This window comes from Hermetia illucens, chromosome 3 (assembly GCF_905115235.1).
Source record: "Hermetia illucens chromosome 3, iHerIll2.2.curated.20191125, whole genome shotgun sequence".
Lineage (NCBI taxonomy): Eukaryota > Metazoa > Arthropoda > Insecta > Diptera > Stratiomyidae > Hermetia > Hermetia illucens.
Genome location: NC_051851.1, coordinates 153,348,926 through 153,493,104, shown reverse-complemented (window position 1 = coordinate 153,493,104; position 144,179 = coordinate 153,348,926). Strand labels below are relative to the sequence as shown.

The following is a 144,179-nucleotide window of genomic DNA, read 5'->3' as shown; positions in this document are numbered from 1 at the left end:
GTTTTCCTTGGCGATTGGCGTTGTCGGACTACTTTGCGAAGTATCGTCCATTGTTGTTGAGTCGGTGCGCGACTGGGCACAGATCTCTCGTAGTCCAACACACTTTCACGTAATTTTTCACGCGCAAACTGAAACTTTGAATAATTTCACGACACTGTTTGTTGGCTGCTTAAAACCACAGGAAAATTGTCTACATTTCGTTCTGTAGACATGAAACGCGACGAGACAAAAACAAGGTGTCAAACGTTGGGAAGAGATTAATCATCTGTCGGGATTTTCGCTCGGTGTTCGGCGTATAAGAGAGTTTGACGTTTGTTAGTATGGAATTTTCGAGGTGACGAAAGTCGAAGAGAAAGAAGAGACGATGACAAGTTTGACGGTTTGACCATTCAAATTTGCTACTTGACACCCAGTGTGGTGAGTGTGTAATTTGAATTTGCAGAGAAATGTGAGGGCTAGAAACTATGCATATGAAAAAAATAAACTTGAAGCTAGCGTTCGTTTCTCAGCAATACAATCAATGAAAAGAACAATGTTTACCGTAAATACATAGAACGACCTACAAGGGGAAAACGAGAAACTTATGTCGAGCTCAGGCGAATAGCAAACCGGATGTGCAGGAAAAAACAGCGGAAATAGAATATTGAAGGAATATTAAAACTTAACAACGACACGAAAAATAGGGCGCGGTGAAAGATTTTGTACGAGGCTATAGATAGGTAACCCCGACGATATCAAAAAAAGATGTGCATCAGCTCTTAGTCGGCTTCCTTCAAGCGTATGATAGTGTGGCGAGTTCTTTTCATTTTGGTCTACGCATCCGCCCATCGGAACCTCAGGTGGCCGCCCTCTCTGTGCGCGTATCTCCATTTTGGCGACGGAATCCGGAACTGTGGTTTGTCCTTTTTTAAGCGCGACTAAATTTAATCACGCGGTTGTAGGTCTGGATGAGGAGTCCATCCTCCTGGTAGCCGACATTGTTAAACCGGCCTCCTACACACTGTTAAAGACCGAGTTGATCAAACGCCTGTCGGTAAGTGATTCAATTAAGCTGGATCACTTGTTGGTAGGTTTTACATTGGGCGATCGAACTCCCAGCCAATTGCTTTGCGTAATGAGGCAATTGGATGGGAGCAAGATCGACGACGACTTGTTGAAATCACTCTGGCTGCGACGACTCCCGGACTGCACCCAGGTGGTCCTCGCCTGCGTCTCCCGTTCTTTGGATCCGCTGGCAGCTGCAGCCGATAAGGTGCACGCGCGTCCAACACTAGCGGCCCGTCAGCAGCCTTCTGATGAAGTTGGCGAGCTGAAGCGTGAAATAGCCGCGCTAGTGGCCAGTATGTTCGGCTGCCAGGTGGCGAACTCGCTCGCGGCCTTATGCTCGAAAAGAGCGATCGGGTAGCAGATCGTCAGGACAACCTACGGACCGAAGTATTTGTTGGTACCATCGCAAATTCGTCCAAAAAGCCACCAAATGTACGATCCCGCGTAAATTCGCGCCTACCCTAAAAAACTAGGTCCGCGGGGGGTCTTGGCGACGGCCACTCAGAATGCAGCGCCACGTGCCCTAACAATTTATGACCCTCTCAGCAGGCGCAGTTATCTTGTAGATACTGGTTTCGATTCTTCCCGCACCCCGGCACCATCGACTATTTCCTCAACCGTTAAAACTTGCGACAGCAAATTCCTCCCGAATTAACACATACAGGTATAGGCAAGCGGATGTGAGTCTTGGCTTGGGTAAGACGTTTTCGTGGCTATTCATCCTGGCGGATGTCAGCTTCCCCATTTTAGGCGCAGACTTCTTGTGTCACTATGGGTTGCTGGTGGACACTCCCTTATAGACTCCACAACCAACCTTAATTCGTCAGGCCAAATCTCATCTCTTCCTAACAACAATCTTTCCGTACTGTTGGAGGACATTACTGACTTTCGTGTTCGGGCATTCTTCCAAAAATTCAGCCAGATTACTACCGAATGTAGTCCCTCCAAACCAGTGAAGCACAATGTGCTGCACCACATTAACACTACTGGTTCCCCTATCTTCTCGATCTTCTCGGAGTTGCGTCCCCTACCTCCCCAGAAGCTGGCTATTGTACGGAAAGTGTTTGCACAGTTTATGCAACAGGCGCCCCTGTGGTCTGAGCACTTAGCCCATCTCGAGTGCATTTTTCAACGTCTCATTGAGGCCGGTTTAATCCTAAACGTTGAGAAATGCAAGTTCCTCCAGTCACAGGTGAAATTCCTCAGTCACTTCATTTCCCCTGACGGAATACACCCGACCCATACAAGGTGCAAGCGATCTCAAGCTTTCCGGTTCCGAAAACCGTGAAGAATTTGTGGAGGTTCGCCCAACACCAGTCCGTTTTGAACGTGTACTTGTCTACCCCCAAAATAAAGGACACACGGAGAGATTGTGTGGTCTGAAGAGGCTGTCCGCGCGTTCCATAAATCCCGACAGCAACTGGCTGTTGCTACACTCTTGGCATTTCCTCGACAAGATGCACCCCTAACCGTTTTTGGTGATGCTTCTGACATCGCAGTAGGTGGTGCTCTTCACCAAAAGGTGAACCAAGGCTTCTTCTCCAGACAGTTTAACTCCGTTCAACGGAAATACAGCATCTACGATCGAGAACTGCTCGCCGCGTACTTCAAGTTCAAATCCAACCCCAAATATAAATTTCGGGAGGCCCATCTTCGGCTCGAACATCTCTCTCTGCTCCGAACATTCGACGTAGCGCATCCAGGCATCAGGACGTCAAATCGGTTAGTCACCGAGAAATACTTCTGGCCCTCCATGAATAAGGACGTCAACTCCTGGGCCAGAGAGTGCATCGCATGCCAAAAATGTAAGGCCACCAGGCATGTAAGAAAAGAAATGCACAACCCCTGCACCACCAAGCGGTTCCACACCATACACCTCGACATCGTAGGCCCTTTGCGAGAATCGCACGGTTACAAGTATTGCCTTACAATCATCGACAGGTTTAGGTGGTGGCCTGAGGCAATGCCGAAGCCCTCTGTGGAGTGTGGATCCCTCGCTTTGGCGCCCCTGCAGTGATCATCATTGACCAGGGTATGCAATTTGAGTCCACACGCACGTCCTGGCCAGGACGAATACTGTCCGGAAGCCGCTGCAGCCTCCATACGAAGGCCCGTACCGTGTTCTCGAGCGGGGAGAGCATTTCTTCCAGCTCGAGATCGGATGGTACGAATGACTGAATTGAAGATGGCCAAGACTGTATCCCATGTAAAAGTGCTTCCTGAGCCAAAGGAGTGCTTCGAAATGGACTGCCAATTAAAGCGAGAAGATGGACTCGCCTCATTTTTTTAACCTAGTTCTTGAATATGTTATCCACAAACTGGAGTTAGGTACCACAGGAACATTGCTCTGCGAATCTTCGCAAATAGCGGGATTCGCTGACGACAAGGAAGTATTATGAAAAGAAAACAAAATTCACGACCCATTCATTAAGGCGGTCGCCAATACGACAAAACCTGACAATGGGCGAATTTAATTTTGAAAATATGAACAACTTTGTGCATCTAGGAGTAAACAAAGTGAGGAATGGTAATGAAAAGGACGAAGTTCAGAGACGAATAATGATGTCTAACAAATCGTACTATTCAGTCCTATGAACAATGAAAAGTTAAAGGACGCACAGGAAAACTGAGCCCCGAATCTACAAGACCATACTACGGGCTGTGCTGCTGTACGGCTGTGAAGCATGGACTCTCGCGTTAGAGAACTCCATCAATACATTAAAACGTAAAGTTCTACGTTGAATACTTGGACCATTAAGAGATGGAGCTGACTGGCGAACTAGATGCAACCATGAGTAGTACCAGTTCTATAACGACCCAGCAGCAACGGTGGTGGCAGGAAAGACACGCAAACGGTTGGAGGACTCAGTGTGCGAGGCTAGTAAAAAGCTGCTGAAATTTCCCAACTAGAGGACGCGATCGAAGTTCGAGATGGCTAGCGGAAGTTTATCCTGGAGGCAAAGGCCCGTTTTGACCTGTCACGTCATTGAAGAAGAGGACCGGTTGCTATTGTCATGATAAATTACAAACTGTAAAAAAGCTAATATATGTAATTTAAAAAACTTGAGACATATGGCTACAAAATGAACTAAAGCTTCAGTTCCGATATGGCTTGTTTAACCTTTTGCTGTATTTTAAGGTAAATAGAACCCTTGTCCGTGCTATTCTATAAGATTTAACCAATAAATAATAATAAATAATAATAAAGGGACAGTAATATTCATCGAAAATTCAAACGTTCCATAACTGTAGGACCACTTTCAGAAGCAAATTATTGTATATCTTCTGACAATTTGCGAAGTTTTTAGAGTCATAAATGAATACAAAAATTTCATCCCTCATGCTGCCAACTAGGTTCAGCATAGTTAGGGTTTGGTGGTTTCACGCTGGTGAAATCAAGATAGGTGCCGTCGTTGGCAAAAAAAAGCAATGATGGTAGACACATTGACCGACACCTTCAATGCCGATAATGCCGATCAGAAGAGTGCCACAACTCGTCATAGTAAGAACCTTAGTTTTGTTGGTGTTTATCTTCAGCCCGGTTCTGGTTGCCTCTCTTTTCAAATCCGGTGCCATTCGACCAAGTTCCACGACTTTGGCTTACCAGGAACTCGCGGAGTTTCCAGGTATCGGAGATGTCTTTTCTGGTCCTGATGACCTTTTTTCGGAGTCTTTCCAGCACTTCCACGTAATAGACAGCGTTAATTGCCTGCTCTTGTGGAACAAACTGCTTATGGACGGCTTCTTTACAATCTTAAAAGACAACAGATATTGTTTTCCCTTGTGATTTGCAAATTTTTGCCTTTTTCGGCTTGGGGGACTGTTCGGTGTGCCACTCAAAGCTTTCAGGTTTTGCCTCTGGGTTGTATTGAAAAACCCAGGTTTCATAATCAATGATGACATCGTCCAAAATATCCGATTCAATTTCAAGATGTTGCAAAAGTTCACTTGAAATTTCCGCTTGTTTGGTCATCTATTAGATGACCACGCACGAACTTGGCGCAAACTTTCCACATTGATAAATCTTCGATAACAATGCGAAACATAATAGTAGGTGACAAGTTCAGTTCATTGGCAACCATCTTGTTACTCAATCGACGGTCAGAGTCCAACAATTGTTCAACACAAGCCACATTGTTTTCGATGTTGCTCGTTGACGGCCGCCCAGAGCGTTGTTCGCCGTGAACCTATTCCCGGCCCCCCTTTAAAGGCCCTTAACCATCTCGAAACTTGTGAGTAGAGCAGATTCCTCATTAGCGTCGCGAAACATTTTGTTGTTTCCTCAGGATATTTTTTTCAGTTTAGCATAAAACTTTATCGCATAACGCTGCTCGATCATCGATTCCATTTTTTCGTGACTCCACTAATAAATTAAGAACGATCCCTCAGATATCGCACATTTATAAGCAACGGCCCTTAGAAGACTGTAACTAACAGCAACTATTTGAGATGCAATCTTGAAAATTTTATATTTTACTTTTAAAAATATAAACTATCAAAGAATATTGTTGAAATTTATCGCATTTACAATTTCCTGCCGTCGATGAGTTGGCTTAAACCTAACCTAACTTTAGTCCATGATTATTTACTATTAAATTATAAATAGCATATTTTTTATATTCCGTTCAACACGCGTTTTTAACACGCGAATCGTGCCAATGCACCAGGCATTGTTATGCGTTCCGAGTCGGCATTAGCATTAGCTCAAATCGACCAAATTAGATCATCCTAAAAATTTAAATAATGCTCAAAAACAATCCCAAAAGTGCAACATTTTTATCTGTATTAACTCGATCGCAATGGATGTAATTATTTTCATTTCCATCTACTTTGCGAATAACGTAATTCAAATAATAATTGTAAGTTACAAGAATATTACGCCTCCCGCCCTGTTGAACCCCAATACGTGATCAGTTCCTATCCAGAAACTTTAACGTCTCTTATATGATTACATATAGTATTTTATTCCCTCTAGTCATCCATTATGACTGACAACCTGAACCTACCACCATCACCAAGCATCGCAAAGAATCCGAAAATCATCTCCTCAAACTCATCTCAGCTGGACATAAGGAGGCACCCATAAGAGCCGAAAAAGGCGCATTGATATCTGTGCTCTACAAGTAACCCGGGTCTAAAGCTATGACATTGACCGCGAACGCTGATCGCACTATTCACTTCATCACCGCGTACGCACCGATCTGATGCCGAGAAAAATGCCTTCTGGCAACTTCTCTATGAAAAGACTTGTCACATGCCTGCTGACGACTATACTACCATTGCCGGCGAACTTAATGGGCATGGGAGTGAAAAGACAGACGGTAACAGGTGCCATGGGAGAAAGGGATTCAGAGCGAACAATGAAGGGGAACAGTAAAACGCGAATCGACTATATTCTCATAAGACGCCGACATTTTACCACTGTCACTGATTGCAAAGCCGTTCCCTATGAATCGCACCTCAACATCAGCCGTTGATTGCCCTCCTACGAATTAAGCCACCGATAAAACAGCGTGAGGAACGCACTGGCCTGCCGCGCATTAAATGGTGGCAATTTCGTGAGAACAAAGAAGAAATGATCTCACTAACACGATTACCAACCATTACGAATGTGGAAGAATCGTGGAACCAAATGAAAAACACGGTCCACAAACCGGCCTCTGCAACCGTGATCCTTGGCTTTGGACTGACGATGTCGAAATGAAGGTCCGTGAAAAGAAGCGCCTCTACCACAAGTTTCTCGACGATAAAACGCTCGTAATCGGTAAATTTATAAGAATGTTAACCGGGACGCAAAGAAAACGATCGCTGTCACGCATCCCATTAGAAAAATCTTTACGATGAACTGGATCCTTGGGATGACAAGAGAGATCGGTATCGACTTGCCAAAAACCGAAACGAACGCACACAGGATAACAAAGTGTATTTTGCTTATCAACTGTCAAGCCGCGACGGATAGATGGTGAAAATATTTCGAGCAGATTTCAACTGAAGAATCTGCTCATACTCCACTTCCACAATCATTGCCGACATTTGGAGCAGTTCCACCTATCATCGCAACTGAAGTCGATGAGGCAATAAAACGAATGAAATCGAGGAAAGCAGCAGGACCTGACGACAATGTATCTGAGCTCTGGAAAGCGAAAAGCTGGGACCCAACACTGTGTCTCAGTGAATTCTTTAATCGGGTTATTCAGGAAGCTATAATAGAACACCATCTGACTAGCAAGAAAGTACCACAGTTCCAATATGAAACAAGTCGGGAAACCGGAAGCTAGACGCTTCAGGTATGAAAGGTTTTGTGTATTTCTTTTATAAAGAGATTTGACTGCATTTGTCCCATTAGTATGTAGCACGTAATATATTCATATATTATGTAAAAATATCCACTTTCAAGTGATATTGACATTCATAGTCTTGAATTTGCACAGAAGCAACAGCTTTGAGCTAGTATAACTTTGTTAGCAATAATGCGATATTGCTGCTTTGTGATTCTAGGGTGAACTTAAGGGGGGTTTTCCCGTCAATTACTAAAAATTATAGTAGTGTACTATTATTAACTTTATTTGAACAGGTATCGGAACGGAGGGTATTTCGGAGCCTAGGCACCATATAGTGGCAGCCTCCTGTTTTTTTTCAGATTTTTCGGCCGGATAGTTTCTCAGAATAATAAGACGATTTTAATACGGTTTTGTTTTTACACAAAACCTTAAAAAGAAAGGTAGTCCAGCAGAATGTTCAAATTACCGTCCGATCCGGTTAATTTCTAATACCATGAAGATTTTTGAAAGCATTCTTGACAACCGTATTCGCGAAATCGTTGAAAAAACCGTGAGTCAAGCTAGATTTGTCAAGAACTGCGGAACTACTGACGCAATACACGCTACGCGATTACTCTTCGAGAAACACCGTGAGAAGCATCGCCCTCTTTACATTCCATTTCTGGATCTAGAGAAAGCGTTTGACCGTGTGCCACACGAACTCATCTGGTATGCTCTACGACAACCCTTAGTGGCAGAAGAACTCGTGCGCTGGATTCAATTGGTCTACCACGATCCAAAAAGTAAAGTATTTATCAAGGAAGCGCCCTCTCACCACTCCTGTTTGTTTTTGTTATGGACACCGTCACACATTACATACTATACTATACAATGCTTTATGCAGATGATGTTTTCCTAGCGTCTAATAACAAAAATAATTTCGAGCAACTTGTCCAAAGATTGAATGATCGCCTCATGCAACACGGACTCAGATTGAATATGAATAAAACTGAATTTTTTCGACTGATCCTCACGAAACAGGCACAATCACTATCAGCGGCAGTGACCTACCCAAAACTGAGCAATTTAAATATCTCGGATCAATGCTATCAATGAATAACTGCGTTATGAAACTGCTTCACGTATTAACGCAACTTGAATGAAGTGGCGTTCCACAACAGGTGTTCTTTGTAATCGTCACATCAACGAACGTCTCAAATCTAAAATTTACCGCAATGTCGTCCGTCCTATCGCTCTCTATGGTTCTGAGTGTTGGCCGACTATAAAAGACAGTGAACGTCGTCTTGTGGTAATGGAGACGAAAATATTGCGTTCGACTAGTGGCGTGACACGTTTTGATCACATCCGAAATGAGGATATCCGCGATCGTTATGGGGTTGCACCGATCCTGGAAAAATTGCGAGAGAGGCGTCTTCGATAGTATGATAAAGCAATTCGTGCTAATGAGAATTCGCTTCCCAAGATTGGTCTGAGCATCAAAGTCGATGATAAACGACCAAAAGGCGGGCCGAAACGGACACGTTTTGATCACATCCGAAATGAGGATATCCGCGATCGAATGGGGTTGCACTGATCGTGGAAAAACTGCGAGAGAGGCGTCTATCATGATATGGTCACGTAATCCACAGTAACAAGAATTCACTAGCCAAGATTGGTAGGAACATGGAAGTCGATGTTAAGCAACCAAAATGATGGATGGAGATTTAAAAGCCTGGCGATTGCATCCAGATCAGGCATTTGATAGAATCAAGTGGCGAGACCGATCAAGACGAGCCGACCCCGCTTGTGAACGGAACAAAGGCTGAAGAAAAAGATGTGAGGAGCGACGAGTGCATGACAGCTCCGTGTCACATAGTTAGTTCCCATCTATCCGCCAAATTTCGTTCGGATCAGTTTAGCCGTTTTGGAGAAAAGTGTGTGTGACAGACAAACAGACAGTGAATCAATTTTAATAAGGTTTTGTTTTACACAAAACCTTAAAAATCATATATGAATGAATGTGGTCCCGTACAAATGACACAATCGTGCACCTAAAAATCTTAACATAGAAAAAATCACAAAACCTATCATGACAGAAGCAGAAAGCCCAGTTTCGGCTTCCAACTTGTTCCGAGTTAGCAACGATATCTAATCGGATACCTTGAAAATTGTTAGTCTATAAATATACATGAACCGAAACTGCATAATTTCCGACTTCTTCAATACAAGACCATAACCGTCACTAACATAAAGAAGCCAATTCTCACTTTCCCGCTTTGATTTCGCAGCTGTTTGTGAGCCAAAAACAAGCACGCACAAGAGCAAAAACACTTCCTCGACCGATACAAAGTGAAGTGGTGGCAACAAAATTGGGCGAAACATGAGGAGTAGAGTCCGACGCAGCATGAAAACAATGTACAATGCCTGATATTGTAAAAGTCAACACGGTCTTTACTGAACACCGGTTAGATGGAGATGATTTTAGGGGATACAAAAAACGACCTCAAACAATGTCGAAATCGCTCGAATTCGAGAGAAGATGGAAAAGAAAAAGCTGAACATTTTAGTTAGAAGACAATTCCACTTTGTTGATTTGTGGGAAAATTGGAACCAGAAATTTACTAAGAAACACAAAGTTCACGACTGAAGCTTCAATCCGTTGGGAGAAGTTAGAAGATTTCCGAACCCTTGCGATATCTCGGTGTTAATAGTTTCATAATATTTTGATTTGTAGCACGAACACGAAAGTAATCTTTTGTTTGCTCACACTGATCTCCCCCCTGGCGTTCTAGACACCGATCTAGAAGGTATTTCAATGCCTATTTCCACACAATCAACTTGAACTGATAATTTGCTCAGTCAATACGTTGGTTTTTTAGGTTTTTCACTGGAACTGGGAGTGATAGCATGACCAGTTTCGGATTTCACATTTCTGCAGTTTCAAAGACTTTGTTTCATTCAGAACATCGTAGACAGCACGATTCCAATGGGATGATAGTTTTGCTAAGTCGAAATGCCGCCCCCAAAAACCACCGCATTGAATATCAGAGTCCAAGGCAAACAACAAATGGGGGAGAAAGGGGACGAAGAAAGTGTCAAAGTATGCACGGCGGACCCACATGTGACGACACCAGACTTCCCCGGATGAATGTTTTGGAAATTTTGCTTTTATGGAATTTTTGCAACGCTTGAGGTCGTCCAAAGCAGGTCACGATTACGGAGCGAATGCAATCAGATAAGCACTGGGAAACGTTCACGTAGCGGTCATAGAGGTGGAAATAGCGAACAGCAAAGGAAGGAAAACGAGTGCAAGACTAGTAAAGCGTGAAATATGTTTCGTGGCGGCGTACTGACTACTCACAAACGTCCCTTCCACCCACTTTGTAACAATCGCTTGCACTCACCCGCAAATTAACGTTCGACAGCAGGACGCCAGCGTGAAGTTTCGACGTCGACGATTCTTGGGAAATAAAATTCCGGTTGTGTCGGGCGGCAGTAAATGAACACGTTCACCATTTCTCTCGTTCCGCAAGCGAAGTCGCGTTGTACGTCCGGCGGCCGCAGCAACTGCGGCGGGATTGATGAGCAACTCAGTCTCAGAGTCGCTCATCTCAAAGTCTCGCAATTGCATGTCCATCATCGATGAAATCTCGGAATTCCTCCCAACCGCGACCGGATTCGACGGGCTGCCGCCAACTCGTTCGTCGCTGAGTCGGCGATTTCGTCAGCGTCCGTGAGTGGATCAACAAGGGGATCCCGCTCGACGACGGGGCCGGCGGTCTGTCGCTGGTTCGTGTGCCGCTCCTAAAACAAGTTGTTTGCTTGCCACTCAGTTTAGTTTCGTTGTTGTTGATCATCACCAATTGTTGTCGTTGCTTGGCTAATTGATTCGCCTTAGGTCGAGCGTATCAATTAAAAACTGCCCCTGTGTCCGGGAGAATTGATAAAGTTGTCCAGGAGTCGGTTTGCCACGGGCTCGCCGAGAACATTATTGAATTTCACGCACAACGAGATCGAGGCGATTTATTGCCGCTGACGCACCGAAAAATTGAGCAAACACTTTACAGGATTTAAATACAAAATTGAGGAATCAATGGAGTTTTACTAATGAAAAGTGACGAGAATGTCAGGAATTTGTGCTTTCATAGCTGCTCGCGACGGCAGACGGAGTTCGATGATTTCCAATTGTCAGAAACTTGACAGAGAGCGAGCAGAATGCTAGGGAAATTGGTGATGGAATGTCAAAATGTGATAGATGTCATCCTGAGAACATATTTCAGAAGGGTGACCATTCTGGGTGAAATTTGCAGAAATGTTAGAACCATGTATCTTTTGAGTTGATTACATCCTAGTTAGGAAAATTGAATGCGATTGGCAACTAATAAACTCAAGAAAAACGAAAATAACATAAATTCGATTCTCGCCCATAATTTCAGACATATTCTTTCTTATACTACACCGAGGTACGTTCAATGTTGTCGAGGCCCACACTCCTGCATCAGAATCCCACCACCACCATAATTCAAAACAAAAGTCAATGGATGTCAACAAACCAGCAGTTTCCTACCTCACCTGCCCCGTTTGAACGGACATTTCTTCTTCCAGGTTGAACTTCGCGCATTCCATCACAAGTTTGTAAACAAGTAGTTCCTCACAAGTATCGACGGCATATAGAGCAAACCTCGTTGTCCATATCCACTTTTTACCATTCCCCGTATACGGAGAGAAACGCGCGAGTTGAGAGCTACAAGTTTTCCGCAAACCGTGTACATTGCCGGAGTTCCACATTCCTGTGAACAGAAAAACTTCCTTTCCGTGTTATCTCCCTCTTAATTACTTTTCTCGATAAGTCCGGCAAGCATGTCGACCGTTGATGGAGCAATGATCAGTTCGCTAACGTCCGCTAAGAAGATGCAAGGCTACAAAGTGACGGACAATAAACGGTCGCGAAAATTTGGAATCGCCGCGAATTCATTGAAGATGTTGACGGAAAGGGCTGGAACCAAGTTTAATGTAAATATCTCATTCCATTGTTCAGTATATTCTTTGTTTTCTGCCTGTAAAAAAGCTCCTTTGTCATTGGTTGGGAAGGGTCTGCCCCGGGTAAACGAGCGGCTCAACGGATGAAAACAGTGGAATCAGTGAAAAATCTTTAACGTAAATGTCCTTAAGACGAAGGCCAAGGTCGATAAAAGTAAAATGCTGAGCAGGAAGTAGTTTTGCGCATATTCGCCCCGGACGTGAAAATAAGGATTTTGCTGGGTTAAGTTTCAGGACGTGCTCGGAATGTTGTCGTTGCCAATGTCAAACTTAATAGGGAAGGGGAGGAGGGCGGGTGATATATAATCAACGTTAGATACAAATTTTCTTCTCTATCTTTGAACTTCATTCAATATCTTCCCTGCCACGTGCCACACGTACCCCCTGCCCCTTTCCCGCTTGCGCTAGTTTTCGTCCGATGTGAAGAAATGCCCATAAGGATATAAGCGACTTAAATGTGGATGAAAATTGGTTTACAAACAAGAAATTGCTGGTTTCATCCAGAATTTAACACTTCATGAAGTGTAGGAATAAAACAATCTTCAGAATCACTGTGAAAAGCTCTACAAGGCCTCCACCCCAAGCAATCGTGTGCATACTTTGTTAAATTCGCAATGAATTGCGGTTTGTCTTTCTATTCATATGTTGAACAAGTGAAATGGTGACTACCAAGCTGCATCATTAAAAGAAGTTTTCCCTTTTGTTGGTTTTAATTGCATCAAAATCCATTTGAGGTTTAGTGTCGAATAACTAACGAGAAATGAGGAAGAACGCTTCACCGGGTCGTGAGAATAGACATCATTTTCTGGAACAATGATGAGCCTCGTTCGGCGTAAGGTTTCCAGTAATAATTTACAATTGTTATAGGTCTGGAAATGTATTTTTCAATTTTTTGGGGGGAAGCGCGTTTACGCACGGAGTGTTAGACTCCCTCAACAATACGCCACCGGACTACCAACTAAACACCTCCCTGCTATCAGAAAACTAGCTTGGAACGATTTGATACATTACTTCAATCTAGCCTTCCCGTTTTCGTGGCTTAGCAAGCCTTCAAGCCAGGGAATTGCTTTCACGAGCGGGACATGAGGAAGGCAGTCGTTAGTTCAGGGGACTCCTTGTCTGCTGGTCGAGCTTCATTTTCTTCGCAACAAGATGAGCCAAACATAATGCGAAACACGACTTCATCTGTCAGCGTTCCTCAGCATCTCTCTGATGTTGTCTGGAGAAAGCTCCCCTGTGTCTGCATAAAACTGCTGACGAAAGCTGCGTTCGGCGTCGTCCACGTTTTCGCAATCTTGTTTCGGTAGGACTGTTCAACCAGAGATCTAAATTGTCGATTAGCCTCTTGAGTGATTTTGCTAAAAGATTTGTCACTTGGTAAATATGCGTTTACGTTCTCCATTACTTGTTGTAAATCTTTGCCCTTGTGGCTGTAGATAGCTTTACGCTCCTTAGCAACTAGGGCAACGGGGATCACTCTCGCGATCACCATCACGGCGGGTTCTGAGACAGTGCGATAAGCAGATGCAACTCGCAAAGCTCTCTGTACCTGAGCAAGGCACTAACGATGCACCTCCTACTCTGGGTGATGATATCACTCGCGGTGTGCACGGAAGGCGTACCGTTTGAGTTTGCATCTAACCGCGAGCGTTATGTCAGTTTTTGATCGCCTTGGCGTTGTGATTTAAAAACATTGCGACGAAATGTCAAATCAGCTGAGGAACAAACAGAATATTTCATTAAATACAATACATACAATTACATAAAGTATTTCCTAAATAATTACCTCCTCAAAATTCCGTTTTGACGCCCCTCTTGTCAAGGCATTAGTCCACACCTCCGCGCCATAGAGCAGAACGGATTGCGTTGCTTCCATAAGCAGACGTGTCCTGGTAGAAATAGTACCTCCAAAATTCGCCATTAGCCTTGTCCACCGCTGCTTTGATTTGCTAAAAGAAGCTCTTCTTCAAGTTGAGCATTAAACCAAGGTATAAAACCGCTGATTTTGACTCTATAGTCAACTCGCCGATCGGTATGGAACCCAGGCTCGGGATTTTCTTTCTGGTCAAGATGATTACTTTTGTTTTTTTTCCAGCGCAAGGTTGAAACCATGAGCAGTCGTCCATCCGCTCATCCATCGCATCAATATCCCAAGTCTACTTTGCGCCTGTTCAACAGTGCGCCCGGCAACAAGTGTCGCAACATTGTCTGCATAACCGACCAAGTGCGACGTCTTAGCAAACTATCGTAGGAAGCGTTGCAGAGGTCCGGCCCTAGGGTAGTTCCCCGAGTGATCTCCATCCTCCTCTGTCCTTCTAGTGTCTCATAGAGCAGGCAGCAGTCTTTCATCTAACCCTCAATATCCGCAAGAGATATGTTAGCACGTGTAATGCGTTTTCTAATGTGCCTATTATATTTGTTCATCTTAGGGAATTGAAGACATTTCTGACAGCAAGCGTTATGAGGAGCGCCGAGATCGGCGACTGTGTGCCTTCGCTCGATAAACCGCATCCACGATCTGACCTCGAAAGCGCGGATCGCTTCAGCGAGTCTACTCTTGATGAGTATGGTATGCAGATGGTAACTCAGTCTCCTTTTCCTTCACTGATTACTTCAAGTTTCGCCACTTTCCTACAACAAGGAAAAATGCCCTCCTTCAGGAAAGCGTTGAACGCCCCGAGCTGGAATTCTGGGCGTTGGCGAAACACCAGTTTGTAAACTTCCGCCAGCATACCATCAGCACCTGGCGCTTTCTTATTTTCAATGATGAGAACTGCTTCTTCCAGTTCTCTTATTGCGAAAAGGGGGTACTCTTCGAAGCTTTCTGCAATGTTGACATCAAAACGTGCGGATGTCTGGGGGATAATGCCCGTACAATGCGGTCCATCTGGTCGGTACTTAGTGTGCAGGGTTTCCGCAGAGCCCTGTTTTTCCGGGTGAAAAGTTTATAGCCAAATCCCCACGGGTGTTCATTTACTTCGTTGACTAAGTTTTGCTAGCTACGAGCTTTGATTTTATTTATCGCATTGTGGAGTCTCCTTTTTTGCTGACCTATACTTAGCCTTTATGGCGCATGCCTTCTCGCGGGCGTGTAAACGTTGTGCCAAACGGTGGAGCTTGTGACACTCCTTCCGGAGGTCGGTAATTTTTGCCGTTCATCAGTACATATAAGACTTGTCACGCTGGGGCCCCCTCCGGGGCCTCACACGCTGTCGTTATCAGGTTCATCAACTTCATCGCTACGACGCCCTGAGGCGCTCTCCAGCGTCTGCCTGTTCCAGGAGCTTCGAAGAATTTCCCGGGAGGCGTCCTCCAGAGCATCAAGTCGGCGCCAAAAACGTTATCCCTAAACACCGAATCCAGATAAATCCATTCCCTCGGCCTTGGGTAAGAACACGAAGTCGGACCCCGCCTCGAAACCAGATAGCAGCGGTACCCGATAAGTCGAGATGCCAAAAGACCGGGTCCCTGTCCCGGTATTGCTCGCTAATTAGCACTAGATCATCCTTTACCTCCGCAGCTGGTGAGCGGTTGCACTTCGATGCATATTAATTAATAGGATGCGGATCATGCTAGTCGCGTCCAATCGTTCCTTCCTAGTTTCACCCTAAAGATTGGACACGCCCTGAACCTGCAGTGTGTGCAACGCTCCCACCAGATGCGCCACGATCCCTGCAGAAAACAGAATTTTCGCTTTCATGCCAGGTTTTCACTTGGTGACGTATCTGACTGCATCTACGGAATGCTGTTCTCCTCGGGTCCCTTGCAAGTTGCTGATGTGTGTTCATATTCCAGGCATCTGTAACACTAGATGAGGGTTATCCGCATTCGCATCCTACCCATCCATTTTTGATTTTCCTACTGCTGAGGAGTTCTCGCATAATGCTCGGGGACTTCCACCACAGCGAGTTTTTGGCCAAGAGCATTCACAGAAGGTATTGGTTATCTCTGGACACTCACGCTTTATCGCCTCCTCCACTTCGACCTTTTCTGTGCGGCAGTCAAAATCTCCGATTTCTAGAGAGCACACAGGCTCTAGACTAGAAACGATAGCTTTCTCCCCCAGTAACCCTTTGACCGCTTCGCAGAATGTACTCATGTTAGTCATATTCGGACCTAGTTCGACGATGACTTCGCCACCCTTCGTTCTCCGTATGGAGGACATTTCTGCTCCATTGTCTTCGGGTTTCATCCTGCATTTCATTGAGAACTTCCGCAAATGTCTTGCTTTCCGTCGGCTTAATGAGCAGAGCCGATCTAATCTTTCTTCGTTTCCTCGTCTTTTCTGTTACTAGCTATTCTATCTTTATTTACCTTCTTTTTTGGGCGTGATGTTTATGTATGGGGCAGATAATGCTTCGTTGCTCGTCGTGAGGCATTGATTCGTGGTCCCACACCTTGATTCATCAAGGTGTATAAGGCTTCATCCTGCCGACTTGTTGGTAAAACATCCGCGAGAAGTGCGGTTGCTTTGTATACTTTTCGAGTTACCGATTTATGTTTTTTTTTTAGTTATACATAAGTTCTCCCTGAAGCAAGTTTATTTGCCACTCAGGCCTTTCGTTAGCCCTATTGTACTGTCCCTAGAAATCGTCCTTTCAATGACCTGCGGCGTTCGCAGAATTTTGCGTATCTGAGAACATTCTGTTGGGGGCAGAGAATGCGCGAATTTTCCGTTGAACAAAAACCTTACTGTGGTGTCTTCGTTTGAGATAGCACTAACATATGAAGAGTAAGACCGTCTCCTGCTCCTCCTTACATTGGTTATATAGAGCCGAGATCACCACACCAATTTTTTCAATGTGGTAATTTGAGGAGCAGCGTCCCAATTAAATCTCTACTTTTCACGTCTCATATCTTAAAGGACATTCAAAATTTGGCGCGGTCCTGAATTCAAATTTCTCCATTCGGCTGCGTGAATCTTTGGTCGGAAGCTAAAAGCTGGCTCTGGCAACTCTGGCTTGATATGTCGTGGCTGTTCAGTGCTGATAACGCAACTCGATTACCGGAACAGATTTGATTTTGTTGCCAAAGAAATGGCATTTATCTCCGCAAGGAATGTGGTCGTCACTTTGCCAAGAGGTCGGGCTAGTTCGATTGTTCGATTTCCCGAGACCACCAATGCGCCCGATCCGTTTTCCATAACTCACCCGTCAGTGATGTTTGTTAGGTCTGTAATGCCAAAAGACTCGTGGCCATTTATCGACCATTAGTTGCTTACCATTTCATCTACAAATGAATAGGGTGTAGGTTTAGGATAGCTTCGAGTGCCGCGGTCGGCGCGCATTGTTCATTGTTCCCGTAATACTTAGGTAACCGAGCATTTGAATACGCACCAGCAGCTTCCTGCAGCTAACAAAGTTCACTCTCGGTCACCAGATGATGAATGCATACATCAAAATGGGATTTCTTATGGATCCAATAAATCAGTTGTGGTGAAAGTCCCCAGGGCTTACTTATCGCAGTCCTATAGCACCAGGGCAATCTACAGGAATTTTGATATTGATCCTGGATATGATGCTTTCACGTTAGATTGGAGTCGAGATGTATTTATAAATACTGTTTGCACCAGCTAGCGAACATAACTAGTTCAGTCTTCTTAGCGTTCACCGTGAGCCCGTTACGTAAGCACCAACTGTGGATTACATGGACAGTTGTATTCAAATGGTCACATACTGTGTTTATAAACTTGCCGATAATTATTAGGGCTATATCATCAGCAAAGGCTTGTGCGAAGGCCTTTGTGTATTCCAGGAGTCATGGTAAGGTGCCCATTGCCAGGAGCCAAAAAATGGGAGAGAACCCCGACCTATGGGTAGCCCCATAGACATCCTGCTTCAATAGACTTTTGTCCGACCAGGATGTGGACCTTTCTCCAGTCCCGCATATAAATGATCTACTTGATTACCACCGGATCGACTCCATGCTATCTTGCACAAATCGTCGTGAATGAGACATAATCGAAGATTCTTTTCCTTCTCAATTTTTGCCATGATCTGCAGCAAGAAGTGCTTCCTTCCTGGATTTACCTTTCTAGTAAGCGTGTTGCCTACAGTGAAGTGGCCACTTAGGAATGCATGCATCCTTTATGAATCCTCCTTTTAGTCCTTTTAGTAAAAAGGAAGTTCGACTGATCGATCGGAAGCTTCATGCGTCCGTTTAGGTGGGTTTCCCTGGTTTGGGAATATATATCACCCGGTTTTGAACCGAGGTTCACTAATTCGATATTCCTAAAAGCTGTCTAGTCATGGTATCACTCTGGGAAGTCGCTTCTCCGCTCAGTGGAGTTCGTGATAAGTCTCTGAGCGTGCCCGCGTTCTTTGCAATATTATTCGGTATGTAGCATTCTTCCGTTCCGTTGCTAGCTTATATTCATCGTCGAAGCAGCTGTTCCGACTTTTTTGCGACTGGGACCAAGTATGTTTCTGGCCGTATCGATAATAACGTTCTTCAGGTGGTTGTGAAGATAATCTGTCGAAGCTTCTACAGTGAACGCACGTTCCATGCGCGAAGCGTTCGTCCGATTTCGTTACCGGGTTCGTCATTGTAAAATCCATCCACTCCGAGGCTCCTTTTGTGGCTTCGTAACAAGTTGTTTTCCGGGTAAGGTTGTCAGCCCTACCCAACTCTTAAACTGGAGGACCAGTTGGTACAATTTGTCCCGTTTTTAGGCGCGGAGGACTCGCATTCATCCTTCTCCGTCTGCAGCTTTTCATTCAAAAAGAACTCCCAGCGGTCAGCATGTGGAGATGGAGAATAGAACTGTTGGTATTGGATCAGCAAGCGTTTCCCAGGTTTTATGGCACATTGTGTGTACGGATCCACGTTTTGCCCTGGGACCTATACTACCCTTTGGCCACCTTGCCATACACGGTATATATCCCGAATATGTAGACTCAAGGTATCCATCCCCACCCCCCCTGCGTCACATCACTCCGCCCCCAGATGAAACCTTCAGGGTTTCAGCGACCGACTTCAGAACTATGTTCCCCATCATACGGCGAAGCGAACGCGACGTTGATTTGGGACGCAAACGGGCTTCAGCGTGGATAAGGAGACCGCCTTTTTCTGTGCCCGATCTCGAGCTGGAAGAAATGCTCTCCCCGCGGTACGGGCCTTCGTATGGAGGCTGTAGCGGCTTTCGGACGGCATCCGTCCTGACCAGGACGTGATTGCACTTCGTGCACCTTATCGGCCACATCCGCCAGCGCCTCCAAGAACCGGAGGCGGAGGCGAGGACCGCCTAGGTGCGCTCCGGGATTCGTCGCAGCCAGAGCGATTTTAACAGGTCGTCGTTGATCTTGCTCCCACCCAATCGCCTCATTTCGCGAAGCAATTGGCTGGAAGTTCGATCGCCCAACGACAGACCTGCCAGCAAGTGATCCAGGTTAGCTGAATCACTTACCGACAGGCGTTTGATTAACTCGCTCTTCAACAGTGTGTAGGAGGCCGATTTCATAATGTCGACTACCAGGAGGATGGACCTACAATCGCGTGGTTAAATTTGGTTGCGTCGCCGTTATTCCGGACATGTGGAATTGCGCCTCCAAATGGACGAACCACAGCTCTAGATTCCGTTACCCAAATGGAGATAAGCGGACAGCGAGGGCGGTCACATGAGGGTCTGATGGGCATGCCGCGTCTTGATTGTCAAACGACATAACTGAAGCTAAGTTAACGACGGGAGTGTTGTCGAAGGCGCGGCTGTACCGGATTCTAACAAGGCCCCGCACTAACTACGACGGACCGTATCCCCAAATGCCCGCTCGAGCGAAACGCAGACACCAACACGCACTCCGAAGCGGACGCGTAGGTCAAAAAGAAATGAAAAGGACTCGCCAATCGACTTTAAGTTATACCATCCGACCCGCGGACTTGTACCTATAAAACTAGTTAAACACACTCGATTTCCTCGAACAAAAGAATCAGTTGGGCAATGAACAGCTTCTCGGCATATAATTCTCCTGGCTTCGACCGAATCATACCAGCTACGCTGGAGAAGCAGCAGAATCGGTAGAGATCTACTGAAATTGTGTTGTACTCGAGAATTTACCGCAGGTATGGAGATGCTTATGAGTAGTTTCTATACTTAAGACGGGCAATTTAAGCCTACTTTGGAGTAAAAAGTCTAGTATGAGGGGAATTATGAGAATATCGCCTCCTTCCAACTCTCCACACATTTACTAGACGGAAAATCTGCCGAGACCTTCTTTTCGCTTGGAAAGCTTGGGGCCATAGAAGGAGCATTCAACAATGTCAGTACCAAAGCCATCCACACATTGGATAGTGCCTATGTTAAGAATCATGGCGATGCCATCGATTTCGGGAGGCAGCCACTTAACTACGACCGTGAACAGAAAGACGCCTGGTTGTTCCCATATTCAGTTCAGACTCAGAGAGTAGAGTGGGCTCCAGAAGACACAGGATCTCAAACTAAGGCGGAGTAAAAAACCGGTGATACGTAGCATGGTTGTGACACCGTATTTTTCACCGAAGAATACACACAACATATCTAAACCGTGAAGCCTTCCAGGCTATACCAATGCCTTCCAGAGGGAGTTACTGCTTTGTCAGTTGATGAGATGTGACCTGACGGCCAAGCGAAAGATACTTATTTTCGCCGACAGCAACTGCTGTCAAAGCTTGAAAGATAGCGGTGGCATTCTGCAAATTGGTGAGTCAGTCCAAGGATAAACTGAACAGCGGTTCGCTCAGTTTCTATTCTTTGTATGTAGGAACGAACGAGCGAGCCGACGAGCTGGTCAGGAGAATTCCCGCTCTTGGTTGCCCACCTAAGGTGCGCACCGCTGGCTGTGGTCAATAGAGGACCATGCTCCAGTCTCGGCATACACTAAATAGACACTGTCGAAGCTGCGTTTAGTAAACTAAGTTCATACGCTGCTCTAGCTAGAACCAGGCAACGGCGATAGAGAGTAGTTAATTATCTGAAGGGAAGGCAAAAGAGTTGTGACCTCTTGTAAACTTCCCGGGATGGCTCTAAGAATCGGAGCTAGACAAATTTTGTTCTTTCGCATTATAGCGGCTGGTCTGGCGAGTTGTACATCACAACACGTCGCATCACAGCGGCGATTGTACCATTTTTACCTTTCCCCCATTTTTAATCTCCTACTATTCCCGAGTCAGAACACGAGAGTATAAAGAATTTCAATAAGCTAAGAAACGGATCTAGCTTTCTACTAGTTCCGCATTTGTTAACTACGTACATTGTCAGCTAAGATGCACAAGGGAGCCTGGCATTCTTACGGGAACCAGAAGGTAATATATTACACAACAACAATTCATATCGGATCAGGGCCCTGAAGTGCCTTAGAGCACTTCATTCAAGACCGTAACGGTTAACTACAGGATTACAGTACCCTATAGGAGGCAATGTGCTCAGCAATGCGCTCGCTCATTGACTTGAGAGGTTATAACGTGCATCCTTCTTTTTTCTCATACGAAGGGGTGTCATTTTTAGGCGTTCATGATGATAGTTAATTCTGTTACCAATTAAAAATTTTGCTGTTATTTCAGATAAAAGATTGCAGCCTTTATCTAGCTAAAGATGGCATGAAAGTTACGGATGAAGCATACTTCGCGACTATCGAGCCACAAACTCTATTTGTGGCTGTTGGACCAGGAGAAAAGGATGTTATGACAGGTTAGTTATCTTTTCCTTGTCCATTGGTATATCTTTGAATTGGATAAAGTCTATTTTCGCAGAGTACGACATCACTATGAAAAACATCCGCGATAACATCGGAAAGGGAAATCTAAATCATGACTACATCCTCCAAACCTTGCTCGAGGAATATCCCGAAAGATTCAGTAAAGCCATCGCCAAATATCAAAAAACCTATTTCCAGGATCGATCTAAACTCGATTTTAGCCTAAGATCAGAACATGAAGAATGGTTTCGAGGAACAGAAAAGACTTGCAAAACAAAAGAGGAAGCAATGGGAAAACGTGCTCAGGATCGCATTCGTGGATATTACTACAAGACCAAGGAGGAGATCATTAAATCCGATCTATACGAAACAAATGAAAAAGCTCGACAAATGTTCCATCGCATCCTCGACATATTTCGTTATCTGTTAATTGGCTGCAACTACTTCTCAATGATGTTCGATCGAAAGTGCAAACGCAAGCACCCATCTCTGCAGGATCAGACGGATGCAAGCGCATTGCCTAGTAAACGAATGCGCCAAATGATCAAAGAATATGCAACACGAACTGAAATGTTCGAGGACTGGTCAGTATCATTGTGCAATGATAGCGGTGAGTTTTTCTGCCAAGGACTATACAGTAACACTGGAGGCTGTGATAAAGGACACTCAATTAATCCTTATATTTGCCGAGAGAATTTGTTGGTATTCCAAGTCTGGAACTTGGACCATCAAATTGAACTCGCCCGGACTATTGTCCCGTCGCTAATTGAGAATGTTCGCAGTTTATTGGAGAATCCTAATCAAAAGTGCCCACTGCACGGCAAAAAGGTGAAGGATGTTAATATCATCGAGTATTTTCTCGAATTGTTTAGTGTGAAGAATTTGAAACTGGTGTACATCGTGTGTCACGACAAAACCCAGAGGAAAAATTCATCGAATGGACGATTGGTTTGTGACAAGTGCAGCGAGTACAATCTAATAAAAGATTTCACGGACTTTACGGAGAGTATAGACTGTTGATATAATTTGCAAAAATATTCGTTGAATTGAATGTTATTGAATGAGGTTGTGTTCGTGCTGTTGAAATTGACATAATTCAACTCTTTGCTATCCCTTGACCTTTTTACAATTCGCCCGGTTTCTATCCTCTGACAACAACAAAATGCAAACAAAACTCAGATATTCACGAAAGTTAACAATAGAAAATTTAGCACAAAGTGACGTCAAACCTGGCCGGTTTGATATGCCTTGCGAACGGACCTACTGGAAATTGGAGTTGAATTGAACGAGGTTTTGATGAAAAGGTGTTTGGATATGCATTTTTCGATTGAGTAAATTCGTACTTTGATTGTTCGTGAATTGAAATCGCGATGATGTAATTTAGGTGATTGTTAGTAGAGTAGATATTAGAAAATTGTTATAGTTTGATTTGATTTTTTAAACATACGGGACACTACGTGGAGTGTGAATTGTCTAGTCGGTTCATGTAATTTGAATACGCTGTCGTCGGAATCGTGGGGGCTAAAATCGAGTGTTCTGTCTAAAAAGACTGATAGTTTGGACTAGTCGGTTGGATATGGTATGTATGTGCATAGTATTGCAAGGAGCAAGGGTAATTTGTGACGTGAAGTACATTTTTCTGTGAGTATGTGTCAATCTCTACAGTACTTAATGATATATAACAATAATCTTTACGTGCATTTGTCTATGCATTATGACTGTGCTGGTATGGTCAAATCACTAACATATTTTGTGTATTTTAAGAGATAAAAAGGGAATGGTGCCCGTAACAAATGTGCTCATCTACAACTTCCATTTTATGCTTGACTTGTTAACTGTGTTCGCTTTAATATGGTGTTCAATAAAAGAGTATATTAGAGGCAAAAATGTGTTTTATTTTTCTATTTATTGCGTGTTAGAAACATATATCACTGTATACTATGAAAGTCAGAGAGGTTTGCCTAAAACGATCTTGTTTTGTACAGATTTCATTCGCTAATGATTTTTTCTACACAAATGAGGAGACAACTTTGATGAAGAGGTCTTTTATTGAATATAGTCAACAGTTTTTCCTTTAAAATCCCCCCTTTTAGTCAGAATATATTGAAAACTGATCCTATTGGTGTATAAAAGGGCATTCGATTGAAATTAGGTCATGAAATTTACAAACTCCGCCAATATACTTCGAGCCAAATTGAAGATCTATTGGGCCTTGAATACAATATAATTTCCAATGTTCCTCCAGAATGTTTTTTTTCATAAATATTTTTTATTTGATTCCGGATTAATGTTTGCTGGTTTGGTAAAGCTCTATAGTTGAAACCCATACGCCCATATGTAATTTGTAGACCAGCAACTTACAGTACAGTAAAAGGACCAAGTTGTTCTGCGTTGTAATTTCGGCAAAGCCTAGGAATCGGGGAATGAAAGTAGATTTCGAGCTCTGCGAAGGGCAAGTTGAAAATGTCTGCGCTACGTGTGTTATAAGACGCGGGACGGCAGGTGATGTCGTCAGCAGCGGAGCAGAGTCCATCAGACCCGAGGAAAGTTTAAAAAATGTGTATAGATCCAGATAGGATCTACGCTGTTGTAGGAAGGGAAGGTTCAGAAAGCGGAGGCGGGAGGGGTAGTCCACACGAAGGAAGCTTTTCTTAAAGAAGAGGGAACGGGTAAATTTACGTTGCACATTTTCAAGGTCACGACAATTACAGTTACGGGAGGGAGACCAGGTCACGGAGCAATACTCGAGGGTAATCCTCACGAGGGAATTGAAGAGAGCTAAGTAGGGTTGGATGGAGTCAAAATCAGAGGGGGAGCGAATTGTAAAGCCTGACAATTTTGCAGCTCGATTGACGACATCAAGGCAATGAGTGTCAAAGAGGAGCTTATTGTCGAAAGTGACTCCGAGGTCTTGAGTGGAATTTAAGCAGGATAAGGAATGCCTGTTAAGAGAGTAGGAGAAATAAGTGGGTGACGATTTTAGGGAGTAGCATATAGAGTGACACTTTCTGACGTTTAGCGCTAAACCATTAGTCGGGCACCAACGAACCAGAGTGTCCAGGTTAGATTGAAGGGAAATACAGTCCTTAGGCGATGATATAGCAGCTTAAGGTCGTCTGCATAGAGCAAACAGGGACAAGTAAGGAGGGGAAGAAGGTCGTTAATAAAAAATGAAAATAACAAGGGACACAGAATAGATCCCTGTGGGACGCAAGAGGAGGGGGAGAAGGAGCAGGAAGTACAGCTGTCAAAAGAGACGCGGCAGGATCGGTTGGAACGATAAGAGGCAAGCCATAAAACAAGTGGTATGGGAACAGAGACAGATAATGCCTCTTTGTCAGTCGTCAGGCATTGATTCGCTTGATACCTTGAGCACAAGCTGATAAACCACCTGATGTAATTGGTCGCCTCCATATTTAACCAATTCGGCTGTAATTCCATCGGTTCCTGGCGACTTATGATTTTCAAGTCGATGAATTGCACGGACTGTTTCTTCTATACTTGGTGGTGGCAGTGTTTCTCCGTCGTCTTCAGTTAGCGGGACCTCCAACTCGCTGATGTTCTGGGCCCCTCCGGAACATGAGTATACGAGTGTTAGTTTCCAGCGCGACTCTACCTGTCCCAAGAGCTTCGACGAATTTCTCAGGATCTGCCCCTCCGTGCCCGAAAAGGCGTCCTGCAGAGCATCAAATCGGCGTTGAAAGGCCGGCATTGTCTTATTCGACGTCAGCTAAACGCTAAAAAACGTTATCCCTGAAAAAAATTCAGACAAACTCATTCCCTCGGCCTTCGGCAAGAACATAAAATCGAAAGTTGTCCCGAACTCAGATGGTAGGGGTACCTGATAAGTCGAGATGCCAAGAAACCACTGATTAGCACTAGATCAGACTTTGCCTCCGTAGCGAACTACGCTAGCAACTGGTGAGCGGTTGTACTTCGGTGCTTATTAATTTGTAGGATGTCGCGTCCTAGCCCCTTCTAGTTCCGCCTTAAAGACTGGGTATTCCCGAGGAACCCGTGGTGTGCGCAACGCGTTCACCTGACATGCCACGATCCTTGCAGAGAATGCAATTTTAGCTTTTATTGCAGGTCTTCGTTTGGTGACCTACCTGACCGCATCTGCGGCATTCTGTCCTCCTCCAAGCTACTGACATGTGTCCATAGCCCAGGCACCTATACTACTGGGTAGGGGTTATCCGCATTCGTACCCTGCATCCTGTACCTATTCAATTTTGATTTTCCCGCTGATAAGGAGCTTCCTCGCATTTTGCTCGAGGATTTTCACAACAGCGAGTTTTTGGCCTCGAACATTCACGGAAGTGATACCTATCCAAGTTTTGGTTACCTCTGGACATTCACGTTTTATGGCCCCCTCTACTTCGACCTTTTCTGTATGGCAGTCAAGGTCTCGGATTTCTAGAAAGCACTTAGGCTGTAAACGAGCAACGAGAGCCTTCTCACCCGGTAATCCTTAGCCGCTTCGCAGTCGTCTTCGGGTCTAGTTCGACGAGGACCCCACCGCCTTTCGTTTTCCGTATGGAAGATACTTCTGCTCCATTGTCTTCGGGTTTCATCCTGTAGCGGATTTCACTTCTGCAAATTTCTTGCCTTCCGTCGGCTTAACGAGCAGAGTCGACAGTCTAGTCCTTCCTCGTTTCCTCGCCTTTTCTCGTAGTGGCTTTTGATTTGTAGCTTCCTTGTTTTTGGACAGACGAGATTCTGGCGGCGTAGCGAGCTCACTCCTTTTATTCTTCTTTGGCTCACTCCTTTTATTCTTCTTTTTTGGGCCCTGGAAACTACTTGAATAGTCTCCTTCAGCCACATCTTGGCAGTGGACTATCTGCGATCCGTTTGGCGTTTTTAGTATTCTCAGCGGGAAGTGCGGGTGTGGGTTTAAAAGAGAGGGAATAACAACTAGAAATCACTTTCGGATACGCTGCTTCCAAAGCAGAGGTGAGACAGCGAAAGGTTCCTTTTGACCTGAACAAAACGGCAAGTCGTCTGTTATTTAAAGAGTCAGAAGTCGTTAAACATATCAAAATTTGAAAGCTTTAGTAGACGACACATGCGAATGCAAATGAGAGATTTCTTGTGGCCCAAGGACTCCTCTTTTTGGGTTAAACACAATTTTTGAAAAGAGAAAAAGAAAAGAAAAGAGGAATCCGTGGACCACAAGAGAGGAAGTAAGTTGCTTCCCAAGTGGTCCGATCCGCCATCAAGTGGATGCGGAATCAGGGTTCCCAGCATCCTCAACAAAAGTCATCTGCTAAGTTCTGCGGCGGCATCTATCCTGAGAAGAAGTGGTGCGCTTCGTATCTTTGTCGGTATTTATCAAGGAAGCGTTCTCGCACCACTCCTCTTTGCTCTTGTTATGGACACTGTCACACGGAACACCCAACGTCCAGCGCACTATACACCACTCCACACAAATGATGTTTTCCTAGCGATTCATGGCAAAGCTAATATCGAGTAACTGGTCTCATGCAACACGGTTTCAGAATGAATCCAAATGAAACAGAATTTTTGACGACAGATCTCTATGAAACAGGCAACCGATCAAGACGAGCCGTTTCCACTTCCGAACGGGACAAAGGTTAAAGAAGAACATCTATATTCAGCCAAGCTACATCGTGAAACTGAGGCCATTCGATTGAAAGGACATCAAAAACTTGTTTAACAGTCAACGGACAACACACTAAGCGATTTGTGGTAAAAAGGCATCGACAAGTTGGTTGAGAGGCGGAGATGGATTCCATAGAGCAATGAAGAATAATTTATTAATTTGTTGTTATAAGAATTATTTTGTTCAATAAATTTCTTAATCTAAAACAACGAAATTATGGTGCACTTTGTATGTTTTTCTCTTCCAGACTGACGATCGCAAACTTCTCTCCTTTTCCTTCCAATTTTATATAACAGCAGAGATATCGGTAGTTACAAGTTTTTGGAGGACTTTTCCCCTTTTACCAACTGTCGATCATCTCGTGTGGAGGCAATTTTTTCGCTTTTTTTTGTGAAGATCTGTATAGAGGTACAAATATGAATTTTTCACCATATATTTACTAAGCATGTATAATAATTTTTCCAACCCCGTAGCGTAGTTCATTATTGAAATACAGAGCAATTTATACACCCATCTCCAAAAAACGCTGTTTTTCTGCTGTCACGCTAGATGGCGCTGCGATCATCTTAAACTAGAAAAAGTAAACGGTATTTTAACGTTCAGACTTAAATACCGTCCGCAAACTAGGATTATTAAAAAATATTAAAAGCTAAATTGTTGGTGCCGTGATAGACTATTTTTTCGTGAATTTTGGTGTTTTTTAAGGCTTCTTTAATGAATGAAAAAAAAAACGACTGAATGAATCGCAATGATTCTAGTTTGCGGACCGTAGAAATATGTTCTGAGTAAGTCTTGAAAATTTCAAAGAATTTCGTTGGATAGATTTTGTGCAGATTCTCACTATGCAGTTTCGAGAAAAACGCATTTAAAAAGTAGAATGTGATTTTTAGCCATAAAATCTTAACTGATCATTAATCTGATATACCCAGTCCATGAACCTTAGGTTTCTTTAAGAAACACATGTACAGCCTTGGCTTCAATTCTTGTCCTTTTAGCGAAGTCATTCGGTCCGAAAATACGTGCTTCATTACGGCGATCGGCATAAGTCTGGCATGTAACTTATTGCGTGTTTAACACTATAATTTCTGAACAACTCCGAATATAAAAAAAATACTTTGCCCCCACCATATCTAGATAATTGATGCAAAAAAAACAATTCGATTCCACGGATCCGACACACAGGATGACTCCCTTAAATTATATGGGGTTGGGGAAAAAGAAATGGCGTATTTTGTTAATAGATAATAATAATAATAATCGTTGGCGCAACAATCCATATTGGATCAGGGCCTTGAAGTGTGTTAGAGCACTTCATTCAAGACCGTAACGGTACACTACAGTATCTTGTAGGAGACAATGTGGTCAGCATTGCGCTCGCCCGAGATTATTACCCTGTTTTGACTCAGGTACTCATTCACAGCTGAGTCGACTGGTATCCGACGTCAAATCACGATACAAATCCCACTGCCACCCGTGAGATTTGAACCGCGACCTTCCGTACGACAGCCTTGCGCTCTAACCACTCAGCTATCCGTTGTTAATAGATGGCGACACTTAAACATATCTTGTGTTGAACTTATCGTATCGGGTCATACTATACGGCGATTTGAAGACGACAATCTGTGTCTCTTTGACCGATACTGTAACGATTCGGAGAGCAAAGCGTTGGTTCGATCGATTTCGTTCTGGTGTAGTGGATGTCGAAGATACACCCCGTACTAGTAGGCCAACTGTCGTAGGAACCGATAAAATCACCGAAATCATCCATGTAGAGCGACATGTGAGCATTTGCTCGATTGGCCTGGAACTGGGTATAGACCATAAAACCGTTTGGAACCATTTGCAAAAGATTGGATTACAAAAAGTGCCACACGAGTTGACGCAAAAAAATCTCTTGGGTCGAATCAACGCCTGCGATGCACTGCTGAAACGGAACGAATTCGACCAATTTTTGAAGCGGGTGATGACTGTTGATGAAAAGTGAATCACGTACGGAAATCTGAAGCGAAAAACATCGTGGTCGAAGCGCGGCGAGCCAGCCCAAACCATCGCCAAACCCGGATTAACGGCCAGGAAGATTTTGCTGTGTGTTTGGTGGGATTGGAAGGGAATCATCCACTATGAGCTACTCAACTATGGCCAGACCCTTAATTTGGTCCTCTACCGTTTGAAGCAGGGGACCAGAATTAGTCAATAGGAATGGTGTTGTGTTCCCCAGGACAACGCTCAGTCTCAGACATCTTTGATGATCCCCCAGAAGCTACGGGGGCTCGGATGGGATGTCCTATAGCACCCACCGTATAGTCGCGACTTGGCACCAAGTGATTACCATCTCTTCCAGGCCCTGGAAAACGCCCTTGATGCTACTAAGTTGGCCTCAAAAGAGGCTTGCGAAAACTGGCTGCCTAGAGTTTTTTGCAAATACGGAGGGGGGGGGGGGGGGTTTAATGAAGTTGCCTTCTAAATGGCAAGTTTGCGAACAAAACGGCGCATATTTGACCTAAATCGGATAATTCTAAGTATGTTAAATAAAGCGTCAAATTTCGATCACAAATACGACCCAATATATGTATACCCTGTAAATTGCTGATTGCTGAATCTTCCAATCCTACGTAAAAAGAGATAGCGGTGTTGAAAGTTTTCGAAAAAAATTTCCATTTTTCACCAATTCCTGAATAACAAAACAATCGATTTCGCCTATTTCATTTAGTTTATATTTCTTCTCCTTTCGTATTCACATTCTCTTTTATCTTCATCGAAACGTATATACTTGGACAACATAAAGAGTGTGTACATGCGTCTTGTACGCATGGCTATGTATCTGTGTACGTACTCCTCTTTTTTCTTCGAATAACTTTTTTGAGAATTAAATTTAATAATAATCATTATTATCATATATAAAATAGCTGAGTGTGCAAATATAATTTCTTTCCTTTTTAAAAAAATCCGTTTATATTAATATATATGCAACATAATTAATAATAATAAAAAAATATCGCTAATCTATGAACATGATTTTTTTTCTTCTTCTTCTTCTCATATTATGCAAATATAATTTGTCGCACAATTTGCTTTTATGTGTAGCATTCTCGTTTGTTTTGCTTTCATTCTGTGGTTGGTTGTTTTTTTCTCATTTTCATCATTCATTTATATAAAATTTAAAAAGAGCAGTTAATTTTTTATTGATTTTCGTTTTATTTAATCATATTTGTTGTTGTTGGTTTGTTAGTTAATTGATGGTAATAACGTTGGTAGGATTTATTCAATTACTTTCAGTACCTTCCCCATGGCGATTGTTTTATCTGAAAAAGAAGAGAATTAATTCGTTTATTATATAAACCCTAAGCGAATGAATAGAAAGGGAGCGCGATTATCTCATCAATTACTCCGTTAACCCCTAGTGTCACGTATAGTTTTCTAATTGGCCGACGCATACTGGGGCCATACAGGGCGCTCATGCTCAAAACTTCAAAATCATTTTCTTCGTGTTAGAATCTTATTGTAAATAATAAATAATGGGATAAGGGCGTGATTTCGTATTATATATGTGTATTTAATATAAAGCGCAAAAATTGGAAACAATAAAAGTAAATTTCAAAACTTGGTTGAGTTGTTAAATAAAGTAAAATATTAGGATAAAGATCATTTCAATAAAAAATGATTATAATCAAAACAAGTCGGGAAACCGATGGTCAAAGGTTAGTATAGGTCCCCGGGCGAAACGTGGATTGGTACCCACGATGGAGCATAAAACGTGGGAAATGCCTGATGAACCAACACCAACAGCTATACTACCAAACCCTATCTCCACCTTCACGTGGTGACCGCTGGGAGCTCTTTCTTAACGAAAAGCTGCAGACGGAGAAGGATGAAGGCGAGTCTCCCGCGACTAAAAACGGGACAACATGTACCAACAGGTCCTCCAGTTTGGGGGTGGGGTAGGGCTGACAACCCTACACGGAAAACCGATGTTACGAAGCCACGAAAGGAGCCTTGGACAGGATGGATTTTATAACGACGAACCTGACAACCGATTAACGATTTGCGCATTTTCTCATGGAACCGATTGCTGCTAAGCAGCTAGCCGATACCCTGTCCCAATATAAGGCTGATGTAACAGCGTTACAGGGGATGCTATGGACAGGGACCAGTTTCCTGGAGAAGACACACCATATGTTATAACGGCCATCGAGTAAACCATGTGTCCCGAGTAGGTTTCTTAGTCAGTTAAAAAATGAAACCTGCTGTTATCGGCTTTGAAAATATACGCGAAAGCCTATGCACTGTTGCGTTTGCGAGGCAAGTTTATAAATATAAGCCTCATAAACATTCACGCCCCTACAGAGAAGACTGCAGATTCGGAGAAGGATTCTACGAGGCAGTCGAGCGGACCCTCGAAGCCTGCTCCAAGAATGATATCAAAATCATACTTGGAGATTTCAACAGCCCGTATTCAGGCGATACGTCGGCTCCCATAGGGATACCCATGTTAACGAACTGCGGATTAATCAGTTAGCAGTATCGCACGAAATGATTCAATATAGACTCGGACCACTATCTCTTTGGCATAGTGCTCCGCGCTCGAATTATGACACCACCTACAATCAGGTGAGAGTAAATACCGAAGCCCTTCACAACACAGCCCTCCGTAACACCTATAAGGGCGAAATGGATGCCGCAATAACCGCAGTCAATAGAAATCCTGGAGATGAAGCATCAACAAATGATCTTCACAACCACCTGAAGAACGATACGGCCACAAATATACTTGGCCCCAGCCGCAAGGAAAGTCGGAACGGCTGGTTTGACGATGAATGTAAGCTAGCTACGGAACGGAAGAATGCTGCATACCGAGTAATGGTGGATTCTCAAAGAACTCCGTCGAGCGGAGAAGCGACTGCACAGACGGAAAAAGGAAGCCTGGGAGAACCAATAAGTCTGCGAATTAGAAAAGTACAGGGAGCAACCGTACCAGGCGCGCAAGTTTTACCAATAAGTTATTAGGTTGTTGCACATGAAATGGCCGATTTGGCAATCAAGTGAAGTTAGTTGCGATTTTGGTGTATCAAATCACCACCAGTTGGTGCTGTTGGTGTCGGATAATGAAGTATAAATACTCCTACATTTAATCAAGGAGTCATTTCAGTTTTGACCATCGTTGTGATGACAGTGGATAGAAAGGAAAAAAGGATGGAAAAGAGCCAAGAACGTATACTTTTTCTCTGAGTTCAAACTCGGTCATAAAGCAGCGGAGGCGACCAAGAACATTAACAGCGCATTTGGAGTTGATACGGTAAGCGAACGAACCACACGGCGGTGGTTCGAAAAATTCCGGTCAGGCGACGTAAACCTTCAAACTGAGCCCCGTGGACATCCAGGATCATCGATTGACAACGACGAGCCGCGCTTGCTAGTCGAATCCGACACACGTCAGTCTGTGAAAGACATTGCAGAGAGACTGGGCGTACACTATTTGACAGTTTCCTGGTACTTGCAACCACTTGCGAAGGTGAAAAGCTCGACAAATGGGTTCCGCATTCTTACGGAGCAAAACATGGCGCTTCGAATGGAAATTTGCAGTTCTGTACTCTCCCGCAACAGAAGCGATCCCTTTTTGCACAGAATAGTGACATGTGATGAAAAGTGGATATTATACGACAATCGTGGCCGATCAGTACAATGGCTAGATACTGAAGGGCCATCGAAGCATATGCCGAAATAGAGCCTCCATCCGAAGAAGGTAATGGTGACTGTTTGGTGGTCTACAGCTGGAGTTATCCCTTATTCTTTTTTGGCACACCAAACTGCCGAGATTGGTCAACAGAGATGGTGTGATACTCCTTCATGACAATACACGACCTCGTGTATTCAGAACAACGGTTTAAAAGTTGAACGAATTGCAGTATGAGACTCTTCCTCATCCACCATATTCACCGGATCTTTCGCCAGCCGAGTACCACTTTTTTTAAGCATTTGGATCATTTTTTGGCCGAAAAACAGTTCAGGAACGAGAAGGCTGTCAAAATTGCCTTCGACAAATTTATCAACACCCGACAGTTGTACTTCTACGAAATTGGTATACATGCTCTTGAATCTCGCTAGGAGAAGTGTTCTGAATCGACTGGCACCTATTTTGATTAAATAAATAAATTTTTGTAAGTTTTACAGTTGTTTCAAATTTTAGTAGCAAAACGGCCATTTCATTTGCAATAACCTAATAGCAGGATGAAGCCTTATACACATGGATGTTCATCCTGCCGAGACAAAGAGGAAAATCTGATTTCCGAAAAATGGGCATATTGGAGCGATGGGTTGAGTATTTTGATGAACTGCTCAACAACCCAAATATCGGCGAATTAAAGGTCTCGCCAACTGAAGACGACGGACAAATGCTGCTACCACGAAGTATAGAAGAAACAGTCCCTGCAATTTATCTGCTTAGAAACCATAAGTCGCCAGGAGCCGATGGAATTACAGCCGAATTGGTTAAATATGGAGGCGACCAGTTACACCAAGTGGTTCATCAACTTGTGCCCAAGGTATGGGACAGCGAATCAATGCCTGACGATTGGCAACGAGGCATTATCTGTCTCATTACGCAATGCGGTAATTATAGAGGTATCACGTTGCTGAGTACCATCTGTAAGATATTCTCCTCTATCTTGCTAGGCCGGATAGCCTCATACGCCCAGAACATCACTGGCCAATACCAAAGAAGCTTCACTCCAGGCATATCAGCATCAGATCAGATTTTCTCTCTGCGGCAAACGATGGAATATGGACATCAGTTGCACCATCTTTCCATCGACTTTAAAGCTGCCTATGATATCATAGCCAGGGTAAAATTGTACACGGCCATGAGAGAATTCGGTATCCCGACGAAATTGATAAGACTGACTAGGCTGACCCTGACCAATGTGCGAGGCCAGATAAAAGCAGCAGGATAACTCTCGAGACCATTCAACATCAACAACGGTCTACAACAAGAGGATGCCCTATCATGCGTTCTCTTCAACCTGGCCCTGGAGAAAGTGATTCGCGATGCCAATGTAAATGCGAGAGGCACCATCTTCTTCAAGCCCACCTAACTACTGGCTTACGCTGACGATATCGACATCATGGGAAGAACAACCCAAAATGTACAGTCTACCTTCATCCAGATCGAGAAGGCGGCGCGAGGTCTTAGGCTGCACATTAATGGAGGCAAGTCGAAGTACATGGTGGCAACGTCAGCGCCAAAACAAAAAGAACGAAGAACATGGAATCGCACTTGTCAAACGAAAACAATGAAGATAGGAGACTACAATTTTTAGAGACCGTTGAGAATTTCTTCTATCTAGGGTCGAAAATCACAATCGATAACAGCTATGACGATGAAATCCGCGCACAGTTGTTGGCTGCCAAGCGAGCCTATTTTAGCTTACAAAAACTGTTTCGCTCGAAACGTCTCTCTCTTGCCAGTTCTTATGTATTCCACAGAGACTTGGGTTCTTAGCAAAAAAAAAAAACGAAAAATTTTTGGCCCTTTACATGAGGATGGACGATTCGGTAGCCTACATAACGACGAAATCATGACCGACTCAACAGGTTGCGGTGGGCGGGTCACTTAATCCGTATGGTTGAGCATTATCCAGCCGGGAAAGTCTATAAGGGCAATATCTATGGTAGAAAAAGAAGGCGAGGCAGACCCTGCCTGAAATGGAGCGATGGCGTAGGTGAGGACGCCAGACAGCTTTTAGGCATATCGAATTGATGGACCTCAGCGCAAAACCGGGATGTCTGGAATTCCTTATTAAGGCAGGCCTAGACCGTATACTGATTGTTGCGCCGTTGATGATGATGATGAATATTTTAATTTTTCTTTTTGGAAAAGTTTGTACGACGGGAATATTTGCTTCGCATAACTTCGGATTACATTATATTGTTTCTTGGATAATTCAGCTTCAATTATCACAGAGAAGACATCATTTACTGGCAAATCTGTTGACTTTTGGACATATTTATCTTCTATATGTTTTTGAGCAAATCCTAGTATTTCGGTTATTTTCTTCACCACGTCTGCTTCAAATTTTCTACCGCTCGCGCTGAATTGAATTTGCGTAGCATACGAGTGATTTCCAGCACACAAAACTGCTGTTTTCCTACGTTTCGATTGCTCGATACTTGCTTGGAAATCTAATAGCGGCCGACCACAACCACCTCTTGAATATCGGTTGGTTTGAAAAACGCAGGACCCTTCTAGCCATCTCTTTTCTGTTTGAAAGAATCTGTCTTTATGTCTACTGAAACTTATCCACTTTAATTTTAATTGTCTTTTAACATTTTTTAAAGTTATGTTGCGCGGATTCAGGCAATTAACTTGTGGTGTTACTTCCACTTCCAACTTTTATTTAGTTTGAAAAAAATTTCCCACATTTTCTTCCTTGTGAATTTTGAATTTGAGTGCAAGAATCGTCTAAAATAGAGCAAAAACGATGCACAAACTTTTCACATTAAATTTATTTTCTTCAATTTTTCAGTTTTGCGCAAGCGGATTTCACTTTTTCCTTCACCTGGTCAGATTTGAATGCAAATTTCTCCCTAATTTCGTCAATAAAATTTGTTTTTTGGACTTTAATGTATTAGATGCCATTGCTAGAACTCGCCATAGTCATTTGAAGCAGAACTTGCGAAAGATAAGAAATTGACGAATATTTGCTTTTGCCACTTCGAAGTAATAATTAAGTGTAATACCAGCGGGAAATGACAAGGACTAAAAATGGTGAAACTAAACAATTGGGACTAAACCTGTTCAACTGCCCGAATGTTTACATTGTTTCAGTCAAATAATAAATTCAAAATAACGTGAAATTAAAATTGAAGTTTTGAACGCTTTATCCGAAGAACAGGCCCCAGTGGGCGACGCAGAGCCAATTGAATATATAATAAAATGCTGACTACTTACTTTCATCTCTAAGGGTGAATCTACCCATTTGCGGGAATATTTTAAATGCTTCAACACAAATCGATCCGGAACATTCGATTCGCATAATGGCAACTTGATCTTGCTTAACAAATCTTGGTCGTGTTTTCGATTTTTCGCCGGTCTTCTTGTCAACTAAGCAGATGAGTGCCTATAAAATGTATACAACAGAAATAAGTAAATAGTTCCAGTAAACTTGAAAAATCTTTCGATAAATGAGGACTGAACTAATACAACTGTGCCCACCTTAACAGTGATTTCTTCAGCTGCGCAGTGAATGTGCATGACCGCAGAATAGCCTGCACAAATGATGGATTTATGCTCTAAAATCACGACTTGAGCGTCGAACACTTTGCCTACTCGAATTGGGGTATTAACATCGCAAAGAACGAAGCCAGTGGAGATTTCTTCTTCGTCAACGCCCTGTACAAGAATAAAGACCAATTAAATAACAGAAATCTATTGCATATTACTAATCCTACCTTTAGTTTGACTTTCACGTTCTCGCCAGGTGTAATGGAGGTCACTTCACAGTCGTCCGAGAAGAGCTGATCAACGGAGACTTGGATCTAGAATACAAAATGGGAAAATTTAGTAAAAGATCTTAAGTTGATTAATCCAAACAAGCCTAACTCACCTTGTTAGGCATTATCAACATATTTTGTCCCTTCTTCGCACAGCCTGATTCCACTTTACCCATAACGACTACACCCATATCCTTATATTTATCAGCAATTGGCATAACGAATGGTCCATCCAATCGGCGATTAAGTGTAGGCAAATTATCAATAAATGGTATAAAAGCCGATCCTCGATACCATGGACAAATCGATTCATCAATTTGATCTCTAAGTCCAAAGCCAGTTAGCCCGGAACAAGGCATGAAGGTCAAATCCTTATTTAAATTGAAACCTAATTTCTTAAGATACGGCAGAATTTTATCTCTACATTCGTTGTAACGATTCTCATCCCAATTCACTGTTGGATCATCCATTTTATTAACAAGAACAACTAAATGCTTAACACCGGCCGTTTTAGCTAACATAGCATGCTCTCGTGTTTGTCCGCCACGTTCGAAGCCCGTTTCAAATTCACCTTTACGTGCGGATATAACTAATACGGCCAGATCGGCTTGGGCGGCGCCGCCAATCATATTTGGTACAAAACTCTTGTGACCGGGCGCATCGAGTATGGTGAAGTGCTTACGTTCTGTTTCAAAGAATGCCCGACCGATTTCGACTGTTTTGCCTTCTTCCCGTTCCTCGGCGTTTGTATCCAGCGCCCAGGATAGTGCCCAATTTTCACGGGATTTTTCACGTGCTTCGCGTTGAATCTTCTCGAATGTACGTTTGTCAATCATTCCGGTTAATGTCATAATTTGTCCACCGATTGTCGATTTACCAGCATCTGAAAATGAGGGAAAATTAAATATTTAATACAACACACATTAACAGTACATAATAGGAATTTGGTGATGTTATTGGTATGAAACTAATGAACCCCAAGTGTAGCTCGGAAATGGCGGAAGCACATCATGCGGTAGCTACTTTTTTTAACCTATCAAAGGATGAGAACAAAGGACAAAGCTACAAGGGTAACCATGACGCGGGGAAGTAAAAGTAGCATAAGAGCCCCGCGAAAGCAAGCTTGAAAACGTCCGCAGCGCTGATGCCGTATGAAGAGTCTCGGAAATAAATCTCAGAGGATAGACAACTGTTCATCAGGCCGTGGTCAATTCGTAACGCATTCGTGCATGACGACCGCACTACTGAAGCATACCCAAAAATATTGTAGACGAAGGGGTGATAGAGAATAACTAATTAATGAATATCCTTAAGCTAGTAAGAGGAACGAAGAACGAAGCTAAACATTCTGAATGCTCGGTTGGGGATGTCAACATGGTAAAGGTTAAATTAAAGTTTGTTGTCGATGTTAGGCCATGAACCTGTCCGGCTAGTCGTAGTAAACCGGTGTCAGAAAAAGCGATTTCAGCCATGCAAGAACTTATTCTGTGTACACTGAATCAGAAATACAAAATAGTTGTGAATCGTCTCCATACAGAAAATGGGGACACATAAATAAGGAAGATAATCATTAACGAAGAAAGAGAATAGAAGGACTCCATATGTGGTAAAAAAGAATTTGAGACGCCGCTATTGAACGAGACCTTACTTTACCACTTCGGTAAAGCTTCAAACAGAAGAGATGATAAAAAGCTATATAGAATTTGGTCGTACCTAAATTGGCAAGTTACTGATGGAACTTAATAATAACCATCGTTGACGGGATTGGATTGTATAATAATAATCGTTGGCACAACAATCCATATTGGATCAGGGCCTTGAAGTGTGTTAGAGCACTTCATTCAAGACCATAACGGTACACCACAGTATACTGTAGGTGGCAATGTGGTCAGCATTGCGCTCGCCCGAGATTATTACCCTGATTTGACTCAGGTACTCATTCACAGCTGAGGCGACTGGTATCCGACGTCAAAGCACGATACAAATCCCACTGCCGCCACCGAGATTTGAACCGCGACCTTGCGCTGCGGTAGCCTGTCGATCTAGCCACTAAGCCATGCAGAACCTGATGGAACTTGAAGTTCCCTAAACTGACTGGTCGAAAAGAAAATGTAGGTCATATTAACCGAATCCATAAGGACTTATCCAAAATTAACGCAAGAAATTGCTTCCGCCCCATAAATCAGTACATCGGAGTGAGAGCGAATAGGTATGAGATTTTCACCAGGCACTTTGTAGGCTAGCAATCTGAAAATCTGAAAATTTCTTGCTACCGAAAAGAAACTTCTCAGATATGGACTAACTTCCCGGCTACGACCTTCGCCTATTGAAAATGAAATGCTCGTCTTCACCAACTTTATCGTGAATTTTGTGCCTAAGTGAAATTGAGGACTCTGGAGGGTACTTCTCTCCCTCTTGTTCCTCTGCACCTTTTACTCTGGAAAGCCTAGTAATAGCATGTAAATCCGATGTCGGACTGTTGCTCACTGCTGGGACCCGATTATTGACAGAATTTTGACTGCGGGATTCCGTCTTAGGTTAATTAGTGTCATAATTGTGCAATGTTACCCAACAACGTAGATAGCCAATATAGAGGGAAACGAGGCGACACAAACGTTGAACAGCTCGCCCGAGAGTATTAATGCGGTAATGGATCGCCATTAAAAGCGGCTTTGTCTTTAGCGCGGATGAAGTTATCGGCCACGTCTCAAAAGGGCATCACAAGACTTGGCAGGCTTGAGTGCAGGAGGCCAGTCGATGAATGTAAGGTAGTAATGTTCTGTTGAACATTATGAGTGGGGGTGAGGACGACGCGCTCGACTTTCCGTACGACAGCCTTTTGCTCTAACCAATCAGCTATCCGAACCGAGGAATACATGAGCACTTGAAAGATCAATGCATTTACGATGGGGCCTGACCTGCTTATAGTCCAGCTCGCCCTTCAAGGTAGGTAGGTAAGGCTTTTGAACTCTTTTTTTTTGGTTTTTTTTTTATTTGATTTCAATGGAAAATCAAGAATATGTGAAAATTTGAGATGAATCGTGGTTCGAATGGCAAAAAGATGCAGCGTATAACGCCCTTCGCAAGGATGGTGTGGTTGCCATCTAGCCTTTCAATGAAGATTTGAGCAAAGATGCCATGTCATGTCATGTTTTTGAGATTGCAGTTTATCTGGCAGCCTGTGTCTTAATAAAGGTTCTTCGCTTTATTAAAAAAAATGATAGGGCGTCACCTCAGTCGACGCAGCAGGACGGGCCCAGGTTCTGTCGAGAAATGGACAAGGGTTCTTGCCGTATGGACGGCGCCAGGACGTAAGTAAAGCAAATAAGTGTCTGCCCCGCTAAATGTAGGCACTAATTGGGAACTCGCAAGAGCCCTTCGGCAAAGGCTATCAATGCGCTATACAAAAAACCCGATGGCCAGGTGCAAAAAGCTACGCGACCGCGTTAAAAAATTGTTATAAACCTCTCTATTTTGGTAGTTCACACATTCAATATGGTGTTCACATTACCATCTCAGAGGGTTTCCGTGATGCCATTAAAGAAGTCACTTCTTCACCGCGTACGCACCACAGAGAGATCGACCTGATGCCGTCTGACAACTTCATGATGAAAAGATTTGTCACGTGCCTGCTGACGAGTATATCATTATTGCCGGCGACCTTAATGGTCATGTGGGTGAAAAGGCAGACGGTAACAGGTGCCATGGGGGAAGGGGTTCGGAGTGCGCAATGAGGGTGGCGAGCGTATTATCGATTTTGCAGACAATCATGACCTTGTACTTATGAATACATGGTTCATCAAACGATTGTCTCATCTTCCTAGATTTTATAATGGGAATAGTAAAACGCAAGTCGACTATATTCTCATAAGACACCAACATTTTACCCACTGTCACTGATTGCAAAGTCGTTCCTTATGAGACCATCGCACCTCAACATCGGTCGTTGATTGACGTCCTGCGAATCAATCACCGATAAAACAACGTGAGGAACTGGCCCACCGCGCATTAAATGGTGGCGATTTCGTGAGAAGAAAGAAGAAATGATCTCACTTACCGACCATTACGAATACGGAAGAATAGTGGAACCAAATTAAAGACCCGATCCACAAAGCGGCCTCTGCAACCCTTGGGGTCACAAGCCAGGTAAGCGGTACATCAATCGAGATACCTGGCTTTGGAATGACGATGTTGAAATGAAGGTCCATGAAAAGAAACGCTTCTACCACAAGTTTCTCGACGATAAAACGCTCGTAATCGGCAAATTTATAAGAATGTCAACCGGGACGCAAAGAAAGCGATCGCTGTCACGCATCGCATTAGAAAAATCTTTACGATAAACTGGACACTCGGGATGACGAGAGAGTTGTATCGACTTGCCAAAAGCACACAAGATTTCGAACACTTCTGTTGCGTTAATGGCAAGAACGATACTTTGCTTATCGACCGTCGAGCCGCGACGGATAGATGACGAGAATATTTCGAATAGATTTCAACTGACAACACTTAGTGCCAGAAGAACTCGTGCGCTAGGTCCAATTGCTGTACCACGATTCGAAAAGTAATGTTTGGAGCGCCGCTGTTGCTGTTCATCAAGGAAGCGCCCTCTCACCACTCCTCTTTGTTCTTGTTTTGGACACCGCCACACGGTCTCAAATTGAATTTGAATAAAACTGAGTTTATGCCGACCGATCCCCATGAAACAGGAAACAGGCACAACCACTGTTAGCGGCAGTGACTTGCCCAGAACCGAGCGATTTAGATATCTCGGGTCAATGCTATCAGCCAATGGAAAATTGCGTTATGAAATTGCTTGGCGCATTAACGTAACCTGGATGAAGTGACGTTCCACAGCTGGTGTTCTTTGTGATCGACGTATCAACGAACGGCTCAAATATAAAATTTACCGCAATGTCGTCCGTCCTGTCGCTCTTCTATGGTTCTGAGTGTTGGCCGATTATAAAATACAATGAACGGTGTATTGCGGTAATGGAGACAAAGATGTCGCGTTGGATTAGTGACGTGAAGCGCTTTGATCACATCCGAAATGAGGATATCCACGATTGTTATGGGGTTGCTTTGATCGTGGAAAAACTTCGAGAGAGGCGTTCTCGATAGTATGGTCGTGTAGTTCACGCTAACGAGAATTCACTTGCCAAAATTGGTCTGAACATCGAAGTCGATGGTAAGCGACCAAAATGCTGGTCCAAACAATGGTTGCTTGATACGCTGGATGGGGATTTAAAAGCCTTGCGATTGCATTCAGACCAGGCATTTGATAGAACTAAATGACGAAACCGATAACGACGAGCCGACCCCGCTTGTGAACGGGACAAAGGCTAAAGGAAAAAAAGGTGATTGAATTGCGAGGCTAAGCAGAAATTCATGATCGCAATCAGCGCTAAGTGCGAAGGAGTCAAATTATTAGGATGAAAAATTTAAGTCCCCGCAAACGATGAAAGGGAAACCAGGATATTTGATTATGAGGAAATCCGAAATTGCATCGAGAAATTCCTCGATATGATAGGCTACTTTTTGGAGAAGAAATTACGGCAATGAACAACTCATAAGGACGGGTATTTAAGGAAATGATGGGGGTAATAGAAAAACCTTGCCTAACGGCAATTAAATCACTAGCCCCCGTGAATTTACTTAAAACTTGCAAATCGCGATCGCAACGAAGCACAGAATAACCATCGAGGAGCTCTCCATTGTGTATACTAGAATTGAGCCAAGTTTCCGATATATAGATGATGTCATGTATTGCAGATAATCTAAAATCCGGGAATTTGATTTTGAGCCAACTCACATTTTGGTAGTATAAGGAAAAGGGCTTTGATGAAACGCCGGGAGGGAAAATGATAAGTGATTCAATCCCTTCAAGTTATGTGGGTCTTGGAAATAGCCTATTTTGGCAACAGCTTTTGCTTTCGCTTATCATATGATTTTCGTACTTGAAAGTTTTCAAAAATAGCTTTCTCGTTGCCAACTAGAGTCACCAGTGCAGTCACTTACTTTCCTTGCATCCTAGATGGGTATGAAAATTTATAATTCTAAACGTATGACCTTTTCTTTGGAACGGAAAAATAATTTCGGTTACTTTTTATGCGACAGTGCCTTTTAAACCCAGCCCATTAAGGACTCAGAAAGAAAAAGAGGAACATCCATTAGTAATCGATATTTATGCCAGCTCTAGGCCTATGTAATAAGTATGTCGAGTTCCAATAGCGGACTGGTTAAAAAGAAAATTTAGCTCCACGGCGATCTTAAGTTCTCTTGCAATTTTTATTAACAACCGTATCCAGATTCAAATTGTCATAAGAGAATCAACAAGACGTCGGAAGGGGACTTTCGAAAATGTCTACTTCGGTTTCCGTATTACCAAATTAGCTCATTAACGAAGTATCGATCAAGTTCCAACCGGTATTCGGGATCAACTGCTGGGTTTTTTTTTTTCGTCAAGGATAACCTCATCTACTTCCTAATCTAGCTGACAAACAGGTACACGTATCACCGCTGTGAAGCTCGGTAAATAAGATGGACGGCGCTATTATCTTTGATTATTTGAATACTTAACACAAACAGTTAACAGGCAAAAAATAATTGATATATTGGGTTGGGGAAAAAGTAATGTCGTATTTGTGATCGAATTTTAACGCTTTATTTAACATACTTGCGCCGTTTTGTTCGCAAACTTGTTGCCATTGAGAAGGCAACTCCATTGCCCCCCCCCCCTCCTTATTTGCAAAAACTCAGACAGCCAGTTTTCGCAAGCCTCTTTTGAGGCAAACTTAGTAGCACCAAGAGCGTGTTGCGTAGACCGGAAAAGATGGTAATGACTTGGTGCCAGGTCCGGACTATACGGTGGATGCGATAGGACATCCCATCCGAGCTTCCGTAGCTTCTGGCGGATCATCAAATTTGAGTGAGGCCGAGCATTGTCCTGGAGGAACACAACACCATTCCTAATGACAAATCCTGGCCGCTTCTGGTCAATCGCCTGCTTCAAACGGTCGAGTTGCTCATAGTAGAGGACCGAATTGAGGGTCTGGTCATAGTTGGATGGATGGCTCCCTTCCAATCCCACCAAACACACAGCAAAACCTTCCTGGACGTCAATCCGGGCTTGGCGATGGTTTGTTCCGGCTCGCCGCGCTTCGACCACGATCTTTTTCGCTTCAGATTTTCGTACGTGATCCAATTTTCATCACCAGTCACCATCCGCTTCAAAAATGGGTCGAATTCCTTCCGTTTCAGCAGAGTGCATCGCAGGCGTTGATTCGGTCCAAGAGATTTTTTTCCGTCAACTAGTGTGGCACCCAAACATCCAACTTTTTTTGGAATCCAATCTTCTGTAAATGGTTCCAAACGGCTTTATGGTCCTTACCCAGTTCCTGGCCAATCGAGCGAATGCTCACATGCCGGACTACTTGTATGATTTCGACGATTTTATCGGTTTCTACGACGATTAGCCTACCAGTACGGGGTATATCTTCGACATCCACTACATCAGAACGAAATCGATCGAACCAACGCTGTGCTGTGCAAATCGTTACAGTAAACTTAACAAATTTTTTTGGCCGCCTTCGTTGCATTTTTACCTCACAGGTAGTAAAAATGTAAAATATGACCAATTTCTTGCTTGGTGGTCTCCATCTTTGACGCGCTAGAACTTGAGACTGAATCCTACGATCATAAAATTGTCAAAGAGACACCTGTAGCCCAGATTGTCGTCTTCAAATCGCCGTATAGTATGACCCGATGCGATAAGCACAACACAAGATATGTTTAAGTGTCGCCATCTTTTGACAAAATACAACATTACTTTCCCCCCCAACCTAATACAATAATTTCATTTTGCCTTTGAAACTGCCAACAAGAAATAGAAACACTCGACACAAATCACGTTGAATAATACAATAAATTCCAACAATTTTCATCGAATATCCCACAATATGCAACGTTAAAATTAAGATAGTTACTCACCGACGTGACCAATAAAGACAACATTAACATGTTCCTTTTTAACCTCATCATCATCATCAACTTCCGGTCGTTTCTTTTTCGATGTCTTTTGTACAACTTCACTTTCGCCTTCTTCTAACTCGGCTTCTTCCTCGTCATTTGGTTCTTTTTCGGTATCCCAACTATCAGCTGGTTCGTCTAGAAATCATAAAAAATAGATTAGACCAAATTCCATAAAGGTAAAATGAAGACAAAGCACATTTCATTAAAAAACATCGATTTAAACGAAAATTTTAAATTGATTTGCATGTCCTTATATATTTGCGCGTTTGGATCAATTGAATTCAACTTTTTTTTTAAATAGATTTAGCTCCAGCGAAATGAACTGATCAATTCCCTCAATAAGATACACGAAAGTTGAATTCATTTGAAGCTCTTACTAAAATCACAATACATTCCGATAAAACACAAAGCATTTACGAACAACTAACTTTTGAAATGGAATTGCAGGCAAATGCATACAGCATCGAAGTTCAAAGGCAAAGGAAAGGAAAACTTTACAAAAGTGTAGGGCAAGGGATGAAATCTAAAGGGATGGAAATGTTTGGGATGAATATATAATTTTGAAATAAAAAAAAATCAGGTGCGATGGAGGGGAAAGATATTTTTCTAGGGTAGATGTAAATAAAAAACCAACAAAGCTTTTCTTTTATAAAAATAAATTTTTATTCCATATCATGATAACAACATTTCAATTATAAAACCATCAATCAATTATCTTATAAAGATGAAATAAAATAATGTTTCATTAATACTGTTCTGAATGAGAGGAGTGATAAAAGCATATTTTAATCATATTTTTATTGCTACAAACATACATAACTGAGAAAATATGGATGCGTTGCATAATTAAGTAATGTTTTTCGATCTTTATCGAGCATGCTCCAACGGTTTTAACTTGCTTTTTTGACTGGAAAGGAATAGTGACGAATAGACGACGTTCAAACGTTCAAAAGGGAGAAGATATCATCAGTTTTTCGCATGAAGTGCATATGGAACATTACTTAATCACCAACATGATACAATCTACAAAATATTATACAATCCGAAAGGAAAATCCTTAACTTGAAGATGAAGGAAAACAATTACCCTTGCAAGCTGGTGGCTTTCACTTCTTTTTTGTGACTTGTATGCATGTATGAATGATCGCAATAGAAATTGGAACTGCAAGATAATGAGAAAGATTACGAATTTGAATTTAAAATTATGTTTTTAACATACCTTGGATGCGTTTCAACTTACTCATTGTCCATGATAGCCTAATCACTTTATTTGTCTCTTGTTAAATGAAAGTTCCAGAAAATATGCAGTAACTTTTCTGCTGGTATACACGTTATAGTAGACCTAATCGTAAATCAGCAAAACTTTTCACTTCGTTGGTGAGAAGAATAGAAAATTCAATGCTTTTAAGTAGAAAAATGCTCCATAATTTTTTTGTCTCTTTGTATTTTCTTTCATTTAATTAATAAAAAATTTCAGCACTTTTGAATGTGTATAAATATTTTTTTTTTGTTTTGTTTTCGAGAATTATTATTCTCTCCATAATATATTCATTTTTTCACCATTTCATCTTATTATTTTTCCTTTTTATTCAAAGTTTAATTACAAATAAGCCATAAGTAGTTGAGATATATCTTTTTAGAAGCAATTCGTAATATTTTTCCATGAACTTGAATTATATAACAAAGAAAAAGTTTATGTTCGTTCCCCAGATAGATTCGCGCTGTATCTATTAGGTTGTTGCATATCAAATGGCCGTTTTGGCAATCATGTGAAGTTGGTTGCGATTTTGGTGTATCAAACCACCACCAGTTGGCGCTGTTGGTGTTGAATATTGAAGTATAAATACTCCTACATTTAATCAAGGAGTCATTTTAATTTTAACCATCGTTGGGATAACAGGGAATGGAAAGGAAAAAAAGAATGGAAAAGAGCCAAGAACGTATACTTTTTCTCTGAGTTCAAACTCGGTCATAAAGCAGCGGAGGCGACCAAGAACATTAACAGCACATTAGCTGATACGGTAACCGAACAAACCACACGGCGGTGATTCAAAAAATTCCGGTCAAACGACGTAAACCTTCAAAGTGACCCACGTGGATATCCAGGATCATCGATTGACAACGGCGAGCTGCGTTGCTACTCGAATCCGACACACGTCAGTCTGTAAGGGACATTGCAGTGAAACTGGGCGTACACTATTCGACAGTTTCCCGGCACTTGCAACAACTTGGAAAGGTGCAAAAAGCTCGACAAATGGGTTCCGCATGTCCTTACGGAGCAAAACATGGCGCTTCGAATGGAAATTTGCAGTTCTCTACTCACCTACAACAGAACCGATCCCTTTTCGCGCAGAATAGTGACATGTGGTGACAAGTGGATATTACACGATAATCGCCGCCAATCAGCACAATGGCTAGATGCTGATGAGCCACCGAAGCATATGCCGAAACCGAGCCTCCATCCGAAGAAGGTATTGGTGACTGTTCGGTGGTCTGCAGCTGTAGTTATCCACTATTCTCTTTTGGCACCTGGATAAACGATAAGTGCACAGAAATACTGTGCCCAACTCGAGGAAATGCACCAAAAATTGAGTATTCAACGGCCAAGATTGGTCAACAGAGATGGTGTGATACTCTTTCACGACCTCATGTTTCCAGAACAACAGTTCAAAAGTTGAACAAATTGTAGTATGAGACTCTGCCTCATCCACCGTATTCACCGAACCTTTCGCCAACCGACTATCACTTTTTTAAGCATTTGGATCATTTTTTGGCGGAAAAACAATTTAGGAACGAAGAGGCTGTCAAAATTGCCTTCGACGAATTTATCAACACCCGACAGTTGGACTTCTACGAGACTGGCATAAATCGTCTTGAATCTCGCTGGGAGAAGTGTTTTGACTGACACCTATTTTGATTAAATAAATAAATTTTTGCAAGCTTTACAGTCGTTTCAAATTTTAGTACAAAACCGGTCATTTCATTTGCAACAACCTAATATAATCAAAATATGTAAAGTTTTGAAACAATACAAGACTTAGATCGCCCAATCTAATTGGGGGAAGTCAAAATAAAATTGTTTCCATGAGAAATGTCTAGTGTTTTGCTGTATGTAAAAGTAAATCATTTATTTACCTTTTAAATTAAATAAAATATAAATCCATATATAATATACAATATATAAAATAACGAATGGGATGCGATTCAATAAAGAATATTAAATGCTTGTTTGTGTGTAAACATCGGGTTTCCATTCGGATATTTAAATGCGATGATCAGAAATTTAGAAGAATTCAGACTTCCAATGCTGATCCACTCTTCTCTTGCTCATCTTCTTTACAAATTTCAGAACCTTACGAGCAAATTTGCTTCATATTTCGTTGTAATGCGCACTCTGGCTCCGGGTTTATCGAGCGAATGAGTAGATAAGCCATCGTCTGGATCTTCTGAATTCCTATCAACCTGTGTTCCCCACGTTTCCTTCAAATTCTCATATGATGTGGATTTCCTAATAACAATTCTAGTTTTTTTTTTAATATTCTGTTTGGTGTATTATAAAATTTCGCTTCTGACAACCATATTTCGGTTTTAGTTTCCGTACAATAGAAAATCTCGGATATCTATTCAATAAGCTATAGGTCTGAGGTTTGAACCAACCAACAATGAATATCGGGGACGAGATCTTTTTAAGTCAACGAAGAAAAAACCTACAAAGTCGATCCCATCTATCTGATATTCATTGATGTCAATTCAAAGAAGATTTTTTAGTCAATCTAATTTGATTCTGTTCAAGTGTAGTTCGCGGCAAGTGTGTGATTGTGACGGAGATGATTATGGAAAGACAGGTCATGCGTTTTCGTGTGAATTTGTTTGTGTGTTTTATCTCTGCGGTAGCGTGGCTAACTTTTCGTCAAACATTTCTTTTTTTGTATATATATTGCAAAATTATAGTGTCTAGAATAACAATTCAATCGATACATTTTTTTCATTATTTTAAAAACTGTTCGAGCATCTTTGAGTTCAGTTTGGTTTATTTGCTTATTTTCGTTTGCGTTGTTCATTAGTGAGTGAGGATGTGCATTTGCTGGTCAATAGCTTAGGTTTTCTCAGTCGTCGAGTAGTTGATTGGTTATGATTTGTTAAAGTAATCGGCGTGGTTGAGTGTACCACTGTCTAAGTGTTTGGGGACTATTTATTCGATTACTTTTAGGACTTTGCCGATTGCAATCGTTTTATCTGTGAATGAAGATCTTAATGTTAATTGAGAATCAAGTAATGATTGCGTGAACCCTCTGAACCTTTCTTCAACAAAAAAGTAGTTAAATGTTGATTTGAATTTCAAGTGATAGATACGTAGATATTAAAGAGAAAATACGTTTTAATTGAAACTTTCTCCTGTTTTAGAAGTCACTCGAAAATTTACATTTCATGCAAATTAAATTAATAGGAGCAGGAGAATTAGTTCTCGATTTTCACCAATTAATTCATAAAATCTTTCACGAGTGCTAGCGGCGTAGTAGTTGCTTTATCTAAACAATGCTGTGTGACCAAATTAATGGCTTTACTGTAGTTGAGTCGCTGTCAGGCGGGGGTGTTCCTATGTGACGCTTAATATTTCAACCGTTTTTTAAGGTTTTGTGTAAAACAAAACCTTATTAAAATCGGTTTACGGTCTGTCTGTCTGTCCGTCGCACGCATTTTTCTCGGAAACTGTAGCAGCGATTGACACCAAATTTGATGGAAAGGTGGCAACTGTGAACGCTCACGCATACAGTGAGTTATATCCTTTTACGCCGTATTTAAGGGGAGGTTCCCATACATGCAAAAGAGGGATGTAAATTTTTTTTCACCAAATATAGTCAGTTGGGATATCAAATGAAACGCCTCGGTACGTACTTTCCAAAACTGGTATAAGTTTTCACATTTGTTGGAAAGCCGGGGAGTTCGGGGGTTGAAAATGATCATTTATTTGACGGGGCCATTGTCAGCAACTGCCCAACTGAAAAAAATCAAGAGGCTGCCGCTTATGGTGACTAGGCTCCGAAATACCTTTCATACCGATATTCCTTCAAATAAGGTTAATAATAGTATATTGCTTTAATTTTCGATAATTGGCTGCACAACCCCCCTTAAGTTAATCCTTACAGCACGAAATGTAGGCTATAATATAAAGCTTGATTCTACCAAGTTTGGTGGGAATTGCACTGTCACTAACAAAGTTATAATAGGTTAAAGTTGTCACTTCTTTGGAAATTCAAGATTTTGTATGTCAATATCACCCGAAAGTGAATATTCTCAGATAATATGTGTCCAGATAGCTGAGTGGTTAGAGCGCAAGGCTGTCGTCCAGAAGGTCGCGGTTCAAATCTCGCTGGTGGCAGTGGAATTTGTATCGTGATTTGACGTCGGATACCAGTCGACTCAGCTGTGAATGAGTACCTGAGTCAAACCAGGGTAATAATCTCGGGCGAGTGCAATGCTGACCACATTGCCTTAAAGTGATGACCTGTATTTTCTGGAGGACGGACGGTTCGAATACCGATGGTCATGGATGTTTGTGTTTGTCTCTGCTGCTACAGGCTTATCATTTGCACAGCCTCATTGAAAATGAAAAGTGAGGAAAAATAGGAACAACAATGAAGATACTGTGAATGCCCTTTATAGGGAGTATTCTCTCCAAAGGAGTGGACAAACATTGCTTTGAAAAAGACAAATGCACGGAATATTTTCTAACTTTATTAGGTCTTTGGAAGGAAGAATTTGTCAGAAGAAATGCAAAGGAAAAGTTCCTCTTCTACCATAGCGCAGCATAAAATATTACACTTTAGCGTGGCATAAGAAGCGATAGCGCCTTCCTTTCGCAGAAGTTCGCCAGTCTAACACCTAATTCCGGTGGGATCCAGATAATGTCTCCTGCCAATCATCTTGACCTTCCAGTTCTTTTCTCGGCTTCCAGTAGGAAACACATATGTATCTCTATTTGTATTTCTTGTGAAAATGATTCGGTTTCACAAGAGGAATCTTAAATTACTAGCATAATTCCTCCTTGCATACCGCGAATCTGCTCCTGGTACACCCAAGGTTCATGCGCCAGCCAGGGGTGATTTTTTTCAAATTTTTGGGTTAAATAGTTTCCGGAAATAAGTCCTGTCTCACATTAAATGTGCACATTTTGATTCCTTACTCCCGTATTTTATAATCCACGTCAAAAGTAATATCAGTATTAATCGAGACCTTCTTTTTGATACGCCATATGACTAATTCGGGGGAAAATATTTTTACATCCCCCTTTAAACTCCACGTAAATTTATTCCACTCACTGTATGCATTTCATATGTCTACCAAATTTCGTATGAATCGGTGCAGTCGTTTTGGAGAAAAGTGCCCGTGACACACAGACGGTGAACTGATATTAATAAGGTTTTGCTTTTTACAAATTAGAAGAACGGGGCTTTCCGCTCGACATGGCTTCCAGCAGTTGGCTTAAAAAAACCATGTAATCGTAGTTTCAGTTTAATCACAGATTCCACAACTGGATTCGGACCACTGTGATTGCGAAACTGTCACCTCAACCGTCTCAGCAATTGCATCGTCTAGTCCAGGGTTAGAATGGACGGATAGGGGGTGCTTTATGTAGGAGTGGGCTATGTTGCTCCTTACTGTAGCCTATTTATTTATTCTAGGTATTCATAAAGTTCCTTTGGGCAAAAAGTCTAGTCCTATTCGCCAGACTTTAAATAGACAATCCATTAGGTGCACCTGATCGAGCTCGTCCTCAGGGTTTTTAGTTACTATGTTGCCAATGATAGAAGGCAAATTGGAAGTACTTCCGCTCTCTGATCGATTGTTAGAGGGTTAATTGTTTAAGCTTTCGATCACGTTGTATGGTTCCCATAGCTACGGCTTCACTGATTTCAGTCGAAGGCTCCGGCCCCACAATGATGTTTGGGTTCTCATTCTTGCAAGTTAACCTCATTCCCATTAATACCTTTGCGCCCTATTATTCATTTCAAATAGCCAGGCTTTTAAGGTTTTGTTTGAATTGTTGCACCAATTGGTTTCGGCTAAAGCTATGAATTTTAGTGCCACCTACATTTCATCGTGTTTGCACTATCTCCGTAAGTTCTCCTCGGCACACACAGGCTTACCTCCATCTGAAAAGGGGTAGTACGTTGATTTTGGAAAATATCAGGCCTTTTTTGCAGGCAGGATTTTAATCGAACTCTTAATATTGAAGTACATAGCATATGTCCTTGAGGTGCCGATTCATATACGAACACACGGGACCATTTGGTATTTTATTTTGAATGCTAGTTTGGCTTCGTGGAAAGTTAATTTGTGATTAAACACCAACGACATCTAAACAGACCAGAAATTCCCGTTTGGTACTCATCTACAAACGAAATCATTGGCTGTATTTTGTTTGAAGATATGAGAGGGCAAAGGATAAATGTGAAATGTTAAATTATAAACGCAGATTATTCATACCGAATTTGCTAGGAAATCCACCCCATTCGCCACCCACGCTGCGCTAGCAAGGAGCACAACTTACGGTTGGCTTCGTGATCGACGGCTGTGATCTACTACAGAAATAGCGGGGAAAAACCCCAAGTGGAATTGATGAGTGTGGACGAAGTTTCGCAAAATATACAATGCACACAGAAAGTAAGAGAACTCGATTCAGGTATAAAAGGTTTTGTGTTTCCCTTTGTGAGGAGCATACCGCAGTTCTCCATTGGCTGATAGCATTGACTCGAGATATTTAAATTGCTCAGCACTGTCAGCTGCAGTAACCTGCCCAGAACTGAGCGAATTAAATATCTCGGGTCAATGCTATCAGCCAATGGAAAGCTGCGTAATGAAATTGCTTCACCCATTAATGCAATCTGGATGAAGTGGTATTCCGCAATTGGTGTTCTTTGTGATCGACTTATCAGCGAACGTCTTAAATTTAAAATGTACCGTAATGTCGTCCATCGGCCGCTCTCTATAGTTGTGATTGTTGGCTGACTATAAAAGACAATGAACGGCGTCTTGCAACGTGACATGACACGTTTTGATTACATCCGAAATGAGTTTGCACCCATCGTGGAGAAACTCCGAGGAAGGCATCGCCGATCGTATGGTCACGTAATTCGCGTTAACGAGAATTCACTTACCAAGATTGCTTTGAACATCGAAGTCAATGGTAAGCGACCAAAAGGCCGGCCGAACCAACAGTGGCTTGATACGCTGGATGGACATTTAAAAGCCTCGAAATTGCATCCAGGTTAGGCATTTGATAAAATAAAATGATGAAACCGATCACGATGAGCCGACCCCGCTTGTGAACGGGACAAAAGCTGAAGAAAAACAAGAAAATGTGAGGAGCGACGAACGCATGACAGCTCCATGTTACATAGTTAAAAATTTCATTCCATTCAATGGCACCTTTTAGATTTTTTTGGATGGTGATTTGAAGGCTTCATAACTTCATTTAACCGGTCAAGACCAACCGACGCTGCTTCTGAACAGAACAAGAAGTTCGATCATGAGAATAATGTCAAAATTTCAAGACCGGGAAATTTATCTTATTTGAGAATGCAGGATTGACACGACAAAACATTTGACGAACGAAGAGAAGCAAGTATCTTTGGACAGCACCTAAATTCGACACCATTATACATCTCGTAAATCTGGAAATAATCTAGTCTCACTTTGATGGATTGCTCTATGCGCCATGTGTTGGATGTGAACAAAAAGGTAACGAAGTTGTAATGAGCATTAAGTTCTGGGGGCGGTGAATCAACTATCTTGAACAGAACTACACCCCGCTACCTCCTGCCTTATTGTTTTTGGGAATCGTTTAGAACTTTCTATGCACTTTGATGCATTTTCTCCAACACCTCTTTTTGTTTGGTGTCGATATAAGTTTAGCGCAGAACATGACGTAATATTGTTTAAGAATTTGCTCCCATAGCGCGTCGTCATGCGAATTTCACAAAATCAACCGCGTCTGCGTCCTTAACGATGAGTGTTGTGTAATATGAGTAAGAATAATCGCTTTAGAAGTAAACAAAAAATTAAAAATAAAAGCATCTGAATGCTTCTTTCAAATGCATGTTTTAGACTTCGAAATCATTTAAAAATTGTGTATCCCTTGGTTTTCCACCAAAAAGACCTGATTTGGTATAAACTTGAGCATTTTGCAAGGTTCAAAGGTTTCAAACGCAATCAAAAAGTGTAATCACAGAAATAAAATTATCTTACTTTCATCTCTTAATGTAAATCGTCCCATTTGTGGAAATAATTTAAACGGTTCAAGGCATATTAATCCGGAACATTCGATACGCATAATCGCAACTTGATCTTGTTTTACAAACCTTGGACGTGTTTTTGATTTTTCACCAGTCTTCTTATCAACTAAACAAATAAGCGCCTACGGAATGGTAAAACAATGTGAATTTAGATATAAATTCGGTGAAAGGGAGTGGAAGATTGGAGGCAACTTTTCAGGAGATAAGAATAAAAGCAATTAAAAATGGAGCAAAGAATGTGATTCAGTTATGTCATCTTTTCTATTATTTCATTTTGCTCATTTGATATTTTTTAGTGTTTTGTGTTGGTTAACGTGGGATTAAGAAGGTTTGAAGCGGGACATTTTTGTGCATTTTTGAACGGCCTACTTGTTTCCAAAAGTCGAGATACCACTCTGAAGGTCCGAAATCTTTCCGTATCGAATTACTTTGAATAGTTTGACATAACCCAATCGAAAATAAAATTAATTGGAATCAAGAATAAGCTGAAGCTCCAATTTAAATAACAGAAGGGAACCCAAAGAAACAGATAAAGAAAACAAAGGTTGAAAACTAAAAAGCCTCCCTTTTCAAAATTACTAGAATCAACCAACCTTAACTGTAATTTCTTCAGCAGCACAATGTATATGCATAACAGCCGAATATCCTGCACAAATAATTGATTTATGTTCTAAAATCACTACTTGAGCATCGAATATTTTTCCTATTTTGATGGGGTTGGATGCATCGCATAACACAAAACCAGGTGAGACATCTTCCTCTTCGATGCCCTGAGGATAGAAAGGAAAATTTCGAATAGTATGTTTCAGACAAGCCTTACGCTCATTCCGCTGTTGATATCTACTTTCAGTTTAATTTTAACATTTTCTCCAGGCGCAATAGACGTTACTTCATCGTCATCTGAAAACAGTTGATCGACCGATACTTGCGTCTGAGCATGAAAAATAAAATCAAGTGTTACTAGTGGAATGTTCACTAGGAAATGGTTGAAGTGGATGAGACCTACCCTATTCGGCATAACAAGTAAATTTTGTCCTTTCTTCGCACATCCTGATTCAACTTTGCCCATAACCACTGTTCCCATGTCTTTGTATTTATCAACAATTGGCATTATAAACGGACCATCTAACTTTCGATTCAACGAGGGTAGCTGATCGATGAACGGTATAAAAGCCAATCCTCGGTACCACGGACACACTGTTTCTTCAATAGTTTCTCTTAATCCGAGTCCTGTGAGGCCTGAGCATGGCATGAAAGTGAGGTCCTTATTTGGATTGAATCCCAATTTCTTGAGATACGGCAAAATCTTATCTCGACACTCATTATAACGCAATTCATCCCAATTCACAGTAGGATCATCCATTTTATTAACAAGAACAACTAAATGTTTAACCCCTGCCGTTTTTGCAAGCATTGCATGTTCGCGCGTTTGTCCTCCCCGATCGAAACCTGTTTCGAATTCACCTTTCCGTGCGGATATTACCAATACCGCTAAATCGGCTTGTGCCGCTCCACCAATCATATTTGGTACAAAACTTTTGTGACCGGGCGCGTCAAGGATGGTGAAATGTTTACGTTCGGTTTCGAAAAACGCTCGACCTACTTCTACGGTTTTGCCTTTTTCACGTTCCTCGGAATTGGTGTCGAGCGCCCATGAAAGATACCAGCTTTCGCGTGATTTTTCTCGGGCTTCACGTTGATTTTTTTCTAAGGTACGTTTATCAACCATTCCTGTGAGTGCCATGATTTGTCCGCCAATTGTTGATTTGCCAGCGTCTGATTTGGAAAGATTTTATGTAGAAATAATCGCTTTCAGTGGAGATTGTTCATACCAAATTCGACTGAAGGTGGTTTTTAGATTGAATTAAAGGAATTTGTTCGGATCAATAATCGAACAGAACTTTAAGGGTGTCATCCTGCGTGAAGGCCGTTTCTTGGGCTTTTTTTTAGATTTTTTTTTGTGAAGAACTGGATAAGGACACAAATACGAACTTTTCACCATAGATTTCTTAATATCTTGGGCATGCATACTAATTTTTCCAGTCCGATCGCACAGTTCATTATTGAAATACAGAGCAATTTATACACCCATCTCCAAAAAAGTTGCTACCACGCTAGAGGGCGCTGCGATCATCTTAAAGAAAAAAAGTAAACGGCATTTTAACGTACAGACTTAACTACAGTCCGCAAACTAGGACTATTGAAAAATATTAAAAACTAAATTTTTGGTGCCGTGTTAAACTGTTTTTGTGAATTTTGGTGTTTTTTCACGGCCTCTTCAATGAATAAAAAAAAACTACTGAATGAATCGCAATTATCCTAGTTCTGAATAAGTCGTGAAAATTTCAAAGAACTTCGTTGGATAGATTTTGGGCAATGGTTGCGGCAGCAGATTTTCAACATGCAGTTTCGAGAAAAAACGCATTTAAAAAGCAGAATGCAGTTTTTAGCCATAAAACCTTAACTGGCCATTAATCTGCTATACCTAGTCCATAAACCTTAGGTTTCTTGAAGAAACACATGTACAGCCTTGACTTCAGTTCTTGTCCTTTTAGCGAACTCATTCGAACGTAATTGATGCCAAAAAAAAATTCGATTCCGCGGGTCCGACACACGGGATGACCCCCTTAAATTTTCCAAAACAAATGAGTCTAACGATAACCTTTAAGCAATGACCTAAGTAACATTTCAGCAACGCTTATCTTATGAATCATGAAAATGGTGTACTGAATTGGGTTTTCCCCCGTTTTTCAGGAAATCTTGGCCATTTTTACTGACGGCAATGGTCGTATTCGGTATGAAATCAATCCATACGACAATATGCAAAATAATTTACCGACATGTCCAATAAAGACAACGTTTACATGCTCTTTTTTGCTATGGTTCTCCTCATATTTAGATGCCTTCTTTTTGGATATTTTCTGAGTAATTTCTTCATCATTGTCACCATACATTTCAATATCACCAACGTCCTCATCTTCAGGTGTGCTGGCGACTGGCTCTTCATCGTCCACGTCCCAGCTATCAACAGGGTCATCTGAAGATTAAAAATGAAAGAAAATACATTGATGAAACGAATTAAATCGTCCATAGAGTGCATCCGCCGAAACTGTTTACTTGCATTGAACGTCAAAAGTAGTAAGAGAGAAAAAATGATTGTTTTTATTGTTTTGTAACATATTTCAAACGAAATATGTCCAAATTAATTGTCTCAAGAAAATTAAAAATTCAATCAAAATCAAAATGTAAGGAGACTCAAATTCTTCCAGTGCATGGTTTTTATTTTGATTGCATTTTATTTATAAAACAGGAATTATCCTTACGATATGTCCATTCAATTATATCGCCCTGAATTTTCGTATAATGACTGATCGTAAAATTGAGAGCCCGTCACCAAATTTTCCGTCATAATTTGAGAATAATAGATTAACAATAACTTACATTGACTGTGCCATAATTCATGTGTTTTTGAACTCAAAGGATTCATGTTTCTAAAATATAAATAAAGTCAATAATGATTTTCAAAAATATTATTTAGTAACACAAGAATAATAATTTACCACTTACCTTTGCCCTAGTTCGAATTGAAAAGGGCTTCAAGAAATTATATCACTTTTTCACAAATGGGACATATTAAACGAGGCTAACGTGTTACAATTTTCTATAATTTTCGAATTAAAAAGGCGCTACCCACTTTCCAATGGAAGACGAACTACTAAACAATCTCCCTAATCTTCAAAGCTGCTACAGCATGTTATACAATGAGTAACTAATCCAAATTTGACTGGATTGGGCAGTATATTGGGAAGAACTTTAGGAACTATTACCTTGATCAAAAAGTTCCCGGAATGATCGCCGTATAGCGCTCTTAGCACTCGACTGCCCTTCTTTGTGTGTGTGTGTGTTGCTCAACTGTCACTGATATTGCCGCCAAAGTTTGGCGTTATTTCATCATCAGTTGTGAAAGTTACGTCGAGTTGAGTACATGTGTGTCTCAACGTGTCCACGATTTTCGAGAATTTCATGCAAAAGAAGGACCGTGTGCACATCACCAAGGACATGATTTTCATGGCTGATTCTGACCCAACATTCATTAAACACATTATTACTGAAGACAAGACGTGGTTTTATGAGCACAACACGCAGTCCAGACATCAGGCGAGTGGAATGGTCTGGGTGCAATCTCGAGGCTTTTAAATCCCCATCCAGCGTATCAAGCCACCGTTGTTTCGACCCACCATTTGGTCGTTTATCATCAATTTTGATGCTCAGACCAATCTTGGCAAGTGAATTCTCATTAGCACGAATTGCGTGATCGCACAATCGAAGACGCCTCTCTCGCAATTTTTCCAAGATCAGTGCAACCTCATAACGATCGCGGATATCCTCATTCCATTGGCTGATAGCGTTGACCCGAGGTATTTAAATCGTTCAGTTCTGGGCAGACCACTGCCGCTGACAGTGATTGTGCCTGTTTCATGGGGATCGGTTGTCAGAAATTCAGTTTTATTTAGATTAAATCTGAGATCGTGTTGCATGAGGCGATCATTCCATTTTTGGACAAGTTGCTTGAGATCATTTTTGCTATGTGATGCTAGGAAAACATCATCTGCATAAAGCAGTGTGTAGGGCGCTGGATGTTGAATGTCCCATGTGACGATGTCCATAACAAGAACAAGGAGGAGTGAGGATAGGGCGCTTCCTTGATGAACACCAACTCTGAACGATCATCTGGATTAAATCAAAGCAATATTCTCAAATGCGCACAATATTGACCAGATTGCCTCTTAGCGTACCTCTGCGACCTCGAAATGAGAATCTATTACATGCCTCAAATCAAGGATCGATTAACACATGGTATAAATCTCTGTGTCCGGATAACTGCGTGGTTAGAGCACGCACAAGGCTGTCGTATGGAAGGTCGCGGTTCAAATCTCTCAGGTAATTAAACAATGACTTTCCCTAATTTGGGGATATCAGCCGCAATCATTATGGCTCAACAGTGAGATCTTATTGCCATTCCCAAATAACTAATTTTGTTTGCTTCAATTGCTTCTTTGATCAGCTTCGAAACACTGCAGCCAAGGTTTTACCAGTTTGCAGACAAGCAGTCCATACTAATTCAAATTGTTAAAGGGAATTTCTGGTAATAAGATATGAAACGGTAACCACCATCTATCAAGCTACCTACGATCACGCCTTCAATGGTGGTAATCATTTGATGAGCGCCTTCCTTGTTGAATATTGGAAATATTTGTATCTTAGAAAGTGAGAAAATGGGAAATCGTTCATTTGCGAGGCATTAACTGGCGGTCTTTGCGCGAAACCGAGATGTGAACAATGTTGCGAAGAAAATGGACGATGGGATTCATTCAGAAACAAGGAGATTGTCTAATACTTAATTCTAACCTGTTGAGAAGTGCCGTCCCACGTAATCGAGAAGGACGATCAGAACCGACTCTGCAAGGTATTCATCTGTAGTGCCACTACTACACTTTTGCCAATACCACCCAGAATTATCTGTTACTACGGGAACCGGGATGCTCCTCTGAGAGCATATGTTGCGGGAGAATTCCTGAGGGATATGCTCTCGGCCCGGTTATTTGCGGTTGTCCCCCTTGTGGGAATTTCATGGCGGTTGCAGCTTTGACCACATCACGGACAGAGTCCCTTGTGGGCTTAAGCGTGGAGCGACTCCACGCTCTCTTTTGCGATGTACTACCTACCTATCACACTTTCCACAATGGATCAGCTAAAAATTATTACAAACTGAAGGCCAATATAGGATTTCTCACAAAATTAAACAGTTTCTCAGGACCCTGTCTAGTTTGGAGAATTTGATTAGGAGGGTTTTTCATAGGAATCGGTAAACAGCCTTACCGTTGTGGGATTGTACAATTCGGAATCGAAAATTACAGGAACAGTTGGAAACTTACATACAAATACAGTAAAAAGTTGCAAAAAGACTATACATCAGGATCGCAGCGGCCATCCGTTGACAGCCACCTGTCAGCAGATACTATAGCTGAATCTGTCCAGCGTCAAAATCGTTTGCGTTCATTTCCTACATGTCCCCACCCAACATCAGCAGCTAAAAGCGCATTTGCGCCATTGGAAAGATATCTCTCGTCTTTATTGACAACAACGTGAAAATAAATTACCAAAATATTCTGTGCGGTTCTGAAGCAGCAGGGTGAATTAGCGATTAAGGCCTGTAAAGAACTGTTGGTTTTCAACATTTGGGGCAAGAGTTTTACTCAATGTGACCAATACAAACAATCTCGGGAACAGAATCTGAGTAGTTTTTGTCATATAATCTCCGCTGACGGTAACTAGCTAGCTAAGATTTGTATCAACATCGATGGGAACCTATTCAAACTATCCAAAGGCCGACCAAACCAGCTAAGAATTGAAATACTAGATGGGTGTTCAAAAAAAGGGACTAACGGTTTTGCCCAGAGCAGAGGCAACTTAACAGACGCTGCCTCACCTCTGCCCTGAGAGCACCATGACCCAAAATGGCAATAGGTGGAAAGCCCTCATTTATATATTCGCAAAACCAAAAGAGTGCGAATTATATCCAAGTTAAACCGCCCTGGACGAAACCGTTAGTCCCTATTTTTGAATGCTTGGGTACTATGCCCCAAACGAGGGGTCCGTGGACAAAAAACCTGAGAGTAAGTTGCTCTTCATTTAGTCCGCTCCAAAATCAAGTGGATGTGGACTTAGGATCCCTCATTATCCCAAATAATAAACTAGATGGTGGTTTGAGAACCTCTACAGTCTACTCGGACCAAGTTTACGACTGAGAGAAGCGTCAAAACCGATTTAGTAATGTCGATCCCGGCTGCAAAACAAACAAAGGATAAATAAGAAATTGTAATTGTATTATTAAATTATTTGAAATAAATCTCCAATAACGACCAGGCAGACTCATATGGTGGCCCTACCCCCTTACATTTGGTAAACTAGATCAACCTGACTTACGCGCCATCGCTATCGGTAACTCGATTTGGTTTGAAGCTTGCTGATTTTCATTATGAAGCTAGGGCGAACCAATCGACGGCCATGACATAACTCGTAATGAAGTAGTTGCCCTTTCTCTCAATGTGTGATCTATCCACTGCCAATTCTGCCTTCTTAAGTCCATGACCAATGGAATGTACAATTGCCAAGTTTTTCGTTTATTATAGCAGGACAGATGAGAATGAGTGTGACAGACAGACCGTAAACCCATTTATACAAGGTTTTGTATAAAACAAAACCTTAAAAGGGAGGCTATAGTAGTCGTAATGGATATAATACACGCTTTCGATAACATATCCTTTGAATCAATAATTGTGGCTGGAAGGATTACTCAAGCGCACCTGCATACTCATATTCGAAAAAAATGCCTGCAATTCAAAGCTGGTACAACAACAGAGGTCATCTCATGAAAAATCTTTACCAGCTTAGTCACCTGGCCTTCATCAAAGAAAGAAAGTTGAATAAACTCAAACTTCCATCCCTTTTTAATGAACAGCTTCAACTATCATATGAGGTGAAATATTCAAGCTTAATCCTGGGTACGAAGCTAAATTAGAAGAAATATTGTATTGTAGTATGTAATCAAGACAATCGGCCATTTTTGATCACAAAAACCGCTGTAGGTAAGACATGGGGTTGAGACTACACATATCACCCAGTTATAGTGAAAACCATGGCATTATCGTGGTTAAACGTGAAACTGAGGCAGACCTCGTGCTAAACGGAAAGAAGAGGCTTACATTGTACAAGCTCCAGCTGAACGGCAGGTGGATCCCCAGGCGTACAGACATAGCAAAATTATACAGGCCGCCATAAACCCGATCTTGGAGATTCCAAAGTCGAGAGCACGAGAGAGAAGACTGGAATCATCGGACTGGTAATCATCTATGGAACCATAGACCGTGGTACCTAGACATAAGACGGGGTTGAGGTTGGGATGCATGGAGTGACCTCTAGGTAAGAGATGTCGCAACCCCTAGTTCACTGTTTTTCGGGCAGAGATGTTTCAGAGGGAATTTACGTAGGAACGCTGTAAAATCCATATTCTCTCGAACGACGGCTTTAAGAGCCATGACATCACCGCAAACCAGTTTTAAACTGGTGAGGAAATGCCAGTAAAGCCTCAACATCCGAAGTACTAAAAACGAGATGGGGTTGAAATGGATAACGAGGGACAAAGGTGTTGTTGGGAACGAGAGGGCATATGAATTTCCACGAAAGGGATGCCAGTCAGTATCTATGGGGCTAGATTCTGCACTCGGAATCAGTAAAGGTGCACCTGTGTCTATCGATGGGGAGTAGTACATAGTGAGTTAGAAGCATAGGAAGTTAATATGGACAGTGGAATAAAACAGTCGAAAGCTGGAAACTAAGAACAAAAATAAACTGAGAATTACCGTATTCACACGATGGAAATATATCAGCTGATGAATAACAAATCCTGATTATGAAGCTCGTTTGGTTGCAGCTAATAAATCGCCTTAGTGTCAAAACTGGGACGGAATTTTTCGCATAGCTTTCACTTTAATGAGACTTACAATAAGTCAACAGTCCGCAGTATGGGGCAACAATACATCCATCCTGGAGGTCAAAGGCCGATTTGGATCAGAGTGCCATGAACAAAAAGATACATGGAACTAGATAAACGCTTTCTAGGTGTTTTTAAGAAACTCAATAAAGTGTTGGACAGTTAGCCTCTTGTCTTCTTCCTCTTCAGACTTTGTCCTGTTCGGTTGCGGAGTGGACTCGTCCGATTCGTAATTTTTCTTAACTTTAAGCTTGGTACGGGCTGAGGTAAAAAGACTTTTAAATGATTGTTTAGGAGTCAAGCCATCGCTTTTTTTTGACGGCCTTAAGGTCTGCATGTTCAGTCGAATCTGCTACTTCTTTTAGATATGTTACAGGAAAAAAGTACGTAATGCAGTAGATCATTAAACACGATCACCGGCTCAACAGTTTTTAACAGGTCGTTGTCGGATACTATTGTCGTGTCAATTCCAAAACCTGGAGGCATCAGAAGAGGAAAGGTGGAGTGACGGCCTTCCGACCTCGTGCAGCAGATTCTAATCCCAATTTCATGAGCATATTTTTGTCATATTCTGTTCAAAATTCAATCTCAATTGCAACTACCATAAAAAATCGAGAGAAGAATCCTCCGAAGATTTTTTGGCACCCTACATGAGGATGGACGATTCCGTAGCCTACACAATGACGAAATCTATGAGCGATAACATGACCGTCCGGTTATGGATAAAATCCGGCTCAATAGGTTACGGTGGGCGGGTCACTTAATCCGTATGGTTGAGGATGATCCCACCCGGGCAATGTCTATGGTAGAAAAAGAAGACGAGGCAGACCCTGCCTAAGATGGAGCGATGACGTAGGTCAGGACGCCAGACAGCTTTTAGGGATATCGAATTGGTGGATCTCGGCGCAAAACCGGGATGTCTGGAGTTCCTTGTTAAGGCAGGCCTAGACCGGATACCGGTTGTTGCGCCGTGATGATGATGATAAAAAATCCAAAGGAGGGTCAACATGAGAGAGAGGGAGGGAGGGGGGGGGGGGGGGAGATAGGGTAGATGAATGCATTTAGCACAGACTGTTGGACGCCCGCAACGATACGTTGTCGGACTACCAACTAAACACCGTTTGTCACACTACTTCGGGCTAGTCCCCGAATTTTCTTCTTGCGGGCCTTTAAATAAGGGAATTCCTTTCACCAACGGGAGAGTAGAGCAGGAAGGGAGCTGTTAATTCAAGGAACCCCTGCCATCCGACTCGTCTACCAATTGAGTTCTATCTTCTTTCCAAAGAAAAGGACCCGAACGTAATGCGCAACACGGCTCCACCAGTTAGCGATCCCCAGCATCTCCTCCACAATGTTGTCTGTAGAGAAATCACCTGTGTTGAAATAGAGTGCAGACGAATCCCATCCCCCCTTCCACAAGAAAAAAAAAGATATGATGGGCGTCGTCCACAACTACAAAGTGCGTACGGTATTTGAGGACATGCATATATGTCGCTATAATTTTCCGAAACCATTATTTTTCTTTTTGCTCTTTTTCAGATAAGACATGCAGGACTACAACTTAACTTAAGAAATGAAGAAACATGCGGTTATCGTCGCTATATGTGCAAATCACACCGTGAATTGGAAGCATCAGGCGAGACTCTGACACTGTCCGATCTGCAGGAGTTATTCAAAAAGTGCAAATGATCATTGACGAGGACCCTTCAAGATCAATGAGGGCCCTTGCAAGGGAGCTTAATGTTTCTGACCGTCTTATCCTTCGACTTGTCCAAGAAGATCTCCGGTGCAAATCCTACGTTTTGCGCAGACGACAGTTTATGTCGAAGCAAACACGGTAACAGCGAATTATCCGATCAAAAACGCCTTCTAAACACAATTAAACACCCTGAAGCGCCTGAGATGTTATGATTTTTTTTCTGATGAAAAAAATTCTAACCAAAACTAAAAGATTCACCGCAGAAATGACAGATGGCTCTGTTGCGATCGTACAGAGGTTCCTGTTGTCATGCACACGAAGTTTTCAGCTACTGTTAAGAGTTTGGGTGTTGTGAGCGACAAAAGAAATGTCATGTCACCTCACTTCTTCACTGAAGGATTTCCGAGTGAATTCTGCTGCATACATCGAGGTTCTAGAAACAGTAGTGAAATCCTGGATTGATAGTGTTCGCAATGACAGCCCATACATATTTCAACAAGATTCTGGTCCGACTCACAAAGCAATGGCGACACAAGATTGGATGACTGAAAATTTCCATGACCACATAACACCGAACTTATGGCTGCCTAGCTCCCCAGACCTTAATCCTTTGGATTATTACGTATGGGGCGTACTTGAGCGTGAAACCAACAAACATCTTCATAACCCTATTTCTTCTCTGAAGACTGCAATTAATACCGTTATGGTCAATATGAACAAAGGGCATTCGATTCAGGCATGTATTCGACCCGGATAGAGGAGGTTATTGCAGCTAATGAAAACTTTGTTGAATGAGTTTATCGATATATATAATAATAAGTTAATGTTGTGTCAAAGTGTCAAATTTCATTCATTCATGTTCAAACTAAAAGCTAATTAGTTTTACTATCAAGTTGTCCTCGAATACTGTACGCACCCTTTACATTGCAAAACATACAATCCGGAGATCCTGCCTTTCTAATACTGTACAGGTAAGACTGAGAGCCTCCATTCCCACTTAAGAACTGAGTAAGGGAATAGCTAGTCTCACCATGCTTCCGATTCAGCCACGCACCTAAGTAGCCAATGAGCCGGGCAGTCCATCTGCCTCTAGTTTCATTTTGCCAAGAGGGGTGCGTTGCCGTTCTTCACTAGCAATCATCTCTCTTGGCTCTTCTCCCTTGCGCTTGTATATGGCTTTACGCTCCATAGCAGGAAGGGCAACAGGGGTCACTCCCGCGATCACCATTCCGGCCGGTTCAGAGACAGTGCGGTATGCAAACCTCACCCGTAAAGCTACCCATCTCTGTACTTGCGCGGGACGCTTACGATATACTTTCTTGCCAAGAGCGTCAGATCATACTTCTGCGCCATAGAGTAGGATAGATTGCATTGAACCTAGAAACCCCAATATTTGTCATTGGCCTACTTAAGGTCGAAACTCCAGCTGCAGCTTTGTTTGCTGGTTATTTGATTTACTCGAAAAAGCTCATCTTTGAGTTAAGAGTCAGTCCAAGGTACCTTGCCGTTGCTTTTGACTTGAATTCTCTTTTTAGTCAGAATGATTACTCCGGTTTTTTCTAGTGCAAGGTTAAAACCATGAGCCGTCATCCACTCGCATCAATATATCAAGTCTGAGTTGCGGCTTTTCGACAATGCGTCCAGCATCAAGCGCTGCGACATCTGCATAGCCGACCAGGCGCGTTTCCTATGGCATATCGAATCTAAGAGGATTATCATAGGAAGCGTTCCAGATGGGTCTAGCCTCCTTTGACTATCTAGCGTTTTATAGGGTCCTCCAGCTTCAATCTTGTTCGTTGCTACTTTGATTTGCTCAAAAAAGCTCATCTATGCAATGAGACATTCTTAGAAAGAAGTTTACAAGGCACAGGACTTTCTTGGTTATGATGCCAATTAACAACCAGTCAAACTTTGCAGCCTCTATTGTAATATGCATGCTTCAGTAAGACAAGTGCAAAGACAAAGATCCTTGACGACTAGGATTCGAACCCGGAGGAACGAGATCGTGAGGTTGACGACCTATTCAACAATTGAGGTGTCCTAGATACAGCACGCAGACAGAACTATGAGGGAAGGATATTTATCCTATGGCCTTCCATCTGTTTGGACCTGAGAGCAGACAACCTGCCCCAGTAACAATAAGACAACACCAAGCACAGTCGCAATATAATCCCAAGAAACAGATGTTCCACTTAATATATTTCTCAGACTACAGTTCGAGTTCGGTTGAGACCAAACAGTACCTTCAGGAATAATAACGGATAGTGGGTCATGCAGATCGATGCCTTCTCCACTGTCGTGGAATTAAGTTTGCTAAGCGAAAACCCGAATTGAACCTCGACCTCGCTCTTTGAAAAGATAAAACGCTTCAGCCATCACTGACTCCCACCGTTGAAAATCCCTGAATCGTCGAAGATCAAACCATCATTAACGCAGCACAGTCGCACCGACCGTTGCCACGTTCATTGACCGAAATCCTTACTTCCAATAGTCAACTCTGGGCCGGTCTTCAGTGCAGCCGCACGCACAATAAGAGGCACATCGCGTAACGTACAACACCGAGCCCACGCACGGGATTTCACGATGCACTTGAACCACTTTTCGTTGCATTTTATTCCAATTCGAAATTTCACGTGTCACTTTTTCGCCACCCAAGTGTTTTCCCACCTATTTCAGATAGGAAACCACCTCGCCACGGCGCGATGGCGATCATCTCTGACACTTTGTTTGCGTAGATACGATTAGCCCACTCAGTCAGGAAGTCGACCGGACAGTGCCCGGCGCAACAACACAGAATCGGAGGAAGGAACAAACCCAGTTTTCTTACTTTTCACGGTTTCCAGGCACTTCTCCTCGACCTCCGACATGTCAGATGCGATTTCTCCTGTCTGCACTCGATTGAGGTTATGTTCACTAGCCCAATGACGGCGATTGCTGTTTTCGCGACACGTTTTCGATAATTCACGTTCCCGCTTCTGGGAAAACTCTCGCGGGACAATAAACTAATTAATGAAACGAACTTTCTATCAGAAAAACTGAAATTGCGAAATAGGCGGCAGCTGGAAACGTGCAACGGTGGCCCCTTTTGCGCTGGTCACCTGTGTGGCTGTCAGTCGGCGGCCAAGTGGAGATAGTGACCGAAATCGCCACATACGCAATTTCTGCGAAACAGGTTTTGTCATCGGCCGATCGCGATAGGCTCGCGTGCTCAGCCGGACAATTGTTTTGATACGTTATCAGCGAAAGAGCGTTTGACGTGAGAAGTCAGAGCCATAGGAGGGCCAGGCGAAGGGTCCCCAAACGAGAGATTGACTGTCATGAGTGCGACCTACCGCTGTCGTCTGCAATGCGACCTAGCACAATATTGACTCTAATAATGTGTGAATGGGCGAGTTCCAAGCGTAAATGTAAGCTCCGAAAGGGTGGACACCTGGAGTCCCACAGACTCCCGGTGTCATCCCCTGAAACCTCGCGGAAAGGACAGCAAATCAACTTCTGGACAATCGACGGTCGGTCCAAGCACGGTTCAATAAAAAGTTACCATTATTCTGTGGCGAGCGATCCTCAGGCGTGATGGAGGCGGTGACTGTTGCGGGGGCTGTGACAGGAGCGGCTGGCTGAACAGGCGGATCCGCCGCCGCCGCAGGAGGTGGAGGCACAGCCGGGGCCACGGCGGCTGTAGGGGTGGTCTGCTGCGATGATGGCAATGATGACTGGGGTGTGCTGCTGGCCGGGGCCACTCCATCACCGCCTCCTGCCGTGTCCCCGTCCGCGGTAGCTGCTGCTGCAGGAGTGTCGTTCACTGGCACTGTGTTGACCGCCGCGACTGCGGCTGCCGTCGCCCCACTGTACGCGAAACTCGGCACGAATTCCATTGCGTTCACATTTAACGTGGAGAACTTGGCACTGAAGTCCGACGAGTTGCTGTCCTGGTGTGCCATATTTTTCCGGTGAAAACGTCCTACTTGTGCTCGCGACCGATCAAACTTTCGCCGAGGGCTCTGCGTCCTCTAATTCGCGACGTTTCTAATGTCTCGTCGCCCGTACGTTCCCACTCACACGGCTCAGCACGACAAGCACGTTTCCTTCTTCTGTCGTGTGATCACTTTTTCGGGGAGGTTTCCACTTTCGCGAACTGACGTCGAACTCCGCGGCACACACACGTCTCCTCTTTTCCGGGACGATTTGACGAGACGATATTAAAATGGATTTTTCGCGATGTATTAAAAACTAGAGAGCGGCGACTGTATTGCGTTTCAACGGGCTAGTATCGCGTGAGACTAAGTTAGAATAGAAAAAATCGCCTGAATCTCGTTTTAAGACACAAATCGCACGCGTTTTTTCGGCACATCAGTCAAAATGGCCACGCAACAAATACGAGGTAATGAAGGATAGAAGAAGATACGACATACGAAATGATAATGAGTTAAGTTGGGTGCGACTGAAGATTTTGGCATGTGCTCGCGACGAGCTAGTACTGAGGCTTTCTAAGATGTTTCGGGGATACCGTTCCAAGAAATTGCTTCAATGCTCACCTGTCTTCATATACGCACATCTCAACTGAGTAAATATGCCTTGAAGTTTAATGCATAAAATGACATTGAATAAATCGTAGAATCATTAAAAACTTATCCCCCAAAAATATAGAAAAATTATTGGTTACCTAATATTAATGCTGTTTTCCATTGTTGTTTGGATTTTATATGTCATCTAGTACCTTTTCTCGGCGCAAAAATTGATGTCTTTGCTAAGTAATATTTGCGACAAATGCATTTCCGCTGCCGGTATCGGTTACGTTTGGCGGTTGTGCGATGACTTGTGCATTTTGTTGAAAGGTTTAAAAGATAGACAATGACATATCGACAGCGACGCGTTAATCCAGATCCAATCTAATGTAAGCATAATATAAATTACATTTGTGTTGAAAATCCAACAAAGGAATTTGCATTGATCGATCGGAGGTTTTGGGAAGAGTTAATGCCTCCGAGGAAAGCAGTCCATAGACGCGTAAGCTGGCTGCCGCCTTGCAACTTTTGTGTGTCACAGACAATGTAGCCTAACTAGATCTCGAAGAGTAGAAAACGTGTGATAAGACACTACTTACAGTCATCTGGGTGCACGGATCGTGATGTTTTCCTTGTGTTTCCAAATTCTTTTTTTTTTAGTGATGTGTGATGATATTGCAGTGTTTGTAGTGATTCCTATTCCAGTTAGTGCCGGTTGACTTACATGAGTACCTTCCTCTATCAACAAACAAAGATGTAAGTCAACCATTGCTTTTTCTACTTTTCCGATTTTAAGTGGTAGCCGTTGCTTCGGACCATCAGTGTCCATCAATGGAACCCCCTCAAAACGACAAACGGACGCAAAAAGAAGGGTCAATGTTCCCATCCAATATACCAAAGTCCATTGCATTAACTGCTGCTGCACAACTCTACCAAATTGAAAGAGACGCGTTAATCGTTACTTGAATCTCTTTTAAAAGTACTTTTCAATTCTTGTTAATATTCACCATCATCAACGGCGCAACAACCGGAATTAGGTTTAGGCAGGGTCTACGGCGTCTTTTTTTACCATAGTATGCTGGTCCCAAGCGCAGGTGAAGAGGAGGGCTTGAGGCAACGTACTCTGTACTATCCTCAGTAAAACAAAAATAAAATGCTGAGATCAGGGAAAGAGATGTATAGAGTATAGTTGGAGTTATTCTACTATGCCAAATCCAGCTGATCTCTCCTGGTAACAGGTCCCGCGACAGGTCGACCTAGAAAATGCATACAATGCCGTTACAAACAAGATGATCGGATTGAGTCGTAGGTCTCGGAGAAATGCTAGGGCGTCCACCTCAGTCGACACGCTAAATGTTGGTACTCTAACTTGAAAGACCGAGGAGCTCGCAAGAGTCCTTCGGAAAAGGCCCATCGATATCTGCGCTCTGCAAGAAAGCCGATGGTCTGGCGCCAAAAGCTGCGACAATGAACGCGAACGCGGTAAAAATGGCTACAAACTTCTCTTTTCTGGTAGTCCACACACTCAATATGGTGTTGGCATTGCCATCTCAGAGGGTTTCCGTGATGCCATTAAAAAAGTCGAACGATTTGATGATCGGCTGATGAAGCTCACCAATATATCAGCTGATCGCACTATTCACTTCTTCACCGCGTACGCACAACAGACAGGTCGACTTGATGCCGAGAAAGATGTCTTCTGGAAACTTCTCGATGAAAAGACTTATCACGTGCCCGCTGACGGCTATATTATCATCGACGGCGACTTTGATGGTCATGTATGTGAAAAGGCAGACGGTAACAGGTGCCATGGGGGAAAGGGGTTCGGAGCGCGCCATGAGGGTGGCGAGCGTATAATCGATTTTGCGGACACCCATGACCTTGTACTTATGAATACATGGTTCATCAAACGATTGTCTCATCTTACATTTTATAGTGGGAACAGTAAAACGCAAATCAACTATATTCTCTTAAGACGCCGACATTTTACCACTGTCACTGATTGCAAAGTCGTTCCCTATGAGACCATAACACCTCAACATCGGCCATTGATTGCCGTCTTGCGAATTAAGCCACCCATAAAACAGCGTGAGTAACGCACTGGCCCGCGGCGTATTAAATGGTGGCGATTTGGTGAGAAGAAACGATCTCACTCACACGATTACCGACCATTACGAATGTGGAAGAATCGTGGAATCAAATGAAAGACACGATGCACAAAGCGGCCTCTGTAACCCTCGGGGTCACCAAGCCGGGTAAGCGGTATATCAACCGAGATACGTGGCTTTGGAATGATGATGTTGAAATGAAGGTCCGTGAAACGCCTCTACCAAAAATTTCTCGATGATAAAACACCGGCCAATTGGCAAATTTAAAAGAATGCCCACCGTGGAGCAGTTGTTGTCATCCGAGCGGACCATAACAAAAATCTTTACGATAAACTGGACACTCGGGATGGCGAGAGAGATCTGTATCGACTTGAGAAAAGCCGTAACGAACGTACACAGGATGTCGAACACTTCTGTTGCGTTAATGACAAGAACGGTACTTTGCTTACCAACCGTCGAGCAGCAACGGCTAGATGGCGAGAATACTTGGAGCAGATTTCAACTGAAGAATGTGCTCATCCTCCACTTCCACAATCATTGCCGACATTTAGACCAGTTCCACTTGTCAGCGCAACTGGTGCTCTGAGGTGGCAAGGAGGAAGACGGGGCGGCAACCCTGTCGGCTGAACCAAAACTAAGTGGCAGAGGAGAACCTCCACGTGGTGGCACCGGAAAACGCTGTATCACATTGGCTTGCCGGCCGTGATGCAGTAGGCGAATGCTCCAAGGCCTAGCAAGGGTGATCAGACCCGAGTCTGCACGGGGACTCATCTAAAGTGGCTTCGGTCACGAAATCTTACCAGGGCTATACTGGTACCATCGGAACCGGGAAAGCCCCTGGACTCACATACTTCGGGTGAACTCCTGTTGTATGTGAGGATAGCTCGGTTATTTGCGGTTGGCCCCCCTAGTGGGAGTTTCATGGTGGTTGTGGTTATGCTCAAGCGAGAAGAGACCTTCGGGCCTCGACGTGGTGTTGCGTATCAACACGGGTACCGTACTCCTTAGTTCGGTAGAGATTTAGGTAATTCTTGCATCCACCAGTATGAATGCTAAGCCATGCACTTGGTATAGACTGGTACCGTTGTTGCTTGTCTCAGCGGGGCTCTGATTGTGGTCACAAAATCAATCCGTGTCTTAAGAGGACCGTAGAATTAAGTCTCCACGACAGGTACCTACGTTTAACAACATGGTCTTAACTGTCAGCGCAACTGAAGTCAAGGAGGCAATAAAACGAATGAAATCGGGGAAAGCCGCATGACGATATCGCATCTGAGCTCTGGAAGGGAAGAGCTGGGATCCAACACTGTGGCTCAGTGAATTCTTCCACCGGGTTATTCAGGAAGGAAGAATACCATCTGGCTGGCAAGAAAGTACCACTATTCCAATATGGAAAAGAAAGGTAGTCCAGCAGAATGTTCAAATTACCGTCTGATCCGGTTACTTTCCCATACCATGAAGATTTTCGAACGCATTCTTGACAACCGTATTCGCGAAATCGTTGAAGTAACCGTGAATCAAGTCGGATTTGTCAAAAACTGCGGAAGTACTGACGTGAGAAACATCGCCCTCTTTACATTGCATTTCTGAATCTAGAGAGAGCGTTTGACCGTGTGCCACACGAAGTGCCAGAAGAACTCGTGCGCTGGATTGAATTGCTCTACCACGATCTGAAAAGTAAAGTTCCAAGTATGGCGGGTGTATCAAAATCGCTTCATGTCCCTGTTGGTGTTCATCAAGAAAGCGCCCTCTCACAATTCCTCTTTGTTCTTGTTATGGACACCGTCACACGGAATATCCAACGTTCAGCGCCCTACATACTGCTTTATGCAGATGATGTTTTCCTAGCATCACACCACCTTTCGATGGTAAACGACCAAAAGGCCGACCGAAACAACGGTGGCTTGATACGCTGGAAGAGGATTTAAAAGCCTCGAGATTGCACCCAAATCAGACATGTGATAGAGCCAAATGGCGAAACCAATCACGACGAGCCGACCCTGCTTGTGAACGGGACAAAGGCTGAAGAAAAGGAAGACGAAGATATTGCCCTTATACACTTTTCGGGTTGGAGAGGATTACGGTTTCCGTGGCCCCGCGATTTGATGACGGATTTTGTTACAATGGCCCAAAATAATAATAATAATCGTTGGCGCAACAATCCATGTTGGATCAGGGCCTTGAAGTGTGTTAGAGCACTTCATTCAAGACCGTAACGGTACACTAGGAGGCAATGTGGTCAGCATTGCGCTCGCCCGAGATTATTACCCTGATTTGACTCAGGTACTCATTCACAGCTAAAATAATAATAGGTATCTCCCTCCGTTTTCGAAATATCGAAGGTTGGAGTTTTCGAATTGGCCCCTAGCCAAAACATGTACTTCGTCACGGTTCCGGTAGCCACGGGTTTTGATGATGGATTCTGAAAATAAAACGAAAATAAAATGTTTCGACATCTTGGCTAGCTTTCGGAATATTGAATATTGAATCATTCTCATCCATGCGGATTAATCGACCCGCCTACTGTAACCTATCGAGTCGGATTTTATCCACAACTTGACGATCATGGTATCGCTAATAGATTTCGTCGTTATGTAGGCTACGGAATCGTCCATCCTCATGTAGGGGGCCAAAAATTCTTCGGAGGATTCTTCTTTTGAATGCGGCCAAGAGTTCGAAATCTTTCTTACTAAAAACCCAAGTCTCCGAGGAATACGTGAGGACTGGCAAGATCATTGTCTCGTATAGTAAGAGCTTTGACCTTATGGTGAGACATTTCGAGCGGAACAGTTTTTGTAAGCTGAAATAGGCTCTGTTGGCTGCCACAACCGTGCGCGGATATCATCATTGTAGCTGTTATCGGTTGTCATTTTCGACCCTAGATAGGAGGTGCCAAAATTGTAGTCTCCTATCTTTATTCTTCCCGTTTAACCAGTGCGGTTTGATGTTGTTGGTTGGTTGGTTTTTGGTGCTGGCGTTACCACCATAGATTTTGTCTTGCCTTCATTGATGTGCAGCCCAAGATCTTGCGCTGCCTGCTCTGTCTTAAATCCCTTCTGTTCATCAATCCGCACTGTCGAACGACAGCTGGGTCATATAAGCGGTCGATGTTAAACTTAGGAGGTCGCTACTCTCCAACCCTACGGGAAGTGGTGGACGCAACATGCAAACGAACATAAGCGACCATAAAATGTTTATCCCTTTCGCCTCTCCAGAAGACGATTCCTGAATCGACTGCTGATCGCGAAGTGGTAAATCTGATTGCTCGTACGGCGTCTGTTCTCGAACAATGTGCCATAAATGACGAGACCGTGGAAGCTGCAGAAATCCACGAGCCTCCCATCATTACCGTTGCGGTTGCTAAGACCGTGTTTCCCTATCACATGTTCCAGCAAGGTGTTGTCAGATACCGCCTTGGCATTCAGAACCCCCATCACGATCACAAGTCACCTTTATGCAGTCACCCCTGAACACTATATTGGAAGTTTCCGTTAGTGCGTAGCATTGTACAATTGTGATTCCTGGACCCAAATCTTGCAGGTTTCTAGCCAAGTGCACCTTGCAGTAGAAGTCAGAAGCAACCCGATATCGGATTGGGGTCTGCGAATTGCCGCAAGGGGAAGGGGAGTACTCTCTAGAGCCCCACCATAGTAATTCCTTTAGGCATAAAATGTACAGCTTGCATTGCTGGAATTTCTGCTCAAGTTGGAGAAAGCGAGCATTCTGAGGACCCCCTCTACCGCTATGGAGTAGCGTGCGCACATTCCAGAAACCAATCATAGTCCGTTTTCGATATCTAAAGATCGTTGCCGTAAACTCAGTTCCTATCCGAGGTGTTGTTGTTTTAGGGCGGCTATAAATTATATAATTATAAGCCCACAAATTTCTATCCCTTTTAGTCGTCTCTTATGACAAGCAGGGAAGTCTTTGAGTGTCTTCTTATGTCCCAGCTCACAGGGCACATGAGTCTATTTTAGCACGTGGTCAATCTGATTGCAAGTAGTTCCGTGGTAGATAGGTAGGTATCGGTAGACATTCCGAGGGGCCTAATTAGCGCTGTAATTTGTCGTGTTGGTGCCACAAACTCCTAAAATTACGACTACGGTGGGAAATGAGAGGGGAGTAAAATCCAGCCCGCTCAGATCTTCACAGCCAGTCCGTAGCACTTACAAAGGATAACAGCAGCCCTACCCTGCAATTGTGGTAGAAATCTTTTTTAGGTCTCCAAAGAATTGTTTACTTAGTGTTCGCAGCCTGGCTCTAGCTATAGCTGGGCAATCGTAAAGGAAGTCCCTGGGCATTTCTACCCTTTTTCCGCAATTTAGGCAATACGAATGATTTCCTATAGACCAGTGGCGCATACAGGCAGCCGTAATACTGTACACAATTGCACGCGTCTGGCCCAAAAGCACTCTCGATCGGGGTTTGTTACAGAAGGTTGAAATCTTCTTCGACTTGCGCTGGTGGTGGTCGCCGTTGAGCAGTGCGAGAAGATTCTATCCTTGGCAGTTACCAGGGGGACGCTGACTGTGCCCATCGAGGGACAATCAATAGAGCAGCCCTGGCCAGTTTATCAACCTACTCATTGCCCTCTATGTGACTTTGAGTGTACCGCGTGACTGCTTAGCTGCACTGCCACACCAGCATGAAGGTTGTCGCCACGCAGTAAAAAGCCTAACCTATAATCTATAGCCTATAACCTTGATCCAGTGGCTGGATTTATGCCCACAATCACAATCCGTTGGCATACTCCACCTCCTTTACCCTGTACTTGTCCAATAGCCGAAGAATTTCATCCATCACTATGAAGCAGAGCACTACACTGAAGAGATGCGCCACCCTATTGCGCCCCTTGGCTCATGCCTCTGGTCAAGTCACTACTTCCTAGATTAGATTGAATTATCCTGGTTTTTAGCATGGGTACTATAAACTGTGTAAGATACCCCTCCTATTCTCGTTAGGTCCTCTTTGATGGCTCTTCTTATATGTAGGAAGGTAGCTAGGTAGCTAGGTGAAGTACAATTTCTGTGGGTTTGTCTTTGAGGTAGGCATGTTGAGACTTGGAAAAGGATATACTCTCCATGAGCGTACTTAAGTGGATATCCAGGACACGCTCTGGCGCCTTCAAAACAAATTAGGTGAGTCTGATTGGCCAAGAGCTCTTCGTAGACGTGGATGCTTCGCGTTTTCAGGAATACCGTGAGTACCCAAAAGAAATACAACTCCGGAAAATCTTTACAAACATTGGCACAACCCTTTGTTGCTGTTTCTGGAAAGTTATTGAAATTATGTCATCTGAACCTGGAGATTTATGTGCCTAGACGCGCTTGTCGTCCGAGTCCTTGGAAACTCTGTTTCTTTTTTTGTTTGGCCTTATCTTGAGATCGATTGCGTTTGAAGGCGGCAGGTTTTGTCGGTTCCTCAGGCACTTCCTGTACGAATGCCCAGCTCTAGCTAGGACCAGGCTGCGGACACTACGTGAACAAGTCTCTAAGGGTCCCAAAGAGATTCCTGGGGGTATCGTGGAGGTACTACTATCTTTCGTTAGTTTTACAGGCTGGCTCTGAAGATATGGACAGCTGATTTTGCTCCCTTTGCCCTTACCACAACAGTCGTGTTTTTAGGAGTCTATGGTGTCGAAACGATGCACCTCAATGCTATTTGGGCTCCTCGGAGCGCCGACTGATATCTACTTGCTTATCCTACTATTGAGTTTGGCTAGTTAGATGTTTGTCTCTCCAAGAATTTCAATTGTCCCTAACTATTTGCACCATGTTGGAGTTCCCGGTGAGCTTTGGTAACATGAAATTTGCCAAATGCCAATTTTCAGAGTTGGATTTGTGATATTGTTGGTGAATTTATGATACTGGTTATTGCTGTATGTTGCAAACTTAATATTCCTCCGGTCCGCCAAATTATCAAGGTAAGGCTTTATGTATTCTTCATGGTACCCGGAATTTAGAGGCAGGCGAGTCTTTGGAGCTACAGTAGGCAGGTTTATTTTAGGAAAGTGTTGTTTTCGTGCTTGCACTTTTCCTATAACAAGTTCTTTTTCGAAGACTAGGGGACGTCAATGTGTAAAACTTCTAGTTCCACCAGCAATATCGTACCCTTTCTGGGGGTAAACGGCCTCAATCAACTACCATGGCTGCTTAGTTGTACAATCGTCTTCCGTTGATTTTTCCTTTGTTAGTGATGTTGAGGAAGATGACCTAGTGGCCACTGTGGTTGTAGCAATCATTCACTCGACAGTGTGGTACTGGCATACATTAGTTTGACAATCGACCCTAATCTCATTTCTCGGAAGTTGGTCCCATTTTCGCCGTTGATCAGTACCGTCTATAGCTCCACAAAGTTTTTGAATAGGATTTTTTTCCTGGTGTTCATCCTCCTGCTACCTCACGTTCAATAAAAAACTGTCCAAAATTCTCCTGTATTGCCTTATTGTTGGGTTCTGAGAGACAAAACAGCTGCATATTTCACTGATTTTTGCATTTACAAAGCGGCTCCCAGAAAGCTCATATATTGGTTGGTTGCCAATATCCTGTTGGTTCGCTGACATGTACTTCAGCTCCCTCCAAGTCTTTTCGATAAGGTTACACTCTTCTCCTACTGTTGTGCAACAGATGTTTCAGGGATAGTAGGTTCTATTGCTTGGCATAGTCAGCAATGCAACTGTCGCCCTCTCTTACAATGTGGCCATTTCCACCATCAATCAACACGACTACCGGTCCTGGCCTGTATACTGACATAGTTAATCGTTTAAGATTGTGCCGGGGCAGAGCACCTCAACGATATTGCGAAAACAGGTAGCAACGAGGGCTTGAAGCTTTCGAGTAGCAGTTCCATGTGGTGCTCCCATACAGTAGTCCAGAGTGATCGGTATCGCGGAGGAACCTCAACTTGATGTTGGTGTTGAAGTATCAGTACCAGATTTTAGACAAAACAACAAAGGTAAGTTTAGCGCTATAAATGCATCGAGTGACACTGAGATTGGTACTACCATCGTAAGGATGCGATGTTCAGCCAAACTGAGATCCTTGGTCTTACTAGTATACGAGTATATCTTCAATCCGGCGGTACGTACCTTCTTCCCCAAATTCAGAACCATTTGGCCAAGATCCATGATTCAGTGAAAGAGCAAATTGATATCATTAACGTATTCGAGGTTGTTGAGGGAAGTTGTCGTGATCGAATCAAGTCCTCCTATAACAAGGACGAGGAGGAATAGGACTTGATGTTTTGTGTCATCAACTGTCGCTGTGATGGCTATTATTTTTCTTGGAATGCCTCTTCTGCGTAAAGCATTTCAGATACACTCCTTGTTCACGATGTTGAAAATCTTTTCGAAATCACTAGAGCTTATAAAGCCGGGATTTCAACTCGGTATCCTGTTCTAAAGTGATCCGCGGGCTGTTAATGTGTTAATGGCTAATGCAAGAAGGCCCATAGCAGAAATTAGTTGCCTCTCTGTTGATCAAGCTTTCGGGATGCATTTCGCAGATGATTTTTGTTAAAATTGACAGCAGGAAGCGGTTGTCGCACTCAAAATGGGTGTCCTTCGGAGTCTTAACAATTTCCCCTTCTTTCAATCGCTGTGAAAGATATCAGATTCCTAGCATTTACGAATTAGAGGAAGCAGAAACTTTGCAGAGACTGCAGGGATTACACGTAAGCTCTGCATGGAGACTGTAAAACCCAGCGGCTTATCTCCACTTCAGTGTGTTGACGGCAAAGATACTTATATTTGGAGTATCGGTATGTATTTGGATGTTAAGGTGATTGAGGTTTTTCATCTATAAAAAGTGAAACAGCACTCCTCCTTCCTCCAATCGCAGTGGTAATAGGAGTATTCATTTCCTCACTGAGTGCTCAGAGGCTTTGCCTCTCCCCCACCTCAAATACATACACACTCCTTACGCTTGTCGATCCACTTCCATCTTTCTGCAGTCAGTCAGATCTTGCGGCGTCTTTTCGGTCGGAAAAAAGAGCACTTTTGGTGACGGCCCAATGCTTATCAATCTTTTTTGTTGAGCTGCTTAAGGTGTCTATCGTTCGCTGCTATTCGACAGTGCGATCACGAAAGCGGGCTGCAATGAGCTTGTGAGGTCGAGGGTCTCAATTCGTATGAGTAGGAGGCAAGTGACCATTAAGTAATGATTTCATTCGAGCCCGATATAAACTCTTTTGTTTCCACAACGAGAAGATAACTCCAAAATCTACTCCTGACAGCGATGAGCTTGATCTGATTAGGTGTACGCTGTCGGTCAAGCCAAAAAACTATTACAGTCCTCAAGACCATGTTATTAGAGTCCACCTTGGTATTCAGATGACCCATCATGACGGCAATGTCCTCCTTAGGAAACCAGGTCTTGAATCACATTGAGTTGCTCATTGAAGACTACTTCTTCTCTATATGGGGAGTCTGCATTTGTTCGTGATATTGTACTATCGAGATGTCCTTTCCTTGAGGAGCGTTTTTACATTCTATGAGCTCCATGAATCGTTGGCGAAAGTAAAATGTTGTGTTGAAAGGTCAGTGCGCCTCCGAGGGATAGTAGCCCTTTCCGAACGAAAAAAATCAATAATTAGTGGTTTGTAGTCCATAAATCTGTATCCTTTTCAATCGCCTCTTATGATAGATGAATTGTCAATCACCAACTCCGTGAGGTTACTATGTCAGCGGGGCATCAACTTCCCGGCCGGTGGAGTTTACCTCACCTATACGCTGAGCACCTAGTGGTCTAGGGCAACCATTCAAACTATAGTGGCTCTTTCCACCTTCTCTCCCAAACGGACTTGCGATCGTCTATCACGGAGTGGTTTCTTGGATTGTCTGCTCCCAACATGGTAATTTTGTGGCGTTACCCGGTGCATCTTTCACTCAAATAGTGATGCCATAATTTCGAGACAACTCACAAAATACCCCCATGTCAAAAAAAGGTCCTGAATCAATTCACTTTTACCAGTATGATTCAGCACCCTCCTATCTACTCGCATGAATATTTGTCGCTATCATCTTGTTTCTAGGACAACATATATAGAATTTCTGTGGTGTAGTCCTTGATGAGGGGTTTCTTGTTTCTAAACTGCTTGTATCTTTTCGACCTGCTGTAATTGCCCCATACGCCCAGAACATCATTGGCCCATACCAAAGAGGCTTCACTCCAGGAAAATCAGTAACAGATCAGATTTTTTTCTGTTTGCGGCAAGCGATGGAAGAACTGTTGGAATATGGACAACAGTTGCACCGTCTGTTCATCGACTTTAAAGCCGCCTATGATAGCATAGCCAGGGTAAAACTGTACACGGCCATGAGAGAATTCGGTATCCCGACGAAATTAATAAGACTGACTAGGCTGACCCTGACCAATGTGCGAGGCCAGATAAAAGCAACAGGATCACTCTCAAGACCATTCGACATCAACAACGGTCCACGGTCTTCTTTAACCTGGCCCTCGAGAAAGTGATCCGTGATACTGAGGTAAATGCAAGAGGTACGATCCTCTTCAAGTCCACCCAACTACTGGCCTATGCTGACGATATCGACATCCTGGGAAGAACCACCCGAGACGTACAAACTGCCTTCATCCGAGCACAAACAAACTGCCTTCATCGAGCAGGCGGCAATTGAGGCGAGATCTTGGGCTGCACATTAATGAAGGCAAGACAAAATATATGGTGGCAACGTCAGCACCGAAGACGAATCAACCAACAACATCAAACCGCACTGGTCAAACACGAAGAAGAATAAAGATAGGAGAATACAACTTTAAGACCGTTGACAATTTCTCCTCCCTAGGGTCGAAAATCACAACCGATAACAGCTACGAAATCCGCCCACGGTTGTTGTCAGCCAACAGAGCTCATTTCAGCTTCCAAAAACTGTTCCGCTCGAAACGTCTCACTATAGGGTCAAAGCTCTTACTGTACAAGACTATGATCTTGCCAGTCCTCATGTATTCCTCAGAAACTTGGGTTCTTAGCAAGAAAAATTGCGAACTCTTGGCCGCGTTCGAGAGAAGAATCCTCCGAAGAATTTTTGGCCCCCTACATGAGGATGGACGATTCCGTAGCCTACACAATGACGAAATCTATGAGTGATACCATGACCGTCCGGTTGTGGATAAAATTCGGTTACGGTGGGCGGGTCACTTAATCCGTATGGATGAGAACGATCCCACCCGGAAAGTCTATAAGGGCAATATCTATGGTCGAAAAAGAAAACGAGCCAGACCTTGCCTAAGATAGAGCGATAGCGTAGGCCAGGACGCCAGACACCTTTTGGGGATATCGAATTGGTAGACCTCGGCGCAAAACCGGGATGTCTGGAGTTCCTTATTAAGGCAGGCCTAGACCGGATACCGGTTGTTGTGCCGTTGATGATGATGGCATCTAAAAATTCTCTTTAAAGATGCTTCCTCTTTGAGCCTGCAAACGACTGAAACTAACCTCACTTTGCCTACAGTCTAATCACTAAGGCCGAACTGCTTTTAGAAATGAAGCCAGGATATCTTTTCGCGAGGTAATCACATCTAGACTATTGCATGATTTTGAGCTTTTACCTTAGTTTGCTGGCTCAACATCTTCTCGACTTCACCGCGGAGTTGTTTTCTTACGAAACTTATTTAATCCTGCATTAAGGCTCCTTTCAGCTTATTTATCTATCAACCAAGTGAAAGAAAGACTAAATCTGTTTGGGCCCTCCTTGCCGCCTTCCACTGAAAGTCTAAGTGTCGATCTGGGAATTATCCGTGATCCTCTCAGACTCCCGCAACTAGTCTCGATAGGCGGAAAACGCAATTGCCTTCATGATTTTAATAACTAGAATTTATTGAATTCCGCAGATCTCGTCTCCATGCCCCTGATTTCCTCTCTAGAAACAACTAGGATTGGAGACTACTAAAGGAAGGCCACATTTTAAAAGTACAAAACTTATATTTTTATTATTACTATTGAGTCAATATGTACAAAATGCCTCTTAAAAAAACTCTTAATCCTAGTGCTTTTTAGTTTATCAAAGGTTCGATAACCTCTCCATTCCTTGGTTTCTCAGCTTGATCCTCCGTAATCGTGGCATCACCGTAAAAATCGATATTCTTGCCATAGTACCAAACCAAGTAGTCAAATATGGTTCCAACTGCAGTGAAAACTGAACCGAAAAAGGAAACATGCAGAAGTTATTAAAAAAACATTTGAAACCTCAAAGGGAACCTAAACTTACCCATTCCCATCCCAACCATGTAGTATCTGAGCGCATTCTGGTCATACAACTGACAGTCTCCACGCTTTCCACATGTTGTATTCCATGATATGCAGGCAGTATCGATAATTCGTCCATATATGATCGGTCCCGGAATGAAAGCACACAGACTGAGAACCGTCAATGTGAGTCCTTGCGTGAACGCTTTGTCCTTATCCGCGACAGCTCGGTAGTTGACTAAAATGTTTCCAATTTTCCCGGTAGAGTTTAGCCATCCAATGAACATCGTGAATAGAGCAAATGCATAGAATTGGATGGAGCAATTTTTTGCTGTACAGAGTCCTCCGACAAGGACTTCCGCCGGTGGAGGTTTTATGGTTGAAGCTAGACTATCCAGAGGTGAAATTGTGGAAAAGAAAGGAGTAGTATTGTTGCTAAGGCAGCTGCAATTTGAATATATCTGAAAGTGAAGGATAAAGTCGTGAGGGAGTGACAAGAAGGGTTGATTTCAGTAGAGGTTACATTCTGCTTAGGTTCCCAGGTCTTGCAACCTGCATGGCATGGTGAGAAGAACACTTGGTTGCTTGGTTCGTGGCATACTGGTGTATAGCGTACCTCGTCACAGTGGCAGTTCTCGTTACAGGTGTTTACAATGGCCCTGGAAAGTAAAAACAAGTTAAAGCTATGAACTAAAAAAAGGAGGGTTAACACATGAGTAAATTATTTATTAAATGGCTGGAGGACATGTTTCCTGTTCTGCTCACTTTTTGTTAGGCTTATCGCACAACTTCAGTTCTATGCCCAGAGTAACCATTTTCAGAAATCTTTTAGTTGACTCTGGACGCTACTTTGGATCTGCAAGCTGACAAAAAATCACAAATTTGTTTTGATCCTTGTTGGACTATACATTTCATAAGTTAGCGACCAGATGGTACCTAAACGTCAATAATAAAACAAGCGAAAATCGGATAATTGATGGAGAGCTATGAAGGATGAAGAGCTATGAATTGATGAAGAGAATATGGGCATCCCATCTCGTGGAATCGGCTCTCGATTTGATGGCACAACTAGATTAGTCAAGATAATAATCTTCGTGTGCTATGTCAGTGCTGAAACTTAAGTTAGTGAATTATCGTTACGCGCTTGAACCTGACACTGAACTAGGCTCTTGCAAGGGGTTGGTTCAATTCTTTAATGGTTTCTCTCATTACGAGGATGGATTACTACAGAAAATTTAGAAAGCGAATGCGCAGGCTCGTGGTCAAGGGAAGCGAAAGAGGGGCCAAAAAAAGTTCTCGAAGGGTCGGGATGGATAAATGGAAGGAGGTGCTTTGTCCAAGAATTGACTATGTTACTCTATGCTTCTGCCTCTTTGCTTACTGCATATTCTACCATATTTCGTTTATGTGAAAAGTTCCGTCCTAGTTGCGTGATCTCCCAAGCGGACATGATCAAGCTTTTCTTCTGGGTTTGTTATTCTCCAGTTACTATGTTTCCTCTGCAAATTCCTACAAAAATGTGGGAGATTATTTTGTCAATTATTAGACATACCAGTGTTCTCATTGTCAGTTTACTTAGTTAATTACCGGTCCATCCTGCAGTATTAATTTTCTATAGGCTTAGGCCTACCGCTGTCTCCCATTGATGGGCTGCTGCTTGCTGATGCTTTGCCGACTCCAGGTGCAGGCTCTGGTCCCATAAATGGTGTTTAAGATCCCTTCCGCCCTCCCATTGCCATCAATTTTGTGCCCCACCAAATGTTGTGACGTTATCTTATTTTTCGCAGCCAAAATCTCCGCCTTGACATATCAGTTTGCTTCTGATCTGATTGTTAGAGAGAATATTGATTTTTAGCACGTTCGTACTTTCTTCATAGAGAGTATCTGACTCATAGATTTATTGCATACACTTCGCATCTTCGGTCCTAGATACATTTTTCCATCATTCCAATTATTCCGGTTTTCCTTGATTATCGTGATTTCGATTATTCTTCTCCATGGATTTGTTTATTTAGAGAGGGAGCTAAAGGACCCTCGCTGCAGGGCGTTGTATGACCTACATAGTCTTGGGATCGGAGTTGGCAGAGCAATTCATCAGGCAAATACAAAGTTTGAGAAGGGTACACATATCAAGGAAGATGGGGCGTTGCTGCAGCGAGAGGGAGGAGAGATTGAGGGTTCGGAATCGAGAGGGATAGTCTACGCGGGGAAGGTTCTTTTTGAAAAAAAGGGTTCAGATGAATCAGGAACGCGAGGGGAGACGAAACAGAGGCAATAGTTAAAGTCGTTGATAAGAAACAGGCCAATTACTATGCCAAGTATGGTACCGTGGAAAACACAAGAGGAAGGAGAGAAGGAAAGAGATGAGTGTTCGTGAAAAGATACTCTGCAGGAGCGGTATGAGAGGTAGGAAGAAAGCCAAGAAGTGGTTAAGGGGGGGGGGGGGGGGGGGGTGGAGTTGAGTAGAGAGAGTTTGAGAGGAGAACATTGTGGTCAAGGGTATCAAAGGCTTTGGCGAAATTGGTAAAAATATCGTCTACTTCCTGTCGTGAATTAAACCATTTAGCAACGAAGTTGGTAAAGATCAAAAGGTTTGAAGCAGTAGATCGAAGTTTCACGAAACCGTGATGTTCTTTCACGGAGAGGTGCGGAGAGGTGGCGCGTGGGGAGGTCGAAAAGGAAAAGATCGAGACTGTTGTCCAAGAAGAGACGGAAGGTAATTTGACAGTAGGGAGCCGCGACAAGCTCTCAAACAATTCTTCGTACAGGTGGGAAGGGCTAGCATGGGGGACGTAGATACAGGATGCAATTAAAGGGGGGGGGGGGGTTGGACGGTGACATATAGGCCAATATAATCATATGGTGAGCCAGAGGAGGAAAAGACGGATTCGGCTGAAATCATTTGCATAACCTTAGGAATTGACACCCTGCTTCATAAGTAATACTAATAACTGGTTAACTATAAGCTCCCACAGTAGAAGTGATAAGGTTGCCCCGTGGACAGTTAACTACAAGCTCCCACAATAGAAGTGAAAAGGTCTCCCTTGTGGATAGTCTCTACACATGACGGCGTGTGGAATCACATCACATAACTAGCCGTCTAGCAACGATGTAGAAGTGTACATATCGTGGTTTCTATATTGTGGCCCCTGATGACTGAACCTATTGGTCCAAAGGAAGTATTATCGAAGTTGTTTGCTATATCCATTAGAACAATAATAGCCGTTTTTGCTGTTCATTGGGTCTCAATCTGACGAATAACCATGCTGATTTCGATGCAAGGGGAGGATATCAGCTCCCTCCTTATTAACGTCTCGTGAACGAATGAGGTTAAAATTAAAAAATTGTAAGCTTCAGAATGGGTTTGATCTTGCTTGGCTGTCTCCAAGGCAGCCAAACGACTAATGTCCTGGTTGAAGTATTGACGATTGGCATGTTAGTGACCCCCAGTAATCTGTATGCAATTCAAAAGAGGGCTAGAGGGCTACAGAAAGGCGAAGGGGATAAAAGGAGGGAATCGCGAGTGAGTTGCCTGGTTGGACACACAAATTCATTTCTAATATTAGCGAGTGGATCACATGGCACAAGGCTGCATTCTGCTCCCGGTACTATTCCTTTTCGTAACGTTCTTTATACTTCTTTGTTCGATGCACTCTGTCACCAGAGATTGGTTTGTCCCCAAAGAATTGTTCGCCTAGTGTCCGCAGCCTCACTCTAGCTAGAGCTGGACAATTAAGAAGGAAGTGTCTGAGAGTTTCGTTCTCTTCTCCCTAAGTTCAACAATGCGAATCGTAACGTATGCCATGTCTTGCGGCCTGGCCCCCTATAGGCCAGTGACCTGACATTCAAAAATCGTAGATTAGGTTGTTTGAACCAATGCACAGACACCGAAGCAAGAAAGAGATAGAGGAAGTAGAGAGAGGCGATTATCATCCAAATGAGGTTAAGGGTCATACGTCAGGGGCAAGAAAAGTAAGGGGAAAATGTCAGCTGCATCAGAAAGTATCAAAAAAGGTATCAAAAGATGCTGGGGTGTAGAAATTCTTAAATCAAGTTGAAAAGTTTTTATAACAAGAGGCAGACATAGGACTAGCAGGTAGGAGGACACTATAGAGTGTGAAGATATAGATATAATCACCACAAAGGAGTAGGCTTGCGAGGCATTGAAGGAGTTCAACTTTAGCGGACTATAGAATCAGCAGTAAAAAGGCTTCGAAAAGTGTACGGTGGGATACAGACCGCTATCACCAGTCGGCTTATGGAGACAGCACCTAAGCCCATCGCAACAGGGGGAGCAAAAATAGGCGAGTTGTGTCGGCTTAGGGAGCAAGTGGCACTGAATTGATACTGCAGATGATTTACTCTTCGGTCATACAGCGAAACCAGGTGTCAGTACGAATGATAGGTTTGAGCAATGCAGAAAATCTGGAGTGGAGGATCAGATCAGTAAGGATTACGAAGCCGGCCCAAATTGAAGGCTGTCCAAAAGGAAAGAAGATGAAAATCATCGCCTCATTGTAAGCAGCAGTAGGCGCTCAGTGCACATGCACTGCAACAATCGGTACCTGGCCTAGGCTTGTTTTAATAAGGAACTCCAAAGAATTCGTTATCTCTAAAAGCTGAATGGGGTTCTGGCGTACGCCTTCACTCCACCTCAGGCAGGGTTTGCCTCGTCTTCTTTTTGTACCATAGATGCTCTTATAATCTTTCCGGGCTGGATCATCCTCTTCCATGCGGATTAGGTGACCCGCCCCCAACCTATTGAGCTGGATTCTGTCACCAGCGGACGGTTATGGTATCGCTCATAGATTTCGTTGTTATATAGACTACAGAATCTTCCATCCTCTTGTAGGGGGCCGAAAATTCTTCAGAGGATTCTTCCCTCGAACGCGGCTAAGATCTCGCAACTTTTCTTGGTAAGGAACCCAAGTCTCCAAGGAATACATGAGGACTGGCAACATCATTGTTTTACACAGTAAGAGCTGTAACCCTATGGTGAGACGTGTCGAGCGGAACAGTTTTTGAGAGAGAGAGAAAATCCTCAATGAAAAGCGTCATGCGCCAAAAATACATACAGATATGCGGTTGTAATTAGCTAATTGTGTCCGGATCATGGTAGCGATATATAGACCAAAGGCGAGGCAGATCGATCAGCGCCATGGTCTTTTGACACCCGGAAGTGAAAATTATTAGTGCGAAAGAGAAAGGTTTTAGTGCTAGACGTCAAAGGGACGGATCCAAATCATAGCCGGTTTTTTTATGTTAACGTGTAGGCTCTTGAGTGTGCCAAACCACGAATGTCGGGGGAAGTGATCTGCTCAAAGCATTCGCGGGGCTAGATAGGATACTTGCAGATGCTGGGAAGTCACTCGGTGTTCAAGCTAGAGGTCTGTGTTCTATAGTGAATCTGACGTACATGAGCACTTCGTTAGCCAGGAGAGCCTTTCGCTAGCATGCTAATGAGCACTTTGTGATCAGTGATTACCACAGGATCCTCATGGAAATCACGGAGAGATCAAGCTAGAAAGAGAGTTCTCGTATAATGATGGCGGGGCTGCTCAGATGGACGGTAAATGTTTTTCAGGGGGGCACTTTTTTTGCAACATTGGATACTGATATACCTCCGAACGGAGCTACAGAATGAGCACCCCGGTTGCCCTATGTGCTACGGAACCGTACGGTGATACTATTTTTAGAAAGTGACTGTGCTCTACAATGGCTGAAAAACCATTGGCATAGTAATTTTTCAGAGCAAAATGACTTTATCAGAAGCTCACAGGGAAATGTGGTAGTAACGAATGAGAATAATCACGAGGTAGCTTCGAAAAGGCCATCCGAAGGAGCTCAAGATACTGCTTCGACCAGCTATGTGAGGATCTCGGTATTACTCCTGTAGTTAGCGCTTACAGAATAGTCATGAAAAGGCTGCAAGGGCAAGGATCACATCGCCTTTTCAAAGAAATCGTTGCATTTCTGCTTCCTTAGCACGAACACATCCTCGATAACTGGTGGCTTATCTTAATGAGAGTGCGATATCTCTATTTCAGGAGTAACGCTTCTATCTGGGGTCAAATTAAATGTTGATCCCTGCGAGTACATTGCCATAAAGGGGGGGGGGGTATCACAAGGTTCGCTATTGGGCCTTCTGGTGCGGGATGTGATATACAAAGGAGTGCTAGTGGTTCTCGTTCCGGGAGATGGTTGAATTTCCAGGCTACTTGCTCGTGGTTGTCGCACCTAAGTACTTAGGGTTTAGATTTATGCGACAGCGACAGTGAGAGCGGTCGGGCTCGAATGATTCTGGTTGATAAGGAAACGAAGCGGAGTTTCACGAACTGTAAAATGGGAAACACTGCCAAAGTGAAACCTGGGGGGTTGGGTCGTTAGAGTCCATGGACGGTTGAAAGTGCGTGAGTTCAGTTTAATGTCTAATGGCTGTGAGGACCTGCAGCACCCTTAGAATTACATCAGATAAGGAAGTATTGGCAATGGTGGGCATGATCACAGTCAACATACTTGCCCGAGGAGGAGTTCGCCGTACAAGACCAGCACTCAACATGTTTGAGGAGGGCGATTAGATCCGAATCGGGAAGGAACTTAAGTCTGATTGGATGTCATCGGTAACCATAGTAACCGGAATGGCCCGCTGAAGGCATAAGCCCTAGAGTTTTTCCGGAGGATGTGTTATTTTGGTCTCAATAGCTCAGATCCTTTTCATAACTCGGTAGAGATGTAAACTTTTGTTATTCATGGGGTGGTTCCTAAATCAATTCGTGGCTGAAGGGGGACCGTGGGATTATGTATACATGGCAAATACGTTAAACCTCCAGGACCTTCATGTACCAGACAGCAAATGTTCTGAAATTCGAAACAATCAGCGATGCAGGCAGAAAACTGTCTGAAGGAAGTACCTGGGACTATCTGATCTAACCAAACTCAGGCGTCAGGAAATGATGAGTGTTGGGGGGTTATAGGAGTTCACTTGATGAAGGAGTTGATAAATAGTCTTAAAAAAAACTGAGAAAGATGGGAATTTTTTACTTGTCACAACGGAAATTACTGTTTTAATTTGAAGATAATGAAGAACTAAGAAACTCGGTTGAAAGCACGAAATAGAGGGTTTCTTATGTATCCTTACTCCCTTGACTGGGGTATCAATTGAAGGGTTGGTAAAATTAATAACCCTGAGTTAAGTGAAGGTATGTTAAACGGGGACATACTGGGAGGCATGCAGGCGGCACAAAAGATACGATAAATGAATCGGGTGGAAAGCAGGTAGTAGGAGTCTTCAAAAAATAGGCATAGCTTGATGCTATGCTTCCCTTGGTTACAAGCTACTGGCATAGATACAGGAAGGATTTCACGATCTAGAACATGGTTCTGTTGAGGCAACGACGCGACCGACTATGAAAGCGCCTTGTATGTATAGGCATTCCTGAAATTGTCTCTCCAATTGACGACTTCTGGGTATTGCTTTTTAACCAAGCAGTGGGCCGTGAACCACCTGGTCTTCCTAATTTGCTCGATGCCCCTAAAGTCTACAAGCATCGTTGTCCTCCAAAACGCGTTTGAGAGAAAAGATCCACTTAGATCAGGCTTGGTGAGCCAGCCTGATTGAAACTTATTTTAAGGTCTTCCTTTTTGGAAGAGGCGTTCCAAATTTATGGTAGTTCGATGTGCGGCGCGTGTTTTCTGACGTTTTGGATCTCCTTTACAATCTGATTCGGTATTCTGTAGTGGCGTGGGTACGTCAGTTGTTGTATAATTAAGTACGTGAGGTGCATAAGTGGTAAAAGCCTGGCGCATCTCCTGAATTATTTAGTTAGATCTGTTGCCTGTGCACGCTAGCACTTAGCAGGTGATTGGTCCAGATATTGGCTTTTAGCTAATAGTCTCATAGCTTAGTAATCCTGTTGGCAACAGAGTCGTATCGCGGGAGGTTTTCTACATAAGTTAATAACAAGTATGTTGCTTCGGAGATGAAATAACGAAATGGACCCCATTGACAAGAACTGTTACTTCACTGGGGATTATAATCTACCAGATTATTACGTAGCTATCACACTTTCAGATTTGCTCCGCCAAAATTACTATGCAACGGTATGACTCTGAATACGGTATTGTGAGGTTGCTACCCATTTGATCACCTGACTTGATTCAGTGTAGACAAACTAACGAAAATCCATGAACTCAGAGTTATCGCTGGGCAAATAACGTCCCCTCGAATATTCTAATATTATCACTTGGATTGATATAAAACAATCTGTGCATGGAATAATTAATTTTTCCAATTAGCTACCTAATTTGTGCGTTTACGCAGTGACTTTGTTCCATGCTGGATAATTCAATTTTGAATTGCTCATTGTCAAGGCAACCATGTAAATGACCAGAAATATTATAACGTAGGAGTTGAATGAATAATTCATGGAAAATACTTCCCGTTGCATATATGGCACCCTGTCTATCTCTAAATTTGGGTCAATGGCATGTGGAATGCTTGTACTTACGTAGTAGATGCATGGGGGTTGGGGTTAAGTTTTTGAGTTTTCTAGAATTCCTATTGAAACTGTTTTTCTGGTATGCCACTGAGGGAACAGCAACGTGATAGTTAAGGAATGTGGCTCCATTTATAATAGGCCAAGCCCTAGTTATCTATGCAGGTGATGTAAATTATAATTATGAAATAGAATCGTAGCTATTTTCTATGGAGTTACTACAGTTTTTTTAGAATCCCAAGGGAAGCGGGAATGATGTAAATTCACATAGTCTGGCGGTACGACCATCGGGTATATAGTAAATGTTTCATATCTCTACTCTCCTCCTTGACTAAAGATGGGACAGGGACTGACTAAAGATGCAGCCCAGGAAGAGGTCAACTGGGACTAGCAGTGAAGGGATATTTTGAGTTTTACAAAAAGAATCAAATGGAAGTACCAACCTTAGTTGAACCTTTCAGACTATACCCAAATTTTGGGATAATAGGATCAGAAGCTAATTTTTAACTTGGTACATTTTGGTACACCACACCACCATGAAACCATCAAAAGGGGACAAACGCAAATGACCTGGCTTATCCTCCGGGTGAGGCTTCATGGCAAGAGTCACTTCAGATGAGTCGCTTGCAGACTAGGGTGTGATCACCTGCTACGAGTACATCTGGACGCTACTCTTCAACGGCTGGATCGGAATCAGCTCGGTGTGGAGAATCGCGACTAAGCTTTTACTCTACGCCCAACACAATACATAATAGATCACAGGACAACATTAACATAAAACACACGAAACGAAACATTGGTTCGCCACCCATAGATGAAGTAGGATCGAAGAACTCATTCCATTCTTGGAAGGCATTTGTGATCGATCCACGATCCAGTGATTTCGGGAGCACAACGACCCTGGCAATTATCCAGAACGCTGAAAAATAGCTCTTCAAAAAATAAAACTCGTACAAACACTGGACGTGACTGGGTGATTTCCGGGACCTGAGGCTTGCTATGGTTTTACCGATCTCAGCAGAAAAAAAATTTCATCATCTCCTTCAACGCGATTACTGGGAGATGCAGAAGACTCGGTACCCGAAAACAATTCAATCAACAACCCACTATCACGCCATGCCAGCATAGGCTCTACGTTTACCTTAATGTCGGCTCGGTTCACCTTAACGCCGCACTTCGTTTTCTTTTGCATATCTGGTAGTTCTTTCTTCAAAGATAATTGTTATGCCCATCGACGAATTGCCCCTAGTCTTCTTACTTCGACTGCCTCAGCTACTCTTGGTAGCACGAGGCACCTTGCCTGTAAGTAAGCTGAAGTTGATCTACATCATCGAATAAGCTTGACCTTACGATGTGGGAGGCTATGGCATGGTGGACGTTTTTACCCCCTTACTCAATAGATACAAATACAAAGAAAAACAATAACAACACCAAGAAAGTGGGATCCCGTACCACACACAAATCGGTCCATCAAGCGAAGGGAGATCTTCGCAATACTGATAGTCAGATAATAACGTCCAAGATGGAAGAAGTTGTGAAGTCAGGCAGAGGAGCCAAGCTCAACATTGACCTGCCGCGAAGAGTATGAGCAACTAAGGCCCATGATCAGAAGGCAGGGATCTGCCAAAGTAAGTTTGATGTTAGCTTATCGAACGTCAAAAAGGAAACAGGCCTTGGTGGCGTGGGTGCTAAATGGTATCTACGTTATTTGTAATAATAATAATAATCGTTGACACAACAATCCATATTGGATCAGGGCCTTGAAGTGTGTTAGAGCACTTCATTCAAGACCGTAACGGTACACTACAGAACACTGTAGGAGGCAATGTGGTCAGCATTGCGCTCGCCCGAGATTATTACCCTGATTTGACTCAGGTACTCATTCACAGCTGAGTCAACTGGTATCCGACGTCAAATCGCGATACAAATCCCACTGCCGCCAGCGAGATTTGAACCGCGACCTTCCGTACGACAGCCTTGTGCTCTAACCACTCAGTTATCCGGACACACGTTATTTGTAAGAAGACCTTAAACTGGAACAATACTTCAAGAACTCTCAGAGTAGATTTAATTCGTCAACGGGGGAGCCAAGTTAGAGAAGCTGAAGCGCACAATAGGACAATGCTCCTAACGAACTCAGAGGGAGTATATCTCAGTTAGATCTACGTTAGCCATGCTATCACGTTGAATCACATCCAACAGGCTATTCTACCTAAATCATTTCCGGAGCAATTGCTTACTTATGAGCAGCAGAAGACTTTGTCGTTGGGAAGATTTGTAAGGGATGTAGTGCCAAGCTTACGTTTACTGGTATAGGCTCTCGGTTAGGTTATATACTGGTGAACTGCGCGACAAAAGACACTACGAAATGATTCAGGATCATAGTCCCTAAGTAGGCTGGAAGGGATGATACACTAGGGACACATATGGTGACAGCCTAGTTTTCCAAAGTCGCGGCGATGGAGACGGAGTAGTTTCTGAATCTCTCGCCCAAAATAAGGGTCTCCACGCTCGTTTGTGGAAACTATTCAGAAGCGGAGGGTAAAAGTAAATTTCGCATGACAGGGGCGGATGAGAAATCCCTGGAAATGTCATAAGTGCCACATCAACTACCAACTTGTTAACACCCTGGTATATGTGTATGAAGAGGAACCGGAGAAATCTACTGAGATCTATGAAGGATTTCTGGAGGTTACGGAGACCGATAGGGCAGGATCGAATATGGAAGTGGACTTGTTGCCTATTGATTAGGAGAGGCTGGACCATGTAGATTTGGATCTCCTAGGGCTTAAGTCAAAGAGAGCCACAGGAAAGGGCCATATTGGAGGAGGAGAACTCCAATGGCCAGCACTGAGATAGCTCAGGTAAGCTTCCATCATAAAAGAGCAATTTATAAGGTTAACATTGGAATAGTGTCAGTTCCTAGTAGTTAAAGAAGTATGCAGCTAATTTGGACCCGTCTTGTACAAAACTAAAAGTGTGCCTGATTCTTAGCCCCAATTTAAAATAATTAAGTCTTTCGAAGTGTCTCATTGGGGATCTCGTAGATGTTCAAATTTGATTGGAATGCGGGCGGGAGAACTTGAGACTCGTGGACCATTTCCCGAGAGATGACGTCAGGCTTCCACTCGAAAATGCCGTTAGGCTGGTGAAGTAGTGCAAGAAAAAAACGCTAGCGCTTCCCCATGGCTGCGAGGCCAACGCACACAACGAGATCTGCGGGAGCAGCGACAATCTTAGAAGTGAGCACATTCTTGAATATTTCCAATAGGTAAGAAAACGAACATATTGTTTCCTAGTGTTCCGTTAGGGTCTTGAATCAAGTGCTTTAACACGATTCAAGGCCCAGATCCAATTGGACCGTCCCATCAACCAGTATTAGGAAGTATACAATGTAGAAAACATGCCAATATTTGTGACCAGCATCAGGCAAGAAATCCAAGACATAATCCTGGGAAATACTCTTAGAAACGGGTTAGTTTGGAACTGGAGGATGCCGGAGGCCCCCCCACCCTTTTTTTTTCAAATGATATGCCAGCCATGGTAATATCCGGATACGGAATACTCCTCCAAATATAACGGAGTAAAGCCTCCGGCCATAACGGTGTCCATAAAGAACTATTCTTTATAACCTCTGGAATCTCGGTGGTGTTTTTACTTCCCCTCATTCCAAAATGTAGGGAATCTGTGGTCTTTCCCAGGGTTGATAGTTAAGATTTCGAAGAAGGCTGCCGTCTTGAGAGCCATTACGTGAGGGGTATTCATGTGATTTCTGCGAAATATCTGTTAAAATCATTCTACTTCACATCAAAAAACAATTTGGAAGGTTGATCGGCAGAGAGGCGATTGATTTTGTGTCTAGACCCTCGTATACAGACAATTTTAACACTCTTTGGATCATTCTGGAGCAATATTCGGAGTTTAGATCACCACTTCACCTTCTTAGCATCGATTTAAGAAAGCTTTCAACAACCTGAATAGGAAGTGTATCTGGAATTCTCTATGAAGGAGAGACACTCCGGAAAAACTAATGGTTATTATTAGAGTGACATTTGACGGCATAAAATGTCCCGAAGAATTCAGAAGAATTTGAAATCCGTCAGGGTTGCATCTTATCACCGATACTTCTTTTCCATTATGGTGATATCCTTAATGCTACCTTGAGTGAGAACATGGAGGGGTTTTACAAATATATACTTGCTCTCACACCGAATCTCAAATCTTGGCCAGATGGTTCTGAATTTGAAGAAAGAGCCAGGCAAAGTCGGAGTCAAAATGAAGAAAACCAGGATTCGCAGTCGACAAGCCATCGCGTTCTTCCTGTTTACATTAAAGAGAACAACATCAAGGTATCGATCAATTCGTCTGTCTTAAAAGCGTTGTTTTTGCTGGTGGTTACACTTAACATATTATCCTACAGAATACCAGGGCTAGATTCGGTTTTGCTACTTTATTTGAAAGTGGAAGCGTCCTCCACTGTTACTTGCAGACCCTAAGCTTTATCGTCTAGCCCGACCCAACCTGGAACGAATAACTGCTGCGATGTACGGGCCAGCACTGATAGATGTGTTGATGATAGCCTGAAAGTTTCAGTGGATAGGTCACACTTTAAAAAAATGGAGACAACTTCATTTCTGGCCGTGGCCGTGGCCGATTAGTGGGTTGCACTAGGGGCACATGGTGCAGAACAACACTATGCCCAAGAGTCATATTTTAAGATTAACATTAAGCTGGCTAATATCACTTACCTTTCCTTCAATAACGACGCACTATTATCTGGACAATAGAAGAACAGATACGAAAATTGTCCTATAACGTAACAGCAACCAATAATCACATTCCAAAAAAGGACTTTACTGGCAGCTGGTCGTTTTTTCGAGAGCACCCAACCGGAAACTATAATTCCCGTCATCATTCCTAACATTGGTAATGCACCACTTAAACCTGTTGCATTTTTCGAACTTCTTTGAAATTGCACTTCAACATAACGTCCTAAATATGTCACATAGCCAGCGGCACCGAGAATGTAGAAAACGCCAGATAAATTATTGTAGAAAACAATCTTGTTGGGGAGTACTCTTTTCAGAGAGCTGATGAAGTCTGAAATGATAAAATGATTCGTTTTTTTGAAACAGGAAGCTTCAATATCGTCTGCTAGGTGGACATGAATTAAATTTGGAATTTTTGGTGCACTTTGAACATTATTTAATGGTTTTTTTTTTCGCTAAAAAACTAGTAGTTAGTGGTAAAATTTGTATGTTTCCTATAAGATTCGCGATTATTTAAACCTAATCATGTAGAAAATGAACTAATTTCAAACTCACCTTCCCAACTTATTTCACTTCGTTCCATTGTTTGGGTTTCTTCTATTTTTTTCTCCGGAATTACTGTAGCATTCAACGAAAACAGCTCGGTGGATCGTGGAGTGTCCGATATAGAATTATCTACAATGTGTTGGTCTTTTCTAGGTAATTGTTGTGGAAATAGTGCAAGTAAGCCAGAAAATATAAACATAATGAATCCAATTATAATCCATCCAAGCCACCAAGCTCCTAGCCAGCGAGGATCTGTTCCTTTAATCAACGGCGTTTTGGACGGATCTATGAAGATGCTAAGCATTCCAGTACCTGTAGAAATGACCATTACGCAAAATGTTTTCGTTTAAGCATTTTTAGATGAATTAAAATATAAAATTTTAATTTTAAGCTGAGGATGGCCAAAGTAACCATCTGGGTTGACCATGGTCCACCACGACTATTCTAAAACTTAAGAAAAAATGGGGAAAGTTGGCCGTTTAGGTGTAAAAAGGAGAGGGGATTTTCTATTACCTGCGTCAATCCGTTAGGCAAAATGCACTTAATTGTACACTAACATCGGCATATACATAGCATTGCAAAGCTAACTATTAGCAAAAAAGCCGATATTCATTTCTGGTTTAAAATGTGTATTTATATATAATATCATACATATACAAGGATTATGGATGGGATTCAGGAAATTGAAAGTGCTTGGCTACTACTTTTAATAAATCATCAATTCTCAAGACAATTACGATTATGCAGTGCTGATAAATTAAGAAAATCTAACGATTTTTCTATTTACCTAAAATGAATCCTAAAGTTGGGCCAATCATGCGCATAGCCAAGGCATATGCGAATAACAATGGAGTATTCTTTTTTTTTGTATTATCATCCACATATGTTTGTCCCAACGTATAATATAAAGTATTTCCGACTCCCAAGATGAATTGTGAAAGAAAGATTAGAATCAGCGGCAAAAGTGTGACTAGATTGTTGCATTTTTTATTATCGACTCCTATCGTTTCGCATAGGGAGCTCCTTTTATGTGATGGCCCAGCGGCAGCAGTTGCGTTTGCCTATGTTTAAAATATAATGATAACGTGACTGTAATTGTTTGAAATATATATAAATTGTGTGCTATAAATAATTAGTGAATTATATTAAGTAAAATAATTAAATTAATATAAATAAAACAAATAAAATTGTAGGGACTTATTTTTTTTAATTCAAAATTAATTAATAAATTTAGCAAACTAAAATTACGAACTCACCGATATCGCGTCGGTCCAATTTCTTCCAATACCATCATAATATTCCTTCGTCAGGTGGAACGTCTCTTCACCGAGTCCATAAATTAAATGAGGAGTAGCAATGACGAGACAAGATAAACCACAGAAAACCATTCCCCATGCTATCCATCGTGGGCGATTCTTTTGACCACCAATATAAGATAGAATTAACGAGAGAAAAATTTGCGATATTTCATTGCCACTTAAAACGATGCCTGTTGATGGAATAGAGTATAATTGAACAGTTAAAATTTTATAGCAGTTTTGTGGTAAGCAGTATTTATTGGTGATTGAAATTATGTTACATATTAGATTTTAATATAGCTGGATTTATAGGTAGATATCTTTTTAATAAGATAACAAAATGTATGTAGTATATCTCTATTTGGTACTTGGGGTAGGACAGGGAAGGAGGAGTCCAAGCTCGTTGCAAGTTGCGGGGACAGGTAAAGCATATTGCCATTGGTGCATCGGTCTAGCGACTTGCCCTTATGGATAGCTTGCTTCCAGTTTTTGATAGCAGCATTTGCCAATATTACTATTTTTTGAGCCATCTGTATAGAAGACCTCGGTTTATCCATGGTGACCCCGACGTGATCACAGTCAACAGTGGACCATATCCCACAATCAAGTGACTCATTGTGCATCAAGTGTGTGTGGTCCTTCCAGTATTTGTTCGTTGCGCATCTCATCCATAACTAACAAGCGTTTCGTTTCACATCGAAGCGTTTCGTTTCGACTACAATGACCATACAACACGGTCGCGACACAGTGGCAATGTGCATAACACCTATTTCACCAAATCCTACTACGGATACCAGCAGATGAAGGACAACATAACAGCCAACTGTCAAAACATCATTCTGCATCAACTAGCGTCAGTGCCGCCGTCAGACGCATAAGTTTGACCCCAGGGTTATGCTCAACAAACAGAATGCCAACATAAAACCATTTTTGCGATCTAGACTGGAAACCATCCAGCGTTATTTGAGGAAAACTCACCAGCAGCATCAACAACTGTGGGACTTAATTGACGACCCAAGCGCATCGGACTACAACATCGATGAATTCTTCGCCATTGAGGAGGAGGCTCACAATAAAATAAGCGAGATGTATCGCGAACTCAGCAACCACAGATAGGACCCAAGTTCCCTAGTGGACCATAACACCGAACTTTCACAAACATCTCCGTCCATACGATGAAGCTGTCCAAGATGTTCTTGCCAGAATTCGACGGCGACTACCTGCAATAGAGACAATTTCACAACCTATTTACTGAATTGGTGGATAATCAACCCATTTCCTGGTGCCAGAAATCGTGGTATCTCAAAACTTGCGTATTAGGAGACGCTGAAAAGTTAATACGCCACTTCACAATATTGGAGGCCAACTACGGGATTGGACCATAATAAAGGAACTGGAGACTTGAGACTTCAAACCACTGCTTTCATCGACAGGCTACTATCACAAACCACCATCGCTCCCGAGAATGCTGACGCCATCAAGGAGCTTCCGGACACCACATAAGAGTGTCTTCTCGGCTTACAAGCGCTAAGTATAGACACAACTACCTAGGACCTGCGAGTGCTCCACATCCTGCTGAAAAAAATTTAACAGGAGTACGTACACAGTTTACGAACAGTCATGTTTTGGACATAAATTGAGGTGGTCGTGTCAAAAAAAAAAATTTTAGAAAAAAAGCCTTGGTAAACATTTTTTTCTGTTCTAACTCAGTTTTCTCTGCACTTGAGACCAATCTTGTACTAAATAGGTGTATGGAGATCCAATTACAAGAGCTGGATTCAGTTCTCCCAATATCTCTTCCAATTCTCTATGCCCCTACGTCTAATTAGTCCATGAATTGTTCTAATTGAGCACTGCATGTATGTATATGTCCACGAGGCTATATATATAGTTGCCTTCCATCCCTTGGTGGCCTAAGCACCATCGCTCGCGGTTACCTAAAATGCGCTTAAGTTTCCCCACGACTTTCCGAGACGCTCGCACTCTCCACGTCCTCTTGAGGTGACCCATCGCCCATTGTCGTCGGCCATCTTGGGAGAGTGGATTCCACTGCATGGCGTAGCCCGTAATGTAATTGTCGCGCCTCCATCCGTCCTATCACATCGCATACAAGCGCAAGGCTTGTGCGTCGACCAAGTTGTTCGTTTGAGATATGAGATAGTGTCAGGCTAGCGTATCCCGATGATACGACGCAGATAGATATTGACGAAAGCTTGGAACTTTTGAGTGAAACACAGAACCAAAACATTGGAGTTCACTTTTCATGTGATACTCCTATATAGCAACAAGAAAAGAACACTAGCATAGAACAATCTCAACTTGATCTTAGTGTTGAGATAATTGCATTTCCAGATTTTAGACAGAGCAACGAAAGCGTATCTAGCGTTGTTAATGCGTCGAGCAACATCATAGTCCATTGAATTCCTCCACGTCCTCCAGACAGGGCAGCATGAAGAACGTCACCCATAATAAGAAGAAATAATATCGATGACAGGATGCAACCGTGGTGGACGGTGCAGCACGTGATTATAGCTATTACAGCTATTAGTATCTCCAAAATGTCCCTCCTACGTAGAGCACTCCAGATATACTCCCTGTTTACAATGTCGAAAGCTTTCTCGAAATTAATGAAGAGCAGATGTAGCGAAGATCTAAATTCCTCTCCGATCAAGGTTTCGAGATATTCTTTGATGCGCTGATTATTTAAGCTATTATCTTTGTAACAGCAAGGATCATGCAGATACCCCTTCAATTGTCACACTCAAAACGAGTGCTCTTAACGATTATCCCTTTCTTTCACTCTCTCCAAAAAGTCTCGGTTTCCCAAGATTTTCGTGAAAGTGGAAGTTGCAGACCTGCAATAACTGCAGATGCAGCGATAAATAACTCTGCGGGGAGACCATCAAGCCCAGGGCTTTACTTCGTTTGCGTGCATTGATGGCTGAAATTATTCCTCTTCTGCCCGGAGGAACAGTCCATACCTGGATGTTAGGGTAACTAGCCATTTCATCCACAAGGGGAGGAACCTTACCGGATATAAAACGGCTAGGGACCCTGGTGAAGTGTTCTTTCCAACTACTCGACCCCATATATGTTACCAGATCCCTTAAATCTTGTGCCGATAGTGGATATAGAGAGTCATAAAATAGCTACAATGCGTTTCCTCTTATCATTACGTAAAATGATCACAAGCTAGATTCCGGATGTAGAATTATCTTAGAATGGTTGCTTTTAATAAATTTGGTATCAGGACACAAGGCGCGGTTTTATAGGTCTCTCATCGTAGAAGATCCTGACTTGGTTTCCTGATCAAATACCAAGGATTTTGTTAAACCGAATCCATGGCTCTTGCATCATAAAGACAGATAAAAGGGCAGCCTTGCTGACAGTAAAAAGGAAGAAGCTATAGCACGCCACAAGTTAATTAGACTAACCATTAATTCGAGGGTTAGTCCACCTGGTGGTGCAGCAACTTCATCAACTTTAGCACTGCCGTCGACTGAGAACCTACTCCTTCCCTGATAGAGGCAGAAAGAAAGTTTTTGCTAATAGGCCCCTCTCTATACTGGCTGAAGTTTCCTTCTGCCGTTCCCTTTTTCAACCAATACTCAGTTTTCATTCAAAATTGAGAAAGGTCTGGAAGAGACTATTGAAGAATTCAGCACTCTTTCAATTCGAGCAACTCCTTCATTTTACTTTTATGTGAACTCAACGTCAAAGCCGAAAGGAACTTTGTGTTAAATCGAAAATCCCAGACCAAATAGGCGATGGAAAGAATACCCAGAGCACAAAATCACCAGGGAAAATGAGAGAAAGAGTGAATTTACGGTGCAAGGGCTCGGAACCCCAGTTAGGGCGGCTTTTGGAAGTAAGTAAACGGGCTCGATATCCCTCAACCGCAGTGCCTCGGTGGTGAAGCAAACCGAAAGCGAAGAACGCCGAGGACACCAATAAGAAATCCGAAGAAAGATGATTTGAAAGCAGAACGCTGGACAACAAAAACGGAAACAGTACCTAACGCGTTTGTTCAAGAAGGGCGACACCGGAGTAGACCAGGACCGCTTATGTTAAAAATCGTAAAAGATAAACCGGGGCGAAAGGAGTAATGTAGTCGCAACTGATGCAAAACAGACTCCGAATCCGGAGGAGATACCGTTCATACGGTTTGGTGTAAAAATAGTTATGGTGTTTATCAACGACCAGCACAACCTGCTTTAATCTGTAAGATTTGCTCCATAAGGAGGAAGAACGAAATTCTCTGTACAGGCCGAAATCTGCTGCCCTAACAGTATGACAGGTGACACCTAAGCGCATTGTCGTCCACTTGCTATCAAACAAGAGAGTGTGGGAAACAGAAGTGAATCATCTAGGCAAACTAGTAGTTCCGAGAAATGGAACTAAAAGTACAGAAGTGAAGTACAGACATGCCCTCTAACTGCGGGCTGCGGTAACCGAAGCGAAATCCAAAAGGATCGAAAATCGTGGATAGGCCAAGGTCATAAACAACAAAAAGGCAAAGAAGAAAGCAAAGGTGAGAATTCGCCCAGAGGCAATTGTTATCTCCAACAAGTGCAATCTGTCATACGCGGAGATATTGAAAAAAGTTAAAGCTGATCATGACCTAAAAAATTGATATAGAAATATTAGCTTGGAGGAGGGGTCTATTGTTACTTTGTGGAAGCCTATGGCCACATTGCGGGTACCAGTGGAGGCAGGGTAAAAATTGTTATCGGCCGCAAAAGTTCATATCGGATGGGTTGTCTGCCGTCTGAGAAAACAGACTTCATTAAAGAGGCTCTTCAAGTGCCTGACGTTTGGGCTCAACGCGAAGGCATGCGCCAGTGGCATTGAACGATCCAATCGATGCGGAAGGTGTGAGGAGGAAGGCCATATTGGCGAAGTTCTCCAAGTGCCTATAGTGCGCAAGAAAGGAGGAACGGGATAACTGGCATATTGCTGGAAGTGAAAATGCCTGAAATTTGGGAAGGTTGACTGCAATGAAAAACAATTAGGTTTATTGAAATAAACCTTAATCAGTGCAGCATCGCTCAAAATTTACTTGAACAGATCACCTACGAATCTACGATGGAAATTATCATAATAAGTGAACTCGATAGACGCCGTGACGGTGGTATTTCAGTCGTAGTCTCGACTGGTGGAGCGGCGATATGGGCATGCGTGACCCAAACTATACAATGCACCATGAGTCAGTCGGCCAATAGTTTCATGTGAGCGAAAAAAACCCACTCCCATACTGTCTGAGTTTCAAAAGTGTTAGACGGTTTTTCTACGACGCAAGGAGATAACGTCTAAAGGTAATTGACGGTAATTTTAAGGCGTGGGTCCCCGAATGGGATAGTAACGAGAATAATACAAAGAGACCTTTGCCAAATTAGATATAGTTCTAGCTAACGAAGGAAGTGTAAACACCTTTCAGAAAGGGGGTCTGGCTTAGGTGTAGATTTAACCTTTGCCAGTTCTGCACTGGGGTGTGGTATATCCTGGCACGTTGGCGAGGACTACACCCAAAGTCGAGAAAGACATAAGGCTGGTCTACAAAAGCATTGACTGAGCAGCCCTTTATGGAATTGTAGCTAGACCAACCTACTAAGGTTGGCGGCCTCAAGAAAAGAGCTTTCCGCACAATGAATTCCTATGGCATGTGACGCTTCTATGCTTAGGAGGTGCACGTTTCTGTAGGCGTTTGGCGGACCAGGCGGTAAAAGAGCATGCATATAAGGAAACCCGCAAAAGCGTAGCAAGAGGGAATTTTTAAGGAGCTCTGCTGGGAGACTGACGTAAACCCCTGGGGGAGCGTCTATATAATTGTGATGGGACGACACAAATCATTCAGAGGTTATTCCCCCAGCAAGAGGGGACGCTGAAACCTTTCAGAGATCTCTGAATGTGCAGGCAATTCTGGTCGTAGTAACCACAGATGCTCTGTTAGGGATCTACAGGAGAAAAGGTGGCAATAAGGCTCCGGACGGAATACCAGACGGGGAACTTGAGCTGGAGTGAAATCCCAACCGGACAAGTTCACTGTGTTGTTTGAAGCCTACATGTCCTAGGGGATATTTTCTGTGCCATGACAGCGATAGAAGCTTCTACTGCTATCCAAGGCTATCAAACCTCCAACAGTGCCATTCTCCTATAGACCTATATGTTTTCTAGACATGGTGGAAATGTTAGAATGGGTAATCTATGGTAGATTGCTCCCGGTTGCTGAGAGCCAAGGAGACCTATCAGATCGGCAGTATGGGTTCCGTAACTCCAGATCAACCATTGATGCCATCAAGTGGGTTACGGACTTTGTCGAAAAATCAGTGTACAGAAAGGGTAGTACTAGCAAATATTGCGTGGTGGTGACCCTGAACGTGAAGAATGCATTCAACACCGGCAATTGGAACCTTTTCCAGAAATCCCTGGTGACGATTGGTGTTCCCATATATTTCGCTCCTATTGTCGATAGTTTCTTGCAAGAACGGACGCTCAAGTATGACACCGGTGATGGACCCAAGGAGTACATTGCCTCCGCGTGTGCTCCACAGGGCTCCGTATTGGACTCATTATTGTGGAACATCATGTTCGATGATATACTTAATCTTCGGGTTTTGGAAGAGGCCACGGTGGTGGGTTACGCAGATGACATAGTACTAGTTGTGGTCGCGGAGCGTCTCGAAGATGCTGAGTTGTACTCTTGCGAAGCAATTAGTACTGTTATGGTCTGGTTAGAGGTTGCTGGACTGGGACTTACGGAGAAAAAGACGAAAGCGATGCTCATTCCCAAGCACCGTCATATATTTATTTCCAAGCCGGTTATCAAATATTTGGGAGTGACGGTAGATACAAGGCTCAATTTTAATGAGCACGTAGAGTACTCTTGCATAAAAGTTTTTAATACGGGTATGGTTCTAGTAAGAATAATGTTGAATGCTGGAGGGCCGCGGCATACCTGCAGGTTGGTGCCAGTATGGTGAGTTCCTTGCTGTATTCAGTCCCAGTCAGGGGAAAAGCGCTGCATATTTTACGTAACGCACATAAATTGAGTGCGGTATACAGAAAAATAGCCATAAGTGTATGTTCTGACTTCTGGACTGCCTTAGATAATTCAACGTTTGGCATCTCAGGAACTTTGCCGTTAGACATCTTGGTTGACGAATGAGGAACATTCATATATTGCATGTGAAAAAAAAAACCGAAAAAGATAGCTCTATGGCGGCGAGATCATTCAAAAAAAGGGTCGGTGGACCCACAGGTTGCCCCCTGTTGTGCGGGATTACCTGGAGAGAAAGCATGATGGGGTCAATTGTAATCTTATCAAGTTTTCCCAGTTTGTTGTTTAGTGGGGAGTAATGTCCGGAATTGCACCTTAAGATTTTACAACTTATTTTAATTCAGATTCAATAAATGATAGATGAAAACAGAAAAGGGGCCAGTAAACATTGTTATCAAGTGAGCAATCCAAACAAAATATAATATAATATATCAATTTGTATAATACAATTAAAATTAAGAAAAAGAGTTTATAGATATAATTTCTTTACCTGTCGTTTGACTTGGCATATGAAATCTTCTTTCCAATGTAGTTATCGTTGCAATCAGATAAGTGGTTGATATTCCTTGTACGGTTCCCAGCAGACCATAGACTGCCATAAACCATCGAATGTTTGCAAATTTTTGTAACCATTTTGGATGCCAAAATGATAAACCGCAATTGTAACCCTCATTCATCTTTAGTCCTATCGTCTACGATCGAGTGTTCGAGATTAAATCAATTAAATATACTCAATTTGAGTAAATCATAGCTGGAAATAGATAAGAAAAATTGATGTTTTAACGACGGGAAATTTTGATGATTCAAAATATTTATTTATTTCATATATTGGTTTTTATATATTTCTTTTGCAGGATCGCTTAGTAGGATTGATTATTTTGTAAGTTTATAGTTATCTTATTATTTTATTCATTTATTTCTTGTCAATTCTGTGTTTATTTTTGTTCAGCTCAATAAGAATATGGAATTAGTTGTTTTGTCTGAAAAAATACCACATTAACATGATTATATTGCGATTCAAGCAGACAAAAATTTTTTAAATTGATATTTTTGGAATTTTTATCAACATATTTTGAACTGGATTTTCCCGACGAACTTATAGAAAAAATTATATAATTGCCATGCATGCAAATTACATTGTGGCAAATTATTTATTCAGTGGCTTCAAAATGAGGAATCAGCGACCAAGGAGGTGTATTAGTGTCTGGGGTCTTCAGTCCACAAAGGAGGAGGGTCTTTCGGAGCCTATGCACCATATAGTGGCAGCCTCCTGTTTTTTTTTCTTCAGGTTTTTGAAGAAATGATCACTTTCGGCCCCTCGTACTCCACATTTCCAGCCTAAGGTCAGCTTCGGAAAATACTAACCGAGACCTTTCATTTGATACCGCACATGTTTGTGTTTTAGTGAAAAAAAATTACACCCCCTTTTGCATGGCATGGGGAACACAGCCCCCTCTCCCTCCCCCTCCTGAATTCGGCGCAAAATGGTGTAACTCACTGTATGCGTGAGCATTCACAGTTCCCACTTTCCCACCAAGTTTGGTGTCAATCGCCACACCCGTTTCTGAGAAAAATGCGTGGAGAGGGGCCAAGATCCCAGAATTCAGTGGGGATTACTCTGACTGCACTGCCTTTCATGACTTCTTTAAGGTCATGGTGAATGACCATAAAAAGTTGTTTGGTGTACAAAAATTCCAGTATCTGTGTTACTGCCAGAGTTGAATAATTATTTGGCATCTCAGTTTAACTGAAGGAAATTGTACCTACGGCAGCTTAGGATCTCCTGAAAACCAGTTACGAGAAGGAGCAAACGAGAATGCCAAAACAAAGAGCATATGGAATTTATCAACATGTATTATCATAAACAACTCCAGCATAAATCAAGAGAGAGCTGTGCGGTTTTCAAGGTTATCAAGAATCGCAACCGTTGTTCAGCAGTGAAGCGCAAGCACAACTTTTCCAACTGCTGGAAGTTCGATAATTAATGGGAAATCAATCAACGAATAGCACAGGCGGCATGCCCACAAAATACAGAGAAAAATGGTCGCCAAAGTTCTTTAAATTATAGCTGATTCATCGTATCATATCCCTAGGAAAATTGGTGTCTCTTTTGGTGCTCATAATTCAAATAAAATGAACCAACACTTTCGCTCAAAAACATAATGGGCGGCACTTTATCAGGCCTCGTCAATCGATTGATGCTAGAAATAGACACTTCAATGACTGGAAGAACTTGCCCAGGAACGAATTTCCACCCAAGAAAAATGAGAACCTGATACAAACGTCACTATTGTGCTACAACCATTTCTGAAGGATACTGTTTTTTCTTTACGACCAGTAGAAGCCAGGTTCGAACGAAGTTCAGAACTTAACTTATGATAGAATATTTCAAGTTTGACTATATGTGTGAAATTCCGACTGGAGAAATAGTTCATCATCATCAATGGTGCAACAACCGGTACCCGGTCTAGGCCTTAATAAGGAACTCCAGACACCCCGGTTTTGTGCCAAGGTCCACCAATTCGATATCCCTAAAAGCTTTCTGGCGTCCTGACCTACACAATAGTTCCATCTCAGACAGGGTCTGCCTCGTCTTCGCTCTACCATAGATATTGCCCTTATAGACTTTCCGGGCTGGATCGTCCTCATTCATACGGATTAAGTGACCCCACCACCGCAACCTGTTGAGCCAGATTTTATCCACAACTTGACCGGTCGTGATATCGCTCATTGATTTCGTCGTTATGTAGGCTACGGAATCGTCCATCCTTACGTAGGGGGCCAAAAATTCTTCAGAGGATTCCTCTCTCGAACGCGGCCAAGAGTTTGCGAATCTTCTTGCTAAGAACCCAAGTCTCCAAGGAATACATGAGGACTGGCAAGATCCCTGTGAGGAGTGGCCAGATCTCCCATCAGGCGCCACCCCAGCTGGTGGATTGGGGCACACTTATTGATGTGTAAATATGTGTTCATGCACTTTTCTTTTCTGACTGTCCTTGGGCTCGTGTTTGCTCATCTCTGGTGCGCGGACCAAAATGGCTATGGGAAGGATACCCAAAACATAAAACCACCATGGAAGACGACAGAAGGAGGAAACTTACGGTGCAGGGGCTCGCAACCCCAGTACCGGCGGCTTTTGGGAGTGAGCAAGCGGGCTCGCGGTCGTCGATATCCCTCAACCGCAGTGCCTCGGTGGTGGACAACTTGGCGACCTTGGCATATAATGCTACAAGTGACTTGGATCTGGAGAAGGAGGTGTTCAAGCGAAGTACGACCTTACCGAGAACATCAATAACAAGACCAAACAAAGACGAACTAAAGATAGATTTTTGGACAACAAAAACCGTGACCGTACATGTTCAAGATGCTCGACAGCAGGAGGTGCTCCAGAAACAAGGAAGGGATCCATTCAAAAGAAGCTCATCAACTTTGAGATCTCCACCAATGCCAAAGACGATAAAGGATAAAGTACAGGCAAGGTCAATAAACACCAAAACTGAAGGACCATGTAAAAGGAGTAACCCTGCCGGGACTTATAGAGAGCAAAGTCCTGATCTGGAGGAATTACCCTTCACCCAACTTGGGGCAAAAATAGTTGAGCGACCCAAGTGACGCCTAACCGTACGACCATCGAATCCCGGCGAAATAAACGAGTACGTGAAAAAGAGGAAGATCCTTTAAATAATCAGCAGGCGCCTAAGAGAAAACAAGGCGAACAGGACATTCTGAAAACCAACACCAGTAGCTCAGAAGGAGGAAAGCGTACAGCGAATCTAGGAAACTGGACCAGCGTTGCGAAGTCTAAGACGAACGAAAACGATAGATGGACAAAAGTTACCAGTAAAAAAGCGAAACGAAAAGCAAAAGTGCGAACTCGTCCAGATGCAATAGTTATCTCCAGTAAGGGCAATCTGCCCTACGCGGTGATACTCAAAAAGGTCAAAGCTGATCCCGACCAAAAAGATCTGAGCGAGATCTTTCGGACCGGTAGCATGGGTTCCGAAAAGCCAGATCAACCATTGATGCCATCAAATTGGTTACTGGCTTGGCCGAAGATGCAATCCACGGAAAGGGTAGTACCAGCAAATATTGCGTGGTAGTAACTCTGGACGTGAAAAATGCATTCAATTCGGCCAATTGGAATCTAATACGCAAATCCCTAGCGAAGGTTGGTATTCCCGCCTATCTCGCTGCTATCGTCGATAGTTATTTAACTGAAAGGAGGCTTTGGTATGACACCGATGAGGGACTCCGGGAGTAAGTTGTTTCCGCGGGTGTCCCACAGGGCTCCATATTGGGCCCACTACTGTGAAACATCATGTACAACGATGTACTACTTAATCTTCTCCTTCCGGAGGAAGCCACAGTGGTGGGTTACGCTGATAACATAGCACTGGTTGTTGTCTCAAAGCATCTCGAAGATGCAATCAGTGCTATCAAATGCTGATTAGAGAGCTGTGGTCTGACGCTTGCGGAAGAAAAAACAGAAGTGGTCCTCATCATGAAGCGCCGGAAGAGAAATTACGCCTGTGTTAGAATCGGGGATCATATCATCACTTCCAAGCCGATCATCAAATACTTGGGGGTGGTGATAGACAGGAAGCTCAGCTATAAGCAACACGTACAGTATGTTTGTGATAAATCATCCACTGCTAGTATGGCCCTGGCGAGGATGATGCCGAACGTGGGAGGGCCACGGCATACCTCTAGGTTGGTGGGTGGTGACCTCAATCATGCTCTATGCGACCCCAGTTTGGAGCGAGGCGTTGCGGATGTCAGTTAACACTAACAAACTGAATGCAGTCTACAGGAGGACAGCTTTGAGGATATGCTCTGCCTTCAGGACTGTCTCAGATGATGCAGCATTCGTCATCTTTGGAATGATGCCGATTGGCAGATGAGATGGCGAATATATACCATGCGAAGCCAATCGCTCCCTTATTGCAGACGAAGAACGCTGAGAGGGAGAGATCCATAAATAGATGGCAAGAGCGGTGGGAACGCTCGGGAAAGGGTCGGTGGACTCACAGGCTCATTTCTGAAATCAAGGAGTGGTTGGAGAGACAACACGGTGTGATTACAGGTTTACAGGTGTAAATTGGAGACCTCACCCGACTGTCCAAATTGTGGTGGAGTCCCAGAGCATCCAGAGCAGGTATTCTTCCACAGAACGAAATTTGTGGAAGAAAGAAGGAATCTTAGAGGTGCTGGTACCAAAGAATCTGGCGCCGAAAATGCTAGCACATCAAGAGAATTAGGATGCGGTCAACTCCATGATCGCATCTATTCAAGATAAATTGCGAAAGGCAGAGGAAAGGAGAAAAGCGCGGTCACGTGTGAAGAAGAAATGGGATTAAGCTAGGATGAGCTGACTCCGCCCCGTGATGTAATACCTTATGGTGGTTCCGCGGTAAAAATGCCACAAGCTGGTGTGTCCAGACCAGTGTCTTTTGAAGATTTCCACCTCCTCAAAAAAAAAGAAAAGGCTGTCTGCTCGATCTGGATGAAGGTATACTGTACATCTCGGGCTGTTCTTCCCATAATATCAATAGCGTCAGCGTAGGCCAGTAGTTGAGTGGACTTGAAGAGGATGGTGCCTCTCGCATTTATGTCTGCATCGCGGATCACTTTCTCTTGGTCCAAGTTGAAGAAGACGCTTGATAGGACATCCCCTTGTCTTAGACCGTTGTTGATGTTGAATGATCTCGAGAGGGATCCTATTGCTTTTATCTGACCTCGCACAATGGCCAGGGTCAGTCTTATTAATTTCGTTGGGATACCGAATTCTCGGAGGGCCGTGTACCGTTTACCCTGGCTATGCTGTCATAAGCGGATTTAAAGTCGGTGGAAAGATGGTGCAACTGATGTCCATATTCCAACAGTTTTTCCATCGCTTGCCGCAGAGAAATAGTTAGCAAACATTAGTGCTACCTACCACATCACGCTCTGAACAAGAAGCACAAAGTTCCGAAAAACATATTGCTGCATTGGAGGTAGTACAAGTATTTGTAGTCAGCTGATATCAAAAAGATATATAGCCAGATCTGAGTTGCTCCGCGGGATACGGACTTCCAGCCCATTGTGTGGGGGCCAGAAGGGCTAGGCCCAATAAAGTATTGCAGATTGGGTATTATTCCCATTCAGGCCCCTTACACAGTGAGACACAGCATCAGATAACGAAAGTACTCCACGAATTGTAAAAAAACCTTAGGACACGGAAATTCTTCTGATCGAGTAGCGTCTAGCGTGATGACGATTAATTTGGAGAATACGATAAAAACCTTGTAATATATCTCTCAGGGTGAGAGATAATGACTAATCGGTTGGAAAATGAGCCGGTCACGAAGTGAATAATTACATTAAATGCAACAAAATTGGTAGACCGGCTTGGTTGAATTCAGTCTGAAGTAATTAAAAAAATTATCACCTAGTGGTTATGGCTATAGAAACTAGATTAACTTTGGCCCATTTCTTATGATTTGAAGATGATATGGCTGACGTATATCAAAAACTAGCTATTTTTTTTTGTTAAGTGGCAATCTCACCTTGTGATTCCCAAACTCCATTACATCGAGACTTCCAACCACGGTAAATATAAACTTCATGGTTTCTGTGATGCATCAATGGCAGTATTTGTAGCATGGATGGAACAGTGCCCTTAATAGCATCGAAATGCAAGGTAGTACTTTTAAAGATGTAATCGATCACTCGGCCCAAGCAAAGCCCTGTGGTCCCCCTATACAGACTGATATAATGCATTCAATGTGCCTGTGAGGTCCCTAATGACACCTCAGTTTCTTCCTAAGTTGAGTCAACCATCTTAATAGCCTGATTCAGTAACCATTCATATAGATAGTTGCCATTAACCCCTTGGTGAGGCATAGCGCGTCAATCACAATTAAGCGCCATCGCTCGCGGTTACCCGTAATGCGTTTCAGCTCCCACCATGACTTCCCGAAACGCTCGCACTCCCCCTGTTCTGCGCTAAGTGCCCGCAATGCAATTGTCGCCCCTCCTAAAACTGTGACCTATTCACTGCCACTTCCGCCTTCCGCTCACAGTGCGTGTGAGTGACAGTCCTGTGCGCCAACCAAGCTCTTCGTTTGAGATAGTGTCAGGCAAGCGCGCTCCAATGACATGGTGCAGACAGGTATTGACGACAGCTTGGAGCTTTTGGGTAACAGTGGAGTTCTTTGTCCATGTGGTACTCCCATATAACAATACAGGAAGAGCATTAGCACAGAACAGTCTCAACTTGATCTGGGTGATGACATAACTACATTTCTAGATTTTAGACAGGGTCAGACTGAGAACCTTGGTTTTGTTGATTTCTTAGAGCCTATCTAGAGCCATTTAGCCAAAGTGCATTACCCGGTGAGCGAGCAAGCGGACTCCGCTCGGTGCAGCACGTGACGCTTTGCCCCATCATATATCACTCTGTTAATAGTTTCTCTGGAATGCCCCTCATGTGTAGAGCATTCCAGATATACACCCTATTCACGCTATCGAAAGTTTTCTTAAAATCGATGAAGAGCAGGTATAGCAAAGATCTAAACTCTGTGCACCATTCCAAAATGGTCCGTAGGGTGTTGATGTGGTCAATGCAGGAGGATCCCGAACGGAAGCCAGCCTACTCTCTGTCGATCAAGCTTTCGAGATGATCTTTGATGTGTTCCAGAGTTATTTTAGCTTTTATTTTTGCAACGGCAGGAAACACGCAGATACCCCTCCAATAGTCACATTCAAAACAGGTCTCCTTCTTTGGGATCTTGACGATCATCCCTTTCTTCCACTCTCTGGGAAAGGTATCAGATTCCCAAGAGTTATGTACGAATGGAAGGAGCCGATCAACTGTAACTGCAGGTGCAGCGATAAATAACTATGTGGGGAAACTGTCCAGCCCAGCGGCTTTACTCGGTTTGAGTGTATTGATGGCCGAAAAGAATTCTTTTCTACTTGAAGGAACAGTCTGTATCCGCATGTTACACTGACTAGTCATTTCATCCACAAGAAGAGGAATTTCACCGGGTGTGATACGGTTAAGAATCGCGTTGAAGTGTCATTTCCACCTCCAAGAAGTCGACCGTAAACGTCCTTGGCAGGATCATCGAAAGATTTGCGACCACATGGAAGCTCTTTCGTGACGCGGTATACATTCCTGAAATCATTGCCAACTGCGACATCTTGCGCTTCCTTGACCAGTGCAACAGCAAATTCTCTCTTGTCACGGCGTACACTACGCTGCACTTTCCGGGCTTTCGCTCGGTATTGAAGTTCGAGCCCGTCACGCCTTCGGTACGTGGCCGACGACCTGTGTAGCACCCAAGAAAAGAGCACTTTTGATGGAGACCCAATGCTCATTGATATTCTCAGGCGGGTTGCACAGTGTATCTGCCATTCGATCAGCAAGATAGCTCTGTCACTGTCGGCGACAGCTGGGTCATAGAAGCGGTCGATGTTGAATTTAGGGGGTAGCAGCTCCCCACAGCTGCGCGAAGTGGTGGACGCAACACGTAAGTGAAAGTTAGCGATAATCATATGGTAACACCTTTCGACGTCGATGTCAGCGCCTCTCTTGTTACGTACATCTAACAGACAACTCCTAAATCTACTGCTGATCGCGAAGTCGTCGTTGAAACCCAACAGACCTGTGCTGCGTTGGAAGTTATAGAAATCCACGAACCTCCCACCATTATCATTAGGGTCGCCAAGACTGTGTTTCCCCATCCCTTGTTCGAGCAACGTGTTGTCAGATCCCAGATGTCACAAATAATTAAGATTTCGCAAGTTCTTCGATGGTGGTTAGATATTAACGTTTCACCATGACGGAAGGAACATTCCAACACGATTGTCAACAGTATAATATCTGATGAAGTTCCACTTCTTGCTCCTTCAAATAAAAGTAAAATCATCAACGCACTCCAGCGAGCCAATGGTGCTAGGGATGATTGTCTCCTTGATAAACTCTTTATCGCAGTCTCCGCAGAGCTGCTTCTTCTACTCATTTGATAATTCTGAGAGTCTGAGATGAATGCAAGAAGGGGATGGCGGTCAAGATACCGAAGCACTTGAGTGCCATAATTGGACGGAGATGAAAAAATGACTATAAATTTCTCCATTTTGGTAGTCCATGCACGCAATGTGGTGTTGGCAAAGCTATCTCAGTGGAAGAAATTATAGGATAAACGGTTTCATCCAGGGCAGAGGCAACTCGTCAGACGCTGCCTCACCTCTGCCCTGGTAGCAGCGTGACCGTGAGTGGCATCAGATGGAAAACGCTCCTTTATATATTTGGAAAAACACGCCACGCCACGAGTTGCCTCTGCCCTGGAGGAAACCGTTTGTCCTATAATTTTTTAACGCTTGAGTGCCATGTCCCAAACGGGGTATTCGCGGACCAAAGAGACGTGGGAGTCCAACAACAAGTTGTTGTGGACTTAGGATCTCTCACTTATCCTAAACAATTATCTCAGTGGGTTTTCGATATTAGAAGAGTTGAGTGGATTGATGATCAGTTAACGAAGCTCACTATTATATTAGCTGATCGGATCAAAGACAGGTCTGCACGATGCCAAGAAAGATGCCTTCTGAAAACTGTTTGACACACTGTTTGCCCAGAGGGGAAGCGTTTGGGGCACACAAGAAAGGTGGCGAATGTCTAGTCGGTTCTGCAGACACTCACGATCTCGTCAAAGCAGCCGGTTCATCAACGAAATACTTGGCTTTGAAATGACGATGTTCAAATCAAGATTCAGAAGAAGAATTGCCCCTACTATAAGTTTCTTGTCGATAAGACACTGGCCAATTGGTAAATTTACACTAATGCCAACTGGGAAGCAAAGAAAGCGATCGCTTGTTTCCGAGCAGTCTATTACAAAGATCTTTACGATAAACTGGGCACTCCAGATGGCGAGAGATCTGTATCATCATCATCAACGGCGCAAAATCGGTATCCGGTCTAGGCCTGCCTTATTAAGGAACTCTAAGCATCCCGGTTTTGCGCCGAGGTCCACTAATTCGACATCCTTAAAAGCCGCCATCGCTTCATCTTAGGCAGGGTCTGACTCGTCTTCTTTTTCTACCATAGATATTGCCCTTATAGACTTTCCGGGCTGGATCATTCTCATCCATACGGATTAAGTGACCCACCCACCGTAACCTATTGAGCCGGATTTTATCCACAACCGGACGGTCATGGTATCGCTCATAGATTTCGTCATTATGTAGGCTACGGAATCGTCCATCCTCATGTAGGGGCCAAAAATTCTTCAGAGGATTCTTCTCTCGACCGCGGCCAAGAGTTCGCAATTTTTCTTGCTAAGAACCCAAGTTTCCGAGGAATACATGAGGACTGGCAAGATCATAGTCTTGTACAGTAAGAGCTTTGACCCTATGGTGAGACGTTTCGAGCGGAACAGTCTTTGTAAGCTGAAATAGGCTCTGTTGGCTGACAACAACCGTGCGCGGATTTCAACATCGTAGTTGTTATCGGTTGTGATTTTCGACCCTAGATCGGAGAAATTGTCAACGGTCTCAAAGTTGTATTCTCCTATCCTTATTCTTCCTGTTTGACCAGTGCTGTTTGATGTTGTTGGTTGATTCGTCTTCGGTGCTGACGTTGCCACCATATATTTGGTCTTGCCTTCATTGATGTGCAGCCCAAGATCTCGCCTCAATTGCCGCCTGCTCGATCTGGATGAAGGCAGTTTGTACGTCTCGGGTGGTCCTTCCCATGATGTCCATATCGTCAACATAGGCCAGCAGTTTGGTGGACTTAAAGAGGATCGTGCCTCTTGCATTTACATCAGCATCACGGATCACTTTCTCGAGGACCAGGTTAAAGAGGACGCATGATAGGGCATCCCCTTGTCGTAGACCGTTGTTGATGTCGAATGGTCTTGAGAGTGATCCTGTTGCTTTTATCTGGCCTCGCACATTGGTCAGGGTCAGCCTAGTCAGTCTTATTAATTTCGTCGGGATACCGAATTATCTCATGGTCGTGTACAGTTTTACCCTGGTTATGCTATCATTGGCGGCTTTAAAGTCGATGAACAGATGGTGCAACTGTTGTCCATATTCCAACAGTTTTTCCATCGCTTGCCGCAGAGAGAAAATCTGATCTGTTGCTGATTTGCCTGGAGTGAAGCCTCTTTGGTATGGACCAATGATGTTCTGGGCGTATGGGGCTATCCGGCCTAGCAAGATAGCGGAGAATACTTATAGATGGTACTCAGTAATGTGATACCTCTATAATTGCTGCACTGTGTGATATCTCCCTTTTTATGTATAAGACAGATAATGCCTCGTTGCCAATCGTCAGGCATTGATTCACTGTCCCATACCTTGAGCACAAGTTGATGAACCACTTGGTGTAACTGGTCGCCTCCATATTTAACCAATTCGACTGTAATTCCATCGGTTCCTGGCGACTTATGATTTTTTAGCCGATGAATTGCACGGACTGTTTCTCCTAAACTTGGTGGTGACAGTATTTGTCCGCCGTCTTCAGTTGGTGGGACCTCCACCTCGCCGATGTTCTGGTTGTTCAGTAGCTCATCAAAGTACTCAACCCATGGCTCTAATATGCCCATTCTGTCGGAAATCAGATTTCCCTCTTTGTCTCGGCAGGATGAGCATCGAGGTGTATAAGGCTTCATCCTGCTGACTTGTTGGTAAAACTTGCGCGCCTGTTGCGCTTGCTCCCTGTACTATTCGAGTTCACAGACTTGTTGGTTCTCCCAGGCTTCCTTTTTCCGTCTGTGAAGTCGCTTCTCTGCTCGACGGAGTTCGTGATAAGTCTCTGCGCGTGCCCGCGTTCTTTGAGAATGCAACATTACTCGGTATGCGGCATTGTTCCGTTCCGTTGCTCGCTTACATTCATCGTCAAATCAGCCATTCCGACTCCTTTTGCGGCTGGGGTCAAGTATGTTTGTGGCCGTATTTATGATAACGGTGGATGTAAAGACCATTTGTTGATGCTTGATCTCCAGGTCCTCTGTTGACTGCGGTCATTGCGGTATCCATTTCCTTCTTATAGGTGTCGCGGAATGCTGTGTTGTGTATGGCTTCAGTGTTAACTCTCGCCTGATTGTCAGAAGGGATTCGGTTTGTCAAGAACTTCGGAACCACTGACGCAGTACACGCTGTGCGGTTGCTCGTGAAGAAAGCATATGGAGTCAGAAGCATTGACCTTTTCTTATTACATTTCAGGATTTAGAGAAGCCGTTATTTGAGATACAAACGCAACTGGTATGCTCTGCTGCAACACTTAGTGCTAGAGGAATTCATGCAGTAAGTTAAATTGTTCTATGGCGATCCGAAGAGTAAAGTACGAAGTGTGACAGGTATATCAAAACTACTGGGTTTTTTTTTTGGAGTTCATCAAGGAAGCGTCTTCTCCCCACTCTTTGTTCTTATTGTGGATGCTGCTATATGGGACATCCAACGACCAATGCCTTACACATTGCTCTATGTAGCTGATGTTTTCCTAGCCTCTCGCAACAAGGCAACTTGTTGGAAAGTGGAATGATCGCCTGATGTTACACGGGCTAAGACTGAATCTGAATAAAACAGAATATTTAACGACTGACACAAATGAAACAGCCACTATCACTGTCAGTGACAGTGAACTGCGGAGACATGAGCGATTTAAGCATGTCGGATCAATGCTTACAGCCGATGGTGAGCTGCGTTTTGAAATTGCTTGACGCATCAGCACAACTTGGATGAAGCGGCGTTCCATAACTGGCGTTCTTTATATGATAATTGACGTATCAATGAACGTTTTAAATCCTAAATTGTCTGCAGTTTCGTCTCTCCTGTCGTCCTCAATAGTTCTGAGTGTTGGCCGACTATAAAAGATAATGAATGGTGCTTAGCGGTGAATGACATGAAAATGTTGCGTTGGACCAGGAGCGTAAGATGCCATCGTCACATCCTCTCGGCTCCATTCGGATCAGGCATATGATCGAGCTCGAACTCTTCCGAGTTTAGATCTTCGCTTCACCCGCTCTTCATCAATTTAGAGGAGGTTTTCTATAGTATAAACAAGGAGTACTTCTATAATGTTCTAACTAATAGTTTTTACTAGAGCGACTATGATGATGAAAAATAATTGGATTTGGGAAGAGTCGGACCAAAGATAAACCCTAACAAAACCACGGTTCTCAGTCTCCCGGGTGATCGTATTTTTCCTATCTGGATTAGTGGCAGAAAATTGACGGAGTTGAACGATTTGCACATCTGTGAACCGTTATCTCTATCGTTGAAACTATATGTTACTCGACGTAGTAATAGCACTGAATCACATCTGGACCACAGGACCAGTCCCATCAGGGTTGACCCCATACGGAGACGAGGCGAGTCACCACAAGAAGTCGGGCAGAATTCCATATGAGGCGCTTGTGTTTTGCTGGTCATCTAAACTCTTGTATAATCATTTTGTTATTGTTATTGTTAATTCTATCTTTATTATTGTATAATAATTACAAAAGTTATCAAGATTTCCAACAAAATTTCAAGTTTAATAAAGAACTTACAAGCTAGGATGGTGTTTCTCATATTATGTTTACCAACCTCCCATGTCTATATGACAAAATATAATATCACTTGCACCAATAGACAAAATAGTTTCTACTTTATACAATTATCTATACCAATTCACGTACAATCTATAGATTTCCATAGATTTCTGACCGGGCCCATAAATACTATCGTATACATCTATAACTACTTATAATTCGTGGATGCATGCAGCAATTGTAATGAACCCAAGCAAAAGTTTGATATTTGGAATGCTGTAAAATAATATAATAGTTTAATAACATCAGTCATTATGGAACTGTTATGAAATGTTATTTATAATAAACATTGATAGATTGATGAGGTACACCCATTAGTGAGTGTAAAACTTAATTACTTTGTGAGATTTGTCACTGTACGAAGAAGTCGAACTTCGGAAGAATTTAGAATTATTATACGTACCTACAGTCACTCAAAGTGAAAATGATCCACCCATTGAAAATGACTTTAGTCGAGTTAGATTAAAGTATAGTTAATACAAATGAATTTATTTCAACGTAATAATAATTCTTGATATGTTAGTAATAAATACTCAAGATATATTTGAAATTAGTGTATTTTCTTTGCAGTTACTTGTTAATATTTGTCATTGGTCCGAATATGGGGTCAAAGTGAAAATGATCCAGGCAACTTATTCCAATGAACTTGGTACTAAACTTTTGTGATGTACTGTTAAAATGCGTAGCTGTGCAACTGTGCAGTTGACTATAGCCCTTCGCTGAGTGCAGTCATCAGTTACATTTCTATTTCGGCAAGTTTTTCTAGTGAAATGGGTCGACACACGACGTACGAAGAGCAGGAGGTAGTGATCCATCATTTTATGCTTGGAAAAAGTAAAAGAGCGATAGCGAATATTGTTAATAAAAGTCCTTCAACTGTACAACATATAATTGAGCGATTTAGAGAAAATCGCATCGGTAATAAAGTTCGTATAAGTCCTAAAAAGGCTTTTTCCGAGCGTGACGAACGATGGATTTTAAATTTGGTTCGAGACAATCCTAAAATAAGTGCACCAAAAATACGTGTAGAAGTTGAAAAGCATTTAGGTATCAAGGTCTGCGACGAAACAATCCGAATCGTTTTGAGAAATCATGGATTTAACATCAGAGCCCCTCGAATAAAACCGTTAATTAGTCCAAAAAATAAGCAACACCGGCTAGAATTTGCAAATCGTTACTATTCACACGGTCCAGAATTCTGGAACAACGTTATCTTTGCAGATGAGAGCAAATTTAATGTTTTTGGATCCGACGGAAAAGTTCGAGTATGGAGAAAGAAGAATGAAGAGTTAAATTTGAAAAATTTACAAGCGAGCGTAAAACATGGGGGTGGTTCAGTAATGGTTTGGGGTTGCATGGCAGCCAATGGGGTCGGGAATATTTATGTCATAGACGGCAATATGGACAAATTTATGTACCTTCAAATTCTAAAGGACAATTTACATGCCAGTGCCAGAAATTTGGGTCTTGAAGGGAATTTCCAGTTTTACCAAGATAACGACCCCAAACACAAATCGTTTCTCATTCGCGAATGGATGCTCTACAATTGTCCTAAGGTTATCGAAACTCCACCACAATCACCAGATCTGAATGTTATCGAGCATTTGTGGGACTTTCTAGACGATCGAATCAGGCAACATAGAATATCTAGCCGAAATCACTTAAAGCAGGTTATTTTGGAGGAATGGGCAAAAATTCCATCAGAATTCACAAAAAATTTGTTGAGTCAATGCCAAGAAGACTGTCAGCTGTTAGGGTGGCTAAAGGGCTTCATACTAAATATTAATTAGCTAAAAAAAATTTTGAATTTACTTTGTTTTTGCCTTTTTTATTTTAATGGATCATTTTCACTTTGACTAGGAATTATGCATTTTTATGTTTATGTTATTATATTTATAAATGAAATAAATTTTTTATTTTTTACAAACTTAAAAGTAAACGAGTTCATCTTAAGCAACATTTTTTTATTTATAGTAGTTCATGATTTACTTATTTTCAATCAGTACAACACATTTTAACTGCTTTATACCGGGTGGATCATTTTGACTTTGAGTCACTGTATGTACAGGCGACTGTACAGGTAAGTTTTAATTTAAGTTTTTTAACAATTCTTGGAAACCGACATCGTCTTTAGAGTGGCTATATTGTTTGGCAGACGTAATAAATGTTATTTCGAATGATTGATGTTCTGCGGCTGCCCATGCAACAAAAAGAACATAAATGTGATTGCAGTGTTTGCAGATTAAATATGTACGTGAATGAATGTTCGTTAGAATCTTTAACTTCTGATTAAAAAGTACCGAGGATTTGAATTAAACAAATATAATTCTTGACATACTAATCATTGGGCCTTCAAGCGTGTTAGAGCACTTCATTCAAGACCTTAACGAAACATTGCAGTGCCCTGTAAGAGGCAATGGGGCCAGCATTGCTCTTGCCCGTGATTATCTTTTGTTTCAGGCACTGATTCACAGCTGAATCGACTGGTATCCGACATCAGGTCACGATACAAATCCCACTGTCACCGGTGACATTTGAACCGCGACTTTCCATGCGAGAGCTTAGCGCTCTGACCACTAAGTCATTCAGGCACGGAGTTTTGACACTATATCGATTTAAAGTTGGATTGAGTCCATTAAGAATAAAGTGTCCATCCCATTTTTGGTGTATAAACTCCTTGTTGAAGTTCGGTATTAAATGAGTTGAGATTCAAAACTTCTCCAATGGTAATGAAGGAAAAAAGGAAAAGGTGAAGTTGTAACAGTGTGTGAGGTTTTCGCCTGCTAAAACCACCCCACTTTCTTCTCTTTCCACGCGTGTAAAGCATGAAGTAATGCGATTTAAGCGACCAAACCTTTGACTCTTCGCGTTTGCCTGAATCCTCCTTATTACTGCACATATATTTTCGCTCGATTCCAGCATTTCTCCGACAATATCCTTCGGGCTTAGGCTGACTCTTCCTCTCAGAGTAGAATCGTTAGAATATAACATGCTCTGGCTCCTCAGGTGTATCACAGGGCAAAAGGGAAAATCATCTAACTTGAATCGGTACAGCCACTTTCTGTAACCATGATGCTATGGTATGGTATGGTATGGTATGATGGTAATTAATTTCGCCATGTGTTCCCTGGATTCATTCCTCTATACCAGGAATTATTGTGTGTGTTCAGTTGCCCCTCTGTATAGGGTAAAGCAAGCTATTCCGGCCACAAGCGCTAGCAACATGCTGGTATTTACCACTAACTCACAGGTCAATTTAGGTGTCGCTTAAAATTGATCTTCATGTCAGTCATCACCTCCAGATCCTTGACGATCAGTATTCTCCTGTTGTCGGTAGTCAACCGCGCCTCGTAAGTAAAGCTTAACCGTCTTTTTATAGAGCTGATAGTTTCGTTAGTACACGTCGACATTTTCAGGTTGTTCCGCGACCACAACCACAGCCAAGCCATTTGCAAAATCGATTAACTTAGTCTCCTTTGTTGTACTCTTGATAGTATACTACTTAGGTCCTTTCCTTAGGATATCCTTAAGGATATTTTTTAACAAGCAAAGGACCTAAGTAGTATACTATCAAGAGTAGGTCCTTTGCTTGTTAAAAAATATCCTTAAGGATATCCTTATATACTATCAAGAGTACAACAAAGGAGACTAAGTTAATTGAATTTATTTTTAGAGGCTCAACGTCACCACGGCATAGCATTTATTGGAGGGCATCACGTTGGGGGCGTGCTTCAATTCAACGTCCCTGGCGTCGATCTTACAATGAGTGTGGGGAAAAAGAAGTCTGTCTTTGTTATCAATATAGGGCGGTATGATAATGGGTCTTTGTATTGCGTTTTGCGCTCCGGTATCAAACTAGTTTCTGCCTCTTCCCCAAGCAGAGCAAACTCCTTCTACCTTGCACGCCTCAAATATGCTGGTTTTAAAATCGAGCTTAAGGGCTCTATTGAGGACGGCATCCAAGCCGTTGGCTTTATTATCGTCTAATCCATATAATACTTCAAGTTTCGCCATAGTTGCAGGTAAATTTTTTTGCGGCTTTTGTAGGGAAAGAGTGCCATTACTATATCCAAAAGAAGAAGCGGGCAAATTAGTTCACCCCCTTAGCATCTTCAAAACAACTTTGTTCTTCAAGGACTATGTTTTTCTCCGCGCAAACTTCGTTCCCGTTCGCTTGGTGTTGCGTATAGTTCGATTAAGACTATCTTGTTGTAGCGGAGCGCTATTGGTCTCGCTCCATAAGTGGGACTATAAAGTTTTATTCCGATACAGTTTAGTCGCCATCATGCGTTGGCACAGTGAGGAGCCTGATTTCATCGTTGTGGACTACTTTTCGACTGGCTGTTTTGTTATCGTAACCCAATGCGTTGGTCTCTGCCCTGGACCGGAAATCAATGGTCACCTGGGTCACTACGTTCTACAAGTCTTACAAGACGAAGAACTGGAGCTTCCTGACCCATTAGATCAGTTCAGAACATTTAGATAGTAAGAGGTTCAATATTGCGATCATCCCGGTGTTCTGCACGGAAAGATGCGTCTACTCTTAGACTTTCCGATCGTTCTGTGAGGAGTATTCTTCATGATGATCTCCGTCTTTACAAGATGGCGATTGTGCAGAAACTTGGGGAAACACTTCCCAGAGCGCCTCATCTCAATTAGGTTCCTTATGATTTTTTCTATGGGTTTTTTTTTAAATTCTGTGTTTATGTGATAGGATCCGGCTATGCCGGCAAGGGTCATGACAAACGCGGTTTATTTAGTGTATCGAGAATGGGGAACGTTACCCAGATGATGTAATCTTTAAAACTATGTAAATTAAAACTTTAGACATGCGCCTACATTGTAAAAAACATAAAAATTATTAGATACTAAGGTTTTACTAAGGTTTTAAAAAAGGAAGTAATGCTGCCGCACCCTGTAGATCGCTTATGGAACTCAGAAGCATGCAGCTCTCAATTCCATAGTTTCTTTATTGCGTCCAGAGTTTGACTGCCTATTGGTGAGGATAGGCCGCCTCGGCATGGCAGCGTCGCATAGTTATATGCCCCATTATTTTTGGTACCTTTTCTGAAATCGCATAATCGAAACCAAGGATTTTCAGTAGCGCCTTTATGACTGCATCCCCTTTAAATGCTTTCACAGACCAACGCTGATTTCCCCCTCTCTGCTAGAACACACTGAACACATCTGAAGGAAAATTGCCTGACGCTATGAGTATAGTGATGAGTGGTGTTTCAGCCCGTAAACTGGCAGTTACCATTTGTATGTATTCATACACCTTTCTGAGTCTCATGACTGCGGATTCTTTAAAAGAGTGCTCCGAATTGTTTTTGGAGGACGTCATGGATATCCTCCGTCGTAACTTGATCAATGTCTTCACATTGCATAGCGATTTCCTGCTTTTTGGTCCGTGTTGGAATTACTTCCCCTAAACATTTCTCCACCTTGTAGAGGAAATTTCCAGTTGTCTTGCCAAGCCCTTCCTCAATTCGACTGACGCTTTTCCTAGCACCCGCTAGTGCTGGGTCGAATTTGACCTTTCGGAAATTATCGGCACAAGTCATATCACCTTTTTTGGAGATGATTATCAATTCCAGCCGTTCTCTTATTATCGTCTCTCGTGTTCTGACGAGCATTATTTGTCGCGTGGATGATGTTTGCTTTTTTTCTAGCATTTTTTTCGTCCCTGGCGCTGCCTAGCGCAGATTGTAATTGCCCTTTATGAAATCGGATAAATCTATTATTTTCCCTCAGACCAGGGAGAGGGGGGGGGGGAATATACGCGGACGCTGCTCTGATAGTTTCGCGCGAGTTCGCCTGACTTCCATGTTTCACCGACTTTGCCAATGGGGAAGTCGCGTGATCGTCGAGCTTGTCCTAAGTGGGTCCGGCCCTAGTTCCTGTGATAACTTCCGCTTAGTTGTAGTTTCCTCTCTGGAACTGACGAATGCCCAACCTGTGGGGTATTTTTTGATGTCCGCGAGACGGATATTTTTCGCATTGATGAGGAGGAGGAGGGAATCTTCAAAAGGCAGTCGCCATTTCAATGGTACGCAGTGCAGCAGGAAGCCCAACTAGGACCAGTTCGTCCCAAGCAGAGGGACAAACAGAAGAAAACTTCAGCCACTAAGTAGGTGGCGCTACAGGGTAAATCCTGCCTGTTAGAACTTTCCCCTCTGTCTCTACCAGGAAGAGTAGAAGAAGGGGCTGGCTTAATGCTGGTATGTGTGAAACGGATACACCAGTAGAGTGCTAGCGGACGATAAAGAAATAATAATAATTATTGGCGCGACAATCCAATTGGAGAAGGCTTTAATGTGTATTAGAGCACTTCATTCAAATCCGTAACGGTACACTACAGGATTACAGTACCCTGTAGGTTGGTTGTTGGAGATTCAAGGAAGAATATCTGTCTATGCCGTATAATTCCACCTGAAATATGGTGGTGTGCTTACCCGTTAGTTCGTCCCCGGTGCCTGCTACACCGACGGCAAAGGGGTGTACGGTAAACGTGTTCACACTGATGTAGGGCATCATGTCACCATTTAAGTATGAACAATGTCATGCAGATTAGTCTGGAAGATTTAGGGTGAAAAAATTCTTTTTCCTGCTTTCAGAATAAAGACCACTCTTGCCACATTGCTATACGTCGTCAGTACTACAGTACCCTGTAGGAGGCTCTTTCGTATCTCTGCCAGTCCCCGGTTTGTTTTACCCGGTTGAAGAGTTTTCGCACTTATTTTCTCATTGTGGCATTGTCTTAGCCGGAAAGTTGGCCTCATGCCACTGTTTCCAGCTCTGTTTCACTCCTGATATCATCACTCACCTGTAGATGAGCCATATTATCACTCAGGTGTCCTGTGTAAGAGTCACGGTTTTTCTCCCTGGGATTCCTTATTATTTTATATACAGGTATTGCTGCAACACCAAGTGTGATAATGTGTAATAGACGCAAGAAAGCGGATCCTTCGGAGGAAGGTGGGGATAAGCTGCGAACTCCGGTGAACCAGCTGGAAGTAGCAGATTTTTCGGTCAATGACAATCCACGAAAAAAACATAACATAGCGTGGTAGTACTAATTAGCGCGGATTCAGACTGATGTGTTGGGAGCGGATCAAATCAGCGAACTTAATGAACCTCCAATAAAACGACTGGCTCAATAGCAGCCTTCTTTCTGACCGTTGTCGTGGAATTTTCCTCTAAGGATAACAACATATCAGAGGGACAACTTTCAATTACGCGGGCTTGCCTGTGGAAAAATATTGTCTAGAACGCAGCCCAGCAGGTTTAATAACCAAGGTTTTCACGATAGACTCCTCCATTCGGAGTGTACTGACGAATCTACTTTTCGCCAGACAATCTCAGTGATTAGTTCTGGGGGTTGGTCTGAGTTCCCCATCGTCAATATCAAGGTAAGCATGGTAGAGCATGTCAGCTGTTGGATATCCTGCCCTCGAACGAAGGCAAGGGTCGTCATCGGCAGAACTCGAACTGAGCAAAGCAGAGATGCGTTAAATAGTCGCGGTGGCACGTTCAAAGTCACCTTCTACTGTGGTTGTCGAAGCTGTGGAGAGGAGGGAGAAACCCTCAGGCAATAAATTTGTGATTGCCCAGCTTTAGCTAAAATCAGGCTAAGAAAACTAGGTAAACCATTCTTTGAGGACTTCGAAGAGATTTCTTCTTGCAGGGTAGGAGCTGCTGTCCTTGGGCTGGACTCTGCGCTCTTAGTCTTATCACAGAATTGATAATCATAAGGGTTTGTGGCATCAAAACGTCGCACTACGCTAATTGTCATCTGTCATCACGGAGACCATCGGCATAACAAAGTATCAAGCATGGGTGGCCTATAGGTCTTTAGAAGATATTTTTTTTTCGAGTCTTGTTCTGAGTTATGCGCTTACCTTCTGAAAGAAGATTGGGTGGTCTTCATTACTGAAGCCTGAGAAGGATGCCTATTCAAATGCAGAAAACTTCAGAGAAATAAGTTTAACATCGTCAGCTTTTAAATGTCCGGGGAAATCTGGCGGTAAACTCGTACCCTTTTAGTAAAAACCAACACCCTGCGTGGAAAGTCCTCCTGGCATATTCTTTTGGTTTCTAAAGTAGAAGACGCAACTCTAAAAAGGGAGTACGCGATGGTGGTGTTTGTGGGTATTGGGGCGTTTAACTGGGGGCCTTTTCAAAAACTTTGAAATGCTGCCAGAGAATGTAGTGGCGATGATAGTTCGGTTAAGTGGATCTATGTCATGTTGATGCAGAAATTGATGAAGTACGTGTTGATCGCTTCCTGATGACTGAAGCAACGGAAGGCTGCCAATGAGTTGTGCTATAGATACTTCCACTACCCCTCCTTTTTCCTATTTTTAGTTCTCTTTTATGTACGGTTTTTCGGGTGGTATAACTTTTTTACATGTGTCCCAATGTTTTTGTCGGTCACTGAATTTTTTCATAATCCTATCTATGCTTTCATTTTCGAATTTATAAATACTTTCATTCAATGATAGATACATACCTATCCATAATCAAAATTATCTTTGTTTTCAAATTTCTTTTGAAATACAAATAAAAAAATTCCATGAATGAGTAATTTATTTTACGTTGAACTATTAACGAAGAGATTAGATTAACGCACGAGGCGAATATTGTCAAAAGGGCATCTATGTACGCAGATGCAATTACCAGCAAATTCAAAAGATGTATGCTGTGAAAACATGCGATAAATTAAAATAATCAAGCGAATTTTGATAAGACGTAATTGAATTATGGCTGAAAAACAAATGTCTGATTTAAATAATCTGAATATTTTTCTTAAAGTCCATTTTTAGGGGAATACCCTGTTTTGAGATAAATCTGAGTTAAATATAGTCAATAGTAAGGCAGTAAAAATGCTATACAGGCTCTCATTTCTAGGAAAAAATATTTACATATGTACGTAGTTTTTTGGCAGATACAATGAAATTTTTGACTATCTACAATAGTAGAAAAAGATGGAGATGATACTGAATTAGATATACATACCATTTTCTACGCACGTATCTTTATACACTCCTCGCCTCGAAGGTGTTGACGAAAAGGTCGGGCCTAGTCTTCACTGCCAGTTTCAAAGCTCGGTTGGGGATGCCATCTAAACCTTGGGCCTTGTTGTCACCGAACCTACCACATATTTCCCGCAGCTCTTCCACAGTTACAGGCGGTATTATGCCGACATTTAGCTGGACAAAAATTTGCCTTCCCCTATTTTCGTGGTAAGGGAACAGAGTGGTAACAATCTGTTTCAGGAGGCGCGGACAGGTCACCTGGGGTGATTTCCGCAGCCTTTTCATCACCACTCTGTAAGCCTCGCCCCAAGGGTTTATGTCGGCATGGTCGCACAGCTGTTTGAAGCAGTTCTTTTTGCTCCTCCGAATGGCTTCTTTTAGGCGGCCACGCAATTGCTTGTGTGCCTCCTCTCGACCGTCGCCACCGGGTTTTCCCCTGAGCCTCTGGCAAAGCCTCCTTGCCCGAAAACATGCGGCTCGCAAACTTGCGATTTCGTTGTTCCACCAGTAGTTGGGTTGCCTACTGGGGAGCAATCGCCTTCTGGGCATAGTAGCATCGCATGCTTCCGTCACCCATCGAGTGATCTGGGTGGCTTTCTCTCCAGCCGTACCATTCAGGGATATGTCGGATTTGAGCACCGCGGAAAACGTGTCCCCCTCGAACGCTTTCACTGTCCAGCCAAGCATACCACCCGGCATTTTGCGAAAACTCTTTTTCGAGCTCGATCCGCCCTTGATCTCTATGCAGATTGCCTGGTGGTCGCTGTGAGTATAGTCCTCACTAACATGCCAAGCGATTCTACTGGCTAAAGTGGCACTCACGTATGTCAGGTCCACTATAGACCCCAGGCCCCTTCCCCGGAAAGTGTACGAAGACCCAACATTCGCCAGTACCACGTCCAGCTCCGCGAATGCTTCGAGGAGAACACGTCCCCTGACATTAGTTATCCGGCTGCCCCATTCAAGAGCCCACGCATTGAAATCGCCTCCTATTATGATCGGCCAACGTCCTCTTGCATCCAAAACAAGAGCGGCAAGCATCCGCTCATACTCGACGAGTGTAGCGCTGGGTGGAGCATAGCAGCTGTAGATGTGGATGTCCTTCATCTTCGCTCTGATGAAGCCCTCCTCCGGGTGCTCCATTATTTCCTGGAAGGCTTGTTCTCCACAAGTCCACAGCGCTGCTTGGCCCGTTTGGTCTTTGACCCAAACGCTACCACCGCGGTTTTGAGAGAAAAGAGTTTGTGCTGGTTTCCACCTGCGGGGACGGAGTTCGAATTTAAACCCTATCGTTTTGAAATGAATAGAACCCCACTTTTTTTAACAGTGCTAGAAGGGCGACCTTTTCATTTTTGTTGCATACCCCCTCTATCCTCCGGGGAATTTTCTCTTGAATGCGGCTAAGAGTTCCGAATTTTTCTTGTTAAGAACCTGTCTCCGAGGAATACAGAACTGACAATATCATTGCCTAGTATAGTAAGAGTCGTCGTCGTACTGCTATCGGTTGTGATTTTCCATCCAGGATAGGAGAAGTTTTTAAATGGTTTCAAAGTTATATTCTCCCTATCTTTACCGTTCTCAGTTGACCAGTGCTATATGATTTGGTTGATGCTGGCGTTGCCATCATTTATTTCGTCTTGCCTTCATTAATGTGCAGAACAAGATCTCGTGCCGATTACCGCTTGTTCGATCTGGATGAAGGCAGATTGTACCTCTCGGGTTGTACTTTTCATGATGTCGATATCGTCAGCATAGGCTAGCAGTTAAGTGGACTTGAAAAGGATGGTGCCTCTCGCGTTTATATCAGTATCACAGATCACCTTTTCCAGGGCCAGGTTAAAAAGGATTCGTGATAGGGCATCCCCTTGACTTGATGTTAAATAGTCTCGACAGTGACTTTGCTGCTTTTGACTCCACCAGTCAGTCTTATCAATTTAGTTGGCTTGGCCTTGTACAGCTTCATCCTGGCTATGCTATCATAGGCGGACTTGAAGTCGATGAAAATATGATGCAACGGGTGGCCACATTCAAACAATTTTGCTTTCGCTTACCGTAGAGGGAAAATCTGATTTGTCGCTGATTGGCCTGGAGTGAAGCCTCTTTGATATGGACCTGGGCTATCCGGCCTAGCAAGATAAGGGAGAATATCTTATAGATGATACTCAGCAATGTGATACCCCTATAATTGCTGCACCACATGATATCTCCCTTTTTATGTATGAGACAATAATGCCTCTTTGCCAGTCATCAGGCGGCTCGCTGTCCCATACGTTCATCTTCAACGTTGATGAACCGTCGCCTCCATATTTAACCAGTGCGGCTGCAACTCCGTCGACATTTGGCCACTTATAATTCTCCTATGGTTTCTGCTAGCAGCATTTATCGGTCGTCTTCATTTGGCGGAACCTGCAAATCTTCCAGATATTCAGATTGTTGAGCAGTTCATTAAAATACTCAACTCATCAATCCCATACGGTCGAAAATCAAATTGCCCTCTTTGTTCCGACAGGATGAGCTTCCAGGTGTATACGAGCATTGCTTAATCCTGCCGACTTGGTAGTAGAACTTCCACATCTAGTGTCGTTTCTCCTTGTTCTTTTCGAGTTCACAGTCTGCGATCCCAGCTTTGTCTGGTATGCCCCATTCTTCCGTTCAGTTGCTAACATTCATCGTCGAACCGTCGAGTTGTTCCGACTATTTTTCCGACTGAGGCTAAAATATATTCATGTTCGGTCAAAAGGTAGTATAGTCCTCATGACGAAAAAGTGAATATCCATGATGGAGATTTGGTGTTCTGGACATCAACTGTTCTACTATTAAGCCCCTACGTTCGTGGGAACGAGAAGAAGCGAAGTAATTGACCTAACAATCTGTACCCCAAAATTGTTAGAGTTGATTACACACTGGCGAGTGCTAGACGAAGTCTCACTGTCAGATCACCGATATCTAGAATTCAATCTGACTATTGCGGGCGAACAGTCTGCAGTACAAAGACGGAACCCTAGGAAAACGGATTAGGCAAAGTTCAATGAACTTCTTGGCAATAAAGTACAGTTCCCTAGGCGACTAAGGACTCCTTTGGTGCTGGAAGATGAATTGAAAACTCTGAACGGCACACTTTTAGAGTGCTATGAAGAGGCTTGTCCTATTTCCCGAGGCCAAAGCGGTAAAACGGTTCCTTGGTGGAACCGAGAACTGCAAAAACTCAGGAAATCAACCAGGCGACTTCTAAATCGTGCTTGCAACAGTAACAAGGACGAAGACTGGTTAAATTTCAGGAACTCACAAGGTGAATATAAGAGGCTCGTGAGGTGTTCGAAACGAGACTCCTTTAGAGCGTACTGTGAGGAACTGGAAGGCGAAAGGGAGACTTCAAGGCTGTGCAGAGTCCTCAAAAGGGATGAGTCGGCCAAGTTGGATTCTCTTAGAAAACCCGACGGTACTTTCACGAGCTCCAGACTGGACTCAGTACAGACCCTCCTGGAAGTACACCACCCGGGAGAACGGGTGAGAGAAGTGGTAGGGGGAGAGTTGACGGTTCTTGCATCCCCTTCAACACGCAAGCGTTGCAAGGGGAACTGGAACACTGCGAAAGCGGTTGTTACCCATGAAAAGGTGAGAGCTGCCATACTGTCCTTTGAACATTTCAAAGCACCTGGCATGGATGGCATCTATCCGGCAATGCTAAAGGAGGGTATGGAGCATTTAGAGCGACCCGACCTCTAAGAAATATTTTTCGAGGATGTCTTGCTCTGGGCTACGTGCCTTCTTCTTGGCAACAGGTTAAGGTAGTTTTCATACCGAAACCTGGGAAAGATGACTATTCTAATCCAAAGAACTTCAGACAGATCAGCTTGACTTCATTCTTGCTGAAAGGTTTGGAGAGACTGGTGGAGCGTCACATTCGTGGAAACGCACTTAGGTCACACCCACTTAGTGAAAACCAACATGCTTACCAACGTAGAAAGTCCTGTGAGTCTGCTCTTCATTCTTTGGTCACAAAGATAGAGGATGCAACTTTGAATGGTGAGTACGCGATGGGGGTGTTCGTGGACATTGAAGGGGCTTTTGACTGTGCGCCTTTTCAAAAACTTTGTGATGCCGCCAGAGCGCATGGTGTTGACGATGCTTTAATTAAGTGGATCCATGCTATGCTAACGTAAAGATTGTTGTGCGCTGAGGTAGGGGTCGATCGCTACCTGACTACGGAAGCGACGAAGGGCTGCCCTCAAGGAGGTGTGCTTTCGCCGCTTCTGTGGAGTATGCTGATCGACTCACTGCTTTGCGAACTGCAAAATTTGCCAATACACGCTCAAGCTTATGCTGATGACGTGGCTGTACTTGCTGTTGATCGGGATCTCGGAACGGTGTGCGGGAACACACAGCGTGCCGTTGATTTGATAGACAGCTGGTGCCTTAGACATGGTTTGTCAGTTAATCCAAATAAAACCACAATGGTTTTATTCACAAAAAGGAGAAAACTGGATGGACTTTGTCTCCCTGAGATGAGGGGTACTACCCTTCAACTCTCTGAAGAAGTGAAATATCTGGGGGTCACTCTAGATAAAAAACTTTTTTGGAACAAACATGTAGAGGTAAAGATGAAACGAGCTCTCACAGCTTATGGGCTGTGCAGTCGGACCTTTGCCTCGACATGGGGACTCAGGCCTCATGTGGTAATGTGGATATACGTTGCCATCATCAGGCCGATGTTCGTATATGCATCCGTAGTGTGGTGGGTTAAGGTGAGACGAAAAGGTTTTCACCGTAAACTAGACGCACTGCAAAGAACTGTTTGTCTGGGTATCACTGGTGCCATGAGCACGACATCCGGCGCAGCTCTGAATGCACTACTCATTTGCAGCCCCTGGATATATTTATTCAAAGCACTGCAATGAGAGCAGCTCATAGGCTAATTCGATTAGATCTATGGGAAAACAACGGATGTGAGGGGCACAGAGCATTGGAAGAGTTACTGGGAGGACTAAATCCAATTCTTACAATGCCTTCCGATTCTCGTGTCCCTATACATCTGTTTGGTAGAAGATATGAAGTTACCCTGAAGCGTAGAGAGGACTGGGAAGACCCAGAGGAATGCGTGGCGGGATATACGGAAGTCTTCTACACCGATGGCTCAAAAACAGAAGAGGGTTCTGTAGTCGGAGTCTACCTCTCGAATAAAAACGAGAAGTGGGCTTTTCCTTTGGGACAATATGCAACGGTTTTTCAAGCCGAAGTTTATTCGATCCTAAGGGTGGCAAACTGGGTGATTGGCGAGCGGTTGAAGGGCAGGCGCATCGCAATCTGCAGTGACAGTCAAGCTGCACTGAGGGCATTGAGCAGTCCTTTGATCACCTCGAAAATCGTTCAGGAATGCAGAAACCGTTTGAACTCTATGTCTAGATTCAATACGGTGGAACTACTGGGTACCTGGTCACTGTGGCATAGAGGGAAATGAAATCTCGGACGCTTTAGCGAAAGAGGGGTCAATCTCCCCTATGCCGGGACCGGAGCCAGCAATTGGGGTATCAGTAGCATTGGCTAAATCTGTTTTCAAAAACTGGGAACAAGTATCCCATAACGACATGTGGCCGAGCTTAAATGCTGGTCGACACACCAAACTTTTCCTGCCAGAACCCAACATACGTAGCGCAAAGTTTATCCTGTCGAAAAGCAGGAGGACTTGCAGGTGTATTGTGGGCATTCTGACAGGCCATAATTCACTAGCTGGGCATATGTTCAGAATAGGAATTACGGAAGATGATACGTGTCCCTCCTGTAATGAGGAAGCGGAATCCACGGAGCATTTCCTATGTGAATGCCCCGCCTATGGACGCATCAGGCATCAGATCTTTGGTGCCGATGTCCTCCAATTGCGACGGGGAGCATCACATCCACTAACGGAAATCCTGCGATACGTTAACGAATCCGGAATATTCCTTTAGACGGGGGAGACGAGTACAATGGGCCAACACGGCCTGAGTGCTCAGAAGCTGTAGCTTCTCCCCCACCATACACACACACACACAAGCCTGATTTCCGCCTCCACGTCGTGATTCCTGAGAGTTCTCTGTTAACGAAGAACGGTGCAGAAGGATGAAGGTGAGTCCTCTGCACCTAGAAACGGGACAAATTGTATCAACAGGTTGGGGGTGTAGTAGGACTGACACTAGGACTACACGAAAAGTAATTTGTTACGAAGCCACCTAAAGAGTCCCATACTAGATGGATGTTACATGATAGATAGATCTGCCACCATGATCCTAAATCGAAACCAAAACGCTAAGGGATTGGTGACCTGACACTTTGGGGATTAAAACGAGTTGGGGTAGCATCTTTTAAGGGGATGTAAAAAGAATGGATTACCTCGAAACTAATAAAATAATAAACACAGATTATTATTGTAACTTTTCGGATCAGATGGGTGTTATTCTCATCCGCAATGCGTGCATGAGGTGGGAGAAAGGTAAAGTCTCTGAGCACTCAGACCATAGTGGTGCATCGTATCCGATTCCCCCGCCTAATTGAATATCACGGATTCGATTATGTATCGGAGGATTTCCGTTAGTAGATGTGATACTACCCGTTGCAGCTGAAGTATATGAGCACTAAAAATTTGATGTGTGATGCGTCCTTAGGCGGAGCACTCACATAGAAAAAGGTTCCACCGATGCCACTTCCTTATTGCAGGAGAATGAGTGTTATGAATATATGCTCAGGTGGTGAATTATGGCCAGTTATATTGCCCACAAAATTCCTACAAGTCTTCGTGTTCCTCGACAGGATCAACTTTGCAGTATATTTGTTTGGTTCCAATAGGAAAAGTTTGCGGTGTATTTTCAGCTGATATTATGGGAAGCTTTTTTTCAGATTTTGACGGCAGAATTAGCCAATATTACTGGCACTCCAATTGCTGGTTCCGGCCCGGGCAAACCGAAAATGAACCCCCTTTTGCTAAGGAGTCTTAGATTTTATTTCTCCTTACACTACAATAAGCAGGCGCTCAAAGTAATTCCACCGTATTTAATCTATAAATAGTGTCTAATTGGTTTTTATATTCCTGAACAATTTCTGAAGTGATCAAACCTCCTCAATGTAGCTTGACTATCGGTGCAGATTGCAATGCGCCTGCCCTTCAACCACTCGTTGATCACCCAGGCTGCCGTCCCTAGGATTGTATACACTTCAGCTTGAAAGGTCGTTGCATATTGTCGCAAAAGAAAAGCCAACTTCCCGGTTTTATTCAAAGGGTAGACTCCTAGCCCGGAGTCCTATTCTGGTTCTGAGCGACCGAATTGATAAAATCAGCTTCTCTCTATAGGGTTGTATTTGCTACTGTCCCAACAAATATGCTGAGCGTTCGCATCGCAATCTACTAAGAGTTCAAGACCACTTGATTCTGCATATACAACCGGATTCCTTAGTTCTTTCGTCGATGGAGGACATAAAGAATCATACGGTAAGTAAGCGGAGACAACTATAATGTTTCTCCTCTTGCCATTGTTAAGTTGGGGTAAGTAGGTCCTGGGAATAGAATTTTCTCAGCATTGTTGCCTCTAAAAATTTTGACAGTAGGACGCAAACTCTCGGCCTTGAGGATTTCTCATCGAAGAAGGCCTCCAGTTCTTTACTGATCCAATACAATACAGATTTTGTTACAACGAACCTATTGCTCTTGTATCAGAAATATATAAGGGGAGGCCAGCAACTATGTCAGTCTTGCCGCCAGTATATAGGAGGGGTTCTGGCTTGCTGCAGGTTAATCTTCAAGCTTGTAGACATAAGCGTAATCTTATGTGAAACCTGACACTACCTGAAGAGTCTGTGTGGATCTCACTGGGATTACTAGCTTTCTAGTGTCTGATTTCTCTGGAATTGCCACACTTGATGGTGTAACAACGCTCATGCCCTCAATACCAACAAATTTCGGCTTCAGGTCCCAGGTCTACGTTGTTCAGGCTACGTGGATCCGTTTCCACATATCGGTATTAACCCGGTTCCGTCTACATCACAAGTTTAACTATCTTCCGCTTTTCCTGGCAGAGGCAGAAGAAAAGGTGATGACAGGCAAGATTTGGTCTCCATTCCCCTCCTTTGCGGCTGAAGTTTCAATCTGCTGGGCGTTGGTCCTCCTTTTTCTAGAACAATTAGAATTAGCGTCACCGAGAGGACGTCCGTAGTAAGGTTTCCTACTCCTTTCATTAAGGGAACATGAATCTTGCTGATGAAGCCTCCAAAATCTCTCGTCGGTTGCCCTTCATCATCGCTAACGGCGCAACAACCGGTATCCGGTCTAGGACTGCCTTAATAAGGAACTCCAGGCATCCCGGTTTTGTGTCGAGGTCCACCAATTCGATATCGCTTAAAGCTGTCTGGCGTCCTGACCTACGCCATCGTTCCATCTCAGACAGGGTCTGCCTCGTCTTCTTTTCCTACCATAGATATTGCCCTTATAGACTTTTCAGGCGGAATCATCCTCAATCATACCGATTAAGTGACCTGTCCACCGTAACTTATTGCGTAGGATTTTATCCACAACTGACGGTCATGGTATCGCTCAAAAAATGTCGTGTAGGAGGGGGGCCAAAAATTCTTCGGAGGATTCTTCTCTGGCGGCTAAAAGTTCGTAACTTTTCTTGCTAAGAACCCAGCTCTCCGAGGAATACATGAGGACTTGCAAGATCTTCGTCTCGTACAATAAGAGCTTTTTGATCCCCTGCTGGCTGCCAACAGCCGTGCGCGGATTTTGTCATCGTAGCTAATATCGTTTGTGATTTTCGACCCTAGATAGGAGAAATTATCAACGGTCTCAAAGTTGTAGTCTTCTATCTTTATTCTTCCCGTTTGACTAGTACGTTGTTGGTTGGTTTTTGGTGCTGACGTTGCCACCATACATTTTGTCTTGTCTTCATTACTGTGCAACCCAATATTTCACGCCGCCTTCTCTATCTGGATGAAGGCAGTTTGTACGTCTCGGGTCGTTCTTCCCATGTTTCGCATGATTTGCCATGATGTCGTATGATAGGTCATCCCCTTGTCTTAGACCGCTTTTTATTGTCGAATGATCTCGAGAGTGATCCTACTGCTTTTATCTGGCCTCGCATATTGGTCAGGGTCAGCCTAGTCAGTCTTACCAATTTCGTTGGGATACCGAATTCTCTCATGGCCGTGTACAGTTTTACCCTGGCTATGTTATCATAGACGGCTTTAAAGTCAATGAAAAGATGGTGCAACTGATGGCCACATTCCAACAGTTTTCATCGCTTGCCGCAGAGAGAAAATCTGATCTGTTAGTGATTTGCCTGGATTGAAGCCTGTCTGACATGGGCCAATGATGTTGTGAGCGTATGGGACTATCCGACCTAGCAAGATAGCGGAGAACATCTTATAGATGGTACTCAACAACGTGATACCTCTATAATTGCTGCGCTGAGTGATATCTCCCTTTTTATGTATGGGACAGATAATGTCTCGTTGCCAGTCGTCAGGCATTGTTTCACTGTCCCACACTTTGAACATAATTTGATGAACCGCTTGGTGTAATTGGTCGCCTCCATATTTAACCAATTCGGCTGTAATTCCATCGGCTCCTGGTGACTTATGATTTCTAAGCCGATGAATTTCATGTATTGTTTCTTCTGTACTTGGCAGTATTTCTCCGTCGTCTTCAGTTAGCGGGACCTCCAACTCGCCGATGTTCTGGGTGTTCAGTAGCTCACCAAAGTACTCAACCCATCGTTCCAATATGCCCATTGTTTCCCTCCTTGTCTCGGCAGGATTTGCATCGAGGTGTGCTCTTGCTCCCTGTACTTTTCGAGTTCACAGAGCTGTTGGCTCTCCGAGCCTTCTCCGCTCATCGAAGCTCGTGATAAGTCTCTTCCCGTGTCCGCATCCTTTGAGAATACAACATTACTCAGTATGCAGCATTCTTCCATTCCGTTGCTAGCTTACCTTCATCGTCGAATCAGCCGTTCCGACTCTTTTTGTGGCTGGGGCCAAGTATGTTTGTGGCCGTATTTATGATAACATTCTTCAGGTAATTATGAAAATCATTTGTTGATGCTTCATCTCGAGGTTCTCTGTTGACTGCGGTTATTGCGGCATTCATTTCCCCCTTGTAGGTGTTTCGGAGGGTTATCTTGTGGGTGGCTTTAGTGTTGACTCTCATTTGATTGTCAGAGGGAACTCTGAACAGTGTTGGTATTCGAGCTCGGAGCACCATGCCAACGAGATAGTGATACGAGTCTACATTGGCCCCCTTTTATGTTCTGACATTCATCAACGCTGAGTGGGGGTGGCGTTTGATCAGCACGCGGTCAATTTGGTTGAAAGTGGTCCTGTCTAGAGAAACCCACGTTTGTTTGTGGACCGCTTTCTCCGCAAACCAGGTACTTCCAACAACTATTTCGTGATCACGTATAATGCCAACTAGTTCCAATAAGCACTGAAATAGCTGTCAATCAGTCTATGTTTTAAAGTTACTTTTCTCGTCGATTCAAAGGATATAAATTACTCACTCGTGATACCGAGTGATGTCATTGAAAATTTGCGATAATAATCAAGTTCTTTAAATTCCAAGCTTGTTACCAGTTGTCGCATCTTCCATATTATACTAAAAGCTACGAAGTTCGGGACTAGGCTTTTTGATTATGTATTACGGCGCTTGACTTTGATCGTCCCTTCCATGACATTTTTGTTATCATGGAAACCTGTCTTAAAATATAGCCTTTATTATGATCGATTTGATCGCAGGGTATCCTGATCACTTATTTAAGCGACTGTCCCATGAATCTGCTATGAATTCTTTGCCGTAGGCATAGCTCTAGGCAGACGGTGTTGGTCGTTAGAAAACTGATGAAGCAGTGACAGCGTTTTGTTTCTACATAACCCAACCGCTAAAGTCAGAAAATTGGAGTAAATTATACTGAATGCTAATGCCCGATTCGGGGAATCCTGATTCTTTCCACGATCTAGATGTCAACCACAAGTCCGAAAATTTTCTTGCTGCGCGGATGGCAAGGACTTTGAACAATTCGCCAGAGGATGACGATGAACCTGGACCGCCCTTAAATATTTCTTTATTTCGGCAACAGGTCGAGTTGTCAGCCATGCAAAAAAGGAAAGACGTAGGACTTTGTTATACTATAGTAATGTGGGGGCAGATTATTGAACCTAAGGAACTAAGAACTCGGTTGCGTTTGATTGCCTAAAATCACAGGTGGGTTCGAAGTCTGTGACTCCTTATCATTTGGAGAGTTACAATCCGTTGCCTCCATCTTCACGTATTTTGGATAACCTTGCCTATCCTAGCCGCAGCAGTCGTAACGCCATTTGGTAATGGTCCATTCGAAGAAACTAGATTTTATTAGGGTCTTTAAACTTACACTTTGTTTTCCTAGTTTAACAAAGGTATGAACATGTGTTCTAGAGCATAAGGACGTGCCCTTCGAATGATGTCAGTATCAATCCTAAATCAGATTAAGTAGTGAAGTAGGGCTGGTTCTAGGTCAAATCTTTCTAGTCTTAGTTCACTTGAATTTGAAATTTACAGCCTAACTTTCCGGGATACTCTCGCAAAGCGGAGAAATTGAGCTTCCTTGTAACCCTCAGCAAAGAACCAAATTCTGGAAAACCAGACTTGACACTGGTTTAATAGCTAAAGTTTGCCTTGGAAGCGGAGAATCCACTCCATTTCAGAGGAGCGATCAGTTTCTATATTTATGTTTATCTTTGCAGCCCCAAAATTTCTCATTGTTTGATACGACTTTTAATTACTAAGATGATCCCTGTTACTATGAGATTTCCGCCACTTCACACTTGTGACCTCTAGATCTTCCATTTTCAATTAAGTTTGGGTTCGTGTTCCAGGAAAAATTTTATCAATATATCCAAAACGATAGAGACTGAAGAACCTCTAAAGTGACGCCATTGAGTTCTTAGTAAAACACATATCTAAGTATTTACGGTGTCACAAGCGAACTTCAGTGTCAATTTGATAAAACAAACTTGGGTGTGCATTTTATAGGCACTCAGTTTAACTATCAATTGGAATTCATCCAGCTCCAATAATCTAAATGATTTCCATTGAAATATCCATAAATTTTTACATTGTAAGATAGAACCACCCCAAAATACTCTGGAGACGATTTAAATTCAAATCTTGCTATTTGCATAAATCAGATATCGGACCACCTCAGAGTCTAGATATAAACATGGATTGAGTATTCCGCGTGCGTGGATTCTTCAGATGCAACCAAGTTCCCCTGGTAGTTGCTTCCATCTCAAGTAGAAATGCATTCAGAATAATTATGATTGCATTAATAGCAATTATGAGTGGTTATTTTATGTAGGATCCGTTTTCAGATACTTTATAGTAGTTCCACTATGCCCAGTGTGTTCCGCGCTATTGCGGTTGGTTTCCTGAAGTATGCCAGTCACGTATAATATGGACTGAATGTGTTTGGGGCTCGTGTCACTTTTGTTTTCCCAACGTGCTTTATGGGGAATGTGCGTAATAATTTTTTTTTTTAATTATTTTTAGTGATCGAAGTAATTAAAAATGTATTTTTAGGACTGAACAATTTTTAAGGTGCAAAGTACAGAAATAAATCTTTTCTTAAACTATAAATTATTCTACATATTACGTACATTTGTAAGTTTTTGGGGTTTGAAGACTTCGTATATGAAGATGTTCAGCACTAAGTTTTGAAGATACCTCACAAAATTCAAACTTTCACTGAAGAAATATATTTCGCACTATATTGAAGACCACCGGAATCTGCAAGCACTATAGTCACATATTACACTGTTCAGCACTGAAGGGTATGTAGCAGAATACACCACTCTATCCGAGCTAGAACTGTAGAAGCAGAATTCGAGCGCTTCTGTCCGAGTGGGCAAGAGGCACGCGGTATCTGAGCTACGATTGCTGTGCGGAAAGTATCTTTTGCGAAGAATTCGCTTAGAAGCGTACTAGCCGACTAAATACCTAGTCCACACTCGATTATAATTGAAAGCCTGGCTGCACCATCGATAAGACAAATTGTGCTTGGAAGATAAGCCAGCTGAGACTATCTATGGTTGGAGCTACGTTGGGGACGTATCGATTCATTTTATTTATTCGACGCGCATTCGAATATGGCATGGGTATTTTAGTGTTAGACCAAATTTTTCCGCTTAATCACGATGGGTTTTAGCTTTCAGTGATAATATCTGAACTCGGTCTGATGATGATTTGGAGTGGAATTCCACCAAAGTCATGATTATTTTACAAACGAACCGTCTCTGCCGTTTCGAGGATTAGATATGACTAACATTTGATTTTTCCTTTAGGCAGAAGATGGGACCCTGTAGAAGAATTTACACCTACTAAAATGACCTATTCTTTCCCTTTGCTCTTTTCAGCGATAATGTTGCTTCCTGAAGATGATTATGCTTTAAGCAGATTTTCAGGCGGGCTACCACATTCGGAGCAAAAGGATCAATCATCGAACTAGAATTGCCACCGATACTTCCTGTAACCGCTATGCTGGAATCGCAACAAGTGGTATTTCATTCCTCTGTGTCGTCGCTGAATCCACTCCTCAATAGGAGAATCAGTACGTGGGTCCAAGGTTCCTTCTGTAAATCGTCTTCGGTGGTCGCCACTTTTGCAGTGACCATTATGCTCCTTTTCGGTATTATGTACTTCTTACATGTGGACTCATTTTTAAGGTTAAATAAAACCGTATTAAAATCGGTTTAAACCACCCCCGACTCCTCCCAAGCCCCGTGGAACCACCATTCGGTATTTAATCACGGGCGGAGACAGCTCATTTTAGCTTGGTCTCCTTTCGTCTCTACGCAGCGTATGTAACCGCGCTTTTTTAGTCTCCTCTGCCTTTCGCAGTTTGCTCTGGATAGATGTGACCATGGAGTTGACCCAGTCTTCCTGACATGTTAACATTCTTCGCACTAGATTCTTTGGTACGAGCACCTCTCCTAGAGTTTTCTCTAGGTTCTTCCTTTCCTCCACAAACTTTATGCTCTGAGTCCTCTGCGACTCCATTGCAGTTTGGACAATCGGGTGAGGTATCTAGTTGAAACCTGAACAGATACTGGTGATATCCTCCATGCCCCGTGAGAAACTGGGTAAGGTTATAATTAATCTCACCGTGCCGTCTCTCCAACCACTCCTAAACGGCAGGGATAAACCGCAACGTTCTTGCCATCTATTGAGAGATCTCTACCTTTAGGCGTTCTTCGTCTGCGATAAAGCAGAGATAGACTTCGCATTATATATATTCGTCATCTCATCTGCCAAGATGTCAATGGGCATCATTCCAGAGATGACGGATGCTGCATCATCTGAGACAGTCCTGAATGCCGAGCCCACCCTTAGGGCTGTTATTCTGTAGACTGAACTCAGTTTGTTAGCGTTAAATATAACCTGTAATGCCTTTCCCCAAACTGGAGCTGCATAGAGCAAGATCGAACTCACTACCCTAGTTATAAGCAACCTGGAAGCATGCCGTGGCTCTCCCACATTCGGGATCATCCTTGCCAGGGCCACACTTGCAGTGGATGCTTTGTCATAAGCATACTGCACTTGTTGCTTATAGCTAAGTTCCCTGTCTATCATCAATCCCAAGTATTTGATGGCAGGCTTAGAAGTGATGATATGATTCCCAATTTGAATACGGACAAAATCTCTTTTACGGCGCTTGGTGATGAGAACCGCTTCCGTTTTCTCCTCCTCAAGTGCCAGACGAAAACTCTCTAGCCAACCCTTAACAGCACTGATCGCTTCGCATGAGTATAACTCAGCATCTTCGAGGTGCTTTGCGACCACAACCAGCGCTATATCGTCGGCGTAGCCCACCACCGTATCCATAATGTACCACACATATCGTTGTACATGAGGGTCCACAGCAGTGGGCCCAGTACGGAGCCCTGTGGGACATCCCCAGAGATAACGTACTCCTGGGGCCCGTCATTAGTGTCATACCAAAGCCTGCGTTCAAATAGCTGTTGACAATAGCTGCAAGATAAGCGGGAATACCAATCTTCGCCAGAGATTCCCGTATTAGTTTCGGTTACTATCACGCAATATTTGTTAGTACTACCCTTTCCGTGGATTGCATCTTCGGCCAAGCCAGTAGCCCATTTTGATGGCATCAATGGTTGATCTGGCTTTACGGAACCCATACCATCCATCTGAGAGACCTCCCTGGCTCTCGACAACCGGGAGTAATCTGTTATAGATTACTCGCTCTAACATTTTGCCCACATTGCCCAAAAGACAAATAGGTCTATAGGAGGTTGGCTCACCTGGAGGTTGCCTTAGGCAGTAGCACTAACTTCTGTCGTTTCCATGAGGCAGGAAATATCCCCTTGGATGTGCACGCTCCGAACAACTCAGTGAACATGTCCGGTCTGGATTTCACGGCAAGCTTAAAGGCCCTATTCGAAACGCCATCCAGACCTGGAGCTTTGTTATTTCCTATCCTAGCGCAGATCTCCAGCAGCACGTCACTGGTGACTGGCGGTATTGCCGTCACGCTCAGAGGTCGCTGGTAGCTGTCTATGCCCTCTTCTTGCTGAGGGTATAACCCCTGGATAATTTTTAACAGGAGTGAAGGGCACGTGATCTGCGGAGAATCGCCTCATCACTATTCTATAGGCGCTCCCCCATGGGTTTACGTCTGCTACGGAACAGAGCTCCTTAAAGCTTCCCCTCTTGCTCCGTTGCATGGCGAGCTTGAGGGTTTTGTGGGCTTCCTTATAGGCGCGCTCTTTCGCCCTTGGTCGATTCTGCCTACCGCCCTCTGAGCCGCTCTTCTGGCTCGGTGACAGGCTGATCGAAGGCTGGGCAGTTCAGTATTCCAGGTTTATTGTCTGCCTGTTCGTCACACGCATTTTTGTCGGAGATGGTTGTAGCGATTGACACCGAATTTGGTAGAAAGGTGGGAACTGTGAACACTGACGTATACAGTGAGTTACATCCTTTTACGTCGAATTTAAGGGGGGGTATGGGGGGTGCATGTATGGGGATGCAAAAGGGAGGTGTACATTTTTTTTCATCAAATATAGACATGTGGCATCAAATTAAAGTCTCGGTTAGTACTTTTCGAAGCCGGTCTTAGTTTTGACATTTGTTGGAAAGGTGGGGGGTTGAAAGTGATCATTTCTTTAACGGATCCATTCTCAGAAGCTACTTAACCGAAAAAAGTCAAGAGGCTGCCACTGTATTGTGCCTAGGATCCAAAATACCCTCCATACCGATACCTGTTCAAATAAAGTTAATAATAGTACATTTCTATAATTTTTAGTAATTGATAGGAAAACCCCCCTTGAGTTCTTCCTAGAATCACTGTAGGCTGGAGTATAGAGCATGATCCTATCCTAAATTTGGTGAAAATCGAACTATTATTAACAAAGTTATAGTAGGTCAAAGCTGTCGCTTCTGTGCAAATTCAAGACTTTGAATGTCAATATTACTTGAAAGTGAATATTCTCACCTAATATATGCACATATTACGTGCTACATACTAATGGAACAAATGCACACACAAATCTTTTTATTAAAGAAATACACAAAACCTTTCATACCTGAAGCGTCTAGCTTCCCGTTTCCCGACTTCTTTTTTCTAGTATAGAAATTGGAAAGCCAAGTGGTAGCAGATGCGAATCGGAATCGGGTTGTTTCCCATGGCTATCGCAAAGTGCGCTACCTTGATTTTGGAGCCGCTTTCTGACTACAAGATTCTGATCCAAGTTAAGGATGATCATAATTGTACAGGGCTTTGCACCAACTGTTACTTCCGATATAGTGGAGAAGGTTGCTTTCTACGAATGTAATTATTCAGGAGGCGGCGCGAGATCTTGGGCTGCACATCAATG

The 144,179-nt window shown here is 43.1% G+C and overlaps 4 protein-coding genes across 9 annotated transcripts in view; 1 reads left to right on the top strand and 3 right to left on the bottom strand.

Annotated features, from left to right (window-relative positions):
- LOC119653225 (probable phospholipid-transporting ATPase IIA) overlaps positions 1-11,524 on the bottom strand; it is a 30,129-nt gene extending 18,605 nt beyond the window's left edge. For 2 of the 3 annotated variants that reach the window (XM_038057805.1, XM_038057806.1), the window contains exon 1: positions 10,712-11,524. In XM_038057805.1, coding sequence (XP_037913733.1) covers positions 10,712-10,947 — 236 coding nt within the window. In that variant the 5' untranslated portion in view covers positions 10,948-11,524. Of the gene's footprint in view, positions 278-10,711 lie in introns of those variants that run through there. The other variant, XM_038057807.1, reaches the window with a different exon arrangement.
- Positions 11,525-11,858: 334 nt separating this feature from the next.
- On the top strand, positions 11,859-23,891 carry LOC119653086 (DNA fragmentation factor subunit beta). Its single transcript, XM_038057580.1, has 3 exons — positions 11,859-12,320; positions 21,882-22,008; positions 22,071-23,891. The coding sequence occupies exons 1-3, from the start codon at positions 12,168-12,170 to the stop codon at positions 23,033-23,035; spliced, it is 1,245 nt and encodes a 414-aa protein (XP_037913508.1). The 5' UTR covers positions 11,859-12,167; the 3' UTR covers positions 23,036-23,891.
- A 6,438-nt stretch (positions 23,892-30,329) lies between these two features.
- Positions 30,330-69,179, bottom strand: LOC119650858 (eukaryotic peptide chain release factor GTP-binding subunit ERF3A-like). 4 transcript variants are annotated; one of them, XM_038054010.1, is made up of 7 exons: positions 68,242-69,122; positions 45,111-45,287; positions 37,238-38,007; positions 37,083-37,169; positions 36,847-37,023; positions 36,583-36,751; positions 30,330-30,940 (listed from the first exon to the last, which is right to left on the bottom strand). In XM_038054010.1, exons 1-7 carry the CDS (start codon positions 68,639-68,641, stop codon positions 30,897-30,899), a joined length of 1,824 nt encoding a protein of 607 aa, XP_037909938.1. In that variant the 5' UTR covers positions 68,642-69,122; the 3' UTR covers positions 30,330-30,896. The 4 variants fall into 4 exon arrangements, with proteins under 4 accessions (XP_037909938.1, XP_037909940.1, XP_037909937.1 ...); XM_038054012.1 differs by lacking the exon at positions 68,242-69,122 and adding an exon at positions 67,528-67,831; XM_038054009.1 differs by lacking the exons at positions 30,330-30,940; positions 36,583-36,751; positions 36,847-37,023; ... (1 more) ...; positions 37,238-38,007; positions 45,111-45,287 and adding exons at positions 48,043-49,387; positions 54,401-54,569; positions 55,041-55,217; ... (1 more) ...; positions 55,454-56,223; positions 57,284-57,484 and having other exon boundaries at positions 68,242-69,179.
- A 13,052-nt stretch (positions 69,180-82,231) lies between these two features.
- On the bottom strand, positions 82,232-140,291 carry LOC119652545 (solute carrier organic anion transporter family member 74D-like). The gene is made up of 9 exons (XM_038056749.1): positions 139,947-140,291; positions 105,171-105,431; positions 97,582-97,814; positions 97,113-97,386; positions 96,335-96,637; positions 95,759-96,110; positions 83,039-83,174; positions 82,538-82,976; positions 82,232-82,465 (listed from the first exon to the last, which is right to left on the bottom strand). Exons 2-9 carry the CDS (start codon positions 105,355-105,357, stop codon positions 82,323-82,325), a joined length of 2,067 nt encoding a protein of 688 aa, XP_037912677.1. The 5' UTR covers positions 105,358-105,431; positions 139,947-140,291; the 3' UTR covers positions 82,232-82,322.
- Positions 140,292-144,179: the final 3,888 nt, after the last annotated feature.

What these genes read in the sequence shown, in the direction of transcription:
- LOC119653086 (XM_038057580.1), top strand. Translation starts at nt 12,168, where the DNA reads ATGTCGACCGTTGATGGAGCAATGATCAGTTCGCTAACGTCCGCTAAG. An exon ending in GGGCTGGAACCAAGTTTAAT is followed by an intron (nt 12,321 to 21,881) that starts GTAAATATCTCA and finishes CTGTTATTTCAG; the next exon opens with ATAAAAGATTGCAGCCTTTA. An exon ending in AGAAAAGGATGTTATGACAG is followed by an intron (nt 22,009 to 22,070) that starts GTTAGTTATCTT and finishes CTATTTTCGCAG; the next exon opens with AGTACGACATCACTATGAAA.
- LOC119650858 (XM_038054009.1), bottom strand. Translation starts at nt 68,641, where the DNA reads ATGGCACACCAGGACAGCAACTCGTCGGACTTCAGTGCCAAGTTCTCC. An exon ending in TCGCTCGCCACAGAATAATG is followed by an intron (nt 57,485 to 68,241) that starts GTAACTTTTTAT and finishes TTTAATCTTCAG; the next exon opens with ATGACCCTGTTGATAGCTGG. An exon ending in ATTTACATTAAGAGATGAAA is followed by an intron (nt 49,388 to 54,400) that starts GTAAGATAATTT and finishes CTTCATTCACAG; the next exon opens with ATAAAACGATTGCAATCGGC.
- LOC119652545 (XM_038056749.1), bottom strand. Translation starts at nt 105,357, where the DNA reads ATGAATGAGGGTTACAATTGCGGTTTATCATTTTGGCATCCAAAATGG. An exon ending in AAGTGAAATAAGTTGGGAAG is followed by an intron (nt 96,111 to 96,334) that starts GTGAGTTTGAAA and finishes TTATCATTTCAG; the next exon opens with ACTTCATCAGCTCTCTGAAA. An exon ending in GCGTCGTTATTGAAGGAAAG is followed by an intron (nt 83,175 to 95,758) that starts GTAAGTGATATT and finishes TTTACTTTCCAG; the next exon opens with GGCCATTGTAAACACCTGTA.